This window comes from Delphinapterus leucas, chromosome 10, assembly GCF_059928025.1.
Source record: "Delphinapterus leucas isolate spDelLeu-1000000601 "Yukka" chromosome 10, BTC_Dleu_Yukka2, whole genome shotgun sequence".
NCBI classification, from domain to species: domain Eukaryota; kingdom Metazoa; phylum Chordata; class Mammalia; order Artiodactyla; family Monodontidae; genus Delphinapterus; species Delphinapterus leucas.
This window is the reverse complement of record NC_143138.1, coordinates 59396857-59517604: the sequence shown is the minus strand read 5'-3', so window position 1 is coordinate 59517604 and position 120748 is coordinate 59396857. Positions and strand designations below refer to the sequence as shown.

The 120748-nt window shown below is 48.7% G+C and overlaps 2 protein-coding genes and 1 long non-coding RNA gene across 10 annotated transcripts; 1 reads left to right on the top strand and 2 right to left on the bottom strand.

Moving 5' to 3' along the window:
- Nucleotides 1-40126: 40126 nt before the first annotated feature.
- On the bottom strand, nt 40127-55430 carry LOC149748253 (uncharacterized). Its single transcript, XR_016394709.1, has 5 exons — nt 55090-55430; nt 52743-52866; nt 50411-50677; nt 47962-49102; nt 40127-41496 (listed from the first exon to the last, which is right to left on the bottom strand). It is a non-coding gene; the product is annotated as an uncharacterized LOC149748253 (long non-coding RNA).
- Nucleotides 53856-88463, top strand: VIPR1 (vasoactive intestinal peptide receptor 1). Its single transcript, XM_022553827.2, has 13 exons — nt 53856-55568; nt 66734-66842; nt 70814-70921; nt 76852-76958; nt 78319-78422; nt 78849-78981; nt 81543-81696; nt 82220-82280; nt 82486-82552; nt 82926-83017; nt 85892-86021; nt 86252-86293; nt 86951-88463. Exons 1-13 carry the CDS (start codon nt 55491-55493, stop codon nt 87140-87142), a joined length of 1377 nt encoding a protein of 458 aa, XP_022409535.1. The 5' UTR covers nt 53856-55490; the 3' UTR covers nt 87143-88463.
- Nucleotides 88464-96319: 7856 nt separating this feature from the next.
- On the bottom strand, nt 96320-117797 carry SEC22C (SEC22 homolog C, vesicle trafficking protein). Of its 8 annotated transcripts, none has more exons than XM_022553806.3 (7): nt 117547-117795; nt 112857-113065; nt 110858-111021; nt 108766-108945; nt 106447-106565; nt 105147-105212; nt 96320-102935 (listed from the first exon to the last, which is right to left on the bottom strand). In XM_022553806.3, exons 2-7 carry the CDS (start codon nt 113036-113038, stop codon nt 102735-102737), a joined length of 912 nt encoding a protein of 303 aa, XP_022409514.1. In that variant the 5' UTR covers nt 113039-113065; nt 117547-117795; the 3' UTR covers nt 96320-102734. The 8 variants fall into 8 exon arrangements, with proteins under 8 accessions (XP_022409514.1, XP_089775225.1, XP_022409509.1 ...); XM_089919099.1 differs by having other exon boundaries at nt 117706-117786; XM_022553801.2 differs by lacking the exon at nt 117547-117795 and adding an exon at nt 117355-117511.
- Nucleotides 117798-120748: the final 2951 nt, after the last annotated feature.

Here is a 120748-nt window from a genome sequence, read left to right as displayed (position 1 = left end):
TGAAAAGAACTGAGGACAGTCTCAGAGACTTCTGGGACAACATTAAATGCACCAACATTCGAATTAAAATGGTCCCGAAGAAAAAAACAAAGGGACTGAGAAAAGATTTGAAGAGATTATAGTTGAAAACTTCCCTAATGTGGGAAAGGAAATAATTAATCAAGTCCAGGAAGCACCAAGCCCAAAACAATTAAGAAAATGGGAATGGGAACACACATATCGATAATTACCTTAAATGTAAATGGATTAAATGCTTCCATCAAAACATACACACTGGCTGAATGGATACAAAAACAAGACCCATATATGTGCTGTCTACAAGAGACCCACTTCAGGCCTAGGGACACATACAGACTGAAAGTGAGGGGATGGAAAAAGATATTCCATGCACATGGAAATCAAAAGAAAGCTGGACTAGGAATTCTCACATCAGACAAAATAGACCTTAAAATAAAGATTATTACAAGAGACAAAGAAGGACACTACATAATGATCAAGGGAACGATCCGAGAAGAAGATATAACAATGGTAAATACTTATGCACCCAACATAGGAGCACCTCAATACATAAGGCAAATACTAACAGCCATAAAAGGGGAAAGTGACAGTAACACATTCGTAGTAGGGGACTTTAACACCCCACCTTCATCAATGGACAGATCATCCAAAATGAAAATAAATAAGGAAACACAAGCTTTAAATGGTACATTAAACAAGATGGACTTAATTGATATTCATAGGAAATGCCATCCAAAAACAACAGAATACAAATTTTTCTCAAGTACTCATGGAACATTCTCCAGGATAGATCCTATCTTGGATCACAAATCAAGCCTTGGTAAACTTAAGAAAATTGAAATTGTATCAAGCATCTTTTACGACCACAAAGCTATGAGACTAGATATCAATTACAGGAAAAGATTTGTAAAAAATACAAACACATGGAGGCTAAACAATACACTAATAACGAAGTGATCACTGAAGAAATCAAAGAGGAAATCAAAAAATACCTAGAAACAAACGACAATGGAGACATGACGACCCAAAACCTATGGGATACAGCAAAAGTAGTTCTAAGAGGGAAGTTTATAGCAATACAATCCTACCTTAAGAAACAGGAAACATCTCGAATAAACAACCTAACCTTGAAACTAAAGCAATTACTGAAAGAAGAACAAAACAACCCCAAAGTTAGGAGAAGGAAACAAATCATAAAGATCATATCAGAAATAAATGAAAAAGAAATGAACGAAACGATAGCAAAGATCAATAAAACTAAAAGCTTGTTCTTTGAGAAGATAAACAAAATTGATAAATCATTAGCCAGACTCAGCAAGATACAAACAGAGAAGACTCAAATCAATAGAATTAGAAAAGAAAAAGAAGAAGTAACAAACTGACACTGCAGAAATACAAAAGATCATGAGACATTACTACAAGCAACTCTATGCCTATAAAATGGACAACCTGGAGGAATACTCAAATTCTTAGAAATGCACAACCTGCCAAGACTGAATCAGGAAGCAATAGAAAATATGAACAGACAAATCACAAGCACTGAACTTTAAACTGTGATTAAAAATCTTCCAAGAAACAAAAGCCCACGACCAGATGGCTTCACAGGCGAATTCTATCAAACATTTAGAGAAGAGATAACACCTATCCTTCTCAAACTCTTCCAAAATATAACAGAGGGAGGAACACTCCCAAACTCATTGTACGAGGCCACCATCACCCTGATACAAAAACCAGACAAAGATGTCACAAAGAAAGAAAACTACAGGTCAATATCACTGATGAACACAGATGCAAATGCCCTTAACAAACTACTAGCAAACAGAATCCAACATCACATTAAAAGGAACGTACACCATGATCAAGTGGGGTTTATTCCAGCAATGCAAGGGTTCTTCAATATATGCAAATCAATCAACGTGATACACCATATTAACAAATTGAAGGAGAAAAACCATATGATCATCTCAATAGATGCAGAGAAAGCTTTCAACAAAATTCAACACCCAGTTATGATAAAAACCCTGCAGAAAGGAGGCATAGAAGGAATTTTCCTCAACATTATAAAGGCCATATATGACAAACCGACAGCCAACATCGTCCTCAATGGTGAAAAACTGAAAGCATTTCCACTAAGATCAGGAACAAGACAAGGTTGCCCACTCTCACCACTCTTATTCAACATAGTTTTGGAAGTTTTAGTCACAGCAATCAGAGAAGAAAAGGAAATAAAAGAAATCCAAATTGGAAAGGAAGAAATAAAGCTGTCACTGTTTGAAGATGACATAATACTATACATAGAGAATCCTAAAGATGCTACCAGAAAACGACTAGAGCTAATCAATGAATTTGGTAAAGTAGCAGGATACAAAATTAATGCACAGAAATCTCTAGCATTCCTATACACTAATGATGAAAAATCTGAAAGTGAAATTATGAAAACACTCCCATTGCAGCAAAAAGAATATAATATCTAGGAATAAACCTACCTATGGAGACAAAAGACGTGTATGCAGAACATTATAAGACACTAATGAAAGAAATTAAAGATGATACAAATAGACGGAGAGATATAGCATGTTCCTGGATTGGAAGAATCAACATTGTGAAAGTGAGTGAGGAACCCAACAGGAAACACTTCACACCCAAGGGTCCACATCACAAAGGGGATGAGGAACCCAGCAAGAAACACCTCACACCAAAGGCTACACATCACAAAGGGGATGAGGAACCCATCAGCAAGCTCTCACACCAACGGGCCCATATAACAAAGGGGATGAGGAAGCCAGCAAGAACCTCCTCACACCAAAGGGTTCACATCACTAAGGGGATGAGGAACCCAGCAGGAACAACTTCACACCAAAAGCTCACATCGCAAACGGAATGAGAAAACCAACAGGAACCACTTAACCCAAAGCCCCACTTCGGAAACAGGATGAGGAACCACGTAGGAACCACCTCACACTGAAGGACCCACATCATAACAGCGATGAGGAACCAAGCAGGAACCACCTCACAACAAAAGCCTACATCTCCATGGGGATGAGGAACCCAGCAGGAACCACCTCACCCCAAAGGCCAACATTACAAAGGGGATGAGGCACCCAGCTGCAACCACCTTACACCAAAGAACCCAAATCACAAAGGGGATGAGGAAACAACAAGGAACCACCTCACACTAAGAGCCCATATCAGAAAGTGGATGAGGAACCCAGCAAGAATCACCTAACACTAAACGCCCACATTACAAAGGGGATGAGGTACCCAGCAAGAACCACTTCACATTGAATGGTCCACATTAAAAACGGGATGAGGAACACAGCAGGAACCACTTCAAACCAAGGCTGCACATTAAAAAGGGGATGAGGAACCCATCAGGAACCACTCCACAACAAAGGGCCCATATCACAAAGGGCATGAAGAACCAAGAAGGAATAACCTGACACCAAAAGTCACACATCACGAAAGGGATGAGGAACCAAGCAGGAACCACCTCACACCAAAGGACCCTCACCACAAAGGGGATGAGGAACCCAGCAAGAACAAGCTCACACGAATGGGTCCACATCACAAAGGGGATGAGGATCTCATTAGGATCCACCTCACAACAAAACCGCACACCGCAAAGGTAATGAGGAACCCAGCAGGAACCCCTTCACACCCAAGGGTCCACATCACAAAAGGGATGAGGAACCCAGCAGGAAACACCTCACATCAAGGGGTATACATCAGAAAGGGGATGAGGAACCCATCAGGAACCACCTCACACCAAAATCCCACATCGCAAAGGGGATGAGGAACACAGCAGGAACCACCTCACACCAAAAGCCCACATCACAAAGGCGATGAGGAACCCAGTAGGAGCCACTTCACACCAAAGGGCACACTGCAAATGGGATGAGGAACGAAGCAAAAACCACCTCACACCAAAAGCCCACATTACATAGGGAATCAGGAAACCTGCAGGAACCACCTCACACCAAAAGTGCACTTCGCAAATGGGATGAAGAACCCAGCTGGATCCACTTCAAACCCAATGGCGCACATCACAAAGGGGATGAGGGACCAAGGATATGAGGAAACCATCAGAAACCAAATCACAACAAAAGCCCACATCGCAAAGGGCATGAGGACCCCAGCAAGATCCACTTCACATCCAATGGCCCACATCACAAAGGGGATGAGGAACCAAGCCAGAAACACCTCACACGAAAAGCCCACATCATATAGGGGTTAAGGAACCCAGTAGGAAACCCCTCACACCAAAGGGCCCACGTCACAACGTGTATGAGGAACACAGCAGGAAACAGCTCACACCAAAAGACCACATCTCACAGGGCATGTTGAACCCCACAGGAACCACATCACACTTAAAGCCCACATCACAAAGAGGATGATGGACCCAGCAGGAACCACCTCACACCAAAACCCCATATTACAAATGGGATGAGGTTCCCAGCATGAACCATTTCACAACCAAAGGTCCACATCAAAAAGGGGATGAGGAACCCAGCAGAAGCCACTTCACACGAAAGGGCCCACATCACAAAGGGGAAGAGGAACCAAGCTAGAACCACTTCAAAACAAAAGGTGACATCACATGGCGTATGAGGAACCCAGCAGGGACCACCTCACAACAAGAGCCCACATCACAAAAGGGATCAGGAACCCACTAGGAACCACCTCACAACAAAGGGTCCACAAAACAAAGGGAATGAATAACCCATCAGGAACCACCTCACACCAAAATCCCACATCGCAAAGGGGATGAGGAACCCAGAAGGGACCACCTGACACCATAAGCTTACATCACAAAGGGGATGAGGAACACAGCAGGAACCACATCACCCACATTAAAAAGGGTACAAGGCACATTAAAAAAGGTATGAGGCACATTAGCCCACATTAAAACAGGTATGAGGCACCCAGTAGTAACCACCTCACATCAAACGGTCCACATCACGAGGGGATAAGGAACCAACAAAGAACCGTGATACACCAAAGAGGACACATCACAAAGGGAATCAGAAACCCAGCAGGAAACACCTCACCCTAAAAGCCCACATCACAAAGGGGATGAGGAACCCAGCAGGAAGCCTTCACACAAACGGACCCATAACACAAAGTGGATGAGGAAACCAGCAAGAGCCACCTCACACCAAGGGGTCCACATCACTAAGGGGATGAGGAACCCAGCAGGAACAACTTCTCACCAAAAGCCCACATCGCAAATGGGATGAGGAAACAAGCAGGACCCACTTAACCCAAAGTCCCACATCACAAAGGGATTGAGGAACCCAGCAGGAACCACATTACCCTGAAAGCCCACATCACAAAGGGGATGAGAAACCAAGTAGGAAACACGACACACCAAAGGGCGCACATCACAAAGGGGATGAGGAACCCAACAGGAACCACCACACGCCAAAGGGCCCAGATCCCAAAGGGGATGAGGAATCGCGCCAGAATCACCTCACAACAACAGCCCACATCACAAAGGGGTTGAGGAACCCAGAAGGAAACAACATACCGCAAAGGCCCACATTATGAAGGGGATAAGGCACCGAGCAGGAAACACCACACACCAAAGGGTCCACGACAAAAAGGGGATGAGGAACGCATCAGGAACCACCTCACACCAAAAGCCCCCATCACAAAGGGGATGAGGAACCAAGCAGGAACCACTTCAAACCAACTGGTCAACATCAGAAAGGGGATGAGGAACCCAACCAGAACAACCTCACGCCAAAGGGCCCACATCACAAATGGGATGAGGAACCCAGCAGGAACCACCTCACACCAAAGGACCCACATCACAAAGGGGATGATTAACCAAGGAGGAACCACCTCACACATAACGCCCCACATAGAGGAGTTGAGGAAAATGGCGGAAGCGTAAGACGCGGAGATCACCTTCCTCCCCACAGATACATCCGAAATACATCTACTTGTGGAACTGCTCCTACAGAACACCCACTGAACGCTGGCAGAAGACCTCAGACCTCCCAATAGGCAAGAAATTCCCAACGCACCGGGGTAGGGCAAAAGTAAAAACAATAAACAGAGACAAAAGAATACGGCCAGGACCTGCAACAGTGGGAGGGAACTGTGAAGGAGCAAAGGTTTCCAAACACTAGGAAGCGCGCTAGCGGGCGGAGACTGCGGGTGGCGGAGGAGAGCACAGTAAAAGCGGTGTGGAGGGCAAAGCGGGGAGATTCCCGCACAGAGAATCGGTACCAACCGGCACTCACCGGCCCGAGAGGCTTCTCTGCTCAACGACCGGGGCAGCCGGGGCTGGGAGCTGAGGCTCGGGCTTCGGTCGAATCGCAGGGAGAGGACTGGCGGCGTGAACACGGCCTGCAGGGGGTTACTGCACCACGGCTACCCGGGAGGGAGTCCCCGGAAACGTCTGGAGGTGGTGAAGAGACAAGAGACGTTTTCTTACCTGTTTCCTGGTGCGCGAGGAGAGGGGATTAAGAGCGCTGCTTAAAGGAGCTCCAGAGATGGGCACGAGCCGCGGCTAACAGCGCAGACCCCACAGACAGGCATGAGACGCTAAGGCTGCTGCTGCCGCCACTGCCAGAGTCCCGTGATCCAGGGACAACTTCCCCGGGAGAACGCACGGCGCGCCTCAGGCTGGTGCAACGTCACGCCGGCCTCTGCCGCCGCAGGCTCGCCACGCAGGCTCCCTCCCCGCGGCCTGAGTGAGCCACAGCCCCCGAATCAGCTGCTCCCTTAACTCCGTCCTGTCTGAGAAAAGAACGGACGCCCTCAGGCGACCTACATGCAGAGGCGGATCCAAGTCCAAGCTGAACCAAAAAAGCTGTGCGAACAGGGAAGAGAAACGGAAATTTCTCCCAGCAGCCTCAGATGCAGCGGATTAAATCTCCACAATCAACTTGATATACCCTGCATCTGTGGAATACCTCAATAGACTACGAATCATCACAAATTGGGGAGGTGGACTTTGAGAGCAAGATATATTTCCCCTTTTCCTCTTTATGTAAGTGTGTATGTGTATGCTTCTGTGTGCGATTTTGTCTGTATAGCTTTGCTTTCACCATTTGTCTTAGGGTTCTGTCCGTCCGTTTTTTTTTTCTTTTCTAAAATTTTTTTTCTTAATAACTATTTTTTACTTTAATAACTTTATTTTATTTTATCTTGCGTTTTTATTTTATCCTCTTTCTTTCTTTCTTTCTTTCTACTTTTTCTCCCTTTTATTCTGAGCCGTGTTGATGAAAGGCTCTTGGTGCTCCAGCCAGGAGTCAGTGCTATGCCTCTGAGGTGGGAGAGCCAACTTCAGGACACCAGTCCTCAAGAGACCTCCCAGCTCTACGTAATATCAAACGGCGAAAACCTCCCAGAGATCTCCATCTCAACACCAAGACCCAGCTTCACTCAACGACCAGCAAGCTACAGTGCTGGACACCCTATGCCAAACAACTGGCAAGACAGGAACACAACCTCAGCCATTAGCAGAGAGGCTGCCAAAAATCGTAAAAAGGCCACAGACACCCCAAAACACACCACCAGACGTGGACCGGCCCACCAGAAAGGCAAGATCCAGCCTCATCCACCAGAAAACAGGCACTACTCCCCTCCACCAGGAAACCTATACAACCCACTGAACCAACTGTAGCCACTGGGGACACACAACAAAAACAACGGGAACTATGACCCTGCAGCCTCCAAAACACTGGCCCCAAACCCAGTAAGATAAGAAAAAAGAAAAGACAGAAAAACACACCGCAGATGAAGGAGCAAGGTAAAAACCCACCAGAACTAACAAATGAGGAGGAAATAGGCAGTCTACCTGAAAAAAAATTCAGAATAATGATAGTAAAGATGATCCAAAATCTTGGAAATAGAATACAGAAAATGCAAGAAACATTTAACAAGGACCTACAAGAACTAAAGAGGAAACAAGGAATGATGAAAAACACAATAAATGAAATTTAAAATACTCTAGAAGGGATTAATAGCAGAATAACTGAGGCAGAACAACGGATAAGTGACCTGGAAGATAAAATAGTGGAAATAACTACTGCAGAGCAAAATAAAGAAAAAAGAATGAAAAGAACTGAGGACAGTCTCAAAGACCTCTGGGACAACATTAAATGCACAAACATTTAAATTAAAGTGATCACAGAAGAAGAAGAGAAAAAGAAAGGGACTGAGAAAATATTTCCCATATAAGGGAAAGGAAATAGTTAATCAAGTCCAGGAATCACAGAGAGTCTCATACAGGATAAATCCAAGGAGAATCACGCCAAGACACATATTAATCAAACTATCAAAAATTAAATACAAAGAAACATATTAAAAGCAGCAAGGGAAAAACAACAAATAACACACAAGGGAATCCCCATAAGGTTAACAGCTCATCTTTCAGCAGAAACTCTGCAAGCCAGAAGGGAGTGGCAGGACATATTTAAAGTGATGAAGGAGAAAAACCTACAACCAAGATGACTCTACCCAGCAAGGATCTCATTCAGATTTGATGGAGAAATTAAAAACTTTACAGACAAGCAAAAACTGAGAGAGTTCAGCACCACCAAACCAGCTTTACAACAAATGCTAAAGGAACTTCTCTAGGCAAGAAACACAAGAGAAGGGAAAGACCTACAATAACAAGCCCAGAACAATTAAGAATATGGGAATAGGAACAAACATATCGATAATTACCTTAAATGTAAATGGATTAAATGCTCCCACTACAAGATACAGACTGGCTGAATGGATACAAAAACAAGACCCATATATGTACTGTCTACAAGAGACCCACTTCAGACCTAGGCACACATACAGACTGAAAGTGAGGGGATGGAAAAATGTATTACATGCAAATGGAAATCAAAAGAAAGCTGGACTAGCAATTCTCATATCACACAAAATAGACTTTAAAATAAAGATTATTACAAGAGACAAAGAAGGACACTACATAATGATCAAGGGATCGATCCAACAAGAAGATATAACAGTTGTAAATATTTATGCACCCAACATAGGAGCACCTCAATACATAAGGCAAATACTAACAGCCATAAAAGGGGAAATCGACAGTAACACATTCATAGCAGGGGACTATAACACCCCACTTTCACCAATGGACAGATCATCCAAAATGAAAATAAATAAGGAAACACAAGCTTTAAAAGATACATTAAACAAGATTGACTTAATTGATATCCATAGGAAATGCCATCGAAAAACAACAGAATACAAATTTTTCTCAAATGCTCATGGAACATTCTCCAGGATAGATCCTATGTTGGGTCACAAATGAAGCCTTGGTATATTTAACAAAATTGAAATTGTATCAAGTATCTTTTACGACCACAACGCTATGAGACTAGATATCAATTACAGGAAAAGATCTGAAAAAAAAATACATACACATGGAGGCTAAACAATACACTACTTAATAACGAAGGGATCACTGAAGAAATCAAAGAGGAAATTAAAAAGTACCTAGAAACAAATGACAATGGAGACATGACGACCCAAAACCTATGGGATGCAGCAAACCCAGTTCTAAGAGGGAAGTTTATAGCAATACAATCCTACCTTAAGAAACAGGAAATACCTCAAATAAACAATCTAACCTTGAACCTAAAGCAATTAGAGAAAGAAGAGCAAACAACCCCAAAGTTAGGAGAAGGAAACAAATCATAAAGATCAGATCAGAATTAAATGAAAAAGAAATGAACGAAACGATAGCAAAGATCAATAAAACTAAAAGCTTGTTCTTTGAGAAGATAAACAAAATTGATAAATCATTAGCCAGACTCAGCAAGATAAAATCAGAGAAGACGCAAATCAATAGAATTAGAAAAGAAAAAGAAGTAACAAACTGACACTGCAGAAATACAAAAGATCATGACGTTACTACAAGCAACTCTATGCCTATAAAATGGACAACCTGGAGGAATACTCAAATTCTTAGAAATGCACAACCTGCCAAGACTGAATCAGGAAGCAATAGAAAATATGAGCAGACAAATCACAAGCACTGAAATTGAAACTGTGATTTAAAATATTCCATCTAACAAAAGCCCATGACCAGATGGCTTCACAGGCAAATTCTATCAAACATTTAGGGAAGAGATAACACCTATCCTTCTCAGACTCTTCCAAAGTATAGCAGAGGGAGGAACGCTCCCAAACTCATTCTACGAGGCCACCATCACCCTGATACAAAAACCAGACAAAGATGTCACAAAGATAGAAAACTACAGGCCAATATCACTAATGAACAGAGATGCAAATGTCCTCCACAAACTACTAGCAAAGAGAATCCAACAGCACATTAAAAGGAACGTACACCATGATCAAGTGGGGTTTATTCCAGCAATGCAAGGATTCTTCAATATACGCAAATCAATCCACGTGATACACCATATTAACAAACTGAAGGAGAAAAACCATATGATCATCTCAATAGATGCAGAGAAAGCTTTCAATAAAATTCAACACCCAGTTATGATAAAAACCCTGTGGAAATTAGGCATAGAGGGAATTTTCCTCAACATAATAAAGGCCTTATATGACAAACCAACAGCCAACATCGTCCTCAATGGTGAAAAACTGAAACCATTTCCACTAAGATCAGGAACAAGACCAGGTTGCCCACTCTCACCACTCTTATTCAACATAATTTTGGAAGTTTTAGCCCCAGCAATCAGAGAAGAAAAGGAAATAAAAGGAATCCAAATTGGAAAAGAAGAAATAAAGCTGTCACTGTTTGAAGATGACATGATACTATACATAGAGAATCCTAAAGATGCTACCAGAAAACTGCTAGAGCTAATCAGTGCATTTGGTAAAGTAGCAGGATACAAAATTAATGCACAAAAATCTCTGGCATTCCTATACACCAATGATGAAAAATCTCAAAGTGATATTAAGAAAACACTCCCATTTACCATTGCAACAAAAAGAGTAAAGTATCTAGGAATAAACCTACCTAAGGAGACAAAAGACCTGTATGCAGAAAATTATAAGACACTGATGAAAGAAATTAACGATGATACAAATAGATGGACAGATATAGCATGTTCCTGGATTGGAAGAATCAACATTGTGAAAATGAGTCTACTGCGCAAAGCAATCTACAGATTCAATGCAGTCCCTATCAAACTACCACTGGCATTTTTTTGCAGAACTAGAACAAAAAATTTCACAATTTGTATGAAAACACATAAGACCCAGAATATCCAAAGCAATTTTGAGTATGAAAAATGGGGCTGGAGGAATCAGGCTCCCTGACTTCAGACCATACTACAAAGCTACAGTAATCACGACAGTATGGTACTGGCACAAAAACAGAAATATATATCAATGGAACAGGATAGAAAGCCCAGAGATAACCGCAAGCACATATGGTCACCTTATCTTTGATAAAGGAGGCAAGAGTATACAGTGGAGAAAAGACAGCCTCTTCAATAAGTGGTGCTGGGAAAACTGGACAGGTACATGTACAAGTATGCAATTAGAACACTCCCTAACACCATACACAAAAATAAGCTCAAAATGGATTAAAGACCAAAATGTTAGGACACAAACTATCAAACTCTTAGAGGAAAACATAGGCAGAACACGCTATGACATCAACCACAACAAGATCCTTTTTGACCCACCTCCTAGAGAAATGGAAATAAAAATAAACAAATGGGACCTAATGAAACTTCAAAGCTTTTGCACAGCAAAGGAAACCATAAACAAGACCAAAAGACAACCCTCAGAATGGAAGAAAATATTTGCAAGTGAAGTAACTGACAATGGATTAATCTGAGAAATTTACAGGCAGCTCATGAAGCTCAATAACAAAAAAACAAACAACCCAATCCAAAAATGGGCAGAAGACCTAAATAGGCATTTCTCAAAATATAGAGATTGCCAACAAGCACATGAAGGAAAACTCATCAGTAATCATTAGAGTAATGCAAATCAAAACTACAATGAGATATCATCTCACAGCGGACAGAATGGGCCTCATCAAAAAATGTAGAAACAATAAGTGCTGCAGAAGCTGTGGAGAACAGGGAACACTCTTGCACTGCTGGTGGGAATGTGAATTGGTACAGCCACTATGGAGAACAGTATGGAGGTTCCTTAGAAAACTACAAATAGAACTACCATATGACCCAGCAATCCCACTACTGGGCATATACCCTGAGAAAACCATAATTCCTAAAAGAGTCATGTACCAAAATGTTCATTGCAGCTCTATTTACAATAGCCAGGAGATGGAAGCAACCTAAGTGTCCATCATTGGATGAATGGATAAAGAAGATGTGGCACATATATACAATGGAATATTACTCAGGCATAAAAAGAAACGAAATTGAGTTATTTGTAGTGAGGTGGACGGACCTGCAGTGTGTAATACAGAGTGAAGTAAGTCACAAAGAGAAAGACAAATACCATATGCTAACACATATATATGGAATCTAAGAGAAAAAAACATGTCATGAAGAACCTAGGCGTAAGACGGGAATAAAGACACAGACCTACTAGAGAATGGACTTGAGGATATGGGGAGGGGGAAGGGTAAGCTGTGACAAATTGAGAGAGTGGCATGGACATATATACACTACCAAACGTAAAATAGATAGCTAGTGGGAAGCAGCCGCATAGCATAGGGAGATCAGCTCGGTGCTTTGTGAACACTTAGAGGGGTGAGATAGGGAGGGTGGGAGGGAGAGAGACGCAAGAGGGAAGACATATGGGAACATATGTATATGTATAACTGAGTTACATTGTTATAAAGCAGAAAGCAACACACCATTGTAAAGTAATTATACTCCAATAAAGATGTAAAATAAAATAAAATGTAATGAGGGCTTCCCTGGTGGCGCAGTGGTTGAGAGGCCGCCTGCCGATTCAGGAGACACGGGTTCGTGCCCCGGTCCGGGAGGATCCCACATGCTGCGGAGCGGCTGAGCCCATGAGCCATGGCCGCTGAGCCTGCACGTCTGGAGCCTGTGCTCCGCAACGGGAGAGGCCACAACAGTGAGAGGCCCGTGTACCAAAAATATTAAATATATAAAATAAAAAGTAATGAGAAGTCACAGATGTAGAAAACAAACTTATGGTTACCAGGCAGGAAGCGGGAGGGAGGGAGGGATAAACTGAGAGATTGGGATTGATATATACACATTACTATATATAAAGTAGATAACTGATAAGGAACTACTGTATAGCACAGGGAACGCTACTTAGTACTCTATAATGGCCTATATCGGAAAAGAATCTAAAAGAGGATGAATATATGAATATGTATAACTGATTCAAATGGCTGTATACCTGAAACTGACACAACATTGTAAATCAACTGTACTCCAATACAATTTTTACTTTAAAAAATGAAAAAAAAAAGTTGAGGAACCCAGTAGGAACCACCTCACACCACAGGGCACACATAACAAAGGGGATGAGGAACACAGCAGGAAACACCTCACACCAAAACATCCTCATCACAAAGGGGATGAGGTACCAAGCAGGAACCACCTCAAACCATATCCCACATCACAAAGGGGATGAGGATCCAAGCAGGAACCAGCTCACACATAAGGGCCCACATAAAGGAGTTGAGGAAAATGGCAGAAGCGTAAGACGCCGAGATCACCTTCCTCCCCACAAATACATCCGAAATACATCTACTTGTGGAAATGCTCCTACAGAACACCCACTGAACGCTGGCAGAAGACCTCAGACCTCCCAATAGGCAAGAAATTCCCCACGTACCTGGGTAGGGCAAAAGTAAAAAGAATAAACAGAGACAAAAGAATAGTCACAGGACCTGCACCAGTGGGAGGGAGCTGTGAAGGAGGAAAGCTTTGCACACACTAGGAAGCCCCCTCGTGGGCGGAGACTGCGGGTGGCGGAGAAGAGCACAGCAACAGGGGTGCGGAGGGCAAAGCGGGGAGATACCCGCACAGAGAATCGGTGCCGACCGGCACTCACCGGCCCGAGAGGCTTGTCTGCTCACCCACCGACGTGGGCGGGGGCTGGGAGCCGAGGCTCGGGCTTTGGTCGGATCACAGGGAGAGGACCGGTGGCGTGAACACAGCCTGAAGGGGTTAGTGCACCACGGCTACCCAGGAGGGAGTCCGGGGAAAAGTTTGGAGCTGCCAAAGAGACAAGAGACGTTTTCTTACCTCTTTGTTTCCTGGTGCGCCAGGAGAGGGGATTAAGAGCGCTGCTTAAAGGAGCTCCAGAGACGGGCGCGAGCTGCGGCTAAGAGCGCGGACCCCAGAGACGGGCATGAGACGCTAAGGCTGCTGCTGCCGCCACCAAGAAGCCTGTGGACGAGCACAGGTCACTGTCCACACCACCACTCCCGGGAGCCTGTGCAGCCCGCCACTGCCAGGGTCCCGCGATCCAGGGACAACTTCCCCAAGAGAACGCACGGCGCGCCTCAGGCTGGTGCAGTGTCACGCTGGCCTCTGCCGCCGCAGGCTCGCCCCGCACTCCGTGCCCCTCCCTCCCCCCGGCCTGAGTGACCCAGAGCGCCCGAATCAGCTGCTCCCTTAACCCCGTCCTGTCTGAGCGAAGAACAGACGCCCTCAGGAGACTTACACACAGAGGCGGAGCCAAACCCAAAGCTGAACCCGAGGAGCTGTGCGAACAAAGAAGAGAAAGGGAAATTTCTCCCAGCAGCCTCAGATGCAGCGGATTAAATCTCCACAATCAACTTCATATACCCTGCATCTGTGGAATACCTCAATAGACTACGGATCATCCCAAATTGGGGAGGTGGAGTTTGAGAGCAAGATATATTTCCCCTTTTCCTCTTTATGTAAGTGTGTATGTGTATGCTTCTGTGTGAGATTTTGTCTGTAGAACTTTGCTTTCACCATTTGTCCTAAGTTTCTGTCCATCCGTTTTTTTTTTTCTTTTCTAAAAATTTTTTTCTTAATAACTATTTTTTACTTTAATAACTTTATTTTATTTTATCTTGCGTTTTTATTTTATCCTCTTTCTTTCTTTCTTTCTTTCTTTCTTTCTTTCTACTTTTTCTCCCTTTTATTCTGAGCCGTGTTGATGAAAGGCTCTTGGTGCTCCAGCCAGGAGTCAGTGCTGTGCCTCTGAGGTGGGAGAGCCAACTTCAGGACACCAGCCCTCAAGAGACCTCCCAGCTCTACGTAATATCAAATGGCGGAAACCTCCCAGAGATCTCCATCTCAACACCAAGACCCAGCTTCACTCAACGACCAGCAAGCTACAGTGCTGGACACCCTATGCCAAACAACTGGCAAGACAGGAACACAACCCCAGCCATTAGCAGAGAGCCTGCCTAAAATCGTAAAAAGGCCACAGACACCCCAAAACACACCACCGGACGTGGACCTGTCCACCAGAAAGACAAGATCCAGCTTCATCCACCAGAACACAGGCACTACTCCCCTCCACCAGGAAGCCTACACAACCCACTGAACCAACTGTAGCCATTGGGGAAAGACACCAAAAGCAACGGGAAGTACGAACCTGCAGCCTGCAAAAAGGAGACCCCAAACACAGTAAGATAAGCAAAATGAGAAGACAGAAAAACACACAGCAGATGAAGGAGCAAGGTAAAAACCCAACAGACCTAACAAATGAAGAGGAAATAGGCAGTGTACCTGAAAAAGAATTCAGAATAATGATAGTAAGGATGATCAAAATCTTGGAAACAGAATAGAGAAAATGCAAGAAACATTTATCAAGGCCCTACAAAAAGTAAAGAGGAAACAAGGAATGATGACAAACACAATAAATGAAATTTAAAATGCTCTAGAAGGGACTAATAGCAGAACAACTGAGGCAGAAGAATGGATAAGTGACCTGTAAGATAAAATACTGAAAATAACTACTGCAGAGCAGAATAAAGAAAAAAGAATGAAAAGAAGTGAGGACAGTCTCAGAGACCCCTTGGACAATATTAAGCACACCAACATTCGAATTAAAATGGTCCCAGAAGAAGAGAAAAAGAAAGGGACTGAGAAAATATTTGAAGAGATTATAGTTGAAAACTTCCCTAATATCGGAAAGGAAATAGTTAATCAAGTCGAGGAAGCACAGAGACTCCCATACAGGATAAATCCAAGAAGAAACACGCCAAAACACATATTAATCAAACTATCAAAAATTATATACAAAGAAACCATATTAAAAGCAGCAAGGGAAAAACAACAAATAACACATAAGGGAATCCCCATAAGGTTAACAGCTCATCTTTCAGCAGAAACTCTGCAAGCCAGAAGGGAGTGGCAGGACATATTTAAAGTGATGAAGGAGAAAAACCTACTACCAAGATTACCCAGCAAGGATCTCATTCAGATTTGATGGAGAATTTAAAATCTTTACAGACAAGCGAAAGCTGAGAGAGTTCAGCACCACCAAACCAGCTTTACAACAAATGCTAAAGGACTTCTCTAGGCAAGAAACACAAGAGAAGGAAAAGATCTACAATAACAAGCCCAAAACAATTAAGAAAATGGGAATAGGAACATACATATCGATAATTACCTTAAATGTAAATGGATTAAATGCTTCCATCAACAGATACACACTGGCTGAATGGATACAAAAACAAGACCCATATATGTGCTGTCTACAAGAGACCCACTTCAGACCTAGGGACACATACAGACTGAAAGTGAAGGGATGGAAAAACATATTCCATGCAAATGTAAATCAAAAGAAAGCTGGACTAGCAATTCTCATATCACACAAAATAGACTTTAAAATAAAGATTATTACAAGAGACAAAGAAGGACAGTACATAATGATCAAGGGATCGATCCAAGAAGAAGATATAACAATTGTTAATATTTATGCACCCAACATAGGAGCACCTCAATACATAAGGCAAATACTAACAGCCATAATAGGGGAAAGTGAAGGTAACACATTCATAGTAGGGGACTTTAACACCCCACTTTCACCAATGGACAGATCATCCAAAATGAAAATAAATAAGGAAACACAAGCTTTAAATGATACATTAAACACAAGCTTTAAATGACACAATTAAGATGGACTTAATTGATATTCATAGGAAATGCCATCCAAAAACAACAGAATACAAATTTTTCTCAAGTACTCATGGAACATTCTCCAGGATAGATCCTATCTTGGGTCACTAATGAAGCCTTGGTAAATTTAAGAAAATTGAGATTGTATCAAGTATCTTTTAAGACCACAAAGCTATGAGGCTAGATATCAATTACAGGAAAAGATTTGTAAAAAATACAAACACATGGAGGCTAAACAATACACTATTTAATAACGAAGTGATCACTGAAGAAATCAAAGAGGAAATCAAAAAATACCTAGAAACAAATGACAATGGAGACACGACGACCCAAAACCTATGGGATACAGCAAAAGTAGTTCTAAGAGGGAAGTTTATAGCAATACAATCCTACCTTAAGAAACAGGAAACATCTCGAATAAACAACCTAACCTTGAACCTAAAGCAATTACTGAAAGAAGAACAAAACAACCCCAAAGTTAGGAGAAGGAAACAAATCATAAAGATCATATCAGAAATAAATGAAAAAGGACTGAACGAAACGATAGCAAAGATCAATAAAACTAAAAGCTTGTTCTTTGAGAAGATAAACAAAATTGATAAATCATTAGCCAGACTCATCAAGATAAAATCAGAGAAGACGCAAATCAATAGAATTAGAAAAGAAAAAGAAGAAGTAACAAACTGACACTGCAGAAATACAAAAGATCATGAGACATTACTACAAGCAACTCTATGCCTATAAAATGGACAACCTGGAGGAATACTCAAATTCTTAGAAATGCACAACCTGCCAAGACTGAATCAGGAAGCAATAGAAAATATGAACAGACAAATCACAAGCACTGACCTTTAAACTGTGATTAAAAATCTTCCAAGAAAGAAAAGCCCACGACCAGATGGCTTCACAGGCAAATTCTATCAAACATTTAGAGAAGAGATAACACCTATCCTTCTCAAACTCTTCCAAAATATAACAGAGGGAGGAACACTCCCAAACTCATTCTACGAGGCCACCATCACCCTGATACAAAAACCAGACAAAGATATCACAAAGAAAGAAAACTACAGGTCAATATCACTGATGAACATAGATGCAAATGCCCTTAACAAACTACTAGCAAACAGAATCCAACACCACATTAAAAGGAACGTACACCATGATCAAGTGGGGTTTATTCCAGCAATGCAAGGATTCTTCAATATACGCAAATCAATCCACGTGATACACCATATTAACAAATTGAAGGAGAAAAACCATATGATCATCTCAATAGATGCAGAGAAAGCTTTCAACAAAATTCAACTCCCAGTTATGATAAAAACCCTGCAGAAAGTAGGCATAGAGGGAATTTTCCTCAACATAATAAAGGCCATATATGACAAACCGACAGCCAACGTCGTCCTTAATGGTGAAAAACTGAAAGCATTTCCACTAAGATCAGGAACAACACAAGGTTGCACACTCTCATCACACTTATTCAACATAGTTTTGGAAGTTTTAGCCACAGCAATCAGAGAAGAAAAGGAAATAAAAGGAATTCAAATTGGAAAGGAAGAAATAAAGCTGTCACTATTTGAATATGACATGATACTATACATAGAGAATCCTAAAGATGCTACCAGAAAACTACTAGAGCTAATCAATGAATTTGGTAAAGTAGCAGGATACAAAATTAATGCACAGAAATCTCTGGCATTCCTATACACTAATGGTGAAAAATCGGAAAGTGAAATTAAGAAAACACTCCCATTTCCCATTGCAACAAAAAGAATAAAATATCTAGGAATAAACCTACCTAAGGAGACAAAAGACCTGTATGCAGAAAATTATAAGACACTGATGAAAGAAATTAAAGATGATACAAAGAGATGGAGAGATATAGCATGTTCCTGGATTGGAAGAATCAACATTGTGAAAATGAGTCTACTACACAAAGCAATCTACACATTCAATGCAATCCCTATCAAACTACCACTGGCATTTTTCACAGAACTAGAACAAAAAATTTCACAATTTGTATGGAAACACAAAAGACCCCAAATATCCAAAGCAATCTTAAGAACGAAAAATAGAGCTGGAGGAATCAGGCTCCCTGACTTCAGACTATACTACAAAGCTACAGTAATCTCGACAGTATGGTACTGGCACAAAAACAGAAATATAGATCAATGGAACAGATAGAAAGCCCAGAGATAAATACACGCACATATGGTCACCTTATCTTTGATAAAGGAGGCAAGAGTATACAGTGGAGAAAAGACAGCCTCTTCAATAAGTGGTGCTGGGAGAACTGGACAGGTACATGTAAAAGTATGCGATTAGAACACTTCCTAACACCATACACAAAAATAAGCTCAAAATGGATTAAAGACCTAAATGTAAGGACAGAAACTATCAAACTCTTAGAGGAAAACATAGGCAGAACACTCTATGACATCAACCACAGCAAGATCCTTTCTGACCCACCTCCTAGAGAAATGGAAATAAAAACAAAAATAAACAAATGGGACCCAATGAAACGTAAAAGCTTTTGCACAGTAAAGGAAACCACAAACAAGACCAAAAGACAACCCTCAGAATGGGAGAAAATATTTGCAAATGAAGCAACTGACAAAGGATTAATTTCCAAAATTTACAAGCAGCTCATGTAGCTCAATAACAAGAAAACAAACAACCCAATCCAAAAATGGGCAGAAGACCTATATAGACATTTCTCCAAAGAAGATATACAGACTGCCAACAAACATATGAAAGAATGCTCAACATCATTAATAATCAGAGAAATGCAAATCAAAACTACAATAAGATGTCATCTCACAGCAGTCAGAATGGCCATCATCAAAAAATCTAGAAACAGTAAATGCTGGAGAGGGTGTGGAGAAGTGGGAACACTCTTGCACTGCTGGTGGGAATGTGAATTGGTAAAGCCACTATGGAGAACAGTATGGAGGTTTCTTAAAAAACTACAAATAGAACTACCATATGACCCAGCAATCTCACTACTGGGCATATACCCTGAGAAAATCATAATTCAAAAAGAGTCATGTACCAAAATGTTCATTGCAGCTCTATTTACCATAGCCAGGAGATGGAAGCAACCTAAGTGTCCATCGACAGATGAATGGATAAAGAAGATGTGACACATATATACAACGGAATATTACTCAGCCATAAAAGGAAACGAAATTGAGCTATTTGTAATGAGTTGGATAGACATACAGTCTGTCATACAGAGCAAAGTAAGTCAGAAAGAGAAAGACAAATACTGTATGCTAACACATATATATAGAATTTAAGGGGAAAAAATGTCATGAAGAACCTAGGGGTAAAACAGGAATAAAGACACACACCTACTAGAGAACCGACTTGAGGATATGGGGAGGGGGAAGGGTGAGCTGTGACAAAGCGAGAGAGAGGCATGGACATATATAAACTACCAAACGTAAGGTAGATAGCTAGTGGGAAGCAGCCGCATAGCACAGGGAGATCAGCTCTGTGCTTTGTGACCTCCTGGAGGGGTGGGATAGGGAGGGTGAGAGGGAGGGAGACGCAAGAGCGAGGAGATATGGGAACATATGTGTATGTATAACTGATTCACTTTGTTGTAAAGCAGAAACTAACACACCTTGTAAAGCAATTATACCCCAATAAAGATGTTAAAAAAAAAAAGCACACAACATAAAGTGGATTAGGACCCCAGCAGGAACCACCTCACACAAAAGGGCTCGATTAACAAGGGGGATGAGGAACCAAGAAGGAACCACCTCACAGCCAAGGGCCCACATCACAAAGGGAATGAGGAACTCAGCAGGAACCACTTCACACCAAGGCCCCACATCGCAAAGGGGATGAGGAACCCAGAAGGAACCACTGCACAACAAAGGGCCCACATCATAAAGGGGATGAGGAATCAAGAAGGAATAACCTGACACCAAAAATCACACATCACTAAGGGGATGAAGAACCCATCAGGAACCACCTCACAACATAGGGTCCACATCGTTAAGGGGATTAGGAACCTGGCAGGAACCACTGCACACCAAAGTGCTCACATCATGAAGGGGATGAGGAACCCAGCAGGAACCTTCCCGCACCAAAAGCCCTCATCACATAGGAAATGAGGAAAGGAGCAGGAACCACCTAACACCAAAGAACCGTCACCAAAAAGGGGATGAGGAACCCAGCAAGAACAAGCTCACACTAATGGGTCCACATCACAAAAGGAATGAGGAACCCAGCATAAACCATCACACACCAAAGGACCCAGATCACAAAGCAGATGAGGAACCCAGCAGGAACCACCTCATACCAAAAACCCATATTACAAATGGGATGAGGTACCCAGCAGGAACCACTTCACACCCAAGGGTCCACATCACAAAGGGGATGAGGAACCAAGCTGGAAACACTTGAAAACAAAAGATGACATCACATAGGGTATTAGGAACACAGGAGGAAACACCTCAAACCAAAAGCCAACTTCACAAAAGAAATGAGGAACTCAGGAGGACCCACCTAACACCAAGGGGTACACAACACAAAGGGGATGAGGAGCCCATCAGGAGCCACCTCACACCAAAAGCTCACATCACAAAGGGGATGACGAATCCAGCAGGAACCACCTTGCACCAATGGGCCCACATCAAAAAGGGTATGGGGAACCAAGCAGATACCACTTCACACCAAGGGGCCCACATTACAAAGGGGATGAGGAACCCAGCAGGAACCACCTCACACTAAATGCCCACATCACAAAGAGGATGGGGAACCCAGCAGGAACCACCTCACAACAAAAGTGCACATCACAAATGGAATGAGGAACCCAGCAGAAACAACTTCACACAAAATGGCCCACATCAGCAATGGGATGAGGAACCCAGCAGGAACCAGCTCACACCAAAAGCCAACATAACAAAGGGGATGAGTAACCTACTAGGAACCACCTCACACCAAAGGACCCGATACACAAAGGGGATGAGGAACCAAGAAGGAACCACCTCACACCAAAGGGTCCACATCACAAACAGGACGAGGAACCCACCAGGAACCACCACGCACCAAAAGCCCACATTACAAAGAAGATGAGAAACCCAGCCGAAACCATATCACACAAAAAGCCCACATTGCAAAGGGGATGAGGAACAAAGCAGTAACCACCTCACACTGTAGAATCCACATCACAAAAGGAATGAGGAACCCAGCATGAACCAGCACACACCAAAGGGCCCAGATCACAAAGGAGATGAGGAACCCAGCAGGAACCACCTCACACCAAAAGCCCATATTACAAATGGGATGAGGTACCCAGCAGAAATCACTTCACACCCAAGGGTCCACATCAAAAACAGGATGAGGAACCAAGCTGGAACCACTTCAAAACAAAAGGTGACATCACAGAGGGTATGAGGAACCCAGCAAGAACCAGCTCACAACGAAAGCCCACATCACAAAAGGGATGAGGAACCAACAAGGAACCACGTTACACCAAAAAGCCCACATCACAAAGGGAATCAGAAACCCAGCAGGAACCACCTCACCCTAAAAGCCCACATCACAAAGTTGGTGAGGAAACCAGCATAAACCACCTCACACCAAAATCCCACATCAAAAAGTGGATGAGGAACCCAGCAGGAACCACCTCACACCAAAAGCCTACATCGCAAAGGGGATGAGGAACAAATCAGAAACCACCTCACACCAAAAGCCCACATCACGTAGGGAATCAGGAAATGAACAGGAACCACCTCACACCAAAAGAGCACATCGCAAATGGGATGGGGACCCAGCTGGTTCCACTTTACACACATTGGTCCACATCACAATGGGGATGAGGAACGAAGCTGGAACGACTGTAAAACAAAACATGACATCACATAGGGTATGAGGAACCCAGCAGGAGCCACCTCACAACAAAAGCGAACATCACAAAAGCAATGAGGAACTCAGCAGGATCCACCTAACACCAAAGGGTACACAACACAAAGGGGATGAGGAACCCATCAGGAACCACCTCACTCCAAAACATCACATCGCAAAGGGGATGAGGAACCTGGAAGGAACCACCTCACACTAAAAGCCCACATCACAAAGAGGATGGGGAACCCAGCAAGGACAAGCTCACACGAATGGGTCCACATCACAAAGTGGATGAGGATCCCATTATGAACCACCTCACAATAAAACTGCACATCGCAAAGGGAATGAGGAACCCAGCAGGATCCACTTCACACCCAAGGGTCCACATCACAAAGGGGATGAGGACCCAGCAGGAAACACCTCACACCAAAGGGTACACATCAGAAAGGGGATGAGGAACCCATCAGGAACCACCTCACACCAAAAGCCCACATCAGAAAGGGGATGAGGAACACATCAGCAAGCCCTCACACCAATGGGCCCATATAACGAAGGGGATGAGGAAGCCAACAAGAACCACCTCACACCAAAGGGTCCCCATCCCTAAGGGGATGAAGAACCCAGCAGGAGCATCTTCACACCAAAAGCCCACATTGCAAACGGATTGAGGAAAACAGCAGGAACCACTTAACCCAAAGCCCCACATCGGAAACGGGATGAGGAACAAGGTACGAAACACCTCACACCAAAGGACCCACATCACAAGGGGATGAGGAACCAAGCAGGAACCACATCACAACAAAAGCCTACATCACCACAGGGATGAGGAACCCAGCAGGAATCACCTCACCACAAAGGCCCACATTAAAAATTGGATGAGGCACCCAACCAGAACCACCTTACACCAAAGGATCCACATCACAAATGGGATGAGGAACCCAGCAAGAACAACCTAACAACAAAAGCTCACATTACAAAGGGGATGAGTGACCCAGCAGTAACCACCTCACACTGAAGAGTCAACATCACAAAAGGTATGATGAAACCAGCCTGAACCAGCACACAACAAAGGGCCCGGATCACAAAGGGGATGAGGAACCAAGCCGGAAATACCTCACACGAAAAGCTCACATCATATAGGGGATAAGGAACCCAGTAGGAAATCCCTCACACCAAAGGGCCCACGTCACAACGTGTATGAGGAGCACAGCAGGAAACAGCTCACACCAAAAGACCACATCACACAGGGCATGTGGAACCCCACAGGAACCACATCACACTTAAAGCCCACATCACAAAGAGGATGATGGACCCAGCAGGAACCACCTCACACCAAAACCCCATATTACAAATGGGATGAGGTACCCAGCATGAACCATTTCACAACCAAAGGTCCACATCAAAAAGGAGATAAGGAACCCAGCAGAAACCACTTCACACGAAAGGGCCCACGTCACAAAGGGGAAGAGGAACCAATCTGGAACCACTTCAAAACAAAAGGTGACATCACATGGCGTACGAGGAACCCAGCAGGGACCACCTCACAACGAAAGTCCACATCACAAAAGGGATCAGGAACAAACTAGGAACCACCTCACAACAAAGGGTCCACAAAACAAAGGGGATGAGTAACCCATCAGGAACCACCTCACACCAAAATCCCACATCACAAAGGGGATGAGGAACCCAGAAGGGGCCACCTGACACCATAAGCTTACATCACAAAGGGGATAAGGCACCGAGCAGGAAACACCGCACACCACAGGGTCCACAACAAAAAGGGGATGAGGAACGCATCAGGAACCACCTCACACCAAAAGCCCCCATCACAAAGGGGATGAGGAACACAGCAGGAACCACCTCACACCAAAGGGCCCACATCACAAAGGGGATGAATAACCAAGCAGGAACCACCTCACACACAACGCCCCACATAGAGGAGTTGAGGAAAATGGCAGAAGCGTAAGACGCGGAGATCACCTTCCTCCCCACAGATACATCCGAAATACATCTACTTGTGGAACTCCTCCTACAGAACACCCACTGAACGCTGGCAGAAGACCTCAGACCTCCCAATAGGCAAGAAATTCCCAACGCACCTGGGTAGGGCAAAAGTAAAAACAATAAACAGAGACAAACGAATACGGCCAGGACCTGCAACAGTGGGAGGGAACTGTGAAGGAGCAAAGGTTTCCAAACACTAGGAAGCGCGCTAGCGGGCGGAGACTGCGGGTGGCGGAGGAGAGCACAGCAAAAGCGGTGCGGAGGGCAAAGCGGGGAGATTCCCGCACAGAGAATCGGTACCAACCGGCACTCACCGGCCCGAGAGGCTTGTCTGCTCAACGACCGGGCGGCGAGGCCTGGGAGCTGAAGCTCGGGTTTCGGTCGGATGGCAGGGAGAGGACTGGCGGCGTGAACACGGCCTGCAGGGGGTTACTGCACCACGGCTACCTGGGAGGGAGTCCCCGGGTCTGGAGCTGGCGAAGAGACAAGAGACGTTTTCTTACCTGTTTCCTGGTGCGCGAGGAGAGGGGATTAAGAGCGCTGCTTAAAGGAGCTCCAGAGACGGGCACGAGCCGAGGCTAACAACGCAGACCCCACAGACAGGCATGAGACGCTAAGGCTGCTGCTGCCGCCACTGCCAGAGTCCCGTGATCCAGGGACAACTTCCCCGGGAGAACGCACGGCGCGCCTCAGGCTGGTGCAACGTCACGCCGGCCTCTGCCGCCGCAGGCTCGCCACGCAGGGTCCCTCCCCGCGGCCTGAGTGAGCCACAGCCCCCGAAACAGCTGCTCCCTTAACTCCGTCCCATCTGAGTGAAGAACGGACGCCCTCAGGCGACCTACATGCAGAGGCGGAGCCAAGTCCAAGCTGAACCAAAGAAGCTGTGCGAACAGGGAAGAGAAACGGAAATTTCTCCCAGCAGCCTCAGATGCAGCGGATTAAATCTCCACAATCAACTTGATATACCCTGCATCTGTGGAATACCTCAATAGACAATGAATCATCCCAAATTGAGGAGGTGGACTTTGAGAGCAAGATACATTATTTTTTCCCCTTCTCCTCTTTTTTTGAGTGTGTATGTGTATAATTCTGTGTGAGATTTTGTCTGTTTAGCTTTACTTCACCATTTGTCCTAGGGTTCTGTCCGTCCGGTTTTAAATTTTTTTTGTTTTTAAAATTTTTCTCTTAATAACTATTTTTTATTTTAATAACTTTATTTTATCTTATTTTATTTTAGTTTATCCTCTATCTTTCTTTCTTTCTACTTTTTCTCTCTTTTATTCTGAGCCGTGTGGATGAAAGGCTCTTGGTGCTCCAGCCAGGAGTCAGTGCTGTGCCTCTGAGGTGGGAGAGCCAACCTCAGGACACTGGTTCTCAAGAGACCTCCCAGCTCTACGTAATATCAGATGGCAAAAACCTCCCAGAGATCTCCATCTCAACACCAAGACCCAGCTTCACTCAACGACCAGCAAGCTACAGTGCTGGACACCCTATGCCAAACAACTAGCAAGACAGGAACACAACCCCACCCATTAACAGAGAGGCTGCTTAAAATCATAAAAAGGCCACAGACACCCCAAAACACACCACCAGACGTGGACCGGCCCACCAGAAAGACAAGATCCAGCCTCATCCACCAGAACACAGGCACTACTCCCCTCCACCAGGAAGCCTACACAACCCAATGAACCAACTGTAGCCACTGGGGGCAGACACCAAAAACAACGGGAACTATGAGCCTGAAGCCTCCAAAAAAGAGACCCCAAACACAGTAAGATAAGAAAAATGAGAAGACAGAAAAACACATAGCAGATGAAGGAGCAAGGTTAAAACCCACCAGACCTAACAAATTAAGAGGAAATAGGCAGTCTACCTGAAAAAGAATTCAAAATAATGATAGTAAAGATGATCCAAAATCTTGGAAGTAGAATAGAGAAAATGCAAGAAACATTTAACAAGGACCTACAAGAACTAAAGAGGAAACAAGCAATGATGAAAAACACAATAAATGAAATTTAAAATACTCTAGAATGGATTAATAGCAGAATAACTGAGGCAGAAGAACGGATAAGTGACCTGGAAGATAAAATAGTGGAAATAACTACTGCAGAGCAGAATAAAGAAAAAAGAATGAAAAGAACTGAGGACAGTCTCAGAGACCTCTGGGACAACATTAAACACACCAACATTCAAATTAAAGTGTTCCCAGAAGAAGAAGAGTAAAAGCAAGGGACTGAGAAAATATTTGAAAATATTTCCCATATAAGGGAAGGGAAATAGTTAATCAAGTCCAGGAAACACAGAGAGTCCCATACAGGATAAATCCAAGAAGAAACACGCCAAGACACATATTAATCAAGCTATCAAAAATTAAATACAAAGAAAACATATTAAAAGCAGCAAGGGAAAAACAACAAATAACACACAAGGGAATCCCCATAAGGTTAACAGCTGATCTCTCAGCAGAAACTGTGCAAGCCAGAAGGGAGAGACAGGACATATTTAAAGTGATGAAGGAGAAAAACCTACTACCAAGATTACTCTACCCAGCAAGTATCTAATTCAGATTTGAAAGAGAAATTGAAACCTTTACAGACAAGCAAAAGCTGAGAGAGTTCAGCACCACCAAACCAGCTTCACAACAAATGCTAAAGGAACTTCTCTAGGCAAGAAACACAAGAGAAGGAAAAGACCTACAATAACAAGCCCAAAACAATTAAGAATATGGGAATAGGAACAAACATATCAATAATTACCTTAAATGTAAATGGATTAAATGCTCCCACTACAGGATACAGACTGGCTGAATGGATACAAAAACAAGACCCATATATGTACTGTCTACAAGAGACCCACTTCAGACCTAGGCACACATACAGACTGAAAGTGAGGGGATGGAAAAAGATATTCCATGCAAATGGAAATCAAAAGAAAGCTGGACTAGCAATTCTCATATCAGACAAAATAGACTTTAAAATAAAGATTATTACAAGAGACAAAGAAGGACACTACATAATGATCAGGGGATCGATCCAAGAAGAAGATATAACAATGGTAAATACTTATGCACCCAACATAGGAGCACTTCAATATATAAGGCAAATACTAACAGCCATAAAAGAGGAAATCGACAGTAACACATTCATAGCAGGGGACTTTAACACCCCACTGACACCAATGGAAAGGTCATCCAAAATGAAAATAAATAAGGAAACACAAGCTTTAAATGCTACATTAAATAAGATGGACTTAATTGATATCCATAAGAAATGCCACGAAAAACAACAGAATACAAATTTTTCTCAAGTGCTCATGGAACATTCTACAGGATAGATCCTATGTTGGGTCACAAATAAAGCCTTGGTAAATTTAAGAAAATTGAAATTGTTTTAAGTATCTTTTACGACCACAACGCTATGAGACTAGATATCAATTACAGGAAAAGATCTGTAAAATAATACAAACTCATGGAGGCTAAACAATACACTACTTAATAACGAAGTGATCACTGAAGAAATCAAAGAGGAAATTAAAAAATACCTAGAAACAAATGACAATGGAGACACGACGACCCAAAATCTATGGGATGCAGCAAAAGCAGTTCTAAGAGGGAAGTTTATAGCAATACAAACCTACCTTAAGAAACAGGAAACATCTCGAATAAAAAACCTAACCTTGCACCTAAAGCAAATAGGGAAAGAAGAGCAAAACAACCCCAAAGTTAGGAGAAGGAAACTAATCATAAAGATCAGATCAGAAATAAATGCAAAGGAAATTAAGGAAACAATAGCAAAAATCAATAAAACTAAAAGCTGGTTCTCCGAGAAGATAAACAAAATTGATAAACCTTTGACAAACCATTGATAAACCATTAGTTCTTTGAGAAGATAAACAAAATTGATAAACCTTTAGCCAGACTCATGAAGATAAAAAGGGAGACGACTCAAAACAATAGAATTAGAAATGAAAAAGGAGAAGTAACAACTGACACTGCAGAAATACAAAAGATCATGAGACATTACTACAAGCAACTCTATGCCAATAAAATGGACAACCTGGAGGGACAGACACATTCTTAGAAACGCACAACCTGCCAAGACTGAATCAGGAAGCAATAGAAAATATGAACAGACAAATCACAAGCACTGAAATTGACACTGTGATTAAAAATCTTCCAACAAACAAAAGCCCAGGACCAGATGGCTTCACAGGCGAATTCTATCAAACATTTAGAGGAGAGATAACACCTATCCTTCTCAAACTGTTCCAAAATATAGCAGAGGGAGGAACACTCCCAAACTCATTCTACGAGGCCACCATCACCCTGATACAAAAACCAGACAAAGATGTCACAAAGAAAGAAAACTACAGGCCAATATCACTGATGAACATAGATGCAAAAATCCTCAACAAACTATTAGCAAACAGAATCCAACAGCACATTAAAAGGATCATACACCATGATCAAGTGGGGTTTATTCCAGCAATGCAAGGATTCTTCAATATACGCAAATCAATCAACATGATGAACCATATTAGCAAATTGAAGGAGAAAAACCATATGATCATCTCAATAGATGCAGAGAAAGCTTTTGACAAAATTCAACACTCATTTATGATAAAAACCCTGCAGAAAGGAGGCATAGAGGGAATTTTCCTCAACATAATAAAGGCCATATATGACAAACCGACAGCCAACATCATCCTCACTGGTGAAAAACTGAAATCATTTCCACTAAGATCAGGAACAAGACTAGGTTGCCCACTCTCACCACTCTTATTCAACATAGTTTTGGAAGTTTTAGCCACAGCAATCATAGAAGAAAAGGAAATAAAAGGGATCCAAATTAGAAAAGAAGAAGTAAATCTGTCACTCTTTGCAGATGACATGATAGTATACATAGAGAATCCTAAAGATGCTACCAGAAAACTACAAGAGCTAATCAATGAATTTGGTAAAGTAGCAGGATACAAAATTAATGCACAGAAATCTCTGGCATTCCTATACACTAATGGTGAAAAATCGGAAAGTGAAATTAAGAAAACACTCCCATTTACCATTGCAACAAAAAGAATAAAATATCTAGGAATAAACCTACCTACGGAGACAAAAGACCTGTATGCAGAAAATTATAAGACACTGATGAAAGAAATTAACGATGATACAAATAGATGGACAGATATAGCATGTTCCTGGATTGGAAGAATCAACATTGTGAAAATGAGTCTACTATGCAAAGCAATCTACAGATTCAATGCAATCCCTATCAAACTACCACTGGCATTTTTTACAGAACTAGAACAAAAAATTTCACCATTTGTATGGAAACACAAAAGACCCCGAATACCCAAAGCAATCTTGAGAATGAAAAATGGAGCTGGAGGAATCAGGCTCCCTGACTTCAGACTATACTACAAAGCTATAGTAATCAAGACAGTATGGTACTGGCACAAAAACAGAAATATAGATCAATGGAACAGGATAGAAAGCCCAGAGATAAACGCACACACATATGGTCACCTTATCCTTGATAAAGAAGGCAAGAATATACAGTGGAGAAAAGACAGCCTCTTCAATAAGTGGTGCTGGGAAAACTGGACAGCTACATGTAAAAGTATGTGATTAGAACACTCCCTAACACCATACACAAAAATAAGCTCAAAATGGATTAAAGACCTAAATGTAAGGACAGAAACTATCAAACTCTTAGAGGAAAACATAGGCAGAACACTCTATGGCATAAATCACAGCAAGATCCTTTTTGACCCACCTCCTAGAGAAATGGAAATAAAAAAAAAATAAACAAATGGGACTTAATGAAACTTAAAACTTTTTCACAGCAAAGGAAACCATAAACAAGACCAAAAGACAACCCTCAGAATGGGAGAACATATTTGCAAATGAAGTAACTGACAGAGGATTAATCTCAGAAATTTACAAGCAGCTCATGCAGCTCAATAACAAAAAAACAAACAACCCAATCCAAAAATGGGCAGAAGACCTAAATAGACATTTCTCCAAAGAACATATACAGATTGCCAACAAACATATGAAAGCATGCTCAACATCATTAATCATTAGAGAAATGCCAATCAAAACTACAATGAGATATCATCTCACACCGGTCAGAATGGCTATCATCAAAAAATGTAGAAACAATAAATGCTGGAGAGGCTGTGGAGAAAAGAGAACACTCTTGCACTGCTGGTGGGAATGTGAATTGGTACAGCCACTATGGAGAACAGTATGGAGGTTCCTTAAAAAACTACAAATAGAACTACCATATGAGCCAGCAATCCCACTACTGGGCATATACGCTGAGAAAACCATAATTCAAAAAGAGTCATGTACCAAAATGTTCATTGCAGCTCTATTTACAATAGCCAGGAGATGGAAACAACCTAAGTGTCCATCATCGGATGAATGGATAGAGAAGATGTGGCACATATATACAATGGAATATTACTCAGTCATAAAAAGAAACGAAATTGAGCTATTTGTAATGAGGTGGATGGACCTGCAGTCTGTCATACAGAGTGAAGTAAGTCAGAAAGAAAGAGAAATACCGTATGCTAACACATATATATGGAATTTAAGGGAAAAAAATGTCATGAAGAACCTAGGGGTAAGACAGGAATAAAGACACAGACCTACTAGAAAACGGACTTGAGGATATGGGGAGCGGGAAGGGTAAGCTGTGACAAAGCGAGAGAGAGGCATGGACATATATACACTACCAAACGTAAGGTAGATAGCTAGTCGGAAGCAGCCGCATAGCACAGGGAGATCAGCTCGGTGCTTTGTGACCTCCTGGAGGTGTGGGATAGGGAGGGTGGGAGGGAGGGAGACGCAGAGGGAAGAGATATGGGGACATACGTATATGTATAACTGATTCACTTTGTTATAAAACAGAAACTAACACACCATTGTAAAGGAATTATACCCCAATAAAGATGTAAAAAAGAACTGGAAAAGTCCTGGGTGAGGAGCTTCTAATATTGTACTTCCCAGCATACATGAGATACACAGGCGATGGAGCCCCGACCTCCTCATCCCTCCAGCCGCCACCATGGGGAGAAACAAGCCACATAGCCAGCCTGGCCTATGGTTTGGGGGATTCAGGCTGAGTTGTCTTCGGTCCCTCCATCAGGTCAGAGAGAAAAGACAAACTCTGGTGAACCCACTACCTCCCCCAGCAAGGCCTTTTGGGGCAAAGGAAAACCCATTTGAGGCCGTGAATCCAAAAAACTCACATTCACACCCATTCCGTACTCATAGGTGCACCTTTCGGCCTTGAAGGAAATTGCTTTCCATTTGAAGAGTTGTTGTGAGCACAGAAAAGATGAGTTACAATCTAGAAGTCTGTGCCCAGTGCCAAAGCAGACGGGCCCACGGGAAGGACTATGGTGTGGAGACTGCCAGAACCTCTCCTGGGGCCCAGGCTCTGGGGGCATGGCTTACACTGGTCATGTCATTTTATGCTCCTGACAGCCCTGAGAAGGGGCTCTATTTCACAGAGGAGGACCCAACGCTTTCAGGTTCAGAGTAACCTGCCGAAGTTCACAGCAATAGTGAGTGGTGGACCCCAGGTCTGTCTGACTCCAGAGGCCATCCTCTTAAACCCACGCCCTGCTGCTTTTGTGCTCCAGGGACAGAAGACCTGGGTGGGTCCTGATACTGCTGCTTAATAGCTGTGTGACCTAGGACAAGAAACTTCACTCTCCAAACCTCAGTTTCTCTGCCTGAAAGATGGGGCTAGAAGTAGTGCTGACTTCATCAGGTTATGTGGAAAGTTCTAATCCATAATAAGCTCTCCATGAATGCCAAGGGCGATCCAGGAGTGCAGTTCAGAGGTGGTATAAGCGAGCCAGACTGATAGTGGGGGGAGCTAACAGGCAGAGGCTGAAGCCTGGGGCATCAGCCCGTTGGATCTCAACCCTGGCTGTACGTCAGAATCATCTGGGGAGTCACACCCCAAACCAGGTAATTATGAACACCTGAAAGTAGGACCCAAGCATCGGTATTTCTGCAAATCCTCAGGTGACTCCAGTGTGCAGACAGAGTTGAAAGCCATTGGCCTATAGCCCTTTGCTCTTAGACGTGAGGACCTTCGATAAGCATGGGTGTCACTGGCAGCATGTCAGAAATGCAGAATCTCAGACCCACCTCAGATCTGCTGAATCAGAATCTGCATTTGAGCAACATCCCTGGGTGATTCGTGTGCACATTATTTTCTTTTTATTTTGATTAATTAATTAATTTATTTGGCCACACCACACAGCATGTGGGATCTTAGTTCCCCGACCAGGGATTGCACCTGTGCCCCCTGCAGTGGAAGCGCGGAATCCTAACCAATGGACCCAGGGAAGTCCCTTGTGTGTACATTAAATTCTAAGCATCCCTTGGCTGGCCTGTGGGTCACAGATGGGGTAAATCAGCAAAATGCCAGGCCCTGAACCCCATTAAAAGCCAAAGTACAAGTGGGGGGGGGAAATGAGGGGTGGCTATTTAGAGCAATCATTCACGGATAACCTCATCTCCTGGCAAATGCAAAGGGCAAGGGCAGGGTAGGTCTTATATGTTTAAACTTCAATGAATCCACGATCGCGGACACTCAGGAAGTCGGAGATTCTACCGGCCGCCCAGTGTTTGCTCATCCACCACTGTATCAGCCAGAAGACTAACATTATCTGGTGTCAACAATGCATGTAGCCTGGGATTAGCAGGAAAATATCAGCCTGCATGAAGCCTTGGAATCATGATAGGGAAATAATTCCCAAAGGGCCTTTTCCTCACCCAGAATGAGCAGCTCTTCATCGATGGGCAAACAGGGGCTGCTGAGGCAGGGTCTGAGGAGAGTGGGTGGTGGCTGGGTCCCAGCAGGGCTATGAGCTCAACCTCTGTGACAGAGCTCGGGGCAGCCTCTGTTGTGGCCCCAGAAACAGGACTTTCTTGGGAGGGAAAAGGGGTCTACAACATCTGGAACCTGAAGGAATGATATAAAGTAAATTTTTAAAATAAATTTATTTATTTATTTTTGGCTGTGTTGGGTCTTCGTTGCTGTGCACGTGGCTTTCTCTAGTTGCGGCGAGCGGGGGCTACTCTTTGTTGCAGCGCGCGGGCTTCTCATTGGGGTGGCTTCTCTTGTTGCGGAGCATGGGCTCCAGGCACAGGGGCTTCAGTAGTTGTGGCTTGCAGGCTCTAAAGTGCAGATTCAGTAGTTGTGGCTCATGGGCTTAGTTGCTCCGCGGCATGTGGGATCTTCCCGGACCAGGGCTCGAACCCGCATCCCCCGCACTGGCAGGCAGACTCTTAACCACTGGGCCACCAGGGAAGCCCTATAAACTAAATTTTAATCAGTATTTACTATCTCTGGTAATCCCGATGGGTTCAACATATTTGATAAAAGGCAGCTGGAAAGCAGATTCTACATCTTATACTGAAAGCATTCAAGAAGACTGTATAAACACGAAGACTCAGTTTTAAAAAGCAGTTCAGTCTGGTTCAGTATTCACCGTTATCTTAGCAGAGGTAATTCTTTGGGTTGGCCTTTGATAATCTAATCAAAGCTATGGATCCTCTCTCTAAAAAAATGGACATAGGGCTTCCCTGCTGGTGCAGTGGTTAAGAATCCGCCTGTCAATGCAGGGGACACGCGTTCGAGCCCTGGTCCGGGAAGATCCCACATGCTGCGGAGCAACTAAGCCCATGCGCCATAGCTACTGAATCTGTGCTCTAGAGCCCATGAGCCAGAACTACTGAAGCCCACGTGCCTAGAGCCCGTGCTGCGAAACAATAGAAGTCACCGCAATGAGAAGCCTGCGCACCGCAACGAAGAGTAGCCCCTGTTCGCCACAATTAGAGAAAGCCTGCGCACAGCAACAAAGACCCAATGCAGACAAAAATAAATACATTTTTTAAAAAATGGACATAAACACAAACTACCTACACAAAGTACCGACAACTTCAGGGAATCCACAGACCCCTGAATCACTTCCTTGAATCCATCTTAGAGTGTCCTGGAGCAGACCAAAATGGAATTCTGCTGGTGTGCTTCCCACCATTCATTAGCACTTCTGATTATGCCACATTTATTTCTTTCGGGGTCCACCTACTTCCATTCCCTGTACTCAAGGTTGGAGCATGTGACATGGGGCTGAACCACGCAGTGCATCCCATACTCCTGGCTACAGTGACTGGTCAAGGGATAGACACATGAACCTATTTAGGACCAAAAAGTCTCAGTGAAAATTAAAGGAAGGCCATTTACTCTTTCCTATTGATGTGGAACAGGAATGCTGTAGCCACAGCAGCGAGGAGCTGCCAGTTGCCATCTTGGGATCACAGGGGAGAGTCTTTGTGCTAATAGACTCAACACAAAGTAAGCAGAGCCCAGAAATTATGAGAGAAACCAGATCCTGAACCCGACATTTCAGCCTTGAAGTCCTGTCGTATCTATCTTTGGATGGTTTAGTAAATAAAACTGTAAGTTCGGGCTTCCCTGGTGGCACAGTGGTTGAGAGTCCGCCTGCCGATGCAGGGGACACGGGTTCGTGCCCCGGTCCGGAAGATCCCACATGCCGCGGAGCAGCTGGGCCCGTGAGCCATGGCCGCTGAGCCTGCGCGTCCAGAGCCTGTGCTCCGCCAACAGGAGAGGCCACAACAGTGAGAGGCCTGTGTACCGCAAAAAAACCCAAAAAAACCCGTAAGTCCATGCTTAAAGCAGTTTGAGTCACATGCCACAGAAAGTGCTCAGATGAATAATCTTCATTAACTCATTGGATAGCCTGATGGCCCTTCATGCAGCTACCAGTTAAATAAATAATGTCACTATGCAAGTGTTCTTTATGACTTGTTTCGGCCTTTCAGTTTCAGGAAATCTCTTCATCCCTACGGTTAATCCTCTGCTTATCCCAGACTCCTGTATAAATAAACCCTTTCCGATACAAGTCTCCTTCACTTACACGTACCAGTGATGTTTATCACGTACCACAGAATTGCACATTGTGATATCATATTACAATAGGTGAATTGTGTACATCTGATTAAAGCAGCCTAACCTGCGGTCCACATTTTGGACCTCAATACTTAACAACACAGGTATTCTGAAATCAAAAGTTTCAATGCTATGACTCTCATTAAACGCAACTTTAAGCAAGATCATTCTTAGGCCTCAACTATACGCATGTCATTGTTTTGCAGATTACAGATTGTTGATTTCTAGCAAGCCAGAGTGGAAAGAGGCTTCAGCCACCCAGACCCCAGATTTAGGTGAATTCTCTTCAGCCCTGTGAAAAAGGCTGTGCCATGCAATAAAGCCAGGCAGACCTGAGATGAAATTTGGCTCCTCCAATTTACTAACTCATGCTGCATCCGAGTCTCCGGTTCCCCATCTATAAAAATGGATGTATTCGCTACTATATATAAAGTAGATAAACAACAAGGAGCTACTGTATAGCACAGGGAACTATATTCAGTATCTTCCATTAACCTATAATGGAAAAGAATCTGAAAAATTATAGATATATATTTATATGTGTAACTGAATCAGTTTGCTGTACACCAGAAACTAACACAACACTGTAAGTCAACCATACTTCAATAAAAAATGATTCATCAAGCTTAAGATTTTAAAACTGCACTGTGTGTAACTTATACCCCAATCTTTTAAAACACAGACTAATATATATACATACCATATGCACATTATATATACACACATATATAATATATATGTATGCATTTTATATAAAATATATATGTCTGTATGTAGCTATTTTATAAATATATGTATTATGTATTACATACATGTTACCATTTCCAAGTCTAATCAAGAAATTATTCTTTTGGCTACTGTTTTTTAAAGATTTTTTTGATGTGAACCGTTTTTAAGTCTTTATTGAATTTGTTACAATACTGCTTCTGTTTTATGTTTTGGTTTGGTTTTTTTTTTTTTTTTTTGGCTGTGAGGCATGTGGGATCCTAGTTCCCCATCCAGGGATCAAACCCACACCACCTGCACTGGAAGGCAAACCACTGGAGCACCAGGGAAGTCCCTTGGCTACTTTCACTCCTGGCGGTTTTGATTTTTGCTTTCCTCAAAATCAGTCTCCTTTTCTTCTCTTTAAATTTTGATTTTATTAATATGATTCTATTGTTGGCAAAAACATATTTTAAGCTTTTAATTTTAGCTATTTTCTAAATAGATGACTCATCTGGAGTCATGTAGTACTACTCTCAAACACACCAGGGATCAAGCCCATTTTGCCCAAACACACTGCATAACCTTCCTCCTTCTGAGATCTTGCCACCTCCCCAGAATCCACCAGAAGTGGGCAAGGTCCTCTTTGTCTCAGACCTCCGTGCCTTCACACATGCTGTTCCCTGTGCCTGGAAAACCCTTCCTTCTTTCTTGGCATGTCTGACTTCCATACATCCTTCCAAACCTAACCAGCCTTCTTGGTATCCTCCCCCTTTCCTTTATCTGCTTTCCATGCATGGCCTCTGTGTCAGAATTCTTCCCACTGAACTCTGTCTGTTTTCAACTCTGTGAATTTCTCCAGCTCATCTCCAGAGTCATGTCTGCGTGGGCTTTACTTCCCCTTCCATTAGTGCCCAGCAAACAGAGGGGCCGCAGTTTGTCAGAACATGACCCCCCAAATGGATAGAAAAACCTTAAGTTCAACTGAAACATAACAGTTTTACAGGGTTTTCATAAATAAGAAATTTCCAATATTGCAGAAGCTCATCTGGAGACTGAGGAAATGAAGTGTTCATAAAAACAAAAGTGCTGTGAATGCAACGGTGTAAGTGAGAAGCTTCTCTTTTCTATGAAAACTAATTGCCCCCCACAGGTTGATGGCAAAAAATGGAGCAATGAAGGATGCCAGAATTATTTATAAAGATCTAGCTCCTGTGGCTTTGATAAATTTATCATGAAATGCCCTACAGAACCTCAACCCCAGTGGGAGCCTGTTGCTTCTGTGATCACAACCTGAGATATGTTTAAGCTTCTACCTCGGGCTGGGTTTCAGAAACATCAAATGCCTGAATTTGTGTGTGTGTGTGTGTGTGTGTGTGTGTGTGTGTGTGTAAAAGAAGTCGTAAACGCTTTGGAGAACTAGAGAACTATTTGGAAATATATCTCATCAGGGACTGCAAGCCTTTGAAATATCTATTCCAAATCCCCACTCATTTTTTCCTTCGTACAGCTCCTGGGTAGAAAGACACAGAAGACCTGCTTTTGTGAATTTAAATACAGGCTTTCTAGAAATCTGGTGGATGTTAGTGATTCTTGGGGATAAACAGATAAAAGCTCTGAGTAAAAACCTTGGTTCCACCCAAGATTCATGATCCCAGAAATGTATCCAACTCATCTACCTTCCTCCACGTTGCCACCAACTCCAGTCCTCTGGGGCTTTCCTTCAACGTGTGAAGTACTTTTAGTAAATAAGTTGAAAGAAGAGGAGGAAAGAAGTCAGGTGGAGGTAATCATCATCTGAGCATCTCTGGACCCTCTCCAGGTGGCTCTGGGAAGACAGAAATGTTAACAGGATCTGAAAGTAACATCTCTCCATAAATTCATGGCAAACAGCATTTTCCTACTTCTGATTCTACTCTGCTCTAATGGAACTCGGCTCTACGAACCATGAAGCTCCCAATATCCAGGCAGGAGGACAAAAGGAAAGGAAACCCTGAGTAGTTGTATGATCTTGGTGCCTATTTAGAAGGATGTTAAAACGGGGCTCCTCTGGCCTCAGTTTCAGAAGATGCTTCCCTATGTTAACCACCAGATAGCCAAGTCAACCTGAGACACAGCCTTCCCATACACAAACTTACCAAGTAAGTGGGAACCCTCAGCTGGATCAAGGATGTCAAGCAAGATGAAAGCATGGAAAGAGATATGATTTGAGGAGGAATTCTTTGGAGAAAACTGTGCTGGGACTTCAAGAGTTTAGATGGAATGCTACCTCCATTGCTTTTGGTCTAGAGAGAGGGCTTCAGTGGGAATATTCAGAAGGCTTTTGGGTTCTCTGAGCTGGGGAACAACATGGCCTGGAGTAGTACTCCTGCCTGGGAAATCAAGGGTGTGTGTGTGTGTGTGTGTGTGTGTGTGTGTGTGTGTGTGTGTCCTGTGGACCAGGTGTGGGCCCTGTTGAGTCTTATTGAATTATATCTCGATAAGGCTGTTATTTTAAAAGAGAAAGAGAGAGAAAGAAAGAGAGAGAGCAGTGGGGTACCTCAGTCTTTGAGCCAAACAGGCCTGTGCTGATACCAGCTCCATCACTTACTGGCCATGTGGAAATCTCTCGAAGCCTCTGTTTCCTTACCTGTAAAGTAGGAACTTAAATACCTACTATACAGGCTTATTATGAAGACTGAGTAAGACTGAATAAGATCAGGTGTATGAGCTGCTAAATATGCTGTAAGAATACAGGATACAGCACATAATAAGTGGATGCTAATAGTAATATTAGTAATAGTATTAAAGGATGAGATGTGCTTGGCCTCAGAGGTCTTTTCATTCATTCATTCACTCATTCATTCATTCATTCATTCATTCATTGAGTGAATACATACCAAGGGCTACCCTGTGCCTGACAATGTTCACAGCACTGGGGATATGGCAATGAACAAATCAAGAAAAAAAAAATCCTACAATGGAATACTATTCAGCCAAACAAAAAGAATGAAATTTTGCCATTTGCAGCAACATGGGTGGGCTTGGAGGGCATTATACTAAGTGAAATAAGTCAGACAGAGAAAGACAAATACTGTATGATATCACTTATATGTAAAATCTAAAACATACAACATGGGACTTCCCTGGTGGTCCAGTGGCTAAGACTCCGTGCTCCCAATGCAGGGGGCCCGGGTTCGATCCCTGGTCAGAGAACTAGATCCCACATGCCACAGCTAAGAGTTTGCATGCCACAACGAAGATCCTGTGTGCCGCAACTAAGACCCAACGCAACCAAATAAATAAATATTAAAAAAAAAAAGTACAACAAGCTAGTGCATATACAAAAAAGAGGCAAACTCACTGTTATAGAGAATAAACTAGGGTTTACCAGTGCGGAGAGAGAAGAGGGGAGGAGCAATACAGGGGTGAAAGAGAGGGAGGTACAAACATTTGGGTGTAAGATCGGCTACAAGGATGCATTATACAACATGGGGAATACAGCCAATATTTTGTAATAACTGCAAACTTAAAAAAATTGTTATATTTTATTATTATTTTAAAATTTTATTGGCATATAGTTGGTTTACAATGTTGTGTTAGTTTCAGGTGTACAGTAAAGTGATTCAGTTATACATATACATATATTCATTCTTTTTCTGATTCTAAAAATTATATTTAAAAAACTCCTGGTCTTGTGGAGCTTACATTCTAGAAAGGGGAGAAATACTACACAGACAGACAGACGTGGCAAATATCAGACAGGGACAGACGAAGGCCTCCAGGCCTTCTCAGAGCAGCTCGTTTTCAGGTTTTGCATTTCAGCCTTTAAATGAGGTTTCCCTTGAACCCATAATCCTCAAGGCTACAATCCTCAAGTTTGCAAAACTTCTGCCCATGGTATTCCCAAGACACTCCAAGCTGCATCTTGGGGCAAACTTGGCATCTCAGGCATAACTATTCTTTCCATATTTGATGCTAATGACCTGACTTAAAACAGGCCCTCCGGAAATAGAGACACAGATGTAGAGAACAAGTGCATGGACACCAAGGGGGGAAAGCAGCGGGGGTGGTGGTGGGATGAATTGGGAGATTGGCATTGACATATATACACTAATATGTATAAAATAGATAACTAATAAGAACCTGCTCTATAGCACAGGAAACTCCACTCCTCTGTACAGTAGAAACTAACACAACATTGTAAAACAATTATAACCCCCCCAAAAACAACAGGCCCTCTTACAAAATCGATTTTCCCATCACTTTCGAGAGAAAGCTATACTTCCCAGCAAACACAGTTCCAAGTAGTCATCGAGATTCCTGCTGATAATAGGGCCTCATGTCTCTCTGATTCAGTCTGGATCTTTCAAAACGCCTTGATTAAATTTGGCTCTTCTGAAATGTCAGTGGCTTTGACTCAGGAAGTGTGAATTCTCAGCAAGTCTGCCAAGTGTAGGACGCTTCCCTTCATCACACATTCACTTTCTTCAGTGACTGAGGCCTGTGTCTTACACAAATGAGTGCATTTTTAGCCTGATGGCTGAGGAAGAACTCTTTCCAGAATTAAATTCCCATTTCCCTTTGTCTTGCAGGCTCACTGTGCCCTGTGGGGACGTCATGCCCAGGTCCCCTTAGTCTCCTGAGCCTGGCGGTGCAGGTTCCCAGCTCACTGGGCAGAGATGTTTGAATGACAAGGGGATGTTGAGGCAACATCTACTGGGAGGGTGTCCTTGGCTGTGATAAAGCACTTCTCAGTTTTCAGAAGTCTCTGCTGGCTCCTCTGTCTTCTCTCCCTCCCGAGCTCATGGCAGAGAGATGGGCTACGATTCTCTGATGCGATGCATTTGACTGATAGAACAGACACAATGACAGTCCCCTCTGGGAAGCAGCTCGAGAACTGACTGCTGTATTTTCTGACAGATGACAAGGGAGGAGGATATGAATGGACCAGGTACACCTGTCCTTTAATAGCCTGACACCTGGAACAACCAGCACTCCAGTGGTCATGGAAACAATGAACAGGGTTGGGATGGGAATAGTGCTGAGACGGTGGGGAGATTTCACTGAGACCCTCTGTGTGTTGCTGGGGAACACGTGGAATTATTAGCTGCATCTCCTTGTGTGTCCTTGTTGTTTCTTAGCCCAATAGCTAAGACCTCCCACAGGGGCAGGATGAGAGAACAAGAAACTCAAAACCTTGGCTTGGCTTTTAAATGTCAAAAGTCATTCTGAGTTGTAAGAAACTGAAGGACTTGGCATGAAATTTACAGATCATCTAGAAACTTTGAAGACTTGTGATAGCTCAGAGCCAGTTTTCCCTGCCCCAAAGGAGAGGAGGGTCCCAGGATTAAGGAAGGGACAGCCTCTGGGGGGTCATGTGGGCAGCAAGGGAGGTGGACACTGGGGCTTTCCCTGGAAATGGCGTTGCTCCTCCACCACCCGCTATATGGAAACTGCGGGGCATTTCCTAGGGACCTAGGGACCAGGGGGATAGGATAGGGACCTCAGACAGGCATGGGGTCCACGCCTAAGGTTGCAGATAAAACACAATACTAGGGACAGACTAAAAAATCACTCATTGTTTACCTGAAATTCAAATTTAACTGGGTGACCCGTATTTTTCCTTGCTAAATCTGGCAGCCCTACTACTGGGAGAATCTAAAAGGCCCCCTCACTCTGAGCTTGAAGAGGGAGACACAGGCAAGGAAGGGCCGCAGGACACAGCAGCCTAGGGTGCATCGCCACCCCGTGACCAGCAGCAGGGGAAGGAAAATGTTTGGTCTGCATCCCAGGGAGCCCCAGAGCCAGCCTCTGGGTGAGGTTTCAGAAATCAGTTGAGGAGAAGACAGCTGCCACCTGCAGGGACCCCTTTCTTCAGAGCACCAGAGCAGATTGATGGTGGGACTCAGACCAGATTTTCACACACACACACACACACACACACACACACCATACGTGTGCCTCTGTGCAAAAACCCCCCATGGATCAAGTCCTGTGCCAGTTGGTGCACTTTTATGCTTAATCCTTTCTAAATGCATTATTCTTTCCTTTGTCAGCCCCTCTACCCTTGCAACTACCCCGTAAGGTAGGTGTTTTTTATCTCCATTTTCCTGATGAAGCAATATAGACAAAGAAGTTAGGTATCCCAGAGTCACCTTGCTGGCAGGTGGCAGAACTGAGGCGTGAGGCCGGCTGTTTAGTTCCGGAACCCGCACTCTCAACCTCCACGGGCTTGGTCTAAGGAATTCCAGAGCAGGAGGACACTGTTGCAGGTCTATGACTGAGGGCAGCCTGGGCAACGACACTCCCAGGACTGTGGAGAGCGCCAGCCCAGCCCGAAAGATGCTCGGGGTCTCCAGCCATCCCTCCTGTCAGCCCTGGCCTCCCGGGAATGCAGGGATACACCAGGACACAGGAAGGATTAAGAGATGAGCTTTAGGGCTTCCCTGGTGGCGCAGTGGTTGGGAGTCCACCTGCCGATGCAGGGGACACGGGTTCGTGCCCCGGTCCTGGAGGATCCCACGTGCCGTGGAGCGGCTGGGCCCGTGAGCCATGGCCGCTGGGCCTGCGCGTCCGGAGCCTGTGCTCCGTGGTGGGAGAAGCCACAGCAGTGAGAGGCCCACATACTGCAAAAAAAAAAAAGAGATGAGCTTTAGACACTGTGGATGGGCACAAAAGGGAGTAATGGCCCCAGAAGAGAACCAGCAATGCCTCCCTCACAAATCCCCACATACTCTAAGCCAGGACACAGAGACCCTCTGATCTGGAGTGGAAGGAATTTGCAGGGGTGGTGGAAGCTGTTCTCTCCAGGTACAAAAGACATCAGTGTCTTGTAGAAGACTCTCCCAACAGAGTCTTAAGTCCCCAGGTCATGAACTCTGGAAAATTGGCAAGGATTTGGGGTGACCTGATCATGAAGCATCTCTCTTTGTATTTCTTCTGATTTTTCTATCTTCCCAACACTCAGTCTCTGCCACAGGCTGTGGCCAATGACAGTAATGTGGGAGTAGAATGTAACACACATTGGTGTTAGACGTGGAATAGCACGATGGTTAGGTAAGAGAGGCTCTGAAGCCAGCCTGCCTGTGTTCAAATGCCAGCTCTACTGGGTGACATTGGACAAGCTCCTGACCCTCTCTGTGCCTCTGTTTCCACATCTGGAAAATAAGGACGATAATAGCACGTGCTTCACAATCTTTCGGAGGAGCAAATGAGATAATATATGTAAAGATCTTAGAGCAGGCCTGAAACATAAAAGCCCTCAAGAAGTTAAGATTCTGGGAGAGCTCAGTTTAAAAGCTATTGCAGTGACACAATTAGTTTTGAGTCTGAGGGAGGAAACTGAGGAACAATTCTAGCCCCTTGTCCAAGGCCTGGATTCGCTAAGTAGCAGAGCAGTAATTCCCATTTTATCTGGATGGCTCCAAAGCCAGGGCTCCATTCCTTACACCCTCCTCTTTCTATTTACATCAAGTAAACTGGGCTGAGCGGCATCCTGAGGCCTCAGGAACTTGGCGCCACTGCCACCTGGTGGTGATGCTGCCACATGGCCCGAGGCTGGGACTCGCCACTGAAGGCAACCAGAGGTGAAGAATCGAGGACTCCCAAGGGGCAGCTTGACCAGTGAAATGAGACAGGTCCCCAAAGTCTCTCTGGAAACCTTGTCCACAGGGAGCTCAAGATTCTCGAGATTAGAATCTCTCCTTCTTAAAAAGGCTCTTTGAGACAAATGCTTGCCAAGGTCTACATGTGTGATTAGTTGTTTAATCAGATTAGCCAGCTCTTGGGCAGGAGAAAAGTCAAGGGAATGGGACATGGGACAGGTAAATTTTGATGGAGAAGATGCATTCAGAAGGACTTAAAGCATAAGCCTCAGCTAAAGAGGTCAGATTTGGGCTTCTGCATGTTCACAATGGAGGTGCTTAGCATGATCCGAAGGTGGCCTCCCCGAACAGCTTGGGCTCTGGTGGGGAGAAGGGGTGCAGTATTAGAACTCTTTCTATTTCGTGTGACAGAAGGCCGGCAGACACTGGCTTAGGCAAAGAGGGAGCTGTATCTCAGAAACTAAAAAGTCCACAGGCAAATCGGCTTTAGGTACCTGCTGTATAGCACAGGCAACTCCACTTCGCTGTACAGTAGAAAATAACACAACATTGTAAAACAGCTACACCCCAATTTTTTAAAAAAGGTTTCAAGGAAAAAAAAAGTCTGCCTTAGGTGCATCTGGATCCAGGGACTCAAATAATGTCAGCAGATATGTCTCTCATCATCTCTTGGGTCTGATATCCTGTGTCCTGGCTCAAATCTCAGGCAGGTCAATGTGGCCACAACAGCAGCTGGCTTACTAGCAGAGAAACACACTTTTTTCCCAGAGTTCTGGCAAAAGTTCCAGGGCTGGTGCTCACTGGCTCAGCTTGAGGCATGTGACCATCAGCAAGGCTCTCACTGGTCAGGCCTAAGGCATGTACCCACTACTGGAGCCAGAGTAAGGCTGACCCCCACTCCACCATTGAACCATGTGGGCCAAGAGTAGGGGAGCAGTAGTTTCCACCCCAGTAATCAAGACAGTGCTACCAGAAGGGCACGTGTTCTGCATGGATATATTTTTCACCGTGACATCAGGAGGACTAAGGAAGAGTCTCCAATAGCTGAGTGGCCAGCATGTGCCAGGCTAGAGCACCCTGGCCATGATGAAACACATCCAGCCCCTCCACATGGAGGGAAGGCCATGACCCCAACCCTACTCTGGTCGCAGATTAAGGGATCCTCAGGCCCAAGCTTCCACATGAGTTGATGTTTCTCTGAGACCAGGGATGGGACATTTCCTTAATGCACACAGTTGTGTACTTTCTTGGGGCAAGGCCTTTCTCCTGGTCCTCTGGTGGTGCCCAGTTGTCCTCAAATGTGGCCTTGGCTCTAGCTTGCAAGGCCTCTACCCTCTACTCCCTTCTTGCTCCCCAGCTGTAGGTTATACACACACATACACACACACACACACACGCACACACACAATCCCGCCTCCACCACCAGTTCCAGGCCTCCCTTCCCTTGTGCTCCGGCCCCTTCAGAGCACTGTTCCCACTGAGCCCCACCTCTGGACTGCATCACTCAGAGAGCCTAAGCCCAGCCTGCGGCCTCCACTCACACCCTAACTCATCCCTGCAGAAGATTCTGGTCTCCTCAACCACTCTGAGGGCTCCAAGGGCAGGGGCTGAGCTTCCTCCTTGCCTCCTCACCCCTTTCAAGGCAGAGGACAGAGATGTCTCCACACCTCAAGGGCGGATAAATTATCTCATATCTGGAGCAAATTATCTCATATCAAGAGACAAGAGAGCCAACAGCCAATCCAGGGTGGCTACCCAGAAGCAGCAATGGGTGTGAGGATTCACTTGGGCTGCAGCAGAACTGTTTAACTTGTCTGGGCCCCTGGCCCCATCTTTCTGGGCCCTGTCCCATCCCAGGCAAGAAGAGGTCGAGGGCAGGGGGAGCTGACAAGTGACTTGGGCCTGGGCAGGGTCAGGATAAAGGGGAAGTAAGAGAGAGGCATGTGCAGCTGAGGCTATTTTTACCCAGATCTGAGCAAAAAGAAGTGTGGGCAGCTCTGGCCAGTTAGTCCCATGCCCTGGTGCCTGGCCACAAAGTCAAGAGACCTGAGGGCAGGGCTGTGTCTCCCCTCAGGGCTGTGTCTCCCCTCCCAGGCTCCTTGAGGCAGGGCTGCGTCTCCACCCTTAGACTGGGGCTCTTCGAGGGAAAGGCTGTGTTTTTTCAGAGTCATGCTCCCTGATTTAGGGCTGTGTCTCCCCTCTGACTGGAGGTCCTTGAGGACAGGCCTGGGTCTCCCCTCAGAGTCGGGTTCCCTGAAGGAGTGCTGTATCTCCCCCTCACTGTGGCTTCTCAAGGGCAGGGCTGGGTTTCCTCAGAGTGAGCTCCCTGAGCAAGGGCTGTATCTCCCCCTCAGACTGTGGTTCTTTGAGAGCAGGGCTGTGTTTCCTCATAGTGGGGCTCCCTGAGGTAGGGAGGTGTCTCCCCTCAGTCTGGTGCAGCACCCACTGGATTGGGAGCCAGAGGGAGGGATGGGAAGAGGACAGGCAGAAGTGAGAACTTCCCCCAGGTGTCCTGGAGACTCCCAGCCTTGAGGCCCTGGCCTCTCTCTAGGGACTGTGGACTTGGAGACTCAGGCACTGCCTGACGGGAGCCAGCCACATATTCTCACTCCCTGTGACAGGCAAGGTGGATTGGGGTCAGAAGCCAGGCTAGGCTGATGCCCATATTCAGAAGTTAGGTATGATCCTGGGGTCATGGGTCACTCTGGATTGAGGCCCATGATCAGGATCAAAGGTTAGTTTTAATTGAGACCCATGATAAGGGTCAGGGTTCAGGTTAGAGGCAGGGATCAGTCTAAAATCATGTGTAACTCTGGGCGGAGGCCTTAGGTCATTAGGGATCAGCCTGTGATCAAGGGTCAGATTTGGCCTAGAGTCAAAGATAGGTCTAAGCAGGATAGGCTTGCTGGAGGAGCTCCAGCTCTCTTGCTATCCAATCATCACCACTCTGGGCCTATCATCCCAGGTCTTCCCAGAGGCGGTGACTGACATGGACTCAAGCCCTGAAGCATGACAAAGTCTCCCCTGAGAGACGTGTGGAGGAAGGCATTCCTGACAGAAGGAACAGCACAGGCAACATCAGGGAGGCATGAAAGAGCTTGGTGTTCTACAAGGCAGAGCCCAAGGCTTGGGCAGGAGTGGGGTAGAGTATCCAAGGCCAGACTAATGAGGGGCTGGGGAGAGCTTCCCTCAGAGCCTGTGAGAGGGCAGCATTAGAATCCTGGGACAAAGGGAGGGCGGCGTCAGCTATGGGTTTTAGGAAGACTCATTCACTTATTTGTTCATTCAATAAACACCAGTAGAGGGCCATGTGCCAGGCACCATTCCGGGGACCTGAGATACACTGGGGAACAAAACACCTGGAAATCCCTGCCCTCGTGGAACTTCTATTCTAGCAGAGAGAAACAGACAATATGTGTAATAGAGTATGTTCACAAATAACTAAAGGACATTGTACCTTAGGAGGTGATAAGCACATTGGGGAAAAGATGTAGACAGAGTGAGGGGGCCCAGTCCAGGATTCGGAGGGGAGGAAGCAGTTTAGAGTATGAAGTAAGGGAGTCAGCCTTAAAGAGAAAGGTGAGGAGCTATGGTGATACCTGGAAGAAGAGCATTCCAAGCAGAGGGACCTAAGACCCAAGAGCAAGAGTGGGCTAGGGATCGGAAAACAAACTTACGGGTACTAAAGGGGAAGGTGGGGGAGGATGAGTTAAGAGTTTGGGATTAACATATACACACTACTATACATAAAATAGATAAACTACAAGAACCTACTGTAGGGCTTCCCTGGTGGTGCAGTGGTTGAGAGTCCGCCTGCTGATGCAGGGGACGCGGGTTCGTGCCCCGGTCTGGGAGGATCCCACATGCCGCAGAGCGGCTGGGCCCGTGAGCCATGGCCGCTGAGCCTGCGAAAAAAAAAAAAAAAAAGAACCTACTGTATAGTACAGGGAACTACATTCAATATCTTGTAATAGCCTATAATGGAAAAGAATATATGTATATGTATAACTGAATCACTTTGCTGTACACCAGAAACTAACACAACATTGTAAATTAACTACATTTCAATTTTTAAAAAAGAGTGGGCCAGAAATGAGTTCTTGGACTAGCAGGGAGGCCAGGGTGGCTGGAGACAAGAGTGGGAGAAGCAGAGGAGAGGTAAAGAGGAGGTGATGGGGGTCTCACTCAGGATTTGTAAGCACTTTGAACTAAGGAGCAAATCACCTCATTTATGTTTTAAGATGTGTTTTAAAATAATCAGTCTTAGAGAAATAGTTAAATAACACCACAGAATGCAATCACCAAAACTCCGACTGTGGGAAGCCAGTGAACAGGACCAGTCCAATTTCTTCCAAGGAGAACTTGTGAGGAAAGGAGAGGCAGAGAGATGAGGGAGCCTCTATATTGAATTATAATATGTGAACCTTATTTAAACAAACAACTGGTAGAAAATAAAAGTATTTATAAGGCAAAGAAAGAAAATTAAATAATGACATTATTTAACGCTGTTAAGGAATTTTGGCAGGTGGCAAGGTGTGGTGAGCATAAAAATGGTATTGAGTGATCTTTTTTTGTGGGTATTGTGGGTCTTTCTTTCTTTTTTTTCTTTTTTTCTTTTTTTTTTTGAGTGCTTATCCTGTAGAGGTACCTACTGAGATACATTAAATATAAAATGATAGATTGGTGATTTGATTTAAAATGATCATGGCTGTGGTGGGGACACAGAGAAAACAAAGTGATGGGGGATACGTGGGAGTTCATTATGCTATTTTATCCACTTTGTATATTTTGAAGCTTTTCTTAACAAGTTAAAAAACAATAATAATACTCAACTGGCCTGCTGAGGTTGGAGAGTAGGAGGCCAACACCTTGATTTCCACAGAGGACCTAGCTAGACCATATCTGGACTTCTGACCTACAGAAAATAGGAGGTAATAAATGGGTGTTGCTTTAAGATGCTAAGTTTGTGGTCATTTGTAACACAGCAACAGAAAACTAATACAGTTCCCTTATCCCTTTCCCCTCCCTTGCCTTACAGAGAGAAAACAGGACTTAGACGTTTATCTTTCCTGGACATTTTTCAGACTTTTTCTATATATTTTTGTATCCATAAAAGTTACATAGTATTGTTTGCAGATTTTAAGTTCTATATAAGGAACACTGTATTTTACACCTCATTCTGCAACCTGCTTTTCTTGCTCAATACCATATTTTGAGATATCTATCCCTGCTGGGAAATGTGGCTCTAGTTAATTTTTTTTTTTTTTTTGACAGCTGAATGGAATTCCTGAGGGAAGGGTGTTCAGGTCTTCCACTCTGACAGTAGATTTGACAATTCATCCTTTTTTCATGTATCTTGAGGCTATATCATTAGATGCTTAGATGTTCATGATTATTTCATCTTTTTGATAGATTGAATGTTCTAATAGTACGAACTATTCCCCTTAAATTTCCCATCTTAAATTCTCCTCCTTTCACATTTACTGTGATGATTAATGTTTGTGATTATTTCTGATATCTGATTTTATGCTTCTATGTATCATGTATTCTTGTTTCTAATCTCCCACATTGACGGAGTTTTCTTTGTGTTATTTTTCCTTCTTCTAGTTGTTTGGGAGTTCCATTGAGACTTCCATCTTTTTCCGTCGATAACCTTAAATTTTTAACACACACACTAGTCTCTGATGGCATCAATTATGTTACTTAATCCCCAGGTCTGTTTTGTCCCGTTGACATTATCTTCCTTGTCCAGAATCTCTGTCCAAGGCCAGCTACACAACAATTCACAGGAACCCGGGGCTGGGAGTGGAGAGGTGAGCGTGGGAACTGAGATCTTCTGTGGACCTAGGCTGAGCTCCTCCTGGGATCGGGGTGCTACAAGGGCCACAGAGTCCATTGCCTCAGGAATGAGCTCTGAGACACAGCCTGGTGCTGGGGTCCTGGGCACCCTCCCTGTGACTCATTCCCTCTCTGCCACTAATCACCCAGAGCCTTGCCCCTAACTCAGCCTCCTCCCAATACACGCTGGCCACGCCCTGCTCTCAGACCCGGCTGGGAGCAGATGCATCTGTCCTGACTCACACCCATACACAGCACACACACTCACGTGCTCTTATACACGGACACACACACACACATGCGCACACAGATACGGCAGTAGGCATTTGACCAAGAAACTGTGGCTGCTGTTAGAGAGTAAATGGGGGAGGCGGGGAGTCCTCACCTCTGGAGTCTCCCAGACTTGCTGTACCACGATGCCAAGCCGCATGATGACAGACCGCTGACCCCCTCATAATAAGCCCTGGGATTCTGAGGAAAGGAGCTCCCTCTTGAGTCATCCCTGTCTGTGCCCAGAATAGGCATTCCCCAAGGGTAGGACCTTAGGCTCCTCTTCCTCTGTCTCCTGGAGCAGGAGCTCTCCCCCGGCCTTCATTTTCCATGCCTCAGTTTCCCCTCTGTGGTAGCCGCAGACATGCCTCACTTGGATCTCCTGTCAAGAAAGAACATGCCATTCAGCTGTGGGGAATGCAGTGAGCTGACAGGCTCTCTGAGTAGCGCTTTCAGGATTCACCACAGCATTTGAGGTGAGGGTTCCGCTCTTCCCAGATGGCCCCCAGACACTGACTGTGAAGAGTAGGGTTACTAAGGCATCCACGTGTCACCTTTGCTCTGCAGCTCCGGGTCAGGCTAGCAGAGGCTCTGTCAGAGCTGGGTCGCAGTCTGAGGTTCTCCCTGCTGGGTCCTGCCTTTTCCTCCTTTGTCTTTCACAGGGTCCCCCTGCCATCCAATAAACTTCCAATACTACTAACTCCATCTTAGCATCTGATCACTGGAGGGCCTGAACTGATGCACCTAGAGTTGGCACCATCACCTCCCCTCCGCCCCCTCCCTCCCGAGCTCTAAGCCCAGCCTCCAGGACCAAGGGGTGATGCTGGCCATTTCCAAACCCGTCCCTGGGCTTCATTTCCCCATCTCTCAAGTCAGAACAATTCTCCCTCCATCACCTGCACTCCCATGAACTCTTGTTTTTTAGCTAGTGCAGCTGCAGCATCACCGGAAGATCCCTCCAGTGCCCTCTCAAGCAGTGATAGGCTGTCCTAGAGGGGCAGCCAATGTCTAAGTCACTGCAACATCCCCAGTGCTCATCAGAGGGCCAGGTCAGTGGAGGTGGTGATACAAGAGGGACGAAGGAATGCTATTCGCTGCAAGCAGTTACAGAAAGGATGAAGGGAATATTGCTTCTTTAAGCAATAGGCCTCTCCTGCCCTCCACCAAACCATGGCTTGGAGTTAAGAAACATCTTCTCACAGGAAGAACCGGCCCCAAAGAAGGAGAGGCCTGGGGAGGTGATGAGCACCTCTTATCCTTGGAGCTGCCAGCCCCACTCGATGAATAAAGACCTAAGGTGTCTTCAACTCAGAAGCCCAGAAAGGGCAAAGCTTGCTTGCATCCACACAGAAATGTGGATGGCTCCGGAAGGGGCATCCTGAGCAGTGACTCCCCAGGCCAGGTCCCTGCCAAGGAGGCCAAGACCACACCGTGGTCCCCAGCTGCCCTTCCCACTCCACTGCAGACCTCACCATCATTGAGTTCCTCAGCTGGGAGCCTTGAAGCAGTGAGTGCACGACTCAAGAGGTGGGAGAAGGACTGGGGGAGGCAAGGTGGCACCCACAGCAAGAATGAGGCAGGCAGCCAGGAAGCCACGCAGGCTCCAAATGAGTAACTGCCGACTCTTTCCTGCCTCGCCTGTCATCACGGGGGAAGGCAAGTGACTCTGCCTCTCTCTCTTTCCCCCCACCTTCTGCACCCCTCTGTTTCCCGCATCCAGAAGGGAGGTGGGGCTTGGGCCAGAGACTGGAGACTGGTTCCAGGGATCCAGGAGGAGAGACTTCAGAAGAGAATACCCTTGGAGGAATCCATTCAAGAGGACATGGGGGAGCAGAGAGCAAGAGGTGGCTGTGGCCCCCTCCCCAAACCTGGACTGATGAGGTAAAGGCCAACTCCAGAGGGACTCAGGCTTTGGGGGGGGGATGGAGAATGGAGATCCAAGTCACTGTTTCCCACCCCCTCAAATAGTCTGTAGCTGTGCCCCCCCAACACACACACACCTCCTGTTTCTGATATCCCACTCCCACCCCAGAAGCTTTCCCAGATCATCAGACAGGTGAAAGGATGGTTTTCTCATCAGATTCCAAGGACTCCCCAGGAGTAGGCCCCCAGGTGATCCCCACAATGCCTCAGGACATAGAACTGGACATGCGGTAACAATTCGTCAAAACAAGGTCAAGGGCTTCCCCGGTGGCGCAGTGGTTGAGAGTCTGCCTGTCGATGCAGGGGATGCGGGTTTGTGCCCCGGTCTGGGAGGATCCCACATGCCGTGGAGCGGCTGGGCCTGTGGCTGGGCCCGCGGCTGGGCCCGTGGCTGGGCCCGTGAGCCATGGCTGCCGAGGCTGCGCGTCCAGAGCCTGTGCTCCGCGACGGGAGAGGCCACAGCAGTGAGAGGCCCGCGTACCGCAAAAAAAAAAAAAGGTAAAAAAAAACGAAGTCAAACATACTCTTGGTTGAATTGTTCAGGTATTGGTTGTTTTTGCTATTTTCTTTTTCCTGCTTCTTTCACTTCTGAAGTTGTTTTTTGACTTTTGATAGGTAAGGAAGGGTGGGTCTCCCAGGAGAACAATTCTGAAAGAACAAAGAAGTAATTTTCATTGCAAAGAATCTGCATGGAAACTATTATTCCTCAGTCACCCTGGATGCAAGGGCATCCAGGGGCCCTGCCAGTCACTCTCGCTGCTTCCAGCCTGCCCACGTGTAGTCCTCAAGCTAAGGAGGGGGTGTTGTGTGGACACCCTCCAGAACAAGGGGAGAGGCAGCCACCCCCAGCTGAGAGCCTTAAGATTCCCACCCCTCCTCCATCTGCCCCCTTCTGGGCCTGGCCAAGGGTCACTTGGCAAAGTGGGGTCTGGCTCTCTCCTATTCCCCAATCCTCACCTCCCTCAAATGCACCCTCAAGTAACCAAGATACTTGTCCTCAGAGAGAGCAGAACTTTAACAGGCCAAAGGACATGCTTTAATAGTGGGATTTCATCAGCATTCCGCAGCTGATCAGATGGGTGTGTGTGTGTGTGTGTGTGTGTGTGTGTGTGTGTGTAGAGTGGGCAAAGGTTTATGAGATCCAAAGCTCATGGATTTGCCATTCATATCTAGGATTCCTGGGTCACTGTGCCAAGCAAAGGTGACTTTCCAGAATGAGGACAAAATTCCACTGCTCTGCTAGAGCACTGAGGTCTGAGAGGGAGTAGTGGCAGGGTCGCAGGGGGAGGCAAGGACCTCTGACTCCTGAGCCTAACCTGGCCTCCAGAAGTGAGAATGGATGAGGAGATGGCTTGTGATTCTTCAAACACTTCCTCCCCTGAGAAAGCGAGTTCAAACCCCAGAATGGCCAGGGCAAGGGCATCTCCACAGTTCTCCTATCTGGGGAAGGGCTTATGTCCAGGCTTACTGATGATATCTGGAAGGAGGTAGAAATTTGGAGGGAGTACAATAGCTCCCCAGGTCCTCCTCAGGCAACAGGTGCCACTGTCTTATATGTCTCTGTGCCCCAGTGCAAAGCGCAGAGCCTGGCACACAGCAAACTCTTAATGATTGTGCAAGGGAGGGAAGGAGGGAGGGAGGGAGAATAGGAAGCAAATGCTAGCACCCCAAATAAGCCGAAATCGAGGAGCGGCTCGGCGCTCATCCCTTCCTGGCTTTCCCTTGTCTCTCCATAACTCCATCCTACCCTTAGAAGGTCAGCGGCCCGAGTACCCCGCGCTGCAGGGAGGGAAAGCAGGGTGCGCCCGCAGGGAACTCTGACGCACTTGCTGATCAGCCAGAGCCTGGAGTAAGACCTCCTTCAAGCAGACGCACATTCCGCAGGCGCCCAGGGACGCGCAGCCCTCTCCGCCTCTCCACTGAACATCGCCTGCCCTCATCCCCCTATCACAGTCACCCATCAGCCACCCTACCCCACTGGCACCACCGCCACCTCCAGCCTCGACTGCACTAGTCTCGAACCCTCGGAAAGAGGGCAAGGCAGCCACCTGCATTTGGTCCACAAGAAGGCGCCCTTCCAGGGCGCGGAGCCAGTGAACCTGCCCCTTATTCTAAGGAAGAATAAACCGAGCTCTGAGGATGCACGGTGGAGGAGGGCTGGCCCGATGTCCCCCGCCGAACCTTGGAAGTGAGGCATCAGAGGCCGGCTCCGGGCCTTTCTCTGTATCTCAGTTTTCCAGTACGTAAAATAGGGAAGGCTGGAGGAGGAGGGCTCTGGTTGTTTTAGGTCGGATGAGCGTAGACCGGGCCCGCGCGCTGGCAACAGACCTTCCCTTCCCGCGTGGGGGCGCTGGAACTTCAGTTCTGCCTCCTTCCCGAGGTGCCCCGGCCCAGACGCGCAAGGGAGCGGACTCGTCATCCTTCCTGAAGCACGACCCCCCGCCCCCGCCTGGTCGTGAATGGTCCGGAAGCCCAGCCGGTGCCGAGCGCGCCCTGCCGGGTCGCCGGGGCTCAGGGGAGGCACCAAGGAACCCAGCGTCGGGACTCACTCGCGCCCTAGCTCCCCTTAGCCTGGCCTCTCCGGCGCGAGGGATGAGTTGGGGTGACTGAAAATGGATCAAACAGTGAGCCCCACCTATCTGGGGCACTTGCAGCCCAGGACCCTAGGCAGGTCGCGCCCTCAGCCTAGAGGATCAGAAGTGATTTGTGCTGTCTCCTAATCCGGCCCGCCTGCACCAGCCCTCCGAGGCGCAGAAGTGGAAAATGGGGAGGCTGGCGGGGGGACCTCCTAGAGGAGGTGGCTCTGAAGTTGGACGAGCAGAGCGCCCTGGGGTGGGGCTAAGGGGGCGTGTGGGAGTGGGAGATCGTAACCTGGCGCTTGGAAACGTCGTGAGCCAAGCAGGAAAGAATGGGACGTGTTGGGTCTCCCGGGGATGCGGTCCGAAGGGACGAAGGCCTGCCCACACCTCGCCTCTGAGGACTGACGTGTGAGACTGGCGGAGGGAGCGCTGGGACACCCGACTCGCCGGGGCTTCCCCCAGCCCCGCCCCACACCTGCGCGGCCGCCCCGCCTCTGCCGAGCCATTGGCTGCACCCGCCGCCCGTCAGACGAGCCCCCGGGGCCCGCCCCCGCTCCGAGCGGGGCCTCTTAACGCAGGGGCACCGCAGCAGCGCCACTCTGTCAGTCTCCCCAACGTCCGCTGCGCGGTACGCCGCCCATCCGCCCGCCCTTTACCGGCGCCGGGCCGCCCGCCGCGGACCCGGGGCGGACCATGCGCCCTCCTAGACCTCCGCCCGCCCGCTGGCTCTGCGTGCTGGTCGGCGCCCTAGCCTGCGCCCTCGGGCCAGCGGTGAGTGTCCGCCGAGCCGCCCAGAGTCCCGGCAGCTGGGGGTGGAGCGAGGGTGACGGGAGCCCAGCCGTGTGCTCAAGTCTGTGTGGAGGGGATAAGGGGCGCGGAGCACCGTGTCTCGCCTCCCCTGCGCCTCAGACCGGATCTAGACCCGAGGGCGGGGTGGGGTCTCCGTCGAGCCTAGTCCCTTCCAGCGCTGTTTGGAGCCCGCTCAGCGCCGGGATCTGGGACACCGGTGGAGGGGAGACGGTTAAGGGCGGACTCCAAACTTGCCTTCCGTGTAGTACCTGTGGGTTGGGGAAGTCAGTGGATGCAGGGTCGGGGACTGTGGTCCACAGAAATGGAAGGTCTGCTAGACAGGAGGTTGGAGGCAGGCTGTGAGGGTCGTCGTTGTGTGCTGTGCCCCACCGGAGGTGTCTGTGGGGCCTTAAGCTACTTGTAGAAGTGACATTCAGCAGCAGACCAAACACCGAGGACCCCGGGACCTGGGAAGGGGCTTTTGGGATCAGGTGGCTGGCAGGCAGACCCTTCTGTGCCCTCCCACTGAGCAGAGCTGAAAGGTATGGAGCTCAAGGTGGAAGGTGGTGGGCAGTAAGGATTTGGAGTGGTGTTTCTCAGGGAGGGCCAGACATGTGCATGGGGAAAGCTAACCAGGGAACAAACAACCAACAAACAGTGGCCACCCTCTTCCTCCCACTTCTGCTTCATCTCCATATGGGTGTGTGTGTGCCCCTGGTGCATGTGTGCCCTCGTGCCCCATGTGTGGGTGTGCCCATGTGTGTGCCTGGGGGTGTGGCTTACCTGGGCTGCAGGGCAGATTCTGGTTGAGGCAGGAGATGTATGAGTCATCTCTCTGTAAGATCAGGGAAGACCTGAAGACTACCCAAGCCCATTTTACAGATGGGCAAAGTGAGGCCCAAAGATAACAGAGCCACACCTGTCCCCCACCCATCAGACCTGGGCTGAGGTTGATTTCTTTCTACCCTTTCCCCAGGACTTGAGGAATCTGCAGTTGCTGCTTGGGCAGGGCCTAAAACCTGTGGGTTCCAGGTCTGGCACCAGCTCCAAGTTGGCTGGTGGGTGGATGGAGTATATTGGTCATCTAGTTTCCTCTATCCCATGATTACCTCCCTTACCATCACCTCCACCAGGGCAGGAATCTCTGTTCCATCTAGCTAATGTCTTGCATACTCCGGGATGGGGTGCTCATTGTTTGTCCTGGGAGCAGGCCTTAAGACAATTGGCATAATTCCTCTCCTCCCACTAATGGCCGTGGTGAGACCCACCTCCTGAGCACTCAAAGCCCCACCAAGTTCTGGCCCTGAGGCCGTAGCTCTGGCACCACTTACAGCCTCTCAGTGTCACAAAGCCTCCAGGCCTCACCAGCAACCCTCGGGCTCTTCCACCCTTGGGCTCCAACCACTCAAATTCTCCCTGGAGGGGCTTCCCTGGTGGCACAGTGGTTGAGAGTCCGCCTGCCGATGCAAGGGACGTGGGATCGTGCCCCGGTCCGGGAAGATCCCACATGCTGCGGAGCGGCTGGGCCTGTGAGCCATGGCCGCTGAGCCTGAGCATCTGGAGCCTGTGCTCTGCAACGGGAGAGGCCATGGCAGTGAGAGGCCCACGTACCACAAAAAAAAAAAAAAAATTCTCCCTGGATGAGCCAGGGATCTTGAGACCGCCACTGGCACCCCATTCTCCCATCCCTGGAGGCTTCTCAGCTTAGGGGCAGAGTGGTTTCAGTGGGGCCCCTTCTCGTGCAACATCTGCCCCCCACCTCCTGAGAAAGTCCAAAGCCTGGCTCTTCCCATGCCTACCCTCCCCTGTTCTTTCCACATTTTGTCTGGTTAGTTCCCAACTTGAGCTGCTCCTCCAGAAAGCCTTCCCTGATTGCTCCAGCCCACTCAGCCCTTCCCCCTCTGACCCCACCCTTCAACCCTACTCACCTCCCAGCCTGGGCTCTTTTGACCATCCCATGGGATCAAGGGCTAAGGTCTCTTACCCTCCCATGTCCCCTACAGCCCAGTGCAGGGCTGGGCCCACAGAGGGAGAAGGGACTCACCCAGGACTGGATGAGAGCAGAAGGGACTCACCCAGGAGTGGATGAGGTCAGGCTGGAATGAGGGGCCCCCATTTCCCTCTCTATTTCTCCCTCCTCCCCACTAGCCAGCACTTGCTCCCATAAGGAATGGACACCAGGCAATCCTACTCCAGCCAGACTTGGCGGGGGGTGGGGGGTGGTGGCGGGGGGGGGGGGAGTACGTTACCAGAGTCATAAAATGGTAGCTGCAAAGTTCAGTTTGAAAGCCCAAGGCCTTATCACTCCTGTTTATGGAGCCCTGACCTCAGTCTGTGAAGAGGAAATCTCTGAACAGGGAAGCAAAAAAAGGAAAGAAAACCTCCAGTGTCTCAGAAGAGGAAGTCCGCCCCAAGACCACCCTCCAGGCCTTCCACTACCCCCACCCCCTGGACAGCAGGCACAGGGGCTCCTCACTGGTAGCAGAACTGCTCAGGCCAGTGCCCAGCCCAGGGCAGGGGCGGGAGGTGTCATAGAGAAGGAGCAGACCCACGCCCTGCCCTGGGAAGATTCTCCAGTTGGTAGGGGAGAGCTGAGCCAGTGACCCAGGAGAACCAGCCCAGGTGGGTGTGGGGTGCAGCTGCCCAGAAATGGGGCAAGGGTCGCTGAGAGGAGCAGTCAGGGAAGGCTCCCTGGAGGAGGAAGAGCAGTCCCTGAAGAGTTCAGCCAAATGGTCCAACCTTCCACCTGAGACCATAAAACAACCTCTGTTGGCAGGACCAATGAGCCTGACCCCAGAAAGTGGAGGAAGCCCTCAGCTCCCCCCAGAGACTAGGGTGGTCCTGGGCTTGGGGGACACTTGGTTCCTCTGATTCTTCTCTGAAGCGGGTTGCTGGCCATCTGCTCCTGAAGGCTTCACCTTGCCGTAGGCATGCTGCCCCAGCCCTCTGCTTCCAGCTGCTCCAGAAGCTGTCCATGGCTACCCAGCCCTCCCGGCCCCCAGCAAGCCACCCTATGGGCTTTAGGAAACACAGCTACAGAGGGGTCAGGTCTCCTCCTTAAGTCAAGGGACAACGTCAGTTAGGCCTGCCCAGGGCTCCCCAGGGACTGCACTGGAAGAGCGAGCTCCCTTCAGAGGTTTCCACCCTCCCATGCTCCCCTGAGTCTCCATCTTTCCTGACGTTTCTAGAGCTTCCATGATAAGGAGCCTGAGCTGGGTCCTCCCCTCACTCCATGGCAATGGCCAGTTGACCTGGAGAGCATGTTTCCTTTCTGTGGAAGGGCCTCTGTTTCCCCATCACAAAAGGGAGGGTGAGAACCCTTGGCCCAAGATTCAAGAGAAATGGGAAGAGAGGCCATCTCCACCCTGGCTGGGGCAGAGTCTTCCCACCCACCCACCCACCCCCAGCATCACGACTGACTGTGAAATGGGCTTGGCCGTCCAGTCAGGACTTCAGTGAGACTTGAAGGAGGTGAAAGTGCTGTGTGAACTATGTGACAGGTCTTTCTTTCCTCTTGATCCCCAGCTTGGGAGCCCTAGGGACCCTTCTTCAGCCCTCTCTTGCCCCCCTTGCCCAGAGGCTTCCAGGGCAGGCGGGAGTACTGGGGACAGGGATTAGTGCTTCCTCATGGGCGGCCAGACAGTTTGGGGGGTGAGGCTCCAGGCCCAGGCAGGCAACGGATGGTGGGCCTCCCTGCACGCAGGCAGCCTCATGGCAACCCAGCCTGGGTGGAGCCTGCCACTCGCAGGGGCCCTTCGCTGTGACAGCCCTGGACGTAGATGCAGGAATGGGGCCAGGGGACTAGACAGAGCCCTGTCCCTTTCTCCCTGCTCTTTGTCATCATCCTCCCAGACTCAGCCCTCCCCTCTCTGACTTTCCCAACACAAAGCTGTTCTCATTGCACCCAGGAAAATGTACAATACATGCAAACTCTCCCACATACCTTCGATGTATTTCAGAAGAAAAAGAAATGCAATTTAATCTTTCCATCACATTATGGGGTTTTTTTAACTTTTATTGTGAACATTTTCAAACATATTTTTTTTAAGTGGAGTGAATAGTATAATGAACATGGAAATACCCATTTCTTGGAGTGATGTCAGCAAAATGGCAGGCAGTATAGGAATGTCCTGTGTTTGTCCACTCCCAATGTCTAGATTTGAAAATTATTAACCTTTAACCATTAATATTTGCATCATTTGCTTTTTTTGGCCGAACTATTTTAAAACACATTATAGACATCATAGAACAAATTATTTTAAGATGCATCTCTAAAATCAAAGGATATTTTCCTATGTAACTATGATACCATTATCGCACCTAACAAAATTAACAGGGATTCCTTAATAGTCGATATTCAGATATCCCCCAGCAGCATTTAATCCAGCATCACAAGATGAGTGGTGATATTATCAAGGTGGGAGGGTTGCACCTACTACAAGGACCTTTCCTGCCTGTGCCATGATGGGACTGTACAGCGAGCTGGCAGGTGGGTGAGGGGATGAGCAGGAGGCCTGGAGCAGGGTGGGTGGGCAGGAAGCTGGGCTTCACTGGACAGGGCCCAATCTTATATGCACCTCCTCTCATGTGGTTCATGATGTGAAGGTCCATATCTCCCAGGAAGTGCCTCCCACCATCTTAAAAACAAGTTTTTCCTGCCCAGGGGGTCATCAGAGGAGGAGAAGAGGTCACCAGCCGACATATCGAGGAGTCATGGCTCCCTGTCAGTGCCCTGATCTCTGCCGGTGACCCGACATCAACATCACCCACAGACACCGTGTTTGAAACTGAGTGTCTTTCCCCAGTGGTGCCCAGGATGACTTTCAAAGGACAGAGGATTTAAACCTGAGTCTCTGCCGCCCCAGCTTTGCTGGCCATTCTTGTGGCGATCCTCTGCAAAGAAAGCCTGTAAGGCTTCATGCCCCTCAGTAAACCTTGCAAGAAGGGCCTCTTGAGGGACCAGGTTTAACCCCAGGCTGAATGCCTTTGCTTGCATTCTCCTAGTAATGAGAGCCCTTGCCCTGGTACCACCCTAAGCTGAGGAAAGTTCTTTCTTGCCCCAAACCCAAGCCTGCATCCCAAGCCCTATGTCTCCACTCTTTTTCTTACCCCCCATCCACAAACACCAATTCTCACTCCACCCTCCTACCCCGCCAGAGCTCAGCCTTCCCCAGGACTTGCAGAGACAGGAGGCTTTGGACTATTGGCAAAAGGATGTCAAAATACAGGGAGGGGGAGAGAAATCAGACTGCAGTAGGGGGTAGGGGAAAACCAGGCTTGAGACCTTTCCTCTGGAGGGCACTGCTGCCCCTTGTCAGTGGGCAGGACATTCAGACTGCCTGGGGTTCCGCAGGGCATTCAGGCTGGCGCTAGGCTGGGTCCGGGCATAGACAGCAAGGCAGCCGGGCATGAGGGGCTGGGCTGAGCTGGGGCTTTGGCAACAACTGCTAACCCTTGGCAGTCCCCTCATGTCCCTTACATGTGACCCAACACAACCCTGGATGTAGGTGGTGCTGTCATTGTCCTCATTTTACAGATGAGGTGAGGTGACTTGCCCAAGGCCGCCCAGCCCAGAAGTGGCAGACAGTATGCTTCCAGAACTTGTGGACTTAACTAGGCTCTGCTGTCTTATAAGAGGAGCTACTTCTTCCAAAGTGGCAATGGCATGTCACATGACGCCCTGGGACTTTAGAGGCAGTTTTTAATTAGTGAAATGTACAAATCTGAAGTGATGGCTCAAGGAATTATCTCACACGTGTGCACCTATGTAGCCACCACCCAGATCAAGCTATTATACATTCCCATCAGCCCAACAGACTCCCTTGTGTCTCTTCCCACTAAGATGATAATTTCAACTTCTTTTAGTGCCCTCTGCAAAGCCAGGAGCATGTTTCTCCTGTTTTCCGTGACTGCTGGATCCCATGATTTACCTTACCTTCCTATGCCTGCCCCCATTCTTTCCTCCTTTTACTCCTTCTCTCCTCTCCCCTTCACCTCCTCCTCGGCTACAAGATCTCCATCTCCTTACCAATTCAAACACAAAAGCCGAAATGAAGGGGACAGCGGGGGAAGCTGGGTTGCAGTCCTGAGTGCCTTTGATCACACTGCTTTCTCTCTGGGTCCTCAGTTTCCCCTCATAACTCTTTATTGCCCCTTATTTCAGTGGGGGGCAGGGAGGAGCTTAAATAAATCGTGGGATATGGGATGGTAATGGGAGGATGGTAAATGTGACCCTCCCGAGCCCCCGCTCTCTACTCCCCATTCCCCAGCTTGTTCCAACCATCCCTAGCAGGAAAAAAAAAAAAAGAGCCCTCCTTTGACAAACCTCAGAAGCACAAATCATCCATGGTGGCCCACAGTGCTTGGTAATTTACAGGCAGGAAGTTCTTTCTCCTGTCTCACCTATTCCAGCCTGCTGCATTTTAGACCCCTCTCACAGACTAGCTGCTCCTCAGAGGGACTCATGCGCACCCACCGCCCTGCTTCTGTCTCCCATGGCTTCTCCAGCCGTAGTTCTCTGGCCCTGGGATGAAGCTGGAGGTTCTGATTCAAGACCGGTAGCTGTGGTCTCAAGCTTCCTTTGAGGGGGTTGCGTATGGCCCACAACACCTGAGCTGGCCTCACCCTGTCTCTCTGAGCCCCCAGCATCTAACAGCTACGACTCTCAGCACCTTCACACTTTCCCCCAGAACCGCAGCCTTTGCCCTATATCTCAGGCAGCCCCACGTCAGGAAGAGGAAGCAGGGCCTCTCCCAAGCCCCTCACGGTGGGAATAAAAAGGAAGAGGCCTACTGAGCAAGTGGAATTAACAAGACTTGGCTAATCCACGCCCCCAGCCAGATACTCAGGACTCTCCTACAAACCCCCAGTCAGTCACCTCCCACATCCGGCCAACATATGGCAGGAGACACAGGGTCAGGATTGAAGGAATGCTATGGACTCCTTCACTCTTGCCCGAGTCCCTTCTTTTGGGCTCAGGAACTGCTGTCACAGAGAAGGTATTGGGGCTCCAGTCTGGCCTGAAACTCTCATCTTAAACCAACTGCAAGGTGAGACTGACTTTGAGGCCTGCTTTCTCCTCTCCACATGAGGTGGCAGGAGGCAAGTTGGGAGACCTAGGCAGTGGTGGGATTAGGAAGGGTCTTGAATGCCAGTTTTGATGTCTGGGCTTTGACTCCTAGGACCATCAGAGATTTGATGCAGGAGAACGAGGATGGGGAGACACATTTGACAAAGATCCCTCAGGTTGCAGGTGGTGGGGCTGAGAGCTACTACACTAGTCCAGGCAGAGGTGATGAGGCCTGGCCCCTGCCTACGCCTCCCAACTTGTCTCCTGATGCCTCCAGCGCCCCTTGCTGCAGCCACATCGGGCTTCTTGCAACCTTGAATATATTAGGCATTTTCATGCCTCCACGCTTCTGCACACACTGCTCCTACTTTCTGGAATGCTCTTACTCTACCTCTAATTGTCAAACTCTTACACAACATCAGAGGCCCACCACTACTTCTCATTCTCTGTGAACCCCACACACCAGCTATATCATCCCCTGGAACCCTTCCCTGGGACCGTTAGACTTGGCTACAACTGGCTGGGAATTTTCTAATTTTGTGTGTCTGGAGTCCAGATGGATAATGAGGATGTTTAGAATAGGGAAGTATGTAGAAGAGGAAGTCCATGGTCTGCCTGAATTCCTCAGTGATAAGGGCTAGAGACAGCTGTCCTGGCCCTGTCCTCCAAAGGGCAATGGCTGACCAGATGGCCCAAGACAAGGCCATGGAGAGGGATTGATGCAGTCCAGACCAGTGGCCAGAGACTTAGGTCCCTCTGGAAATGTGCATTGCTGAGTGACCTCCAGTCCCTCTTTGGGTCTCTATTTCCTTTACCCTTCTCCACATGGGGCCCAGCACCCAATTGTGGTGAAAGCAGAACTCATCCTCTAGACCAGTGGTCCCCAACATTTTTGGCACCAGGGACCGGTTTCGTGGAAGACGATTTTTCCACGGACAGGGTGAAGTCGGGGTGGGGGAGATGATTCAGGCAGTAATGTGAGTGATGGGGGGGATGGTTTAGGCGGTAATGTGAGCAACGGAAGCTTCACTCGCTTGCCGGCGCTCACCTCCTGCTGTGTGGCCCGGTTCTTAATCCTGCAGCCCAGGGGGTTGGGGACCTGTGCTCTAGACCACCCTCACTTTATTCAGAGATACCCCCCAGGCTCCCAGGTTATCCCAAGGGCTCCTGCCCTTCCTCTACACACTGCCTCTCAGGAGAGACACTGTGGCTGTGCTGCTGGGGGAGCAGAGTTGCCCAGAGAAGGTGACCCCACACCCCTTCACCCTCAGAAAATAGCAGGCAGAAGCCACCAGGAGCCCTATGATGCCCTCAGTGACTGGAAAATAACTGTGTCCCGGCAAACAGCATGGCCATAGCCCAGGCTTAAGAGGGCTCAGCAAATGAGGGCATCCATTGTCCTGTCTTCAGAGCACAAGTCTGGACTCTTGGTTACAAGGACAGAAAACTCACCTGGCTTAAGCCATACAGAAAGTTATTCAGTCATGTTCCTGGAAGCAGGGCTGATTTCAGGCATGGCTGCGTTCAGGGGCTCAGACAATGTCAAGAGGATCTAGTTTTTCTCTACCTCTTTATCCTTCCTTTAACTGTGTGGCTTCATCATTGTGCTATACTTGGCAACAAGGTGGTGGCGGTAGTTCTAGCCCCTGCATCCTTTGAGGTTTCCAGTCCAGTGGGAGAGAACAAATCCACTTGCCTAATTGCTTAATCCAAGGTCCCAGGAATGAGCTTCCTGGCTCTGAGGAGCCTGAATTAGGCCATGTGCCAGGGACTATGGCCAGGAACACTTTGACTGGCTTAAATCTGGTCGTATATTGACCCCCTGGAAGAGGGTTCATCAGAACCCCATAGACCAAGAGTGGGAAAGGACGTGGTTTTCCAGGTAGAGGTGAGGACATGGCGTCAGAGGAAGGTGAAGGATGGTAGAAGGCAGCAACACAGATGTCTACTACTACCCATTCTGCTTTCATGTTGTGGGGTGATGGCAGCTGAAAATGGGCAGGAGAAGCAGGCCAGGCCAGGGGAGAACCAGAAGGCGGAACAAACCCTGTTGCTGAAGGACAACAAGCTGGGAAGTTACCTTGGGGAGAAACATGCTCCAAGCAAGCAAGAGAGACCAATGGTGGGACACAAACTGGGGTGGCCAATCCCTGGGTTCCTCTCCCAGAAGCCACCTCTGGGATCCCTCTGGCCACCCGTCTTCCCATGCCCCAGCAGGATGAGCCAGACACAGATCCCTTAAGACAAAGCACCATGAGTATTTCCGTCCCTCCTGGGCAGGAGGGGAAGCATGTGACCCCAGCACCCAGACCTCACTCGCCATGAGCCTGGAAGCCACATAGTGAACGTGGGTTCCATCTTGGACCATTAACGCTACCAGCCAATTAGGGTAAAGATATTAGCTGGAAAGTCATTTAAAACTTGGCATATGGAAAGTAACACAGATCTATTGTGGAGCAGGATACGCTTGTTCATATAACTGTTTAAAAGAAAAGATATGAGGGGGCTTCCCTGGTGGCGCAGTGGTCGAGAGTCCTCCTGCTGATGCAGGGGACGTGGGTTCGTGCCCCAGTCCGGGAAGATCCCACATGCCGCAGAGCGGCTGGGCCCGTGAGCCATGGCCGCTGAGCCTTGCGCGTCCGGAGCCTGTGCTCCGCGACGGGAGGGACCACAACAGTGAGAGGCCCGCGTACCGCAAAAAAAAAAAAAAAAAAAAAGAAAGAAAAGACATGAGATTTAAGAGTATGGTCCCTCTTTGGGGTCACATGCTTACAATGGGATTGACTTGTTTAGAACAATGCCAGACGGGGACCCCTTAAAAGAAGGAAATAATGGAAACCCCACTATACCTATGCTCTCCCCACAGCCCTACTGCAAGAAGCCTTTGGGTCAGCAAGGGAGGTGGTTGAGGCCCATTTAGCCCACCAGGAAACTGAGGTCCAGGGAGGTGAAGACCATGTCCCAGGGTGAGGGGGGACAAGTGAAAGAGATGCTGATAAACTCTGATTCTGGAGCAATCTTACTGGCCTCTCCCCACAGCCTGTTGGGACTGTGACATTCTTCTCCCCGGGCAGAGACGAGGAAGCTGATGTGAGGTGGCAGCCACTTCCCTAAAGCCAAAGAGACAGACAGAAGCTGCCACCAGCCCAATGATTCCTTCACGGAGGCCTTTACCCCCCTTCCTCACCCAGTGGCTCCCAAGACCTGCTTTTTCTGGCTGTTCCTGTGCAGCTATCACCCCTACTCACATGTCAGACCCAATGCCAATGTCTCCCTGGCACACAGGTCAGGTCTCACCCCTAATCCCTGGCCAGGGCACAGGGGAGGGGAGGGGAGAAGCTTGGGCTTTCCCATCCCTTTTCCTTACCTCCAGCCATCCTAAAGGGGCCTCTTGTACTTCCTGAGACCTCCCTCACCCTCATTAGATCTGACAGAGCTTCAATTATTCAGAAGCTAAGGAGGCGGGGGTGGGGGGTATCTGGCCAAGGAGGCCCAGAATTCCCTTCCCAGCCTGGTGACCCAGGGGGACTGAGCACAGGCTCCTAGAATGCGGACAGAGGCTGGAAGATGCAGCCAGACTCCTGGATTCCTCCCAGGCCTGGCTCCAAGAACAGGAAGCCAGGGTCCAGCTCATAACGAGGTGACGCCTCCTGGGCCCCACTCATCCATGGAGTCTGAAGCAGTGACTGAGGGCTCCCAACCCAAACTGGAAAGTCCAGTGGGCCAGCTCTGGGCTCTAAGGAGAGGCCCTCTAAACTCTGTCCATAGCCGTACCACCCACAAAGAGACAGTGTTGTTACAGCCATGGTACTGCTAGGACCACCAGGAAACCATGACAGGGCCCTCAAGGCAGACCCCACTTTGGGGACAATGGACAAGAGTTTGGGGTCAGATCTAGGTCAGGGTCAGGCTTCCGTTTAAGGTCGAATTCACTCTGGGGTTGGGATTGGGGTTTAGTCTGGAACTTGGATGAGTCCGGTGACTGGGCCTTGCCTGGCGCTGTGCTCCTGGAGTCCGTGGATGACAAGTAGGCTGTGGATGAGGGTGACGGGTCCCCCTCCCTGTCTCTGTTCCCCAGGGCGGCTGGGAAGTCGGGCTGCAGCAGGAGGAGTGTGACTATATGCAGGTGATCAAGGTACAGCACAACCAGTGCCTGAAGGAGGCCCAGCTGGAGAATGAAACAACAGGTGAGGCCCCCAGTGGCAAGAAGGAGCCCCCAAGGAGGCCCCCTCCCTCACACCGTGAGCCCAGATCCACTCTCAGGTCGAGGCCATCAGATCAAATGGCAGCACCCTCCGGTCTTCACTCCCCAATCCTGTGCTCCCCGCCTTTGGCTCAGCAGCCCTGGGGTGAGAACGGAAGGAAGTAGATGGCTTCCTTCAAAAGTTGCAGCCTGAGCCAGACTCAGAAGGGTGGGCAGGATTGGGAGAAGCAGAGAGGCTGGGAAATTGGAAGGCGCCCAGGCCTACTGCCCGTGGCAGGTGGGGAGCGGCTATGGAGTTCAAGGCTCCCTGTGAGGGAGGAGGAGGGCTGGAGCAGTGGGGAGCCCAGACCAGCTCCGGGCCTCCCTCCCAGAGGTCACCTCCCCGAGGCCGAGCTTACAGCTACGTAGCAGCCTGGCTCAGGAGCAGGGAGCATCTTTCTTCCTGGCTCCCCAGTGCCCCCATCTCCCTGAGGCTGGCAGTTATGCACCCCGTCCTGGGCCCCTCCTTCTGGGCCCTGCCGCCCAGGCTCTCTGCCTCCCGTAGAGGTAGTGAGTGTGTGTATAGCATCACGGATGGCCTCTGCCTCTCCCAGCTCGCAAGGGGGGCCGGCCCTTTGTCTCCCAGGGCCCTGAGACTGCGGCCTGGGTAGAGAGGTGGCCGGACCTGCCTGCTGCCTATGCCCCACCCCCCCGCCAGGGCAGGGAGGCAGGACTAGGCTGCAGACAGGCCTCGGAAAGGCTCCACAGTGGGATCCGGGATCATGCGCAGCCCAGAGAGGCCCAGACCCCAGACTATAGGCCCCAAGGGCAGGCCACCCTCGTGATCCCAATGAGGTCATTGCTGGCACAGGGTGCATGGCAGGTGCCAACACCCTGTCACCAGGCAGCTGGCCCGAGATCCAGAGGAGGGCATGTATGGGTCTGTGGGCGGTGAGTCTGCCCATGACCTTGTGAGAGGCTCTGCGCATGTTCACGCACATCCAGCTGTGTGCTCCTGGCCCCTGTCTGTCTAGGGCTATGGCTGTGCCTCTGGGGCGTGTAGCTCCGTGACTCACTCTGAGTGTCTTTGTGTGTTGGAGGCATGTGTTTGTGTAAGCCTGGACCTGCCTGGATGTGTCTGCCTGGTGTGCTGTGTGTGTGTGTGTGTGTGAGTGTCTGTGGCATGCTCAGTCATGTCTGTACATGTGTGTCTGTGAGTTGTGTGTGTCTCTCTGTGCCTGTGTTTGCTTGTGTCTGGTTTTTCCATGTCCAAGTAAGTGTACATGTATGTATACGTGCGTGTGTGTTTGTGAGTCTGTGTGCCTGGGGGTGCTTGTCAGTGTGCGTGTCTCTCTGTGCACACACGTCTATAAAACGACAAGCGGAGGCCCCCCACCCCTGCCTCGCCACCCCCCACCCCAGGCTGGGCTTTCTTTCCTGTTGAGGTGGCAGCACCCAATGGGCATGTTCAGCCAGCCTGGGCCGTGGGTCTCTGTGGGCCTGATGACGTGTGCGGTGGGACCTGAGTGGCCTCCCTGGGGCAGACACACAGGGAATACTCCCAGGCCCAGCTCACAACCACAGGCCCTCCAGGCGCCCAGCATTTTCTTGCCTGTCACCCCATCTCAGCTTCCCGACCCTGCTGTCTCCAGCAGGACGCCTCCCTGACCACGTGCCCCCTACCAGCCCCTCTTCCCTGGCCCTCCCGCTGCCTGCTGGCCTGCACCCCAGCACAGTTCACAACCCAGGCCTGGTGGTGCTGAGATTTCTTGAGGCCAAGCGTGGCCGCCCTGAGAGCAGAGCCCAGCCTCCCTCCCCTCTGTGCCTCTTCTGGTGAAGCTGAATTCAGGGCCAGAGACCCAGCTCTGAATCCACTCCTGATCTGGACCGCCGCTGGAGATCCAGAGAGCCTGAAGCCTGGCAAGTACCCAAACACAATAGCCGGCCTGCAAGACAGGGTGTGCCCAGCATTGTCAGGGCCATACACACTCCAGCCATGCAAGATTCCTGGAAATGGCACTGAGCCCTTCAGACCAGGCAGAGTGCAAGAGGTTTGCTGGAGATGGAGCGTGTGAACTGGCTGTCCCCCTCGCCAGCGACGTGACGTGGGGCTAGCTACATAATTGCTCTGTGCCTCAGTTGCTCATCTGTAAAATGGGAGGGGGTTAAATAAGTTATTTATGTAAAGAGGGTAGAACAGTGTCTCCCATATATAAAGGCTACATAAATGTTTGCTGTTGATATTATGAACAGGGTCTTAAATCACTAGCAGGATTTGACTGGCTTGAAGAGCAGCTACATGGCCTCCAGAGATGCTGGCACAGGAATGGAGGAGAGACTGGGAGCCAGAGTGAGGCCACAGAAGACTCAGGATAGGATGAGTGGTAGCGGATGAGGTCCCCAAGGCAGGGAGGCTGTGCACTCTGACCAGGCCACGGAGATCCAGGCATTCTCAGCCTTCAGCTGCAGGTGCCACCTGGCTACCGCAGCCCCAGATGGCACCCCTCCCCGCTGTCGGCCCACTTTAGCATTCAGAGGCCCGAGGCTCTTCCCCAGGTGGGGATGTCCCTCCACCTCCTCTTCCCAGGCCCCCTTCTTGGGAACTTGTGAACCTTCGGACCTGGGCTGGGCTGGGTTTGGCCCAGCTGGAGTTGACTTTAGCTCAGGGGTTGGGTTTCCTGAGTAAATCTATGGGACTGGCAGGGTTGCAAAGAGACAATTAAGCCTCCCTCCGGGGACGGCATCCAGAGGAGTCCTTGTTCCTCGGGGCCACCCAGACCCTGAACAGGCAAAACCGTGGCATTTGCATCTGCCTATTAAAGTGGACCCCTAGAGACCCCTAGGGGGTCTGTGCATCCGTCACCAGCCAGGCCTTCAAGGCTAATAGGTACACAGCGGAGAGCTCAGCCTGCGATGCAGGGCTTTCTCCAAACTCACTCCCTAATCACCACCCCTGTCACAATTCACAGTGTGACTGGGTTGGAGGCATCTGTGTTGTATGTGAGTTTTATGAAGACTCTTCAAGAACTAGCTAAATCCCAATATACCCACCACCCTATCATACCCAACAGCTCCTTTTTACAAGAAATATTTTCTAATGCCTCCCTTACTATTATAAAATGAAATTTAGGACACACAGTTTTTTTTTAATGATGTTCTAGTTATAACGTAAAACAAAAATAAAGACACATATAATAAAATACTATGTGTGCTGGAATACTATGTGTACATTCCAGCACAATCACACCAAAAGATAAGAAGACATAGTCTAAAGGTTGTACCTATAAATATAAATTCTGGGAATGTGAGAGCTTTAAACATAGATTGATACATATGCCGGTTGCATCACCGACCCAGGTTCACGGCAGCATTGTCGTAGGTGATTTTCCAAAACATTGAACAGCTCTTAGTGAGAACAACTCTTAGAGCACAACGAAGCCCAGTCTTCTCTTCCTTTGCTTGGCGGTTGCATTCCTGGAAAACTCGTATTGTCAAACCCGTACAATAAGTACCTTGTGTTTATATGTAAAATGGAGTAAGAGTCTAGCCTCTGGTCATTACAAAAGGTTTTCATCTATGCAAACGCCCAGCAACTCATTTGAAAGTCCCAAACACTACACAATTCATCGCTGTGCACGACCATGCAGGATACCTGCCTGGCATCCCTGTCGCCTGCCCATTGAATGCCGGGGAAGGCCCCCCTAGTCTCTGCAACAAACAAAACCCCACCACTGTTTGAAACACACAGGGGGCGCTCTGTCTCTCACCAAGGACCATGGGGCTGTACTTATGCCTCCTTCTCCCCCTTCCCTGTACAGCCTGGACAGGGCTGTGCCTCCCCTCTCAGACTGGAGGCTCCTCAAGGTGGGAGCCTGGAGGAGGAGGAAAAGAGTGGGTGCCTGTGGGCTCAGGCCCCAAGGCTGGAGGCACCTGGTGGCCACGCTGACCCATGTGTCCTCTGCCTTCACCCCACAGGCTGCAGCAAGATGTGGGACAACCTCACCTGCTGGCCAGCCACCCCTCGGGGCCAGGTGGTCGTCTTGGCCTGCCCTCTCATCTTTAAACTCTTCTCCCCCATTCAAGGTAAGAACCCTGGGTTGAAGGGCAGGAGCTTGGTGGCAGGAGTAGAGCCGGCTGGAGTAGGGACTCACCTCTCAAGGAAGTGAGAAGGCAAAGGAGGTGCTCAAAGAGGCTGGAGCAATCAGGGGCGGCTTCCTGGAACAGGTTGCACTGACATTAGTTCTCTGAAGGACTCATGGGATTTGATTAGCTCTTCACAGAAAGATAAGCATGTGGGAAGTTCTCACTAAATATTTGCTCAGCAATTGATAACTGATTGGCTGAGTTATGGCTGCCATGTTCCCATTGTTTTGGGCTGGCCACGAATGAGTCTTTCACTTCTCGGAGGCAATGACCTTTCTGACTTTACGAAACTGACCTTTCTTACACACCTTGTCAAGTTCTGCTTAAGTGAATGTTCACATATAAGGCAGAAAGGAAAAGCAGGAAGCTCTTTAGGAAGTGGGCTGTCTTGCTACCAGTAATTAAAGATGACACAGTAAGTCATCCTTTCATTCAGTGAATGTTCATTAAACACCTACTATGTTGACTGGCACTGAGCTAGACAAGCACAGTGAGGGGCAGAGGGATAAAATGCTCTGTCCTCGGGGAGCTCACGTTCTAGTTGGAGAGGCGTGTAGCAAGAAAACAAATGCATGTATTATAAATGATAAGCGGTGCTGGGAGAGAGAAGAGAGGGAAACAACCTAAGGCAGGCGTCATGGCGGCCTCTCTGAGGAGGTGATACTGCAGCTGCGGTCTGAAGACCTGGGCTGGGAAAGAGCCGCAAAGGTCCTGGCAGGGGGATCGCTCAGAGGATCAACAGCCCATGGGATGAGCCCTGAGGAAACTCAGTGGAGGCCAGTGTGGCTAGAGCAGTGAGCCCAGGGGAGGGAGGAGAGGAAAGAGATAGGCGGGTAGAGGCCAGACCACGCAGGCCTTGAGGACTGACAGGACTTGGGCTTTTCCTAAGTTCACTGAGAAGCCACTGCAGGGGTTAAGCAGGCGACGGAAACAGTCCAGTTCGGGTTTTTAACTGATAACTGGTTTCTGTGCAAAGACAGGATTCTAGGAGTACGAATAGGAAAACCCAACCCCAAGGCAGACGAGAGATGATGATGGTTTGGACTCGGGTGGAGAGCAGGGCAGAGGAGGGAAGCGGGAAGGTGCGGTGGAGGGGGGATAGGACTCGAGTGTGCCCCGCTCAGGTGTGGGTTTGATGAGCTGGGGGAGGACAGAGGGAGGAGCAGGGCTGGGGTGGGAAGGGTTGGTGATGAATGGGACCTAGATAAGGGCTCAGAGGATGAGCAGAAAGTCTCTCACTCCAGGTGGCCTTTGCCCCTCTGGACCTGTTTCCCTATTTGTAAAGTGGGAATGGGAGATGGACCAAATGGTCTCTTTGGAGCAGGCCAGTTTCGCTCCCCAGTGCCCGGTGTTGTGACCTCAGCAGTGAGGGAGAGATCCGGATGCCCTCCCTGAGGGTCAGCCACAGGTGTGCCGTATTCCAGGCCAGTGCCCACCTAGCCCAGCCCTCTTTCAGCGGGACCCAGCACCTGGGCAGACAGGAGATGAGCTCCTCTGGCAGCTCTCATAATGCTCCCTTCAGCAGAGCCCTGGCAACCAGCCTTTCTTGGGATCCCTGGAAGCGCCTGCTAATTGCATTCCTCCTGAGGCTCTTCCTTCTGTCCCTGCTGGAATTGTAAAGGCAGATCCTTCACTTGAGAACCTGGAGTCCAGCCCACCATCTGGCTAACCCCGAGGTTGCCAGCCTCAGGGGGGCCCACACCAAGCCTTTCGGCAGATGAGAGAAAGGCAGCCCTTCCTCAGGTAGATTCAACATCTCACCAGAACCTACCTAGTGACAAGCTGAATATGAAGTACACTTTAGCCCCCAGTGTTCATCAGCCAGATGCCCTTGTTGTGCAGTGAACAACCTGTCTAGCTATACTTGGCAGCCTTAGCCTCTGAAAATGATGGCAAGAAATAGGAGACTGGGCTAGGGGCTGAATCTGTAAAGGAAAGAGGCTGTGTTTTCCTGGGCAACTAGATGAAGAAGGTGTGAGCCTCAATTCCAAAGAGGAAAGTTTACATGTAAGGGAAGTGTGGGATAGCAGTGATGGCAACCCCAACTCCTGCCCCTCTGGGTAACAGGACTGGGGAAGGAGTGTCTTCTCTGGAAGGGTTGGAAGGAACCTGGTTCTACAGGGAAAGCTGAAGAGAGTTAAAAGACGTCATTTGGCCAGGCTGGGTAAAGAACCCGGGAAGGAGGGGTGGCCAGGCAAAGATTGCTCACCAAGGCACCAAAATGTTTGTGGAGGTCTAGTCCTTCTTTTTTCAATTTATTTATTTTTTGTTGGAGTATTGTTGCTTTACAATGTTGTTAGTTTCTGCTCTACAGCACAGTGAATCAGCTATACATGTACACATATCCCCTCTTTTTTGGATTTCCTTCCCGTTAAGGTCACCACAGAGCACTGAGTAGAGTTCCCCGTGCGATACAGTCGGTTCTCATTAGTTATCTATTTTATACATAGTAGTGTATATATGTCAATCCCAGTCTCCCAACTGTGGAGGTCTAGTCCTTTTATTTGTGGTCTGCATGTCTTTCACCTGTGGTGTTTTTGCCATTAAATATTTGAAGAGGCTTTTTTTAAGAGTAAAAAGTAGGAGGGCTATTTTGATAAGAAGACACCACAGTCTGTATTACCTGTGTCTATGGGGTCTGCGGGACACCTCCTCCCCACAGCATCACATGAAGCCGTAGATGAGAAGGTCTTGTCAACCTAAGACGCCTGCCCTGGTTGGCTGGGGTGGGCTGCCATTGACAGGATTTCAGCAAGAGAGTGCCACGATCAGGTCTAGATTTTAGAACAACCCTCCAGGATTCAGGGTGCGGAGTGGGTTGGAGGGGCAGGAAAACAGGGAGAACCATCAGGAGGCTCCTACCTAATCCAGGGGAGATGAGACGGTCGGTGCTGGTGTCGAGGAAAGGGAAGCTGGGGCAGGACTGGTGACTGATGGGGGAGGTGAGCGGGGAGAAAATGACCCCCGATTTCTAGCCCCAGTCACCGAGTAGGGCTTTTCACGTGGAGAACTGAGGGAGGAAAGGGGGCAGGGCAGCCGTGACTTCTTTTTTGAGACATGACAAATGGAAGGAGACTGGGAGGATGTGGAGTGGCCCTCCCAGCACAGGGTTAAAGTCCCTTGCCCTTTCTCATACCCTCCGTAGCCCCCTCTACACACACAGGGTCTGTCGGTTCCCCAGCCCAGACTGGGGAAGACACTGTTGACTGATCCTCAGGGTCCCATGGTGACTTCTACTGAGATCATCTCAAGAGCAGTTCCCTTGGAGTCCTGGACTTCAGTTCCAGGCTCTTCAAAGAGGCCACCCAGCCCTGAAGATGCCCCACTATCCCCTGCCCTCCGTTGCTCTCTGGGCAATCGGGGCTCCAAGGGACAAAGTCCCCCTTCAGCCACTGCTGGGAGCCCAAAAAGATGTGGAGTCAGGCTGACCTCGGTCTGCATCCCAGGCCTGCTGCTTCTTTGCTGTGTGACCATGGGCAAGTCACCCAACCTCTCTCACTCTTGGCGTCCCCGCTTTTAATGGGACTATTGGTAACTCCTGATCACGAGCCTTAACACATTAATGTTTGCTCCCCACTGCTCCCACAGAAGGCATGTGATGCTGCTGTGTAGACATTGATGGGTCACCCAGGCTCGCTAGCTTAATTCATGATAATCCCAGGTGTCCACTATGTCATGGGCCTGGCCTCATCGAGCCCTGGACCCTCCGGCCAGTGGGGAACCCAAAGCCTGAGCTTTAGTGTCCCTGCCTTAAGGCTGGCTGGTTTGGCCTTGTCCCCTTTTTCCTACTTGCCCCAGTCTGGCAGGGTCAGTCCCCCAAGAATCAGCTCCTGGGAAGGGGCATGGCCTCCGGGCCCCCAGTGAGCTCCTGAGATCTGGGGCTGATGGGGGCCTGCAGTTTGATGAGTGGCTGCTTGAAGCCTCCAGGCCGGCCCACCCTCTGCTGCAACGGGAGAAAGCTGAGGGGGTGAGGAGGGGCGGTGTGCAGAGGGGCAGTGTGAAGATTTTTCTCATGCCCTGGGAGCCTCCTGTGGCAGTGCGGTTGGGAGGCCTGTGCAGAAATGGGCCACCAGGGCAAGAAACTGGCCCAACCTAGGGTCCCTTCCTCAGCAAAGTCCTTCTTGCCACCCCTGGGACCTCACAGTGGAAAGAGACCCAACGGGCTGCTCCTTCCTGGTTATCCCCCTACCCCTAGTTGTCCCTCAGTTCCTCATCCATAAAGTAGGGTGACAAGAACCTCTTTCAAATGGTGGCCAGGAGGATTTACAGAAATAGGGAATAGGGAATCACCTGGGATGTTCTGAGCACACGGCAAGGTTTGGAAATTTTAAACATATGCACAGTGACCCTCCCTGAGCTCAGGATGGCTTGACGCCTCCTACAGCTCTGCACCTGGACACCCGAAACAAGTCCTCAGTCACCTCAGTGCAGATGAGGGCCAAGGTTACCTGGGAAGACTATGGGACCACACCTGCTCTACCCTGTCCTATGTATGTGGCCTTGAGCAAGTGACCAGCCTCTTGGAGCCTTACTTCTCAACTGTGAAATGGGATTACTTTCCCACTGGGTGGTTGAGGGGCTTCAAAAAGATAATATGCCTGAAGTGCTCTGTACAGTGTACCTGGGAAAGGTTCTCAAAACGTGCATTGTGGTGATGGTGATGGTGATGGTCATGGTGATGCTGGTGCTGATGGAGGTGCTGATGGTGGTGGTGCAGGTGAGAAAGGAGCTAGACAGCAAGGATGTCAGGACCCATCTTCTCTCTCAGCTCTTCTTCATCGCCTCGCCTTATCTCTTTCCCTACTTTTCTCTCCCCTCCCCCTTCTTCCTCATCATCTTACCCCCTTCTCCTCCTACCTGTTCTCTCTCCCCTCATCCTCCCTCCCTCTCTCTCCTTTCCTTCTTCCTCCTTCCCCTCCCCCTTCCTCCTTCTCCTTTCCTCTCCCACAACAAGCCTGGCAGGAAGGCTGTGTCCTGGACTCAGTGCCTCTGTAATGAGTCCTGGGATGGGGGCAGAGAGCTCTTCTCTGGCTCACCCATTTTCTATTCAGCCTCTCCCCTCCCTGGCGGGTGGGGAGCCTTGGGGTCACCCCTCACCTCACGTGGCCGCTCAGTGGTCCTGCCCCTTTGCTGCAGCCCTGGTCCTCCGGGGACAGCGGACAGTGCCACTGTCCTGGAACCCCAGCCTTAGTGGTTCAGCCCCGAGATTCTGCAATGGTGTGCAGCTCAATTATTCTCATACTTGCCTTTGCCTGGGCAGGTGCCCCTTCTCCGTGTGTGAGGACTTCACACCTGTGCCCTTATCAGAGGTCCTCCGACACCCACCCACCTCCTGCCTCACCTTTGGTCCCTCTCCAGCAGCACATCTGAACCCCCAGCTCCCAGGCGTGGGAGGAAACCCAGACCCATAGGCCCAGGCAGGCTGACCCAGGAGGCTGCTGTCTGTACCTACAGGACAGACAGAGGAAGCATCTGCCACACCAGCATCCGTGGCCCTGTGACGGGGGTCAGCATTCAGCTCATGACAAGGGTCAGGGATCGTTCCACGCCAAGGATCCAGGCTGCTCGTGACAAGGATCAGAGTTTAAATTGCGCCTGGTGTCAGGTTCCGACACAACAAGGGGCAGGAATGTCTGCTTTGGCTGTCATCTGTGTTGGTGCGTCCCCTGGCCACCCTGGAGGTGCTTCTCCCTGACCCAGGCTGCCCCGTGATGCCCTGGGTGTCCAGGTCAGAACAGCTGGAGCCTGATGCCGCAGGGGGTGGTGAGAGTAGGGCTGAGCAGAGAGACAGCCAGGCCCCATGCCTACTACTCCAACCTACCCACTCCCTGCCTCAACCTCTCTCCTCTCTGCCCCTGCCCTCCACCCAGGCCGCAACGTGAGCCGCAGCTGCACTGACGAGGGCTGGACGCCCCTGGAGCCTGGTCCCTACCCCGTTGCCTGTGGCTTGGATGACAACGCATCGAGTTTGGACGAGGTGGGCCTCAGTGCACCCCACACACACACGCTAGAGTACTTGGGCCTGCTAGTTCCTTCCACTCTCTCCCACCAAGGGGCACAGTTGCCTTCCATGTCGGAGCCAGGACTCCCAGGGTCTGCCCTCCTCAAGCCTCCTCCCTCTCCAGGCCCACATTCCCAGCGGCGCATCCCCTGGCTCCCCTGACAGGGTCCAGGAGGGGGCTTCCAGGAGGATGACTCACAGCATCAAAGCAGAAGTAGCACCCCCAGGCCAGGCCACTCCACTCCCTCGTGGGAGCCTTGATACAGCCCTGGCAGGGCAGACAGAGCCCATCCCACCTGTCACATGCAGAAGAGAAACTGAGGTGCGGACCCTGGAATGAACCAGCCTCAGATACCCAGGAGCCAGTCAGGGGCAGGGACAGGGACAGGACCATTGTCCTCAGTCCCAGGATGGGGATCTGCCCTGGAGCAGGTGGAGCATAGGTGGTCTCTGTAAGGATGTGGGGCCAGGAGCCAGGGAAGGATATTGATGGGGAGGCTGGTGTATAACTGAAGTCCCGAGCTAGGAGCCCCTCACTGCTTTGGTGGGTGAATGTAGTCTGTCTGTGATGACCTCTGTCCCACCCCCAAAGCCCTTCACAGACAAGGCTTTCACTCCTCCCAAGAGGGCAGCAATTTCCTCAGAGGCCTTAAAAGCCCACCAGATCCTCGGGCAGGATCCTTCTTGACCACTGGCCTCTGTTCCAGCAGGGTGTGGAAGGTGGGGAGGAAGGAGGGGCGGCCCAGTGACCACGGCTCTGCGTGTGTGTCCATGGGGAGGGGCCAGCAGGAAGCCCTTGGTGTCCAGCTTTGTCCCTCCTCCCGCTAAATCCAGCCTCTGAGAGTCCCAAATGGGAAATTACCCTCCCCCTAGCGTCTTCTTTACCATTGTCCATTCCTCGCCACTTGGTGAGAGGGCCTCATGTTGGGGGTCTGAAGGGCAAGCAGTCTTGTGCTTGAGGATGTCAAGCCCAGAGCTGGCCCAGAAGGGCTGTTGGACACGTGACTGAAGAATGAATGGATGGACCAATGGATCGTGTGAGGTCTTCGCTCCTTCCCCCGCTGACATTTCCCTTGTGAAGGAGCGGAGAAAGGGCATTCAACCCCCTCCCGACCCTGGGAAGCAGTCCTGTCTCATCTGTGGAAACCAGGGAGAAAGGGGCTCTGGGAACTGGAAGGGGCCACTCAGCTACTCCCGGGAGCCCTGGGCCTCAGGCTCCTCATCTGCCAAGGCAGGGATGGGAAGCAGGATGTATAGGGCACCCCGCCTCTGCCAGCACCCCCTAGGTGAGTCCCCCCACCCCCGCCCAAGATCCTCACCCACCTCCCTCTAGCAGCAGCAGACAATGTTCTACAATTCTGTGAAGACTGGCTACACCGTCGGCTACAGCCTGTCCCTCGCCACCCTCCTGGTCGCCACTGCCATCCTGAGCCTGTTCAGGTGAGGACCAGCTCCTGCAACAGGTCTCAAAGCAGACCAGCCAGGTCACTCCTCACCCAGGCATGCTCTGCCCCCTCCGCTGTCAGCTCCCAGGTATCACACAGTCCTTCCCCAGCGCCCCCGCCAGGCCAGCCTCCCCTAGAGACAGCAGGGTGCTCGAAGTGCTCACCTGTGTCGGCCTCATCCCTCACAGGATGCCCTGTACCTGGGGATAGGGCACCAGAGGGCGGGGCCTGTGCCCTGGAATGAGGCACCTGCAAGCCAGGCTGCACACATGGGTAGGACACCTGGGGACAGGGCCCCCCTTCGGGGTGGGGTCTGCATTCAGAGGCTACAAGCCCTACCCTTCCTCCGAGCACTGGACTTGTTGGTTGGGGTGGGGGTCTGAGGCCCCTTCGGCCTCCTAGATCTGGCCACCTCCCACAGGAAGCTCCACTGCACGCGGAACTACATCCACATGCATCTCTTCATATCCTTCATCCTGAGGGCCACCGCTGTCTTCATCAAAGACTTGGCCCTCTTCGACAGCAGGGAGTCGGACCACTGCTCCAAGGGCTCGGTGAGGACCTGCCCAGGCCCACCTCCCTGGCCCACCTCTGCCATCTCTCACCTGAATCTCCTCTTCTCCCTCTCCCTCTCCTCCCTCCTGTCTCCCCTTTTCTCTCTCTCTCTCCCTTTCTCTCTCTCCCTCTCTCTTTCTCTCTCTCTCTCCAAAGATGGCCCCCCTCCGACCCTGCCTGCCAGCTCCTTGGATCCCGCTTCCCTCCCAGCAGCAGGAGATGCTGCTTGGCCATCTGGGAGTTCACACACCTACTCCTGCCAATGAAAAACACCTCTCCTGGGTGCAAAGTGGTACACTTCGTGCCAGAGCCCACAGCCCCCTTCCCGCCTCTGCTGCTAACTTCCTATGTGACCTTAGGGAAATCCCTTCCTCAGTTTCCCCATCGTGCAAGGACATTCAAGCTTCCTTCCATCCCTCCTCTCTGCCATCTGCATACCCATGGCTCTGCTCACCGTGCCCCCCTTCCTACTCCCCCCGTTGCCTTCTGGAGCCCGTCCAAACCTACACAGCCCTCCTCTTCTTCTATTCTTCCCCTGCCCTCAGTCACTCTGGACCTTCCTAGGCAAGGGAGCTTAAGAGAGCATTTAAGGAATTCATCGCCCATCACCAAGGGGTCCATCTGCAGGTGATTCTGTGCTCAGGGCCTCCTCCCTGAGTGCCCCCTGAGCTGAGACAGAGAGCTCAAGACCAGCCCTGGCTCCCATTCGTCCCTTGTGGTCAGTGACTTTTTGCCTCATGAGTGACCTCAGAGACAGTGCATTATTTCAGGGTTCAGAAGTACCTTCTCCCCAGAGAGTGAAATTGAAAGTGAATCTCCCCAGGGAGTTCCCTGGCTGTCCAGTGGTTAGGAATCCACGTTCTCACTGCCAAGGCCCCAGGTTTGATCCCTGACCTGGGAACTGAGATCCCACAAGCCGCGAGGTGTGGCCAAAAAAAAAAAAGTAACTTTCTCCAGAGAGTGATGGTGGTATCTCAGGCATCTCGACAAGGGGGAGGGGAGCCACCCTGGCCATTCCCAGAGCGCCTCAGATGATCCAGCCTGGGAGTAGGGCTCAGACCTGTGTGAGCCCCGGAGCCTGGGGAGCAGCCTGAAGCCTCCAGCGCACTTGTTGAGGATAATTGTGGAAATGAGCTTCCCGATTCATTAGCAGCCCTGTGAAGCTTTTCTAAGGCAAGGAGAAGCACAGATAATAGTCCTGTTAAAGAGCTGAGTTATTCTTGCTGTAAAGCAGATGAGGGAAGGTGGGGGAAACAGACTGCCTGTAACAGGAGGGACTGAAGTAAGACCTGAGGAAGGACTTTCCAACCATTGGGAGAGGAGGGTAGACTGCTCTCTGAGGGTGCCTCAAAGCCGAGGGCACAGGAGGAAAGGGTGGGAACCTGTGTTCTGGGTACAAGGAGGAATGAAATCAGAGGGGCTTCCTGGAGGAGGGTGGCTTTAAGCTCTGGCTTACAGGTATCTGGGCTCAATCTGAAACAGCAGATAATTTCTGGGAGAGGACAGATGGCCCAGAAGACCTGATAATCATGCGAGCTGGGCCGCCCAGAGCCCCTGATTTCCCTGCCCAGGGGTCTCCCTAACTCCTCCATTGCCCTCACCTGCCTGGGGAACCCCTTCTTCCTCTAGCTCCTCTGGCCCCCAGGAGGAAGGATCATCCCTCCACTCTCCTCTTTTTCCTAACTTCTACTTCACCCTCCTCTTCCCTCTTCTCCGTCCCCATCTTTCCCCCAACAATTCCATCTAAACCCCACTCCACAGTCCACAGCCCATATCCCTACACTTTCAAGGGATTCTTGCTAATGCAAGCAAGAATACGCCTTCCAGCTACCTTCAATCGTAATAGGAATAAGATAAATGAGTAGCGGAGATGGTAAGTGGATGGGTTGGTAGCTGGATGACTGAGTAAATAGTGTGTGGATGACTAAGTGGAAGGATAGATGGATAAAGTAAGAAAAATTGGATAGATCATGGGCAGGGGTATATTGGTGGTTGGATGGATGAGCAGATTGATGGACAAGTGGATAAATGAATGGATGGATAGACGTCTAGGTGTGTGGGTTGGTAGTGGATGTCTAGTATGTGGATAGTAGATGAATGGAGAGATAGACAGGTGAGTCTGTGGAGGGACTGATAGATGGAAGACGATGGATGCAGATAGATAGTTAATGGTTGGATGCATGGATGGTAGATGGATAGATGGGTGAGTTGGCAGTGGATGTCTGGTGGGTGGGTGGGTAAGTAAGTGGACAAATAGATAGGTGGGTAGGTGGATGGTTGGATGGGTAGGTGGGTGGATAGATATATAGATAGGAAGATGAATAGATGATAAATTGATGGGTGGATAATTAAAATTGCAAGCTTATTCCAACGCATCAGATGATGTAAAATTAGGGATAATGGGAAAACCACTGAGTATATTTCTAAGGGAATAATACGAAAATAACTAAGAGAGTAAGTTGGCTGTACTGCAATCCTGTTTGTCACCCCAGACAGAGATGTGGGCAGGCAGGGACCCCTGCTAGCTCCACTGGGCCCCCCTCTTCTCCTCCCCCTGCAGGTGGGCTGTAAGGCTGCCGTGGTGTTATTCCAGTACTGTATCATGGCCAACTTCTTCTGGCTGCTGGTGGAGGGCCTCTACCTGCACACCCTGCTCGCCGTCTCCTTCTTCTCCGAGAGGAAGTACTTCTGGGGGTACATATTCATCGGCTGGGGTATGGTACCAGGGAGGGCTGCCAGGCTGGGAACAAGGGGGCAAAGCCTGGGGAGCTCATTAGGGGGTGGGTACCAACCCAGCCTGCTGCCTTAGGTCTTGCTGGGCTGCAGATCCTGCCTGCAAGGCACTTGGCCGTGGGTTGATAAAAGTCCTCCCGTCATCTAACCCCTGGGCAGGTGCCTTCTGGCTGCGGCTGCACCTCGAGCTGACCCGTGGAACAGACAGGTTCTCTGAGCATCCTTCCATTTCCCCTCCAGTCCTTGAAACACACAGGACCGCTGCTAATCTATACAGTGCCTCTGCCAAAATGGGAAAACGAGTCCCCTTTAGGCAGACACAGTCCCTCAGACATAGAGCTTCACCCCCTCAATGAGGCATCTTTGCGCACTGAGCTACCTATATATGCCACCATACGTGGCCACGTTGGAAACGCACCCTTTTCTCTCCCTGGCTCTTCCTCCTTGATCTCCCCCTCTTCCTGCCACACTCTCTCCTCTTTCTCTCTCCTTTGGCCCTGACAGGGGTGCCCAGCACATTCACCATGGTGTGGACCATCATCAGAATCCATTTTGAGGATTACGGGTGAGCTGTCACCCCACCCCGTCCTCCTGGCTGCTGTCACTCGGGGCAGATCCCCCGGGTGGGATGAGGGGGACCAGGGAGTAACAGACTCTGGACCAGTGGTCTCTAAAGGGTTTGGGGGCAGAGCCGGGGACAACAGGAGGACTGCTGACTCTCTCTGGCCGAGGACGATCTCTCTCATTCTCCCCCACCATACCCTGCCCAGATGCTGGGATACCATCATCTCCTCACTGTGGTGGATCATAAAGGCCCCCATCCTCGCCTCCATCTTGGTAAGGCCTCCTCCCACCACTTAGGGATGGGGAGACTGAGGCCCGGAGTGGGTAGACAACTGACCAAGGTCCCACAGGAAATTCATGTCTAGGTCAGAACTGAACCCTAGGCTTCCCAATGCCTAATGCAGGACTGTCCCCAGCCCTTTCCCCACCAGTTTTTCCTCTAGAGTAGAGAAAGCAGATTGGGAGGCCCAGCCCTTAGGGATGTGAGGGAGAGTTCCTGGATGACTTTCCCAAAGCGGGAAGAGGTAGGGGAGAGGTAAGATGGATGGATAGCTGGGCCCTGGGGAAGAAGACAGGCCATCAGCCCAGGGGGCTGGACACCCTGCCTCCCCTCTCTGACCACCCGACCTTGGCCCCCACCCACCAGGTGAACTTCATCCTCTTTATTCGCATCATCAGAATCCTGGTTCACAAACTGCGGGCCCCGGATGTCGGGAAGAGTGGCAGCAGCCCATACTCGTGAGTATGGGCCCAGGGCCCCGGCTCTCCCGGTATCCCCAGCCCCAGTCCCCAAATCATCCCACGTCCCCTGGAAGCCCCCCTCCAGAATCATCAAAAACCCACCTTGCTCTTGCCCACCTCTGCCCCCATGGCCTGGCTCAGTGCACGAGTGTCCCCTGCCCAGTCCCACCCTCACCAGGCCCATGAGTCCCAGGTCTGCTTCTCCTGCATGACTTACCTAGCAGGTGATCGGCCCCGCTGTGTATCTGCCGTCAAGCTAGGGAGCTCGAGAACACAGTAGATAACCTGTGTCCTGTTCACACCGTGTGCCCAGTCCCTGCCATGGGCCTGGCACAGAAAAGGGGCACAGTAGATGCATGCCCCGGGGGAGCCCCCAGTCTACCAAGGAAATGGCCATATTCGGGACTCAGTCCTCCCTGAGAGTAGTAACAGCATCCACAGGTTACATGCCAGGTGTGTGCAACGGGGTTTCCAAGCATCATCTCATTTCGTCTGTACAGTCTCCTCCAGATTGTCCCCATTTCACAGATGAGGAAACTGACACATACTCCCTCCTCCTCTAGGGTTTGGGAGCACATCGTCTTGGCAGAGGGAGGGCACGGTGTCTGTGGGACAGGGGTCATATCCTTGCTTGGAAAGGTGTGAGGGCTCTTCCTGTGCTTGGGGGGCCTGGAGAACAGGCAGGCTTTCATGAGAGCAACAAGGCTGGAAGACAGAACTGCAGAAACATGAATGGGGTGGCTGTGGGAGGGTGAGTCGGTCTGTGTGCCCACAGATGGGAACAGGAGATTGATTATCAGCACTGCACAGACAAGACAAACCTGGGGTGTCCTACAGGGGCCTTCCAGTCCTGTGATCCAGAATGTTCTCCTGGGCCTGTCTTCTCTCTGGGGAATCTGTGCTGTGGTTCTAAGATTCCTGGCTAGAATGTCACGAGCTGCTGGATTTAGGATTCTATTCTGGAATCCTGTGATTCTCTCTGATGAGACTAAGACTCCCGTTCCTGGTGTGACAGCACTTCCTCCCTCAGGGTGTGGAGGTGGAGCTTCCCTTCCAGTTTGAGAAAGGAAGGCCCTGCAGGGGTCTGCAGTCTCCCAGGGGGTAGCACATCAGGCCTGTGCCCCCTCCTCCTCTACTTTCCCTGTGGGGCCTTGTTTTCCCCAACATACAACTGCTCAAAAGGGCTTGAATCTGAGGCAAAGAGAGCCGGTCATCACCAGGTCCATGTGGGTGAGGTGGAAACTGAACAGCTGTTGGCAGGCAGAAGGGGTGGGGGGAGTAGGAGATGGAGCTCCCCGCGGAGGGACTGTCAGCTCCCACTCTCCACCTCCCCACAAGCCTCCAATTTAAAGAAAGCCTCCATCTGTCAGCCTCAGGCGCGTGGGATAGGTTTGCAGTCAAGGAGCGGTGGGCAGTGCTCGGGACACTGGCGTGGCTGGGGACCAGGTCCAGGAAGGAGTGGAGGGGCAAGGCCAGCTCCTCTGCCCCCAGTTTGCTGTGGCTCCTCGGGCCCAGGGCTAGGCCTCCCTGGACTGACTGCCAAGGCAGGAGACACAGAGGCAGAGACACACTCACCCCTCAGACCTCTCCCAGCCAGGGAACTGTGGGTTCACACTGCCTGGACCAGCTATGAGGTCAAGTGGCTGGGAGGCCTGAAACAGGATGAGCTCTGCTCCATGGGAAAGGGGCGAGTCATTTAGAGTGACTGTGGACCCTGCTGAGCACACATGGCCGGTGAAGGAGGAGCTGGTCCTCCAGAGAATTCTGAGGGTGCATGTATTGGTGTGGGGAGCGGGGGTGGGGCGGAAAAGGATGTAATCCCAGAAAAGGTGGCAACTCCTGGGGAAGTAGATACAGCAGAGAAGCCAAAGACAGGGCTTTACTAGTTGACCCTGAGTCATCCTTGGTGACCAGGCACAAACTTGAGCACCCATTATCCTCCCAAGTGGCCTCGGGCATCTGTGGTCAGCAACCCAATTACAAAAACTTACTTCCCAAACGCCCTCATTTCCAGTAGAGTATTGGTCTCTCATAAATGCACTGTATTTCATAGCACCCAAAGCGCTTCCAGGTTTACAGTGGGCCCCGCTTCTATTACTTGACCATGTTGAGCATACACTTGCCCCATTGTACAGATTGGAGAAACTGAGACCAGGGGAAGGGAAACCAGGATCTCCTGTTGCTCAAGAAACTATCCCCATTAGCGGCCATAGAGCCTGAAATACCACTATTACACGTAATCCTTGGGATTGAGCCCTGGCCCTCCTTTATACTCCCTCCTCCAGAAAGTGAAAATAGAGGGGTTTCTCTCTCCTTGCAAGCTACATTTGCTAGGATTCTTTATCCACTTACTTCTAGTCAAATTTGACCAGTGGGAGGCTCTGGAAGGGTATTAGATAGGACAAAGGGGAGGGAAGCTACAGACGTTCTTTCATGGCTCCAGCATTGACTCTGGCATGGTCTCTGGCATTGACTATACCTCTTTGTGGCTCAAGCTCATTCAAGAAGCCCTTCTCAACATGTTTCCATCTCATTCAAGGGACTCCTCCCATGTTGATTTTAGCACTTACTTAGTAAGGCCTCTACCATAGGATCCCAACCCTTTCCAGGTAGCCCTGTCCTTGGGTTCTGGTAAAGCCAGCTCTTCCCTTTGTCCCTCCTTCACTGGAGCTGGAAGTCCAAGGGAGGAGGCCCAGGGGGCATGAGGTCATAGGCACTGCAGATATGGAACAGAAACAGTTGTGGACATAGGACTGATGGGAACCAACAGTCTATCCTCACACATCCTGGTCGTTGTCCCTGTCTTCTGTGCCCCATGTGCGTACACGTGTGGACACCCATACCCACTGCCTGCCCCTCCCCTGCCCCCAGGAGGCTGGCCAAGTCCACCCTTCTGCTGATCCCCCTGTTTGGAGTGCACTACATCATGTTTGCCTTCTTCCCCGACAACTTTAAGGCTGAAGTGAAAATGGTCTTTGAGCTCGTCGTGGGGTCTTTCCAGGTATGAACTGTGGACTTAAGGCTGCGTTCTTCTCTGGGCTTTAAGGGAGGAAATTCACCTGGGGCCTTGGCCTCTTGCCGCTAGATTCCAATCTTTTCATTGCAATAAGTATTTATTAAGCACAACTGTATGTTTGGCCCTTTGTTTCACCAGGGGAACACAGGGGTGGGGCAGGGTTTGGGGCTCCCAGGGTCTGTCTACCTCACCTCTCCCGCTCCCTTCCTCCCCAGGGTTTTGTGGTGGCCATCCTCTACTGCTTCCTCAATGGCGAGGTAAGCCCCTCTCAGACCTTGGGGGTCAAGGAACAGAACTCTGGTAGCCCCAACGTCCAAAACCCCTGACGGGATATGTGCAGAGCAAAGAAGAGTCAAACCTTGCTACTCCAGCTGTGGTCCTCAGACTAGTAAATCAGTGATGGCACCTAGGACCTTGTTTAAAATGCTGATTTCTGGGCCCACCCCAGGCCTGCTGACTCTGAATCTGCTTTAAAGAAAACCTCAGGGGATTCATGTGCACATCAGAGTTTTAGAAGTGCTGTGTTAGGCGGCAGTGTGCAGAGTGAGTGGGGATGGGCGAAGTGAAGCCTGAGTCACTGTGGAGCCCTGGTTACAAAGCACAGAAGTCTACTGGAATGAGCTCAAGGTGAGCTGGAGGGCAGGGATCAGGAGATTGGGCCGCATACCTCTCCCTCCCTGGACTGAATTCTCTGATCCTCTCTGGCTCCCACCTCCCCCCACTCCAATCCCTTGATTTGACCTGGCCCCTAGGAGGTCCCATCTCTGCACTGCCCAAGGTAGCATCTGGGCTTTCAAGTTAGATTCCCCAAGAGGCTATGACTGTCTGGCTCACACACCCTAGACAGAGTGCAGCCCAATCTGCAACGCAGGAGGCTTCACAGGGGCGCGCCTGACCACCCTCCCTTCTCCCAGGTGCAGGCAGAGCTGCGGCGGAAGTGGCGGCGCTGGCATCTGCAGGGCGTCTTGGGTTGGAACCCCAAATACCAGCACCCGTCAGCAGGCAGCAGCGGGGCCACGTGCAGCACTCAGGTCTCCATGCTGACGCGCGTCAGCCCCGGCGCGCGCCGCTCCTCCAGCTTCCAGGCCGAAGTCTCCCTGGTCTGACCGCCAGGTGCCCAGGCGGGTGGGCGGCCCCTCCCGTCCGCACCGCCCCCCACCCCGCGCGGCAGCGGGGGGCAAAGGCCTGCCAGGCGAGGTCAGCCCCAGCCCTGAGCTCGGAGGCTGCCCGGGCACCCCCAGCTCACTGTCCGGAAGGCCCTGGAGAAGGCTGCCCTTGCGCCTGCCTGGGGAGACGATGGGGGAGAGCTGGGAGCTCCTACCTAGAAGATGAGGGGTGGAGCTCAGTCTTCAGACTCCGCCCCCAAAGGCCCCCTCCGCCCATTAAGGGCAAGAAATCTGCATACTCTCACCTGATTCCACGGCCTGGTAGATCTCGCTACCCACCCGAGGAGGGCCACCGCCTATCCCCTGACAATGCATGTGGGAACGTGGTGTGATCTGAGGGGACAAAGGTCTTGCCCCAAAAGGTCACCTGCCACCGCCACCTCGACAGTGCCTGAAGTTCCACCATTGCTGTCAGTTTCCTTTGGGTTAAGCATCACCATTCAGGCATCTCTCCAAAGACGCGGTCCCCTCCCTCAGTGCCTCCTCATAGCTGCCAGCTCTTCAAGGTGAATGAGTTTTTCTGCCTCCGGCAGATGCGGTTGTAAACGAGGGGTTTTAGTTCGGGGAGGGCAGCTATCTTCATAGTCCCCGCTAAAGTGGAGTCATCCCGGGATGGCTGGAACAATCCCAGGAGCTTGCCACCAGCCCTACCAATCCTTATGGGCTGTGGGAGCTGCCCCTGGCTGCCTACCTATGTGCCAACTATTAGGACCGGGCTCAGAGATGTACACTCTTGGGCCCCTTAATCCTCAGAGCAACCCAGCAAGGCGGGCGCTACTGTCCCTATTTCACAGTGAGCCTCACAGAGAGCAGGTACCTCATCTTGTCACACAGACAGCATTTGAACTCAGATCTTGCTGATGGGAAAGTGAAAGCACAGACTCTTAACTGCTGCCTTTTATATATTGTAACAAGCTGGATCCTCTTGCTTATTTGTATCACCACTGATATTGTTATTACCACCATCCCGCAAACCCCATTCCCACCCCACCCTCCCTGGAGTGTGGCTGAGGAGTCCCCCAGCCCATGTATCATCTGGACAAGAGCCTGGTGGCTGTCGTGTCCTGTGTCCGCCCTGCACCCCTGTGGCCACACGGCTTCCTACTCACGCCCCAGCCAGAAGATCCCCTTGGGACTGCAAACAGGCTTGTGCAACAGTAAACACTGGGTTGGATTCGCTTGGTTTTCCTGGTGGTTGGTGTTCCCATGTGGGCTAAAATGGAGACCAGCTTCCAACTTGCGGCCATGCCCCCCACCCCCCTTCGAAGGAGGGCTGGTCCAAGACATCACTGAAACCAGATGCCACCACCCCTCTGGCTTCCATGTGAGGAACACACAGTTCTAAGGGCTTTCAACTCACATCTTGTTGAGTGGTACCCTCTCTCCTCTGAGTGTGGTGAAGTTATACCCCGTCCTCGTAGTGTCCTCCCACCCCCTGAATCCAACCAAGAAGAGATAGTTCTATTCTTGGATCTATACAGAACAGCTGACAGCTGCCCTTGGTCCCAAAAGTGGTTACATGGGGGTACCTGCACCCAAGGAGCGCATGGGGTGTGAGATGACCATGTTGCCAAGAAGTGGCAGATAGAGGACAGGGCAGATGTCACCAAAACAGAGACAATACAGCAAATAGAAAGGTTTAGACACAGAGGCTGCAGGGCGAAGAAGATGACGCTGGTCAGCAAGGAATGGATTCAAAGCCACTGCTCCAGCTGACCTCCCTGGCTTCCACTTCCTGCAAACGTCCTGCCCGGACCTGGCCCATCCACCACCGTGCCTGAAATCCCACCATTAGTGAGTCATGTCTGGGGAGAAGCAGAGTTATCAGCCAGGAGGGTAAAAAGTGAATAAAACAGAGAGAGACCCAAGACAGGGACAAAAAAGGGAGGACAGAAGTGGGGCCCCGCCTCGGAGGTAGCAGGAGGTGAAAAGCTCCCCACCCCCCAAACCCTGGTAGTGGAGCATTCAGGAATGGGGAGAAGGTGAGACCCTGTCCCTGGCCAGCAGAGGTCATAAGCAGACATCCCAGGCTGCCTATGGAGTGGGAGTGGAACAGGGGTGACCACGAGCAGAATTTCTCCTGCAGCCCCTCTTTCCTCCGGCTCCCCGGTCCCTCTCTCTGCCTTTCCCGGCACAGACCAGACCAGCTCATCTCTATTGCCACCTGGTGGTGCCTCAAGGACAGCACCAAAGTCGGCCTCAAGGACCCAAATACCTGAGTGCAGGCCCCTCCCCAGGAAGCCAGTTGACACAGAGGGCAGGCCTCTCTCCTCAGCTCCATTTCAGAACGAGATACAAGAGAGAGGACGTGGTGAGGACACAGGATTGATGGCCCCAGGGACAGTTTGGGATTAAGGAGACCCAGGACCTGGCCCTCAGATCAAGGCCCCTGACCTTGTGGCAGTGATTCCCATCCCAGACCCAGCTGTGACCCTAGGTGGAACCAGACGTCTGGTTCCCCACAGGCTATGCCCTGACCCTTGACCAAGGCTGACCCCAGATCCTGAGGGCAAAGCCCAGTTAGCTCAGGTGGGCTCCCTCTGGGAAGACAAAGACAAGTAGCCCCTCACCATCCCGGCACAGACGGCCACCATGTGGATGACTCCTGCCGCTCCAGGGGACAGGCTGCCCAAGGAGGGTGACCAGTCTGCCAGTAGAATGGATAGGGAGCATCTTCCCAGGTGAGGGGTAGTCCCTGTGAACTAGGCAGTAGTCTCCAGATCCCAAGGGAGCATGAGAGATGCCAGGGACACCTGAATCGAAGTGAGCAGGTGCGGGGAGCCCTTTGCAGTAGGAATTCAGGGGAACACTTCTTAAATGAGGCCAAGGGGATGAGGGTGGGTTTGGGGCAGGCCACTCGGGCTGCTGAGAAGGGCCCCAGGGACAGGCCAAGGAAAAGCCGCCAGTCCTTCATCCAGGTGAGGGAGGACCTGGTTTGGGACATGCTGAAGCTAATGTCTGTGGGGCATCTGGGGAGAAGTCCCAAGGCTGTTGGAAACTGACCTAAGGCAACAGGGCCCAGGCAGGAGTTAGGGAGACCAGGGCAGCCCCCGGGGGGCTGGAGTACAGGGAGTCTGTATCCCCAGGCACCTCCATCTGGTGGGCAAGGCCAGGTGGGGTGAAGAGCTGGTCTCAGCGCCTCAGTTCCCATCACTTGCCCAGGGCCTGTTTTAATGAGCAAGGCCCACTCCCCACCCCCATGTGGGAACAGCAACTGCTCTTATTTCTCCCGGGGGAGCGGGCCGGAGCCACAGCTGGCCGTCATTAAACACCCTGATCAGGCCAGGGATGGCCGAGATATTAATAGCCAGGACACAGCCTCCCAGAAAGAGGGACAGGAACCTCTGCAGGTCATGGGGTTGAGGAGGATGTGTCCGGAGGCCATCCTGGCAACGACCCAGCCCCCATGCAGGGCAGATTATGTCCAGAGAGGAGGGAAGGGACTTGTTTGGGATCACCAGCAAGTCACTGGCCCAGCCCGGCCTTGAACCCAGTTCTCACAGTCCCAGAACCCTGCCTCATTGTATGAATTGTCATAGGTGCCATTCACTGGGATTGCCCTGTGTAGAAACATAGAAGCAGACCTGGTTGGTGACCCTGAATCTTCATCGTCTTTATTTAAAAACCTTGACATTTTTTGTTCGCTTTGTATTTTTACATTAGTTTTGATTTTTTTAATATTACATTAGGGCTTCCCTGGTGGCGCAGTGGTTGAGAGTCCGCCTGCCGATGCAGGGGACACAGGTTTGTGCCCTGGTCCGGGAAGATCCCACAGGCCGCGGAGCGGCTGGACCCGTGAGCCATGGCTGCTGAGCTTGCGTGTCCGGAGCCTGTGCTCTGCAACGGGAGAGGCCACAACAGTGAGAGGCCCGCGTACCGCAAAAAAAAAAAAAAAAAATTACATTAAAGGGAATTCCCTGGTGGTCCAGTGGTTAGGAGTCACTCTGTGCTTCCACTGCAGGGGGCACAGGTTCGATCCCTGGTCAGGGAATTAAGGTCCTGTAAAACATCGCTTATCCTAATTACCTACTGAGTTTTTTTGTGACCCTCCTTAAATTTTGCATCCAAGGACAGTGCCTCACTTGCCTCACCCTAGTCCCAGCCCAGCTCCCAGAGATCACAGCATCTCTGAGCCCAGCATACTGGCATGGAAAAAACTTTGAAGAGCTCTGAACAAGCCTCTATGTGGCCCAGAGGGAAGGGGTCCTGCCAGGGTGATGCCCACGAGAAGTAGGGGGCTCCAGGGTTAATTCAGAGGTTCAATAATGTCAACATAGACCTAGATGTTTTCTACCTGTCCACTCTGCCATCCTCAATGTGTTGACTTTCATCCACAGACTTATCCCCTCTTGATTGCAAGACAACTGTTTCTGCCCCAAGCATCACGTTCTCACAGAACTCCATCCACTGGCAGGGAGGAGAGTGCTTCCTGTGTGTCTCCTTTTGTCAGGAAGATAAGCTATCCCAGAACCCACCTTCTACATACTCTCTTCAGGCTCCTTGGCCAGGACTAGGTCACACACCCAAGCCCTGGCTGCAAGAGAGACCAGGCTTCCAGAGGGAAGTTGATCTGATAAGGAAGAAGGATTGATCTGATAAGGGAAGATGGTTGTTGAGTAGGCAACCAACAGAGTCTGACTCTCAATCTCCTTTTGGACGTCTCTTTGGGTAAGTGTGTGGCCTTTCAGATTCCCTCCATCTGAGCCTGGTGGTGTGGTAGATGGTGGAGGAGAGGAAGCCAAATCAGTCATGGGTCAGTGCAGGAAAGAGAAAACACTCTAGGTCTTTCGTGCAGAAAGAGATTTAAAGTAGGAAGTTAACCACAGTGTTCATTGCAGCTCTGTTTACAATAGCCAGGACATGGAAGCAACCTAAGTGTCCATCGACAGACGAATGGACAAAGAAGATGTGGCACATATATACAATGGAATAGTACTCAGCCATAAAAAGAAACGAAATTGAACTATGTGTACTGAGATGGATGGACCTAAAGTCTGTCATACAGAGTGAAGTAAGTCAGAAAGGGAAAAACAAATACCGTATGCTAATGCATATATATGGAATCTAAAAAAAAAAAAAGTGGTTCTGAAGAACCTAGGGGCAGGACAGGAATAAAGACACAGACGAAGAGAATGGACTTGAGGACACGGGGAGGGGGAAGGTTAAGCTGGGACGAAGTGAGAGAGTGACATGGACATATATACACTACCAAATGTAAAAGAGCACAGGGAGATCAGCTCAGTGCTTTGTGACCACCTAGAGGGGCGGGATAGGGAGGGTGGGAAGGAGATGCAAGAGGGAGGAGATATGGGGATATACGTATACATATAGCTGATTCACTTTGTTACACAGCAGAAACTAACACAACACTGTAAAGCAATTATACTCCAATACAGATGTCAAAAAAAAAAAAAAGCAGGAAATTAAACGTATAAAGATTTGGAGAAATGGAAAATAGGGCACACCTAGCTTCATGGTCACATCACCCCAGCTGCCACCTTGTAGGAAATTATTGTCAGTGTCCTACTTGCACATCCATTAAACTGGTGACAAGGAAGTAGAAGGAACAAAGTGTCCTGCTGCTGCAAGAATTCACGTCTGCCAGATCCCACCCGGCAGCCACCGCACTGCAGGTAGAAAGGCCTCCATCTCCCTTCTGCCTTCCAACTCTCTCCCACAGCGCTTCCCTCCAAGTTGCATCTAGATCTCCAGCAGCGTGGCGGCCTGGGAAATGTAGTCTTTAGCCTTCTAGCCCCTGCAACACAGGGAAATATGGAAGGGGCCAGAGAGGGAAGCCGAGTGCCAATAGGCAATTTCTAGCACAGAGGCTCAGGTGGTGGCCTTGTAGCCTGAGTCCCGAGAAAGCAGAGCCTGTGACCAGGAAACAGGAACAAGGAACAGAGAAGTGTGATGCAGGGAAACAGAGAAAGCCAAAATCAGGGTGGTTTGTTGAACTGGTCACTGCTTTGCCAACAGGAACTCGTGTCCCACTGGGACCCTCTGAGGAGTGGGCAGAACACACCTCAAGGTCTGCCCACGGCAATGCCCTCACACTGCCAGGCTGGGCAGGCCTGAGTGTAAGCGGGTCCTTGCAGGCATCCTACACTGTGACTCCAGAGGGACTGGGGCAGAAAGCGAGAGCTGTGTGGGACAGCTGAGATGGGGGATGGTCCCGTTATTCCTGCAGGAGCTGGCAAAGGTAGGTGAAGAGGATACAAGGCAGGGTCCAATACGGGTGGCCTCCTGGCAGGAGAGAACGGAGCCTGGCACCAAGCTAGGGCTAGGGTCTTCTACTAGGGTCTCGATGGACACACACGGTGGCCGGGTGCTCATAGCTCGTGAGCTCACAGTCTGTTCTCTTGGCTGGGGTCCCACCTCAGCTCACTCTGGCTCCTCAGACCCCTCCAGGCTCAGCCATGCCTCCATCCAGACCTGGGGGTGAGTTGCTCTCACCTCAGCACTGGCCCTGGCAGTGCTGAGACAGGCCCACCAGTCCCAGCTCAGCCACCTTCCCCACGCCCTGTGGAGCACACAGGAACTTCTGGACTCTTCCAGGCCTCTGGGAGTGGAGGGAGGCTTGAGAGAAGACACCCACTCTGACCTTCTTGCCATCAAATCTGTAACTCCACCATTTTTACCCAGCAGGGCCACCTGAGGGCCACAGGCTGCCTGGGGGGCCGTCTTCCAATGCAGAGGGGGACACACGCCCCCTCTATCTTCAGCTTTCAGTTTCTTTCCCTTCAAGATTTCATCCCAGAGGATGATACCAGGACACGCGTCTGAGAGATGCACCCACTCCTGTTTCCACCACTCACCAGCTGAGGCTGGGCTTTCCTCCCTCCCCCTCCCTCCTCCCTTCTCCTTGAGATGGCTTCACCCACCCCACCCTGCCCCGGTCATCCTGGTGGAGGGGCTTCAGAGGAATACGATTTCAGGGCTTAGCGGATGAGAATGCTATCGGTTTAATATTTCTCAAAGTATTAACGTCATCATATTCACTCAGCAAACAGTTACTGAGCACGTCCTGTGTGCACAGTTCCAAGCAGCGACCAAGGCAGAGGCCCTGTGCTCACTGAGCTAAGCCTCCAATGGAGGAGTCGATAATAAATGAGGAAAATTACAGAAGAAACAAGGCAAGAAGCGGGGCTTGGCTAAGGGGTGCTCTGTTGGTTGGAGTAGTTGGAAGAGGTCTCCCCAAAGGGAGATAGTGGAGCAGCAGCAGGTCATTCCCCTTTCCTGGTAATCAGAGGGTTTTAAAACCATATATATATATATATATATATATATATATGTCAGAACTGGGGCCCAGAGACCTTGAGGTCTAGGTCAAAACGTCCACTCCCCTGCCTCCGCAGCAGCAGCCCGGACAGTATGTGAGAGCCAGGTACTGGGACTTGGGGCCTCGGTGCCATCCAAGCCTCCCCTATGTAGGGGCTCCAGTGCCCACTGCTCACACACTCACCAGGAGGGGATACCTGCCTGGACACGGGGAGGGTTGTTCCTTGGAGCTACATTGTGGCAGTGACCCGGGTCCAGAGACTCCATCTGGGCAGGGGGGCCAAGTGGCACCCTCCCACCCCCGGTTCAGTGTCCTCCGTGCCAAGTGACAGAGAACAGGCAGCTCTTGAAAAGACTAATATTTGCTCTTCAAATGGGAGCTGGCACAGGCTGTTTCCTGCAACTGGCGTCTGGCTCACCCCATGGGATGGACACAACAGGAGGCACTCCAGGAGATAGGCAGATATCCCCGCGGACACCAGCATCCCGGACAAGACGATGTCTTTGAGATGGGGACAGCATGTTCCAAGGTCCCATCTGATTCATCTCACATCTGCTTGCACACCTTCATGGCGGAGTGCTCACGACCTCTCCGAGCGCTGTTGGACAGCTCTGTGAGAAAGTGCATCCTCACTCTGGCCCTGTGTTCCTTGTTTCTGGCCCTTGCTCTCATCCCTGTGGCCTCAGAAAATGTGCCTGGAACCACCCCTCAGGGCAGTCATGGTCCTGGTCACCTTCACGCCTCCCAGCCCCAGGCCCCTCCTGCTTCACTTCCGCGGGCTCACACTGCTGGCCCCGTGGCCAGAACAGGCTATTTCTGGGGTGGGAGGAAAATCTTGCCTCGGGTGCACCTCTGTCCCCCAGCAGCTGTGTGCTTTTTGTCCACATGAGAGCCTTTCAGCTGAGTGCCTCATGTGGGAGAAAGTCTCCGTCAGGAAACTACTAGTCAGACGGCCTGAATCTGAGAAGGAGAGAGTCCCGGTGGCCAGAGTCAGCTCCCACCCGCCTGCATTCCCTCTCTGGAGCCCCCTCCTCCCTGCTTTCTCCCCTCCGCCCCTGCCCCCATGGGTCCCAGAAACCCTCTCTGCCCATTACAGCCCCTGCACTCGGCTCGAGTTCCCCCCACCCTGGTCGCCCACTGAAGAAGCTCTGGAGGCCGAAACACTCTGGCAGCTCGTGGGGCTTTGGAGGCCCCCAGGGGCAGGCCCTGTCGGCCTCGTCAAGTCCAGTCAGGGCTGGGCACCCTGGGAAAGCTCTCCAGGGGCAACGCGGGCCCCCTGGTTCTCCCAGCGCTCTCAGACCTGACTGCTGACTTTAGCCAGCCCTCCTTCTTTTAAAAAAATTCCTTATTATCTCTATATGTAACTCACAAACTCCTGGCCCCTCTCAGGGCAACCATGCAAATGAATTTGACATGTATCTTTTGGAGTACATTCTTAGGAAATATTAGATCATTTTGTGCACATATGTTTCTAATCGTATAAATATTATTTTTCACTCGGTTCTATTATTATTATTTTTTTTAGTTCTATGTTTTGAAGATGCATCCATGTGACTACATCTAAATCTGGTACTTCTGCCTCCTGCCTGCTGCTCCATGGTGAGCCTACACGCTTCATCTGTCCACGGTAGACACACAGATTGCTTTCTGCCAACACACATAGTGCTTCAGTAAACATTTCTCTTCATACGTGACCCCTTAAAGATCTGTGTAAGAAGTTCCCAGGGACATAGAACCAGAAGTGAAGTTTCCACATCATAAGGTGTGTGTACAGTAAATTTCAGTAGGCAGCTGTATTAGTTTGCTAGGGCCACCAGAACAAAGTACCACAGGCTGGGTGGATGAAAGAACAGAAATTTATTTTCTCACATTTCTGAAGGCTAGCAGTTGGCAATCAAGGTGTCAGTGGGCCTGGTTTCTTCTTGGCTTGCAGACGGCCACCTTCTCCCTGTACTTTCCCATGGTCTCCCCTCTGTATGGGTCTGTGTCCTAATCTCTTCTTATAAGACACCAGTCATATTGGATTTGGGCCCACCCACATGACCTCTTATATTTTTAACCTTAATTACCTCTTTAAAGACCCTATCTCCAAATACAGTCACGTTTTGAGGTACCGGGGGTTAGGACTTCGACATACGAATTTGGGGAGAACACAGTTCAGCTCATAACAGTAGCACTGCTCTTCAGATTTGCTGTACACGAAGTCCTAGATCCCCATACTCGCTCCAATACCTGGTCCCATCCAGGTTTCTAAATTTTGCCAAACTCACAGGCGTAAGGTGATGTCTTATGGCTATTTTAATATGTATTTCTCTGTATTTCTAATGATTTTAAACATCTTCATATGCTTACGAGCTTTCTGGGTTTTCTCTTCTGCAAATTGCTCATTTTTCTATTGAAGCTGCTCGTCTTTCTTGCTGATTTAAGGAATTGCTTGTATATTAATCCCTTACTGGTTTCAGACATTGTAAATATCTTCTCTCATTCTTTTAACTTTGCCCGTGAAATCCTTATTTGTATGTCATCAGATTCATCAATCATTTTGCCTTAAGGGTCGTGCCTATGACGTTTTGTTGAAGAAGTACTTTTTCACCCCAGGTCACAGATACTCTCCGTCGTGCTCTTCGGTGAACTTAATAGTTTTTGACCTGCACATTCGATCCGGGGATGTCTTAGAGCTGACTCAGCACAGCCAGGCGCACTCAGGTGGGCCCCTTCTCTCTGAGCCCCTTCACTCCTCCACTGGCACTGCCCAAGGATGCTGGGCAGCTGTCAGACATCACTTCTGCTACCTGACCCCACAGGGGGTTAGAGTCCAAGAAAAAGGAAGGCAATTCATCAGCCTTCCCGGCACCCAGCCTTCCCGGCACAGAAAGGGCATCCTTCACGGGTCAAGATCCCTTTTTATTCTTTGTGGGTGCCGCCAAGTGCGCTGATGGCACCTTGGTCTCAGCTCAGAGGACAGAGCTCCGGGCTACACTGTCATTGGCTACCTAGGACAGACCTCAACTTCCTCACCTGAGCAACAAGGGGGGTGAACCCAGTGGTATCTAAAGGGTCTGCCAACGCCCGAATCCCAGAACTCAGTGCCGTCAGGAGAGGCTGGTGCATTTGTTTCCTTTCTGGGAATTTCATCAACTGCTAAAGGAACGATCCTGCAAAACAGCACAGTCCCCTGAGCTGGGAACCTGACGATGTGCCCCCTGGTGGCCATTTCCTGACAGAGCTCGTCCTGGGAAATGCAAACGACATCACCCTCAGAGTACATACAGACTGGAGCTCAGAGCCCAGAGCAGGGAAAGGGCTGGGCAGAAGCAGAGCCTGCATGGAAGGCAGCCCCCTCCAGCCCCCAGGGCAGTGCGGCAACTGCTATTTTGGTTTTTCCAAGGTCTTTCCTGGACCCATGATTGCATTCCAGAGTCTGGGGATTAGTGCTGAAGACTATTTGAGCCCTTGCACCTGTCTAGACCTCACTGGACAAGAGGACCTGAATTTCACTTCTCTCAACACACCCCCCCCCATTATGCCAGGCCCACATCACCTCATCTAGGAAAATGGACCCATAACTCAGGATTTTTCACACAAATACAAACACACAAGTTGATAAGCACCTTAGATTTACTCTCCTCCCACTTCTGAAGCCACCTCGTTTAATTTATATATACATAGTATATAAACGGCTATACGACATTTGTTACCAACATTAACACAAGTTTAGGCTTTACTACTGTGTGAAAGTTTGTTAAAACGCACTCATCGTTTACTCAAAATAGATCTTTGTTATTACATGAAAACAGTAAGAAGCTTGTATAACACGGGCAGCAAGCATTCAAAATGAATACATGAAGGAAATGGTTTTCTCTGGCTATATCAGCCTCAATCTTTAATGCTCTTAGTAAAAAAGCCCACTAAACAAAATGGAATCCTGGGGGCCACATTACATGAATGATTCATTAAATAACACTTCTGGAACAACCCAGAATCATGTAAGTATAAGGGTTAAAGAAGGTCATATGTACCAAGCACAGGGCAGAGGAATAGACTGGATTTGATAATTTTACCCTAAATGAAAGGCGCTTGTGGGCAACAGCTCTGCCATCGGTACACATGGGCAGATGTTTCCATATCCGGCCATTCCCAGATTTTACTGACAAGTCTTTTTCCACAGGTTCTCTGCCAATGACGTTTCCCCAGCAACAGAAGTTTGACATCACTGCTCCCAGAAGGGAGAATCAGCTCTCCTCGTTTGGGTCAGAAACAGGCCATGAGGTTTGGTCCAACCAACAGTACCAACCTCCCTGGAGCCTGGAGGACCCAATGCCACTGGAACCAAAGGCTGCGTGCCTGGAAGGCAGGAGGCAGGTCCAGGGGGAGGAGGAGAGGCTGCTACCTGTCTGGAATGAAAGCATGAGGTCTTTTTTTGTAAAGGCCAGAAGACACAGCTGTGCCGAGCCGCACTGCCTGAAGCCTGCAGAACCTCCGCATGCTGGGTGAACCAACTCAAAGCCTTTCTCCTCCTGCACATGAACAATGGATTCACCCAGCATCCCCTCCACTACTGCTTCTACCCTCCTGACAGCTCGCCAGGGGAGCCGGCCGACGTTACCACCGTTTTCCAGAGAACACCCGGCCAGCGGGCTGTGACTCAACCACTGCAGGGCCAGACCAAGTGGGAGAGCCACGCCGACCTCCAGGCCTCGGGCCAGCTTACAGGGCGCTCCTTCCCACCTCAGCTCTCCAGGGCACATCTACTCTCTCTTCTTCCACCATTATTAACGCTCACAGTGCACAGACAGGGTTTCCCTGTGCCTGGGCAGGATCCTGTGTAGAATCACTTGGAATGTGAGTGACGTCGGGGCAGGGGTCTGTGCACTCATCTGGTCACCGTAAACCCTCCCTCCCCGCCGGTCCTCACCTGCACTGCACTGTTTTCGGAGGGCCACCTGTCCTTCATGTTATGAGCAGCCAACTCCTTCAAGGAACAACAGACGGCAGCCCTGGATGAAGGTGTGGCGTGCAGCCCCCATGTGCCAAGGGCAGCTGCTGTCTTCCAGCAGCCAGCCAGCCCCCAGCTCCGCTTCTCATCTAGCCCTGCTTCCTGAGCCCCAAACAGCCAGCCTTGCTGTGTGCCTGCGGGTGCACAGGGAAGAGGGCTTGGCTTTGGGGCCATCCGTGCCCTCTCTGAAGCTCCTGGACCCGCCCTATCCGTTATGATGAAAGGTGGCTTCCCCGTCCCTCCAGAGATTCCAGTTTCAGCCTCGGTCCCCAGGACTGGAATGTGGGGGGCAGAAGTGGAAAGAGGCAGGGGAGACCTGAACAGGGGCACCTAGGAGAAGAACAGGGAGCTCAAGGGGGGGTTGGTAGCAATGATGCTAAACGTTCTAATTTCAGCTCTCCTTCCAATACCCTTTTTTCCTACCCCTTAAAGAGCTTTAAAACATTGGGCCTTGATTCACAGATAAAAGGGGTGCCAGTTGGAGAAGCAAAACCAGGAGCCTATGGTCACCTTCCTCCCGCTGAGGGCAGTGAGGCCTCTAGTACCGAGAGGAAATCCCACCCAAATATACCCCTGACTGTCCCCCCGCAGGACAGGAAACCCAGGCATGGTCCTCGTCACAGTCAGGCTAGCCTGGGGAAAGAAAAGCAGTGTCTATGTGGTTCCCACACTAGCACACTTGCGGAATGGGAACCCTTGGACTTGGCCCCTGCCAGAGAGCATTGAGCCACATCCCCGCCCAGATACCGCATACGGGACACCTCACACACTGATGCTCAAGATCTTGCCACGTCTGACACCCGAAGGCACTTTTAAGGTTTTTCCAACATTATTTCATCTATCCCGGGATCCAGCCCTGTGAGATCGGTTAACGTCCGAGAAAATCAAGGTGCTAGAACAGCTAAAACAAAGGTGTGTGGCGGAGTGAGGGTAACGTGGGGGTCAACTTTCTAGCATCAAGGATGACACAGGGCTACAAAACTCCAGGCCTGAACCAAGTCAACCCCTGAGCCTGGGATTTCCCCTGGATAAAACCTCCAGAACGCCTTTCCTATCATTAGCTTCTACCACCAGTGAACTGAGACTGCTCTTAGCTGGATTTCAGTTCAAGAATGTTTATGTGGTCATTATTTTGCAGTGTTTGTCGACTGCATCTTTTCCCTTTTGTTTGCAAAAGTAAATCTCAAACCCCATATAGATGTTAACGGATTCAGACCACATTCAACCAGGTGTGAATAACCTCTCCACTAGGGCAGAAGGCATTCACCAGGAGGGTCTCCTCTGCAAGGAATGTTCTTCACTACTTGCTGAATGTGGATCACAGGCTCAGACCCCAGACCATCTGGGGTACAGGGCTACATGGCAACACCAATAGCACACGGGCTCAAAAAGAAATCAATACATTAGGTAAGCTGTTCTAATCAACGTTTAAAGCTTTGTGTGTGTGCTTCTAATATAAAAAGATTTGTCTCCCCTCCTTAGCTTCCCATCCTATTTCACCATCTGTTCAAAATTATGTCCCGGAAAGCCTGAAAATTCACCTGCTGGCTATCCAGAAAATTATGCAGATGCAAAATCAGTGGGGAGACAACTCTGAAGTTTACATCTGAGGATGTTGCCAGCATAACTTTCATATCCAGATACTTTGTTTGATTAAGAATAGGAAATTCTATTATAAGAAAATAAAATTACCATGGCAACATTCTCCCAACACAGTTCGTAGTCACATGGACTTTTAAGTGACACCAAGGTAGCTCAATAACAATTCACTACCAGTAGTGACCAAGTACAACTGAATTCCCTAAAATGACATCCTTGCTTTCCCCATCTGCTCAATGACTCTTGCAACAGTTTTTGACTATTAAGAACTACCAAAATAGGATTTTTTAATTTATCAAGATCACATAATTCAACCCAAAGTATTCTATGCAATTGTGGTGGAGCTATTCAGATTCCGGACTTCCGTGAAGAAAAATCTAAAGGGCAAACTTCCAAAACGGCCTCCTGAATGGTACTGGGCAACCCAGTCTGAAATTTCTAGAGACCTCAGGGATCATATTCAGATCTAAATTTTGGAAAACTATAATCAGTCAATATTTTGACAATGAGAGAAAGGAAAGTAACTTTTCAGAGCACTGGGTTAATTATAAAGCTTTATAAGCTATAAAGCTCTAAAAAAGTTAACACACACTTAACTCTTGTTCCTAAAAAAATGAGGCCCTTAATCTAGTTAAGATGATTGGGAAAGGTGCGGAGGAGTAATTGATTTGGGAGATCTTCTGAGAACAAGTATACAGGGTCAAGTATCAAATGACACGATTAAAGTGACAGGTATTCGGCTGCCACCTAAAAGGCTGATGACAGCAGCCTCTCCCACCTGTGACTGCAAAGTGCCACCGTATGAATATGTGACTCGCCTACTCTAGTTTGTGGCCAACTGCCAGGAATCCTGATATGCTCATTTCTGCTCATGCTTATAAGTTAATGATCCGGTAGCACTGGTTACTCAATTTTAAAAGTATTCAGATAGACCCTGCAAATAAATACAAAACATTTCTGTATCCCTACAATCCCACTACCATAAAAGGTTATATATAAATTTAATGAATTCTGCTTTCTTAACCATTTTCTCAGCTTAAGTTTGTCCTTACCCTAAGGGAAGCCATGTTCAACTTATATCTAAAATATATTTAAATATTCTAAAGGTATCATATCAGACCTAAGTTATCAAAAAATGTAAACAAAATTGATCCATCTTATAGTTATAAACCACTTTTTAAAGTTTTTAATTCACCCTCTACTGGCCCTCAAAAAAAAAAACCTAACCAAGTCACATTTAGACTGAAACGCTGATACAGATTTTTAAGTGGTTCCTCAGAGACAACTGCCAATTACTTTAAACTACTGTTATTGAATCTAGTGGTTTATTGCATCACTCAATTTAAAAGACCAAAATGATTCCATTTTGGTCTTCCAATAATGCTCTTTCTGAATAAGCCCCCAGATTCTGCCGTCCGAAGTAATCGTGCTGAACTGGAGATTCTGCAGTAACCCTCGGCACAAAACTGGGACTGGATGTCAAGCAATCTTATGCTTTCAACTGCACCTATGAAAAATCTCAGCTCCCGGGATCAATCCGCTTTGGTTGAAAGGAACTTCAAGGGTGGAAACTTAAGGTGAAGTCGAGAAGCAAACAGGGGAACACCGATGACCCTCACAAGAAAATCAAAGGATCCGTTCATCCCGTGACGTCATCCTCACACTCCACAGTCAGACTGCTTCTCCTGAAGCTGCCTCGTCAGTATCTGATATGAAGACAGGAAAGCCACTCCTATGTGGAAGAGGATTTGCCAGAGGTTCCTCAGCCCATGCAGGTACATGTTGCCCAGGCAAATAAAGAGCAGCATCAGCACCACCTTCATCGTCCTGGCTGGACTGTAGAACAGGTACAAGTAACACTGAAATGACACCAGAAGAGGAAGTCCCATCAGAGATAATGAAATGGCCAAGGTCAGATGCAAGATTCACTTATCGTACCTGCCACGCAGTGTCACTTCATACACATTAGCTTATTAAACTGAATTCGTTACAATGGAGCTTGGACTCACTGGATCAGCTGCTGTTAATCACTGGATGAAAGTGGGGATTTGGAAGAGGTAAGAAAAGTGAAAAAGACATCACAGGAGGAACTACAACATAGCACTCTTGAAAGAATTCAAGAAAGACAGACAGAAATGCCCAGGCTGTGCTGTAGAGAAAGAAGAGATGCAGGTCAGGGGTAGACAGCCAGGCCAGAACACCCTAACAAGATCGACAGGCCTCCAAATGAATTTTCCTTCGGGGGGGTCATAACAGGTGAGAAGGCTGCTGAGAGAAGCTGTGCTTTTACTATTTTAGCTTTTCCTGAGTTACAACTGCATAGGGGACCACTGTTCCCTAGACAGGCTCCTTGTTATGTCTTCAAAAGCATCTCTGAGGACTTCCCTGGTGGTCCAGTGGTTAAGACTCCATGCTTCCACTACAGGGTGCACGGGTTTGATCCCTGGTCGGGGAACTAAGATCCCACAGGCTGAGTGGCACAGCCTAAAAAAAAAAAAGAAAGAGAGAGAGGGAAAAAAAAAGCATATCCGACTCAGGGAAAGGTCTTATAGCAGGGAGAGTGACTGATATTTCCTGTAGGGCTATCACACAGAAAGAGGCCATTCTTGTTCTGCAAAAGGTGGAAATCATTTTTTGGTTCAATGTTGGGGGTTTTTTTTGTTTTTTTTTAAAAGACACATTCTCAAAACACAGAACAATCTGACAAAAGCTCGGGGGGGGGGAGGGAGAGAGTTCCCCATCGAAAGAGCTATCCAAGTAAGACTGCAGTTGAGTGGTTGAAGGTGGAGCTGTAAGATACCTGCAGCCCTGAAATGCAGGCTCCAGGAAACTTCTCCTGGCAACACCCAAGGTCTTAGAGACTTGTTTTCTAAAAAAATGAGTGCATTTTCAATCTTGGGATGAAAATTTCTTTTTGCACAATCAGGTAATTCTTAAAAACAGGCCATCTAGGATGTATGCAGGAGAGAGAGGAAGTGCCCTGAGAACAGAACTTTTCATTTAAAAAAGAAGAAGAAGAAGAAGCTTAAACATGCAGAAAAGGTACTAAAATCCTAGTCCGTGTGGAGGACGAGGAAAGAGAGTCAGGTTTTTACTAGAATTAACTCTGCCTATAGGGGATTCAAAAGCTCCTTTTTACCCGACTCCTTAAGTACACAGCTTATTTGAAAATAACTAATAATCAAAGGGCTCTAGTTAGTGTTATAATTTTTGTTTCATTTCCTAAGGACAGATTTGACTCAGATGGTATTACTATTAAAAACAAAAAATTTTTTAACCTAGTCCTGTGTTTGAAGAGAAACACATATACGGGGGCTTCCCTGGTGGCGCAGTGGTTGAGAATCTGCCTGCCGATGCAGGGGACACGGGTTCGAGCCCTGGTCTGGGAAGATCCCACATGCCGCGGAGCAACTAGGCCTGTGAGCCACAACTACTGAGCCTGCGAGTCTGGAGTCTGTGCTCCGCAACAAGAGAGGCCACGATTAGTGAGAGGCCCGCGCACCGTGATGAAGCGTGGCCCCCGCTTGCTGCAACTGGAGAAAGCCCTCGCACAGAAACGAAGACCCAACACAGCCAAAAATAAATAAATAATAACTAAAAATGAATATCTGCTTACAAAAAAAAAAAAAAAAAAAAAAGAAAGAAACACATATACATAGGTGTCACTTCTGCAGAAGGACATTTCTGTACTTGGACGCCCCGACAATAAGCACGAGGCAGGGCCCTGCCTCATACTGATCAGGCCCAACCCAATCCCCACTGCAGTCTCAGCCCTCGCTTCTTGGGAGCCCAGTTCAAATTCCTGGTTTCTGTCCTGCACTGTCAAAGGCCCTGAGGCCTAGGGCAAGTGGCTTTCCCTTTCTGAGCCCAAAGGTCTTTTCTCTGTAAAATGAGAGGATCGGGCAGGATGGGTGGAGGGTCCTTCCACTAAGGGCTGGTACTATATCCATCATTTGAACCAAGGCCTTGGTGGAACAAAAGCAGGATCTAGAAACTTGCTGATGGTTCCAACAGAACAAAGTAAGGCCATGGGTTTAGCCCACTCACTAAAACATCAACGTTTCACCCACCTGGAAAATGCAGGCTACAAAAGGAATAAGAAAAGCCAGAATATTTCCAATTTCTTCATGTGCAACCTAAGATAAATATGAGGAACACAAGGAAAGGAATATTTAGAGGACACGAAACATTATGACGTGAAGTGCTTTACTCCGCATTGGGTGTGGTATGGTTGACAGGACAAAATCCCTGGCTGGGTGAGAAATAAGCCCCCGTTCACGCATCGCACCAGGGGGTGACATGAAATCCTTCTGAATGGCCTGGACACACCAAGCGCCCTCCAGTCCCCATGCATGTGTGCTGAGCCCTCAACCTGGAATGCCCCCACCCCCAGCCCTGCCACCTCTCAAAATCCAACTCATCTGTAAGTGCTAAGCTTTCCCCAACTCCTCCCACCCCCCGGTACTGCCACCTCCTTAGCGATGCTGTCACACTCTGCTATGTGCCCCAACTCAGGGACTATGTCTTGACCAACGAACACCTGTCCTAGTGCATACAGACACTCGGTAAGCATCTGCTCATGAGTCGTCGTAAACAACAGGAGTGGGAACCACACCACACATTGGCCAAAGACGGGGTGTGGAAACGGCCAGCCACCACTCACGGCCCAGGCCTGCTGCTGTTCCCGAAACACTTCGGTCCCCGTAAGCCACCTGGGATTCAGTCTAAGCTGCGCTTCAGGCTTTAGCCACCACGTGCCTCGGTGCGAGCGTTACGGCTCTGTTTTTAATAGTAACATCTATCTGTTCACGTTCATAGTGGTTCCATACTTTTTCTTAAAGTGTTGGAAATACTTCAAAATTTAAAAATAATATTTAAAAAGCACTGAAGTAGAAACGTCCTTTGAGATGAGCAGGCTGGCGAATCAACTTCGCGGTGACACAGTTCTTTTGACAAAGACACCAGGAAGCTGGTACCTGAATGGTATAAATCAGACTATGAGGCCACTCTCCCCAGGGGAAAAAAGGGCCTGAACGTTAAAGTCTGAGCATCAAACTTTTGCCCTGGATGAACAATCCAGCCCCCGCAGTGACTCCTGGAGTCCCCAGGGCCGTGGGGTGGCCTGATGTCCTTGAAGCAAGTTTTCCATTTCTCACCAGTATCCCAGCAGGGCCCTTTGGCGTCTTAGGAAAACAGATACAAAAGAGCAAGTTTCATATTTGTTCAACTTACGACAAAGAGTGAAACGAGAAGTGAAAATTTTACTTCAAATTTTAAAATGTAGTACATAATAGCCTTATAAATAATATGTATCCCCATCTGTTTCTTCCATCATGTGTCTTTTGATTTAAAATGTATATAAAAGGTTACCTGTAAAGAATGTTCTGCGAGGTGAATTCCACGAATGAGGTTCAGAGCGGCGCACATGATGTTAAGAATAAGAGAGAGGATGCCCAGGGCTGTCACAGGTTCCATTCGGAAATTAGGAGCTTCACAATGAAAAACGAGAAGTGTCTAGTGAAAATAATTTCCATATGAAGGAAAAATAAAGACATTAACTAGACTTCCGCTAATGAAAAGGTTTATTATGTTAAACACACAACTGCAAACATATTAATTTAAAAAGCAGCTGTAGTTAGAGGGGGAAAAGGCAAGAAATGAAGGACAGAATGGATCTGGGAATCCAAGGTGAATTTCTTCCAGAAAGAGGCCACTTCTCTGAGCAAGCACAGATTTTTCAAGTGCTTCATTTCCTTTCTATTTAAAACAGTGGTTGCCAACCAGAGACGATATGGCCCCTCAATCAGTGTCTAGAGACATTTTGGGTTGTCCCCACTGGGGACAGGTTGCTACTGGCATCTGTCATGGGCGGAGGCCATGAATGTTTCTCCACATCCTACAATGCACAAGACAGCCCTCACAACAAAGAACTTCCAGTACAAAATGTCAATGGGGCTAAGGTTGAGAAATCCTGATTTAAAGCAGTTTATGGCTTTAGCTGTAAATTGGTTGTCAAATCCTGAAGCATTTCTATTACACAGCTCAACCCTCAGCTTGTAAAATGTTCCATTCTTTTTCTGACAAGCACAACATTCAGTGTCATGTGTGCTTCTGGAGCAATTCACAGCAAATGCAATTTTTTTAATTCCAAAATTATTGGGAAGAGGAGGGAAACATTGATTATTTCAGCTACAAGCTGTTTCTGGAACTCTAATTAGGACAAATGATCATTCTCTCTTTAAAGATAACTGCTGAAATGGATTCTGGTTCACCCAATTAAATAGTGTCCCACCCATTCCCTTGCTACGCTCCTTTTAAATCATCCTTTCTTGTCCTTACATTTCCCACATACGCAAACACAGACACAGATATCTAGCCACAACCCAACTGACGCCTACTGTTAGTGTGTTAGAGTTTCCACTGAGCAATTCAAAGTTTCTGTTAGAACAGAGCATGCTACCTGTAAAGGTTCTAGCCTTGGAACAATAGGGGGAGTCAAACCAGAGTAAAACATCCTAGAAAGACAGGCAAGTTGACACTTTCTGGATTTTCTCCTCTTGTCTAAGTGTTTATAAGACAAAACGCACATCACAACGTTACCCTGTCTACAGATATGGCAAAGGAGAAGCTTGGGGTCTGATTACCCAGTCTTCCTTCCACAAAAGTTAAGTTCAATCCCAGTATAAATTACAACAACTTATTGAATGGCATAAGAGCCAATCCAGGAATTTACTGTTTGAAACAGATCAAATCGAAACACAAAGTTAAGCCAAAAATGTGAACATTTTTAATACACCACTTTCAAAATTCAAGCAATGAATTTAGTATAAAACTGTTAAAACGAAGTAATTAGACTGTTATAATGTAGATGGTTCTGTCTTCCAGGGAAGGATTCAGCTTTTACACCATTACAGAATTCTTAGAATGTAAATATCCACTTTAATTAAAGATTGGTTTACTTGTGTGTAACTGTAAACAAGGAATGCAAAAAAGCATGCTTTGCTATGTGCTAGGCACTGAGCGGCTACCGGTGTTAATGCCAGACTAAGTCACGCCAGGGCACTGGGAGCACGTTCATTAACACCTCATTCCTCAGATAAGGGACTCCTCGGAAATCCAAAGGGATAGATAGAGGGATGTTCCCGGGTCCCACAGAGAAGCAGAGAGCGAGAGGTCTAGAAGCCCTGGCTCTGGCCCCTGCCCACTCTCATCCCCACAGCCCTCCACGCCCTCCATCAAGGAGCGGGGGTTTCTCAGTGGAGATTCCCAATGTTTCACTAAATGATGAGATAAGGACTCACTGTCAAAGGAAAAAAGGAGAGAGAGAGGGAGAATGTACAAATCTGTACAGTTCAATAAGTGACTTCCAGCAAAAGAGAGTGAAAATCTCCTTTACACCATTTAAATGTGCAGATTTCACCCTGGTTAAGAAAACAACCTGCCAAGTCACTCTTCTCCTGAATTTCGTCAAAAGGGTTGCCTCTCTTCAGATCGACTCACTGGTCACAACAGTTGAGTTTTTTATAACAGCCACCTGGAACAAGATCAGCCCATGTTTCTCCCCAGGTATTTTATACACTGCCCCCCACCCAAACACCTTCCTACTTCCTACTAAAACAGTCACTGTGCATTTGAAATACACAATCTCACCTCATCTTTATCAACGTCAGAGAGCAGCAGGCCACTTACCAGGCTCCAAGTGCATCTGTGGGTGACCGTTCATCACCCCGTTAGCCACATCTGTGTCCTCCAGAGTGAGAACCACTGGAGGCTGGAACTTGAGTTCCTCCTGAATTTTTTCTAAGCTGCTCTCCATCTGGGTGGAACTTACATAGTTAAAATGCCACTTCACTTTCTGAATGACGCTGTCTGCGAAAAGAGAGCGACCCAAGCTGAGCGTCTTCATTACAGTGGATGTTATAAGACAATACGTACACAATGAAGTTTACGCTTCTAAGCAAGCTAGTAAGTCAGCCAGACTCTGAAGAGAGTCAACTACACATGAAGGTCAAATGATTAGTACGTATCAGGACTGGCCTCATCAATCTCTTCAAAGCAGAATAATTAAAACGTGACAGTCTGTCCATCAGAACCTCAGTGGCAAGGGCGTCAGGGGACAGAGGCTTGAGTCTTAGCTCAGCCACGACTCCTAGTACAATCCTGGGCCATTCATAGAATACTTCTAAGATAGAAAAATGGGGACAGTCATTTTTGACCTGACTATCCAAGAAAAGGCGTGTGAAAAAATCTTACAAATCATTGTGGGTATGTTGTGCAAACTAGGATTATATATCTGAAAGGCACTGGTTTTAATTCTTTTATTTCCATTAGTGTTAACCGTTACCAAGTTTTAATAAGTATTTGAAGTGAAGTTTCATACATATTGGCAAAGCAAAATCATATATAATTCTAATACCCACATACTTTTGCTTATATTCTACTCGCACTCAGTAATGAATAAACGTGATGCAGGGAAGGGTCTCCTGTGAGACCAAGCCCACCGCTTTGGAAGGAAGGCGCATGCAGAGATGAGGGGAGAGAAGAACACAGGTCTACCAGCTGCCCATCAAATAACAGTCAAGGGATGCTGCGGCTGTGGTCCGACTGGGGACAGCACGCCCGCCCTTCAGAAGAAGAAGTGGGGCTGAGAGCGGCAGCTGGACCAATCCTCACAGGGAGACTCAGGCAGAACTCATGGTCTATGTCACAGGGCTACCAGGCTGGGGCCCGAGTATCAGGGAGCTCCCCAGCACCAAAAGGGGGTGCCGGCCCCATCACTGATGGGCCAGCCAGAGACCACATGAGGGGATGTGAGCAGTAGCTGCCAGAAGCATAAGTGGCAACACTTCCAGGTGCCAGCCCTGCACCTGACCCTGAGTACCAAATGCTGCTAGCCCCTCGTTCAAGAGCATCACAGGGACCATGGCGATTTACACCAAGACCAGAGAATGTCCCCCAACTCCCACCTCTACTCCTCCTCTCCAGGATCTCAAGATGACTTGAATCACGGCTGACAGACACTGATAGCGTACGCTATAATTACCCTGCTGTGTTCCAAAGCCCTGAGCCTCCACACGGCCTCTCTGGCAGGGCCTAGAAAAGGAGTATCCTCTTGCAGAGCCGTGCTCCTCAAACCTCTGCATGAAGGACCAGTTTTTTCTTATTTCCAAACGGTTGCAGACAGATACTTTGATAAAATACAACTGAAAATATCGCAGGAGTGCCAAATTACTGTAAGAATTTCTGAACTCTTATTCTCACTCTCTGTCCGTCCCTCATGCTGGAAGGACGGGCGCCACCCTTGAGCAGCGCTGCTCTAGAGCAGGGGTTGGCAGCGTTCTCAGAGTGCCAGAGAGTCAATGTTTTAGGCTTATGGGCCCTAGATGGTCCATCACAACAGCTCACCTCTGCCAGGGAAGGGCAAAAGCAGCCACAGACAACCCGTTAGTAATAGAATAAGCACGGCTATGTTCCACTTTATTTACAAAAAACAGACCCTTGGCCCCCAGTTTGCTGACGCCTGCCCCAGAATAAGATACGGGTTTCGCCATTCTTCCACCCTGCCCCAGGCTCTGGAGAGATGAAAAGCCACCGTGTTGAATCTCCAAGCTTGCAGGCCCCTTCCACTGCTGTGAAATCTCATGGTATAAGGCTGCTCTCCAGTGACATGTTACAGCACCTCCAGTGGTTTTCCCTGACGGTCAAAGCCAAATCCAAACTGGAAATTCTACACATACAATGCCGCGAGAGAGAACAATCAATACGAACGAAGGTTACGAACCAAATTCGAGAAAGGCGTATGGCCTGGAGGCTAGGCCAATGCAGGTGGTGCCATAGGAAGCTGTGAATTCCCACCACAGGGTCTCCAGGAAGCAGAAGGCCACGGCTGCTGGACACTGGCGGGAGCAGATAGCCATGCAGGCTACATCCCTCGAAGAAGAAAAGCTGGAACAAAAGAGTGTCATCTGCGTTACCAGGGAACAGACCCATGTACTTGCATCCCGCACCCAGACGCCACGTTGCCTCAACTCTGGATCTGCTGGGCCTTGAATAGTCCTGGAGCTGTCTGTTGCATCTCTTCAGCTAGACCTGCCAGGGACCATGCGTTTCTTATACTTCCTCTAAAATGTATAGTGGCATTTGCCACTGACAATGTGTGATCACTCTAACTTATTTATTATTAACTAAACTATGGGACCGCTCACCTGTAAGGAACAAAAGCCTTAGTTTCCTCTGTGAAAATAATGGTGAATATTTAAGTCAAAATACAAATGAGTAGAACATTTTACATTCTACTTTTCAAAAAATGACTGAAGTACCCAGAACTTCATTTGAAGTGATAGGTTTTTTGTCTGCTTGTTTGTTTGAACAGAGAAAAGGTTTCCTATTTGAGGTACAGCACAAAGTTCACATAGACTGTTAGATAATCACAGCATAATGAGGAAGGGACCACCGAGGAAGGTGGTTTCAGGCAGCCAGAGAAAGGAGCTGTAGATGTGGGCAGATGCAGCTCAGCTTTAGCTCCTGAGCACCCAGAGCCCATACCACAGGGTGACAGCTTCATATGCCTACCATCTGGATCCCTCCTCAGGCCACGACCCTTCTCGCCTGACAATACCATCAAGCCTGGGATTAGGCCTGGACTTTTCCTTTTGTTTTCCTAATTCTGAGACTGAATTCCCCTGAAAGGATGCCACCTTCTCAGGTCAATCAAAAATTTACTATTCAAGGGGAACAAAAAGAACTTGGTAAGTGAAGGCCTAAATTCTGGAAAACAATGGTGTAAAATCTACAACAAGCCATTTTGAGATTTCGAAACCTGCCTTGCCCCATCCCTCCGTAGAACGCCTTTTTACTCTAACTCCTAGAATTAAAGAAATGAGATAACAAATGAGGAGCAGACCTTGGTGCCTGGTTGCCTCCATTCAAATCCTGGCTCTACCATTTACTACCAGTCTAACCTTAGGGAAGCTGTTTAACCTTAGTTTCCTCCTCTGTAAAACAGGTATAATACCATTATCTACCTCATAAGCCCATACAGCACTTAGAGTAGTACCTGGCCCATGGAAAACAATCATATTAGCTCTTATTACCATGATTATTGTAACCACTTGATTCCTACTCCCACTGGAGCATTTGCCCCACTGTGTAATATTCGGTTATATATTTCTCTCGTCCCCTTATTAGACCTGGAGTTCCTTGAGAAGAGGGACCTGCTTATGCTCATTTTTACTCCCCTGCTCCTGTCATATAAACATTTTTTACTTTAAAATGTTTAAAAAGTGAAAAAATTAAAAAAGCAAAAACTGAAGGCAGGAACTCTAAGTCAAGTCTTTTCTCTGATCTTCTTGGCTTCGTCACTCTCGTCCTTTTCCTTTCCTGACATTTTAATCTAGTATCTCCTTTCGACTCACCTTTTTTCCACCCCTGCACCTAATGCAGAAAAAACTACCAAACTAAAGGCATGAAGACTGGGTGACCAGGGCCTGCCGATGCTCACGGCCGCTCTGCCAGCTAATTCACTTTGCCATACGGCAGAAACTAACAGAACACTGTAAAGCAACTATACTCCAATAAAAACTAATTACAAAAAAAAAAAGAAAGAAAGAAAGGTGGGAGTTGTGCCAACAGTGCTTGAGTCCCTTTGATTCTATCGTAAATACACACAACCTTGGACTGCTGTCCGATGTGAGACCTGCTTTTAACACACAGTGTCATTAGCATAATGTCACCTCTGCACGTGGTTAAGATGTTCTTGAACAGTGAACATGCTTGCTTACTGGATACTGAAGTCAAGTCCTTCTGCAGAGCCTCGACCTGGATACTGGGCCAGTCGCAAGGCTAAAGTCTTGAGCCGTCTCCTGCATTCCAGAAAATCTTGGCTGTGGTAAAAGTCAGTGGAGGCCGAGAGGGGCAGTCCATCCCTCACCCTAACCACACAGGCAAAAAGGATCATGGACATGGTCCACAAGAAAAGTCATGAGGACACCTGAGGAAGGAAGGTCACCTTGTTACTGAGGGCCGGGTGATGAGCCAGGGACACCACTGCCCTTGAAATGTTCACTCTGGGTTGTTTCACCCTCACCCCCACCACAAATGTAAATGTGGCTTTTATTTTTATTTCCCTGCCCTCTACTGCTATGTCACTCCCAATTGTCCTCCCTCCATTAGCCTCCCTGTCTCTTCTTCACTTGTAATCCTCCTTTTCCTTCTCTCTAATGAATCTCTCCATTTGCAGAATTAAACCAACTGGGATGAGGGAACAGAGACCAGAACGGCTCAGGAGCAACAGCAGTGACAGTGGGGAGCAGGACAAAGGCAGCAAGATGGTCCCAAAGGGCCAGGAAGAGCCTGACACTGATGCAGCAGGGGTGGGATCCAGGGACCTGGGCATTTCAGGTCATCCAGCGAGGTAGGTGCTGAGCAGTTTACTTGCCATATCCTCACCTGAAGCGGAGGGCTTCTGAGCATTTAACCTAAAGTTGGCAGCAAGGAAAGCAGAAGGCAAAAATAAAACAGAGAGGATAGGGTGTCCTACTGAATTTCTGCACATCTGACACAGAGCCAGTCTTCAAAATGATGAGAGTTCCTACAGATGGCTAAAGGAAGTCACTTAGCAAATAAGATACTAAATTTTGAGCCATGATATGTGACCACCATTAAGCAACAAAAGGAGACAGATCCTGAGGCCTCATGGCACCTGTGGCAAATTAGAACAAGGTGCTTCTCGGGGTGGAAACAACCCTGGACCAGTTCTGCTGGCAGAGCCTAGTTGGGTGTCAGCCCCCATCTATTAACCCTGCAGGTGCTCATACAGGGCATAAATTGCACCTCTGCATGTGGCAGCCCTGCAACCAGGGATTACTGAGGAGGCTATTACAGCTTTGATGCATCTTTCTATGCATCTACACATCCTGTTTCACACATCCTGTTGTCAGATCCTCTACCTGGATAGGATATTAACAGGTATGGGCACTGGTGGACTTTTCTCCCAAAGAACACTAGGGATGTAATTTGGCATCTCAATTACCGCGAGCTGTAGGAAACAGGAGCCCCAGGATGTACACTGCTCTCTTCACCTTTGTGCCTCTGTGCACTCTTCGCCTACATCTACACTACTCTGATCTCCCCACATTCAAATCCGCACCAAGGACTGTCTCCAATACAAAATTAAAAATAAAATACCATTTAAAATCCAAAAAGTGATCTCAATAAAGCTATATTTTATAGCTTTTCCGTCTGTAATGGATGAATGGATAATTATTCCCATTTTATACATGAAGAAACTGCAGTGGTATAAAAATAAGAGACGGCAAAAAGAAAAAATTAGTCTACCAGGCAACAGACCATACTCAGCCCATTTGTCCCATCTCCCCACACTTTCCATTGAAGGGTAAAAATGTGAAAAGTCTCAGGAGATAGAAAAGGGAGAAATAAAACTACTCCTATCTGCAGATGGCATAGCTGTCTACATGGAAAATGCCAAAGAGCCTACTAAAAAAGAACTCCTAAAATGAATGAGCTCAACAAGGTTGCAGAATATAAGACCGATATACAAAATCAATTCTTTTTCTACGTACCAGCAATAAACACATAGAAACCAAAATTAAAAATAAAATACCACTGACAATCATCCAAAAAAATGATCTCAATAAAGCTATACTTTCTTTTTTTTTTTTTTTTTTTTTTTTTTGCGGTACGCGGGCCTCTCACCGCCGTGGCCTCTCCCGTTGCGGAGCACAGGCTCCGGACGCGCAGGCTCAGCGGCCATGGCTCACGGGCCCAGCCGCTCCGCGGCACGTGGGATCCTCCCAGACCGGGGCACGAACCCGCGCCCCCCGCATCGGCAGGCGGACTTTCAACCACTGCACCACCAGGGAAGCCCAATATAAAAACTTTTAAACTAATAAAACTTATAAAAAAAAAAGTTAAGTTTTAAAACTAATAAAAATTTTTCCACGATAAATCTCTACTTGGAGAGGAAAAAAGAGGTTTACATAAATGAAGTTTTAAAAAATAGAAACTGAAATAGTAATCAAATATGGCACTCTAGTTACTATTAGGTTTTATCAAAATTATATTTTAGTCTGTCTCTGCCATTTCCTAAATCCTTTTCTCAGCATCTATTTATAAACTGCTCATGTCAGAGATTATCCATATTCCACCGGCAAAAGACTGTGCTTAGCTGGAGGGCCCCCTTGTTCCAACTGGTTTCTTTTCGTCCCTGTATCCTTAACACTCTCTCAAACCCCTGCCACATACACTTCTCCTCCCTCCAAAAGAGAGACAGAAAGAAAGGGGGAGAGACAAACAGCATTAAATGACCAGGCCTCGCAAAATAGTAATGTAAACAAGCAAAACACGTTTCACTTGGCACACAAATATTCAAACACAAGCGTTCACCATAAGGCATTACCCACTCCTCAAATCCAAAATACAGAAGACAGGGGCCTCCCTAGTGGCGCAGTAGTTAAGAATCCACCTGCCAATGCAGGGGACACGGGTTCGAGCCCTGGTCCGGGAAGATCCCACACGTCGCGGAGCAACTAAGCCCGTGCGCCACAACTACTGAGCCTGCGCTCTAGAGCCCGTGAGCCACAACTACCGAGCCTGTGTGCCTAGAGCCCGTGCTCCGCAACAAGAGAAGCCACCGCAATGAGAAGCCCGCGCACCGCAACAAAGAGTAGCCCCCCTCTCGCCGCAACTAGAGAAAGCCCGCGCACGCAGCAATGAAAACCCAACGCAGCCAAAAATAAAATAAATTTAAAAAAAATACAGAAGACAAAATAGAGTTATATCACCCTTACTGAATTCACCTTCAGCCACAGGACTTGAGAACTGGTTACCTCATTTGTAGTTCAAGAAAGTGCCTTGGTTCCGCATTGCTTGGGGATGGGGTAGGGAGAGGGTAGAGGTCAAGTCTGTCACTTGTTAGGAGCTAAGAAGAGTAGGGGGCTGAATTTGATAGCAACTAATATTATATGCCAGGCGCTGTGCTAGGAACTTTTACACTGATAATGTTATTTAATGCTCAAAACATCTATGGGGTAGGCATAATCTACACTGGACAGAAGGGAAAACTGTAGCTCCAAGGCTTAAGTGGTAGAGCCAGTATTCCATCCAAAACTTCCTTACTCAAAATACTGGAAAGCCTATGATCTTTCCACTACACTCTGCTTCTCTAAATCCAATCTTTGGGATTACAGCTACTCTATTTCCCGAAAACAATTCCTTCCCCTGGAGCACTGATACTTAGAACTAATCAGAGACCTGTTAATAAAAGCAGCCAAGGTCTAGGATTACACTAGTTACAACTGCTCCTTACTCATTGTATTACTTTGGATAAGTTGGTTTTCCTCTCTGAGCATTGGTCATCTTTGGATGCGGTGGATCTCTGAGGCTCCTTCTAAGAATAAAAAGCTTTGGGACCCCAAGATGTCCTCTGTGTTGTAAACACAAACTCTTAGAGCTATAACAACATTGTCTAAAATGTATTTTCCAGAGCAAACTGTCGTGTCAATTTAATTCTGTTTAGCAATATTAATGCACTTTCAATTATTTACATTTTTATTTTACTAAAATTATCTCTATCAGAATTAATTCCCTTCTTTGTAAAATTTAATGAAGATTTACCCTATCCACCGTCTGAGCTTTATTACTTTTCTGACCGTGTCACAAATCTCACCAGTTACTTTTAACCACTGGGAATATTCTTTTGTGGCTTTGATGTCTACAAACCTAATTAAGCACCGGGGTGCTTAATCCTTCTGGCTCTGGAAGTCTAGATGTAATACTGTAACGGACACAAATATACAGTACCTCTGAACATCTGATATTCAGAAAAGCTGGTCTAGTGCACCCAGTATTTGGTAAACCAAGTCTTATAATATTGGCACGCGAAGGGAAGTTTACTATTAAAACACTCTACCTGAGTTTCGTGGATAATTAAGGAAACAATCATCCCCTTTATCATTTGGACACACCCCGTCTCCTCCCACTGGGGGCAGCGCTCTACCCGCGTCGGCCGCTGAGGGTTCCTGGCAGGCGCGCACCTCGGATCGTCCTGGAGTCAGGAGAGCAGCCGGCGGCAGAAAAGGGGGGGGCAGAAGACTCCGGGACGCCAGACGAAGCCCTGGAGAGCTAAGCCGGGCCTGATGGCTGGGCGGGCCCGGGGGGGAGGGACGGCCCTCCACCTCCAGGCCCGCCCTGCGCCACACCCGACGCCGCCAGCTCTTGACTAACAGACCGCAGCGCCCGCCTCCGCCCGCCAGCCCTCACCTCGCCCCGACAGCGGCCTCCGGGAGTCGGCGCTCTCCCGCCGCGCCGCCGCGCCACCCTCAGCCTTCTCCGCAACCTTAGCCCACCCGGCGAACCCGGCCCAGGTCACCGGCGGCGCGCATGCGCGAGTCTTGAAACACCACCCCACGCCTTCATTCGCTGCTGCTGAGCAACACCCACACCCGAACCTACCAATCCTGGTGCGCCCACACTGCCTGGTCCCGGCGGAGTCTTGAATGAAGCGGTTCTTAAAGGACTGCGACCCAAATTTAGATGGGGCGTGTGTGGGGCGCGCCTCCCAACTTTCCTCACATCTGTTGGCTCTCACCCGCGGGGATTTGAGTTCCAAACCTGTAATTCCCACGTCCGGAGGTGAGAGAAGTTTTGCAGTTTAAGCTCAGTTCCTGCCGGGTTAGCGAACGGACTGACGTGTGGAGGCAGGGAAGTGCCGCGTGACGCCGCGACACGCCCGGGGCGTGGGTTCAGTTGTCTGCTTGGCGGGAGGCCCGAGATAGGCAAACCAAAGAGCACAGCCACCTGCCAGCCTGGCTGAGATGCCAAAGTCCGACCCCCAGGAACACACCCCAGTCTGGGGGTGGACGTACTCACAGACGGATGACCGGCTGAAGGGAGATTGGGAAGGAGTGTTCATCCATTTATTCATTAAACAATTTTTGAGCACCTGCTGCGAACCAGACACTATGCCGGGCACTGTGGACACAGCGAGTAACTCCTGACAGTAAAAACTATGCTAGCAGAGCAGAGTGAGAGCACCCATCCCACAATACACAGCACGTGTTTAAATACGAACCGAGCTATGTGCTCTTCCGAGAGGAGCACGGGTTTTGAAAGAATTTACAGGAGCTTCTGGTCTGGACTTGGGGGTTCAAGGAGGCTTCCCTGAGAACGTGACATTAGATGAGTAGTAGCTAACTAGGCAAAGGGAAGAAGAGTGTTTCAGACAGAGAGCTGTATAAAGAGCTCTGTGCGGACTGCAGCAGGGCTCCTTGAAGGATGAAAACCAACACTGGATGGGGGTGTGGGGAGGGGAGGTGGATGGGAGTTATTTAATAGGCACATAATTTCAGTTGGGAAAGATGAAAAAGTTCTGGAAATGGATGGTGGTGATGGTTGCACAACAATGTAATGTACTAAATGTCACAGAACTGTACATTTACAAATGGTTAAAATGGTAAGTTTTGTGTTATGTACATTTTCCCACCAAAAAAAAAAAAAAGGAAAGAAAGAGAAGTAACTCAGAGTTTATTTTTTTATCATTTAAATTTTATTTTAGTAATTTTTTTATACAGCAGGTTCTTATTAGTCATCAGTTTTATACGTATCAGTGTATACATGTCAATCCCAATCGCCCAATTCATCACACCACCACCCCTCCCCTCCCCCACTGCTTTCCCCCCTTGGTGTCCATACGTTTGTTCTCTACATCTGTGTCTCAATCTCTGCCCTGCAAACCGGTTCATCTGTACTATTTTTCTAGGTTCCACATACATGTGTTAATATACGATATTTGTTTTTCTCTTTCTGACTTACTTTACTCTGTATGACAGTCTCTAGATCCATCCACGTCTCTACAAATGAGCCAATTTCGTTCCTTTTTATGGCTGAGTAATATTCCATTGTATATATGTACCACATCTTCTTTATCCATTCGTCTGTCGATGGGCATTTAGGTTGCTTCCATGACCTGGCTATTGTAAATAGTGCTGCAGTGAACATTGGGGTGCATGGGTCTTTTTGAATTATGGTTTTCTCTGGGTATATGCCCAGTAGTGGAATTGTTGGGTCATATGGTAATTCTATTTTTAGTTTTTTAAGGAACCTCCATACTGTTCTCCATAGTGGCTGTATCAATGTACATTCCCACCAACAGTGCAAGAGGGTTCTCTTTTCTCCACACCCTCTCCAGCATTTGTTGTTTGTAGATTTTCTGATGATGCCCATTCTAACTGGTGTGAGGTGATACCTCATTGTAGTTTTGATTTGCATTTCTTTAATAATTAGTGATGTTGAGCAGCTTTTCATGTGCTTCTTGGCCATCTGTGTGTCTTCTTTGGAGAAATGTCTATTTAGGTCTTCTGCCCACTTTTGGATTGGGTTGTTTGTTTTTTTAATATTGAGCTGCATGAGCTGTTTATATATTTTGGAGATTAATCGTTTGTCCTTTGATTCGTTTGCAAATATTTTCTCCCATTCTGAGGGTTGTCTTTTTGTTTTGTTTGTAGTTTCCTTTGCTTTGCAAAAGCTTTGCAGTTTCATTAGGTCCCATTTGTTTATTTTTGTTTTTATTTCTATTACTCTAGGAGGTGGATCAAAAAGATCTTTCTGTGATTTATGTCAAAGAGTGTTCTTCCTATGTTTTCCTCTAAGAGTTTTATAGTGTCCGGTCTTACATTTAGGTCTCTAATCCATTTTGAGTTTACTCCTGTGTATGGTGTCAGGGAGTGTTCTAATTTCATTCTTCTACATGTAGCTGTCCAGTTTTCCCAGCACCACTTATTGAAGAGGCTGTCTTTTCTCCATTGTATATCCTTGCCTCCTTTGTCATAGATTAGTTGACCATAGGTGTGTGGGTTTATCTCTGGGCTTTCTATCCTGTTCCATTGATCTATATTTCTGTTTTTGTGCCAGTACCATATTGTCTTGATTACTGTAGCTTTGTAGTATAGTCTGAAGTCAGGGAGTCTGATTCCTCCAGCTCTGCTTTTTTCCTCAAGACTGCTTTGGCTGAAACTCAGAGTTTAGAGAGTAAAGGAGTAGAGTGAGAGCCACTAGAGAGAGAAGAAGAGGTAAGACCATATAGGCTCTTGGAGGCCATGGTAGAGTTTGGGACAGGGGAAAACTGATTGGATTTGCATTTTGTAAAAATCACTTTGGCTGCTGATGTTAAGATCAAAGTGGAGAAGGCTCATGGAAACTGTGGTAGGACCAGCTGGGATGCCAGTGCAGTTGACTGGGCAAGAGAGGATGAAGCTGGAGCTTAGGCAGGAACGGTGGTAAAAAGGAAGAGAACTGGGCAGGCTGCAGAGAAATATAGGAGCAAGATCAACAGGACTTGGTAATGAATTGGATGTGAAAGGGTGACAAAGTAGCCTCAAGGATGATGCCAGTTTCCACAAATGATCCTTCTCAAAGTTTACATCACCAGCCAGTCTTGGCCCTGAGTTCCAGCCAAACAGCCAGCCACAAACTTCAACATCTCCATTAGACATCACCTCCATGTACACATCCATGTACACATCTCCATGTACACATCCACAGCTAATTTATCACTCACACTTAGCCCTCTGTTAAATGGGATGAAACCTCCTCCGAGGGATGAATAAGGGAATTGTGGAGGGAGAGCCCAGCAAAGCAGATGAGCCTGCTCTGGATC

What these genes read in the sequence shown, in the direction of transcription:
- VIPR1 (XM_022553827.2), top strand. Translation starts at nt 55,491, where the DNA reads ATGCGCCCTCCTAGACCTCCGCCCGCCCGCTGGCTCTGCGTGCTGGTC. An exon ending in ATCCATTTTGAGGATTACGG is followed by an intron (nt 82,281 to 82,485) that starts GTGAGCTGTCAC and finishes TACCCTGCCCAG; the next exon opens with ATGCTGGGATACCATCATCT. An exon ending in CCATCCTCGCCTCCATCTTG is followed by an intron (nt 82,553 to 82,925) that starts GTAAGGCCTCCT and finishes CCCACCCACCAG; the next exon opens with GTGAACTTCATCCTCTTTAT.
- SEC22C (XM_022553806.3), bottom strand. Translation starts at nt 113,038, where the DNA reads ATGTCCATGATCCTTTTTGCCTGTGTGGTTAGGGTGAGGGATGGACTG. An exon ending in GGACTTGACTTCAGTATCCA is followed by an intron (nt 111,022 to 112,856) that starts GTAAGCAAGCAT and finishes CTTTTGTTCCAG; the next exon opens with CTTTTCTTCTTCGAGGGATG. An exon ending in TCGCAGAACATTCTTTACAG is followed by an intron (nt 105,213 to 106,446) that starts GTAACCTTTTAT and finishes TATTTATCTTAG; the next exon opens with GTTGCACATGAAGAAATTGG.